General features: G+C 43.5%; 1 protein-coding gene across 1 annotated transcript; it reads left to right on the top strand.

The window, feature by feature from the left end:
* Positions 1-5,331: 5,331 nt before the first annotated feature.
* On the top strand, positions 5,332-109,387 carry INPP5J (inositol polyphosphate-5-phosphatase J). The gene is made up of 13 exons (XM_077297339.1): positions 5,332-5,474; positions 41,070-41,605; positions 45,181-45,288; positions 45,691-45,799; positions 54,566-54,682; positions 58,047-58,222; positions 78,143-78,254; positions 105,921-106,030; positions 106,544-106,727; positions 107,596-107,733; positions 107,811-107,897; positions 108,002-108,106; positions 108,219-109,387. The coding sequence occupies exons 1-13, from the start codon at positions 5,376-5,378 to the stop codon at positions 108,714-108,716; spliced, it is 2,379 nt and encodes a 792-aa protein (XP_077153454.1). The 5' UTR covers positions 5,332-5,375; the 3' UTR covers positions 108,717-109,387.
* The last annotated feature ends 17,457 nt before the right edge of the window (positions 109,388-126,844 follow it).

The following is a 126,844-nucleotide window of genomic DNA, read 5'->3' as shown; positions in this document are numbered from 1 at the left end:
CGGGTGAGTATTTTCAGAACAGCGGGGGGGCGCACAGGGGGTGGGGGGGCGGCGGACACATAGATCTTTCTTTTAAACACTATTATTCATATCTTCTATGCAGCAAACGCTGCTGCACAGAAGATATGAATCGCGGCTTCAGCACGATGCAGTGTACCACATGCGTGGGTACCACACGCTCCGTGTGGTACCCACTCGGCACACGGGCGGCACACGTGTGCTGCATGTATGGCCTACGTGAGCTCACGGGCACACGGACACGGATAACTCCGGTACCGATTTTTTCCGGTACCGGAATTATCTGGACGTGTGGGACAGCCCTAACAGTGACCTGGGTAGATTGATAAATGAATAAGATGCTGCCTGTGTCTGCACATAATGATTCAAGTATGTTGTGCCAAGTACTGCTCATATAAGAGGGTGGTGGCCCACTCCTGCACAGGAGCCCACCGGAGGATTCTCCTGTTCTCTCGTGGGCCAGTCCAAGCCTGGATATGTGTATTATACATGCATTGTACATGTTTCTGATAAAACCTCCTGTCCTCAACATAGAAAGTTCTTTACATGTTCCATGTTTGTCCGGTTTTCCTGTGGGCCAGTCCAAGCCTACTGTCCAATCAGTGATGAGAGCACAGTCACATACCCTTTGACAAGGGCAGTAGTAACACCCCGTTGTCTTTCTATTAATACATTGATTTACAGGAGGAACAACAAAGGAATAACACAATGCGGAGTTGGAGGAAACGATGCTCCAAAAATGTTACATGAAATTGTGTCCATAGATCCGAGTACAGCTTTGTGAAAGGAAGAACGGGATTACCAAAGGAGTCTGATGTTTCTTTCCTGACTATGGGGATTAATGGGATATTTATCTATGCAATAAAAAAGCACAATATATTGGAAAACAAACTACTGCCATTTGGGGCTTGCTGAATATTCTCATTAACCTTTTCTTGTGCACTGTACATACATTAATAATAGATAAGACCTGGGGTCCATGTTGTTTGCGAGAGATAACTGGAAGGAGAAGATCTACAGTCTAAAAGGTCGGCATCAGCCATGAGGCTATTCATAAGTAGTTGTGGGATACAAAGCTCACGGCGATTTCTCCGATTTTAGCAGACAATATGCCTTAAAAGCAACAGATGTGTCTCATACAGAAAATGGTAAATGTGTTGATGTTTTTCTCAACCTCAGTCTGAGTCTTTCTTGTTGTCATTGTATTCCGCAATTTCTACAAACGAGGTGATTATTTGCCATTTGCTCCTGAAAAACAAAGATGTCATTCTGCCAGTGCTAGAGAAATACATCTGCCCACAGTGTAAGATACTCACAGGGCTTATACAAGTGAGTCACCCCTGTACTGTCATGTTGTATTGCTTGCATACATTGGATCATGGTGGATTTATTAGGGTTTTTTTTTTATAATGATCAATGTAAAAACAATGTTTAGGATCTGAAAGAAGTTATAGTGCTAAAGAAACATCACAACATGATGTGTAACTAGAACAATGTGAACAGAAAACTCTACTACGGTAATTTACATGCATGGAAATGATTAAACGCCCTAATAACGGAGTGTGATCACCCCAAAAGTGAACAGCGCAAACATTAATTTGGCAGCCTCAGCAGCCCAGATAGGGTTGGGGAGCCTTTGTTCTTGAGATATGGGCAAATCCCATAGTCATTCGTTTCTAACAAAGCATTCAAGAACCACGATGCTGGGACCATGAGGTTCTCAATGGTCAGACCCCCAGCAAATCAGCAAATTTTCACCTATACAATGGACAGGTGAGAACGTACAAAGATCACACAACTGCTTTAAATGTCCCATCCTCTTGTTCAGGAGTGCAGCGCTCCCCACCTTCTGTTTCCTGCTTGATTGACCGTTTGGCTGTGCAGCCTGAACTGTGCCCTCTACCAAAGCTGCAAGCAGAGGTCGCTTTGCCTCCGCAGCAGACAAGCAGTGCCAGGGGCACCGAAGCTGCCAGAATCAGGAGACTACAGTGCCCTCCTGCCAGTTTGAGCAATGCTTACAAGCTCTTTACACAACAGCTTGTAAGCACCAGGAGAGCCGAAGACTAGGGATGGGCGGACCGCTGGAAGTTTGGGTCCTGGTACCAGAACAGTACCTGAACTTTTACCAGAACTCAAACCCCATTGAAAATATGGTTACCTGAACTGGTAAAAAAAGAAAAAAAAATTACCTTTCTCTTCCCGCACCACCACAGACTTTACCCAAACACTGCATCAGATTTCAGCAGACAGTCCGTGTTCGGTGTCCAGGCCCGAACAGTCACTGTCCGCTATGAACGCCGAACATTTCAGGTCATGTTTGCCCATCTCTACCAAAGACAAGCTGGGTGCTGCTCCCAGTAAACATGCATGGAGCGATGATCAACCACAGCTCGCTTCAGCCGGGCTCCCCTGTTCTCAGGATTGTTAGGGGCCATGGCGATCAGACCACCAATGATTGGAAAGGTATCGCCTATCGCTTGAGAAAACTGAGAATACCTCATTAAGGTATAGGTCCTGTAAAAACCCACTAAAAGTCTGTTTTTTTAGAGGGACTCAATACTTTTGACCCAAATTACTCTGCTCCTTTCATTTTTCTGCTATTATTTAACCCCTTCACCCCCCGGAGCTTTTTCCGTTTTCGTTTTTCGCTCCCCTCCTTCCCAGAGCCATAACTTTTTTATTTTTCTGTCAATATGGCCATGTGAGGGCTTATTGTTTGCGGGATGAGATGTACTTTTGAACGATACCATTGGTTTTACCATGCCGTGTAACAGAAAACGGGAAAAAAATTCCAAGTGTGATGAAATTGCAAAAAAAAGTGCAATTCCACACTGGTTTTTTGTTTGGCTTTTTTGCTAGGTTCACCAAATGCTAAAACTAACCTGCCATTATGATTCTCCAGGTCATTACGAGTTCATAGACACCTAACATGTCTAGGTTATTTTTTATCTAAGCGGTGAAAAAAAATTCCAAAGTTTGCTAAAAAAAAAAAAAAAAATAAAAATTGCGCGATTTTCTGATACTCGTAGCGTCTCCATTTTTCATGATCTGGGGTCGGTTGAGAACTTATTTTTTGCGTGCCGAGCTGGCGTTTTTAATGATACCATTTTGGTGTAGATACATTCTTTTGATTGCCCATTATTGCATTTTAATGCAATGTCGCGGCAACCAAAAAAATGTAATTTTGGCGTTTTGATTTTTTTTCTCGCTACGCCATTTGGCGGTCAGGTTAATCCTTTGTTTTTATTGATAGATCGGGCGATTCTGAACGCGGCGATACCAAATATGTGTATGTTTAATTTTTTTTAAATTGTTTTATTTTGATTGGGGAGAAAGGGGGGTGATTTGAACTTTTATATATTTTTTATTTTTTTTATATTTTTAAATTTTTTTTTTTTTTTTTTTTTTTTTTTGCATGCTTCAATAGCCTTTATAGGAGGCTAGAAGCATGCACAACTTGATCGGCTCTGCTACATAGAGGTGAAGTACAGATCACCTCTATGTAGCAGAAATCCAGGTGTACTTTGAGCGCCGACCACAGGGTGGCGCTCAAAGCAATCGGCCATCAACAACCATAGAGGTCTCAAGGAGACCTCTGGTTGTTATGGCAATGCACCGCTGACCCCCGATCATGTGACGGGGGTCAGCGGTGCGAGCACTCTTGGCCGCGCGGCCGGGAGCGCTAGTTAAATGCCGCTGTCAATGCATTTAACTAGTTAATGGGTGCGGGCGGATCGCGATTCTGCTCGCGCTCATTGCGCGCACATGTCAGCTGTACAAAACAGCTGACATGTCGCGGCTTTAAGGTGGGCTCACCGCCGGAGCCCACCTTAAAGCAGGGGATCTGCCAGCTGATGTACTATTCCGTCAGCTGGCAGAAAGGGGTTAATATCTTATATTACTGTGGTCTATTGCTTCCTATCTGCACATTAGGCTAGGGTCACATTGCGTTATGTGACCGCGTTTAACGGACTACGTTACACCGCGGCATAACGTCCGTTAACACCGCCATTGCCTGTAATGGCGAACGCATCGCTAGCGCCCGCCCACATTGGGCGTGCGCTAGGCGATGTGCCGTCATTTGAGTGACAGCCTGCGAAAGCTCCTTGCAGCGTTCGCGGTCCATTCCTCACTAGCGCAGATCGGGGAGCTATGTGCTAAACGGACTGCCCTAGCGCAATGTGACCCTAGCCTTACACCCCAAGCAGCTTTTATTTCAAAATTAAATATTTTTAATTCAGACCATTTTGTTCTTGTGTTTAATTGAAATGATGAAGATATAAATGAAAAAGTGGGTCTGCCATGTTAAAAGAATCGTTGTTCTCAAGGTACCCATACTGTTAGGAGTTGTGATGGAGCACAAAGTCGCTCTCTGTCACTTACCCCAGCAGGCTGCGGGTATCATTAGAAATATTGGTCTTGTAGTAAATCTTGCTTTCCTCCATCCAGGGTAATAGTGATATATCAGATCTGGTGCTTGGGGATGGCATGGGCCTGTGCGATTTCAAATGCCAGGGCTGAATTTCAGCCCCAGTCCGTTCCTGGATAGCACTCGGACCAATGTTGTACTATGTGGCAGATCTGTGGATATTTTTCTACCACATCGATCTGTGGAAAGAATTGCAGCATGCTGTGAGTGGCTGCGGATTTCAGATCTATGGTTGTGTGTGAAACCGCGGACTGCACTCAGATATCATCCGAGTGCAGTCTGACATCCACGGCCACAGACAATGGAGAAGATGGGGGAATTAGGTTCTCCATCGTCTCCACACCTGCGCTCTTCTTACATGCGGGAGAATCGGATCACAATAAGATGACGCTTGGTAAGACTGTGACCTGGGGTGCTGATAGTTCACAGGATAAGGGGCACCAACTACCTGCGCTGCACACTGACAGCCCACCCACAGTGCAGATGGCCATGTGACCAGTGAAAGTGCCAGCTGTTGTGCCACCACACCTGCCAGGCAGTCACCAGGACAGTATAGGGGTAGTGGGAGAGCCAGGGCACTGAATGCAGCAGCTCCTGCCGGTTTCTCTTCCTGTACTGCCAGGCTCCACCCCTGCTGCTGCTGGCTGGTGGGCATTTACCGGGCAAGGTAACTCCAGCCGCTCCTGGCAGACCCCCGCACCCCTGAGGGGGCACCGTGCCTCTATAGGATGAGTGACTCATGAATAGCTGTGACTATAGAGGACATTGTTATCAGGGACACGTTATTACACCGGGTGGCGCCTCCGGCCATGACAACAACCCGCCTGTCCCTTTAACGTGCTCCTGCAGGTTGGTGCCCTGACGTCACCTGCAGCTGAGGGGCTGCCGGGCTGAGGAGGAGGAGGAGGACAGCATCTGCTGAGCAGCTATGGCAGAGCGCGGGGACCGCGGGAGGACGCACGGGGACCGCGGGAGGACGCACGGGGACCGCGGGAGGACGCACGGGGCGCAGGATGCGGGCTCACAGGTAACCAGGACCGGGATGTGAGGGCGCGGGACCGCTGCAGCCTTCTGCCGTGACCACTCGCGGGAGCCGACAGACGGGGATGGCGGGCTCCATGCATGCACTGACCTTGTGCCGGCGCTGCGACCCCAGTGCACTGCCAGAATTAACCCTTACTGCTGCTGTGACCCCTCTGTTCTCTAGCATCACAATGTCACCCCCTCCCTTGTTTAGTGTGCCAGTGTCGTGCCAGTCAGAAAAATGCACAGAAAGCTCGTGGTGTATTTTTAGCCCCATTACTATCTGTAGAGGACAATGTGACTCAGATAAGGGGAGTAGTAATACACTGCTCTTATGTATATGTCCTCTGATAGGGAGAGTAATACACTGCTCTTATGTATATGTCCTCTGATAGGGGGAGTAGTACACTGCTCTTATGTATATGTCCTCTGATAGGGAGAGTAGTACATTGCTCTTATGTATATGTCCTCTGATAGGGGGAGTAGTACATTGCTCTTATGTATATGTCCTCTGATAGGGGGAGTAGTACACCGCTCTTATGTATATACCCTCTGATAGGGGGAGTAGTACATTGCTCTTATGTATATGTCCTCTGATAGGGGGAGTAGTACACTGCTCTTATGTATATGTCCTCTGATAGGGAGAGTAGTACACTGCTCTTATGTATATGTCCTCTGATAGGGGGAGTAGTACACTGCTCTTATGTATATGTCCTCTGATAGGGAGAGTAGTACACTGCTCTTATGTATATGTCCTCTGATAGGGAGAGTAGTACACTGCTCTTATGTATATGTCCTCTGATAGGGAGAGTAGTACACTGCTCTTATGTATATGTCCTCTGATAGGGAGAGTAGTACACTGCTCTTATGTATATGTCCTCTGATAGGGGGAGTAGTACACTGCTCTTATGTATATGTCCTCTGATAGGGAGAGTAGTACACTGCTCTTATGTATATGTCCTCTGATAGGGAGAGTAGTACACTGCTCTTATGTATATGTCCTCTGATAGGGAGAGTAGTACACTGCTCTTATGTATATGTCCTCTGATAGGGAGAGTAGTACACTGCTCTTATGTACAGTATATGCCCTCTGATAGGGGGAGTAGTACACTGCTCTTATGTATATGTCCTCTGATAGGGGGAGTAGTACACTGCTCTTATGTATATGTCCTCTGATAGGGGGAGTAGTACACTGCTCTTATGTATATGTCCTCTGATAGGGAGAGTAGTACATTGCTCTTATGTATATGTCCTCTGATAGGGGGAGTAGTACATTGCTCTTATGTATATGTCCTCTGATAGGGGGAGTAGTACACCGCTCTTATGTATATACCCTCTGATAGGGGGAGTAGTACATTGCTCTTATGTATATGTCCTCTGATAGGGGGAGTAGTACACTGCTCTTATGTATATGTCCTCTGATAGGGAGAGTAGTACACTGCTCTTATGTATATGTCCTCTGATAGGGGGAGTAGTACACTGCTCTTATGTATATGTCCTCTGATAGGGAGAGTAGTACACTGCTCTTATGTATATGTCCTCTGATAGGGAGAGTAGTACACTGCTCTTATGTATATGTCCTCTGATAGGGAGAGTAGTACACTGCTCTTATGTATATGTCCTCTGATAGGGAGAGTAGTACACTGCTCTTATGTATATGTCCTCTGATAGGGGGAGTAGTACACTGCTCTTATGTATATGTCCTCTGATAGGGAGAGTAGTACACTGCTCTTATGTATATGTCCTCTGATAGGGAGAGTAGTACACTGCTCTTATGTATATGTCCTCTGATAGGGAGAGTAGTACACTGCTCTTATGTATATGTCCTCTGATAGGGAGAGTAGTACACTGCTCTTATGTACAGTATATGCCCTCTGATAGGGGGAGTAGTACACTGCTCTTATGTATATTCCCTCTGATAGGGGGAGTAGTACACTGCTCTTATGTATATGTCCTCTGATAGGGGGAGTAGTACACTGCTCTTATGTACAGTATATGCCCTCTGATAGGGGGAGTAGTACACTGCTCTTATGTATATTCCCTCTGATAGGGGGAGTAGTACACTGCTCTTATGTATATGTCCTCTGATAGGGGGAGTAGTACACTGCTCTTATGTACAGTATATGCCCTCTGATAGGGGGAGTAGTACACTGCTCTTATGTATATGCCCTCTGATAGGGGGAGTAGTACACTGCTCTTATGTATATGTCCTCTGATAGGGGGAGTAGTACACTGCTCTTATGTATATGCCCTCTGATAGGGGGAGTAGTACACTGCTCTTATGTATATGCCCTCTGATAGGGAGAGTAGTACACTGCTCTTATGTATATTCCCTCTGATAGGGGGAGTAGTACATTGCTCTTATGTATATGTCCTCTGATAGGGAGAGTAGTACATTGCTCTTATGTATATGTCCTCTGATAGGGGGAGTAGTACACTGCTCTTATGTATATGTCCTCTGATAGGGAGAGTAGTACACTGCTCTTATGTATATTCCCTCTGATAGGGGGAGTAGTACACTGCTCTTATGTACAGTATATGCCCTCTGATAGGGGGAGTAGTACACTGCTCTTATGTATATGTCCTCTGATAGGGGGAGTAGTACACTGCTCTTATGTATATTCCCTCTGATAGGAAGAGTAGTACACTGCTCTTATGTATATGTCCTCTGATAGGGGGAGTAGTACACTGCTCTTATGTATATGCCCTCTGATAGGGGGAGTAGTACACTGCTCTTATGTATATGTCCTCTGATAGGGGGAGTAGTACACTGCTCTTATGTATATGTCCTCTGATAGGGGGAGTAGTACACTGCTCTTATGTATATGTCCTCTGATAGGGAGAGTAGTACACTGCTCTTATGTATATTCCCTCTGATAGGGGGAGTAGTACATTGCTCTTATGTATATGTCCTCTGATAGGGAGAGTAGTACACTGCTCTTATGTATATGTCCTCTGATAGGGGGAGTAGTACACTGCTCTTATGTATATGTCCTCTGATAGGGGGAGTAGTACATTGCTCTTATGTATATGTCCTCTGATAGGGGGAGTAGTACACTGCTCTTATGTATATGTCCTCTGATAGGGAGAGTAGTACACTGCTCTTATGTATATTCCCTCTGATAGGGGGAGTAGTACACTGCTCTTATGTACAGTATATGCCCTCTGATAGGGGGAGTAGTACACTGCTCTTATGTATATTCCCTCTGATAGGGGGAGTAGTACACTGCTCTTATGTATATGTCCTCTGATAGGGGGAGTAGTACACTGCTCTTATGTACAGTATATGCCCTCTGATAGGGGGAGTAGTACACTGCTCTTATGTATATGTCCTCTGATAGGGGGAGTAGTACACTGCTCTTATGTATATGCCCTCTGATAGGGGGAGTAGTACACTGCTCTTATGTATATGTCCTCTGATAGGGGGAGTAGTACACTGCTCTTATGTATATGTCCTCTGATAGGGGGAGTAGTACATTGCTCTTATGTATATGTCCTCTGATAGGGGGAGTAGTACACTGCTCTTATGTATATGTCCTCTGATAGGGAGAGTAGTACACTGCTCTTATGTATATTCCCTCTGATAGGGAGAGTAGTACACTGCTCTTATGTACAGTATATGCCCTCTGATAGGGGGAGTAGTACACTGCTCTTATGTATATTCCCTCTGATAGGGGGAGTAGTACACTGCTCTTATGTATATGTCCTCTGATAGGGGGAGTAGTACACTGCTCTTATGTACAGTATATGCCCTCTGATAGGGGGAGTAGTACACTGCTCTTATGTATATTCCCTCTGATAGGGGGAGTAGTACACTGCTCTTATGTATATGTCCTCTGATAGGGGGAGTAGTACACTGCTCTTATGTACAGTATATGCCCTCTGATAGGGGGAGTAGTACACTGCTCTTATGTATATGTCCTCTGATAGGGGGAGTAGTACACTGCTCTTATGTATATGTCCTCTGATAGGGGGAGTAGTACATTGCTCTTATGTATATGTCCTCTGATAGGGAGAGTAGTACACTGCTCTTATGTATATGTCCTCTGATAGGGAGAGTAGTACACTGCTCTTATGTATATGTCCTCTGATAGGGGGAGTAGTACACTGCTCTTATGTATATGTCCTCTGATAGGGAGAGTAGTACACTGCTCTTATGTATATTCCCTCTGATAGGGGGAGTAGTACATTGCTCTTATGTATATGCCCTCTGATAGGGAGAGTAGTACACTGCTCTTATGTATATTCCCTCTGATAGGGGGAGTAGTACATTGCTCTTATGTATATGTCCTCTGATAGGGAGAGTAGTACATTGCTCTTATGTATATGTCCTCTGATAGGGGGAGTAGTACACTGCTCTTATGTATATGTCCTCTGATAGGGAGAGTAGTACACTGCTCTTATGTATATTCCCTCTGATAGGGGAAGTAGTACACTGCTCTTATGTACAGTATATGCCCTCTGATAGGGGGAGTAGTACACTGCTCTTATGTATATGTCCTCTGATAGGGGGAGTAGTACACTGCTCTTATGTATATTCCCTCTGATAGGGGGAGTAGTACACTGCTCTTATGTATATGTCCTCTGATAGGGGGAGTAGTACACTGCTCTTATGTATATGCCCTCTGATAGGGGGAGTAGTACACTGCTCTTATGTATATGTCCTCTGATAGGGGGAGTAGTACACTGCTCTTATGTATATGTCCTCTGATAGGGGGAGTAGTACACTGCTCTTATGTATATGTCCTCTGATAGGGAGAGTAGTACACTGCTCTTATGTATATTCCCTCTGATAGGGGGAGTAGTACATTGCTCTTATGTATATGTCCTCTGATAGGGAGAGTAGTACACTGCTCTTATGTATATGTCCTCTGATAGGGGGAGTAGTACACTGCTCTTATGTATATGTCCTCTGATAGGGGGAGTAGTACATTGCTCTTATGTATATGTCCTCTGATAGGGGGAGTAGTACACTGCTCTTATGTATATGTCCTCTGATAGGGAGAGTAGTACACTGCTCTTATGTATATTCCCTCTGATAGGGGGAGTAGTACACTGCTCTTATGTACAGTATATGCCCTCTGATAGGGGGAGTAGTACACTGCTCTTATGTATATTCCCTCTGATAGGGGGAGTAGTACACTGCTCTTATGTATATGTCCTCTGATAGGGGGAGTAGTACACTGCTCTTATCTACAGTATATGCCCTCTGATAGGGGGAGTAGTACACTGCTCTTATGTATATGTCCTCTGATAGGGGGAGTAGTACACTGCTCTTATGTATATGCCCTCTGATAGGGGGAGTAGTACACTGCTCTTATGTATATGTCCTCTGATAGGGGGAGTAGTACACTGCTCTTATGTATATGCCCTCTGATAGGGGGAGTAGTACACTGCTCTTATGTATATGCCCTCTGATAGGGAGAGTAGTACACTGCTCTTATGTATATTCCCTCTGATAGGGGGAGTAGTACATTGCTCTTATGTATATGTCCTCTGATAGGGAGAGTAGTACATTGCTCTTATGTATATGTCCTCTGATAGGGGGAGTAGTACACTGCTCTTATGTATATGTCCTCTGATAGGGGGAGTAGTACACTGCTCTTATGTATATTCCCTCTGATAGGGGGAGTAGTACACTGCTCTTATGTACAGTATATGCCCTCTGATAGGGGGAGTAGTACACTGCTCTTATGTATATGTCCTCTGATAGGGGGAGTAGTACACTGCTCTTATGTACAGTATATGCCCTCTGATAGGGGGAGTAGTACACTGCTCTTATGTATATGTCCTCTGATAGGGGGAGTAGTACACTGCTCTTATGTATATTCCCTCTGATAGGGGGAGTAGTACACTGCTCTTATGTACAGTATATGCCCTCTGATAGGGGGAGTAGTACACTGCTCTTATGTATATGTCCTCTGATAGGGGGAGTAGTACACTGCTCTTATGTATATTCCCTCTGATAGGGGGAGTAGTACACTGCTCTTATGTATATGCCCTCTGATAGGGGGAGTAGTACACTGCTCTTATGTATATGTCCTCTGATAGGGGGAGTAGTACACTGCTCTTATGTATATGTCCTCTGATAGGGGGAGTAGTACACTGCTCTTATGTATATGTCCTCTGATAGGGAGAGTAGTACACTGCTCTTATGTATATTCCCTCTGATAGGGGGAGTAGTACATTGCTCTTATGTATATGTCCTCTGATAGGGAGAGTAGTACATTGCTCTTATGTATATGTCCTCTGATAGGGGGAGTAGTACACTGCTCTTATGTATATGTCCTCTGATAGGGGGAGTAGTACATTGCTCTTATGTATATGTCCTCTGATAGGGGGAGTAGTACACTGCTCTTATGTATATGTCCTCTGATAGGGAGAGTAGTACACTGCTCTTATGTATATGTCCTCTGATAGGGGGAGTAGTACACTGCTCTTATGTACAGTATATGCCCTCTGATAGGGGGAGTAGTACACTGCTCTTATGTATATGTCCTCTGATAGGGGGAGTAGTACACTGCTCTTATGTACAGTATATGCCCTCTGATAGGGGGAGTAGTACACTGCTCTTATGTATATGTCCTCTGATAGGGGGAGTAGTACACTGCTCTTATGTATATGCCCTCTGATAGGGGGAGTAGTACACTGCTCTTATGTATATGTCCTCTGATAGGGGGAGTAGTACACTGCTCTTATGTATATTTCCTCTGATAGGGAGAGTAGTACACTGCTCTTATGTATGTTCCCTCTGATAGGGGGAGTAGTACACTGCTCTTATGTACAGTATATGCCCTCTGATAGGGGGAGTAGTACACTGCTCTTATGTATATGTCCTCTGATAGGGGGAGTAGTACACTGCTCTTATGTATATTCCCTCTGATAGGGGGAGTAGTACACTGCTCTTATGTATATGTCCTCTGATAGGGGGAGTAGTACACAGCTCTTATGTACAGTATATGCCCTCTGATAGGGGGAGTAGTACACTGCTCTTATGTATATGTCCTCTGATAGGGGGAGTAGTACACTGCTCTTATGTATATGCCCTCTGATAGGGGGAGTAGTACACTGCTCTTATATATATGTCCTCTGATAGGGGGAGTAGTACACTGCTCTTATGTATATGTCCTCTGATAGGGGGAGTAGTACATTGCTCTTATGTATATGTCCTCTGATAGGGAGAGTAGTACACTGCTCTTATGTATATGTCCTCTGATAGGGAGAGTAGTACACTGCTCTTATGTATATGTCCTCTGATAGGGGGAGTAGTACACTGCTCTTATGTACAGTATATGCCCTCTGATAGGGGGAGTAGTACACTGCTCTTATGTATATGTCCTCTGATAGGGGGAGTAGTACACTGCTCTTATGTATATGCCCTCTGATAGGGGGAGTAGTACATTGCTCTTATGTATATGTCCTCTGATAGGGAGAGTAGTACATTGCTCTTATGTATATGTCCTCTGATAGGGGGAGTAGTACACTGCTCTTATGTATATGTCCTCTGATAGGGGGGAGTAGTACATTGCTCTTATGTATATGTCCTCTGATAGGGAGAGTAGTACACTGCTCTTATGTATATGTCCTCTGATAGGGAGAGTAGTACACTGCTCTTATGTATATTCCCTCTGATAGGGGGAGTAGTACACTGCTCTTATGTACAGTATATGCCCTCTGATAGGGGGAGTAGTACACTGCTCTTATGTATATGTCCTCTGATAGGGGGAGTAGTACACTGCTCTTATGTATATGCCCTCTGATAGGGGGAGTAGTACACTGCTCTTATGTATATGCCCTCTGATAGGGGGAGTAGTACACTGCTCTTATGTATATGTCCTCTGATAGGGGGGAGTAGTACATTGCTCTTATGTATATGTCCTCTGATAGGGAGAGTAGTACACTGCTCTTATGTATATGTCCTCTGATAGGGAGAGTAGTACACTGCTCTTATGTATATTCCCTCTGATAGGGGGAGTAGTACACTGCTCTTATGTACAGTATATGCCCTCTGATAGGGGGAGTAGTACACTGCTCTTATGTATATGCCCTCTGATAGGGGGAGTAGTACACTGCTCTTATGTATATGTCCTCTGATAGGGGGAGTAGTACACTGCTCTTATGTACAGTATATGCCCTCTGATAGGGGGAGTAGTACACTGCTCTTATGTATATGTCCTCTGATAGGGGGAGTAGTACACTGCTCTTATGTATATGTCCTCTGATAGGGGGAGTAGTACACTGCTCTTATGTACAGTATATGCCCTCTGATAGGGGGAGTAGTACACTGCTCTTATGTATATGTCCTCTGATAGGGGGAGTAGTACACTGCTCTTATGTATATGCCCTCTGATAGGGGGAGTAGTACACTGCTCTTATGTATATGTCCTCTGATAGGGGGAGTAGTACACTGCTCTTATGTATATGTCCTCTGATAGGGGGAGTAGTACATTGCTCTTATGTATATGTCCTCTGATAGGGAGAGTAGTACACTGCTCTTATGTATATGTCCTCTGATAGGGGGAGTAGTACACTGCTCTTATGTACAGTATATGCCCTCTGATAGGGGGAGTAGTACACTGCTCTTATGTATATGTCCTCTGATAGGGGGAGTAGTACACTGCTCTTATGTATATGTCCTCTGATAGGGAGAGTAGTACATTGCTCTTATGTATATGTCCTCTGATAGGGGGAGTAGTACACTGCTCTTATGTATATGTCCTCTGATAGGGGGAGTAGTACATTGCTCTTATGTATATGTCCTCTGATAGGGAGAGTAGTACACTGCTCTTATGTATATGTCCTCTGATAGGGAGAGTAGTACACTGCTCTTATGTATATTCCCTCTGATAGGGGGAGTAGTACACTGCTCTTATGTACAGTATATGCCCTCTGATAGGGGGAGTAGTACACTGCTCTTATGTATATGTCCTCTGATAGGGGGAGTAGTACACTGCTCTTATGTATATTCCCTCTGATAGGGGGAGTAGTACACTGCTCTTATGTATATGTCCTCTGATAGGGGGAGTAGTACACTGCTCTTATGTACAGTATATGCCCTCTGATAGGGGGAGTAGTACACTGCTCTTATGTATATGTCCTCTGATAGGGGGAGTAGTACACTGCTCTTATGTATATGCCCTCTGATAGGGGGAGTAGTACACTGCTCTTATGTATATGCCCTCTGATAGGGAGAGTAGTACACTGCTCTTATGTATATTCCCTCTGATAGGGGGAGTAGTACATTGCTCTTATGTATATGTCCTCTGATAGGGAGAGTAGTACATTGCTCTTATGTATATGTCCTCTGATAGGGGGAGTAGTACACTGCTCTTATGTATATGTCCTCTGATAGGGGGAGTAGTACATTGCTCTTATGTATATGTCCTCTGATAGGGGGAGTAGTACACTGCTCTTATGTATATGTCCTCTGATAGGGAGAGTAGTACACTGCTCTTATGTATATTCCCTCTGATAGGGGGAGTAGTACACTGCTCTTATGTACAGTATATGCCCTCTGATAGGGGGAGTAGTACACTGCTCTTATGTATATGTCCTCTGATAGGGGGAGTAGTACACTGCTCTTATGTATATTCCCTCTGATAGGGGGAGTAGTACACTGCTCTTATGTATATGTCCTCTGATAGGGGGAGTAGTACACTGCTCTTATGTATATGCCCTCTGATAGGGGGAGTAGTACACTGCTCTTATGTATATGTCCTCTGATAGGGGGAGTAGTACACTGCTCTTATGTATATGTCCTCTGATAGGGGGAGTAGTACACTGCTCTTATGTATATGTCCTCTGATAGGGAGAGTAGTACACTGCTCTTATGTATATTCCCTCTGATAGGGGGAGTAGTACATTGCTCTTATGTATATGTCCTCTGATAGGGAGAGTAGTACATTGCTCTTATGTATATGTCCTCTGATAGGGGGAGTAGTACACTGCTCTTATGTATATGTCCTCTGATAGGGGGAGTAGTACATTGCTCTTATGTATATGTCCTCTGATAGGGGGAGTAGTACACTGCTCTTATGTATATGTCCTCTGATAGGGAGAGTAGTACACTGCTCTTATGTATATTCCCTCTGATAGGGGGAGTAGTACACTGCTCTTATGTACAGTATATGCCCTCTGATAGGGGGAGTAGTACACTGCTCTTATGTATATGTCCTCTGATAGGGGGAGTAGTACACTGCTCTTATGTACAGTATATGCCCTCTGATAGGGGGAGTAGTACACTGCTCTTATGTATATGTCCTCTGATAGGGGGAGTAGTACACTGCTCTTATGTATATGCCCTCTGATAGGGGGAGTAGTACACTGCTCTTATGTATATGTCCTCTGATAGGGGGAGTAGTACACTGCTCTTATGTATATGTCCTCTGATAGGGAGAGTAGTACACTGCTCTTATGTATATTCCCTCTGATAGGGGGAGTAGTACACTGCTCTTATGTACAGTATATGCCCTCTGATAGGGGGAGTAGTACACTGCTCTTATGTATATGTCCTCTGATAGGGGGAGTAGTACACTGCTCTTATGTATATTCCCTCTGATAGGGGGAGTAGTACACTGCTCTTATGTATATGTCCTCTGATAGGGGGAGTAGTACACTGCTCTTATGTACAGTATATGCCCTCTGATAGGGGGAGTAGTACACTGCTCTTATGTATATGTCCTCTGATAGGGGGAGTAGTACACTGCTCTTATGTATATGCCCTCTGATAGGGGGAGTAGTACACTGCTCTTATGTATATGTCCTCTGATAGGGGGAGTAGTACACTGCTCTTATGTATATGTCCTCTGATAGGGGGAGTAGTACATTGCTCTTATGTATATGTCCTCTGATAGGGAGAGTAGTACACTGCTCTTATGTATATGTCCTCTGATAGGGAGAGTAGTACACTGCTCTTATGTATATGTCCTCTGATAGGGGAGTAGTACACTGCTCTTATGTACAGTATATGCCCTCTGATAGGGGGAGTAGTACACTGCTCTTATGTATATGTCCTCTGATAGGGGGAGTAGTACACTGCTCTTATGTATATGCCCTCTGATAGGGGGAGTAGTACATTGCTCTTATGTATATGTCCTCTGATAGGGAGAGTAGTACATTGCTCTTATGTATATGTCCTCTGATAGGGGGAGTAGTACACTGCTCTTATGTATATGTCCTCTGATAGGGGGAGTAGTACATTGCTCTTATGTATATGTCCTCTGATAGGGAGAGTAGTACACTGCTCTTATGTATATGTCCTCTGATAGGGAGAGTAGTACACTGCTCTTATGTATATTCCCTCTGATAGGGGGAGTAGTACACTGCTCTTATGTACAGTATATGCCCTCTGATAGGGGGAGTAGTACACTGCTCTTATGTATATGTCCTCTGATAGGGGGAGTAGTACACTGCTCTTATGTATATGCCCTCTGATAGGGGGAGTAGTACACTGCTCTTATGTATATGTCCTCTGATAGGGGGAGTAGTACACTGCTCTTATGTACAGTATATGCCCTCTGATAGGGGGAGTAGTACACTGCTCTTATGTATATGTCCTCTGATAGGGGGAGTAGTACACTGCTCTTATGTATATGTCCTCTGATAGGGGGAGTAGTACACTGCTCTTATGTACAGTATATGCCCTCTGATAGGGGGAGTAGTACACTGCTCTTATGTATATGTCCTCTGATAGGGGGAGTAGTACACTGCTCTTATGTATATGCCCTCTGATAGGGGGAGTAGTACACTGCTCTTATGTATATGTCCTCTGATAGGGGGAGTAGTACACTGCTCTTATGTATATGTCCTCTGATAGGGGGAGTAGTACACTGCTCTTATGTATATGTCCTCTGATAGGGAGAGTAGTACACTGCTCTTATGTATATTCCCTCTGATAGGGGGAGTAGTACACTGCTCTTATGTACAGTATATGCCCTCTGATAGGGGGAGTAGTACACTGCTCTTATGTATATGTCCTCTGATAGGGGGAGTAGTACACTGCTCTTATGTATATTCCCTCTGATAGGGGGAGTAGTACACTGCTCTTATGTACAGTATATGCCCTCTGATAGGGGGAGTAGTACACTGCTCTTATGTATATGTCCTCTGATAGGGGAGTAGTACACTGCTCTTATGTATATGCCCTCTGATAGGGGGAGTAGTACACTGCTCTTATGTATATGTCCTCTGATAGGGGGAGTAGTACACTGCTCTTATGTATATGTCCTCTGATAGGGGGAGTAGTACATTGCTCTTATGTATATGTCCTCTGATAGGGAGAGTAGTACACTGCTCTTATGTATATGACCTCTGATAGGGAGAGTAGTACACTGCTCTTATGTATATGTCCTCTGATAGGGGGAGTAGTACACTGCTCTTATGTACAGTATATGCCCTCTGATAGGGGGAGTAGTACACTGCTCTTATGTATATGTCCTCTGATAGGGGGAGTAGTACACTGCTCTTATGTATATGCCCTCTGATAGGGAGAGTAGTACACTGCTCTTATGTACAGTATATGCCCTCTGATAGGGGGAGTAGTACACTGCTCTTATGTATATGTCCTCTGATAGGGGGAGTAGTACACTGCTCTTATGTATATTCCCTCTGATAGGGGGAGTAGTACACTGCTCTTATGTATATGTCCTCTGATAGGGAGAGTAGTACACTGCTCTTATGTATATGTCCTCTGATAGGGAGAGTATTACACTGCTCTTATGTATATGTCCTCTGATAGGGGGAGTATTACACTGCTCTTATGTATATGCCCTCTGATAGGGGGAGTAGTTCACTGCTCTTATGTATATGTCCTCTGATAGGGGGAGTAGTACACTGCTCTTATGTATATGTCCTCTGATAGGGAGAGTAGTACACTGCACTTATGTATATTCCCTCTGATAGGGGAGTAGTACACTGCTCTTATGTATATTCCCTCTGATAGGGAGAGTAGTACACTGCTCTTATGTATATTCCCTCTGATAGGGGGAGTAGTACACTGCTCTTATGTATATTCCCTCTGATAGGGAGAGTAGTACACTGCTCTTATGTATATGTCCTCTGATAGGGAGAGTAGTACACTGCACTTATGTATATGCCCTCTGATAGGGGGAGTAGTACACTGCTCTTATGTATATGTCCTCTGATAGGGAGAGTAGTACACTGCACTTATGTATATTCCCTCTGATAGGGGGAGTAGTACACTGCTCTTATGTATATTCCCTCTGATAGGGGGAGTAGTACACTGCTCTTATGTACAGTATATGCCCTCTGATAGGGGGAGTAGTACACTGCTCTTATGTATATGCCCTTTTGATAGGGGGAGTAGTACACTGCTCTTATGTATATGCCCTCTGATAGGGAGAGTAGTACACTGCTCTTATGTATATGCCCTCTGATAGGGGGAGTAGTACATTGCTCTTATGTATATGCCCTCTGATAGGGAGAGTAGTACACTGCTCTTATGTATATGTCCTCTGATAGGGAGAGTAGTACACTGCACTTATGTATATTCCCTCTGATAGGGGGAGTAGTACACTGCTCTTATGTATATGTCCTCTGATAGGGGGAGTAGTACACTGCTCTTATGTATATGTCCTCTGATAGGGGGAGTAGTACACTGCACTTATGTATATGCCCTCTGATAGGGGGAGTAGTACACTGCTCTTATGTATATGCCCTCTGATAGGGGGAGTAGTACACTGCTCTTATGTATATGCCCTCTGATAGGGGGAGTAATACACTGCTCTTATGTATATGCCCTCTGATAGGGAGAGTAGTACACTGCTCTTATGTATATGTCCTCTGATAGGGAGAGTAGTTCACTGCTCTTATGTATATGTCCTCTGATAGGGGAGTAGTACACTGCTCTTATGTATATGTCCTCTGATAGGGAGAGTAGTACACTGCTCTTATGTATATGTCCTCTGATAGGGAGAGTAGTACACTGCTCTTATGTATATGTACTCTGATAGGGAGAGTAGTACACTGCTCTTATGTATATGTCCTCTGATAGGGGAGTAGTACACTGCTCTTATGTATATGCCGTCTGATAGGGAGAGTAGTACACTGCTCTTATGTATATGCCCTCTGATAGGGGGAGTAGTACACTGTTCTTATGTATATGCCCTCTGATAGGGAGAGTAGTACCCTGCTCTTATGTATATGCCCTCTGATAGGGGGAGTAGTACACTGCTCTTATGTATATGTCCTCTGATAGGGGGAGTAGTACACTGCTCTTATGTATATGTCCTCTGATAGGGGGAGTAGTACACTGCTCTTATGTATATGTCCTCTGATAAGAGGAGTAGTACACTGCTCTTATGTATATTATTATTATTATTATTATTATTTATTTATATAGCACCATTAATTCCATGGTGCTGTACATGAGAAAGGGGTTACAAACAGAGTTACAGATATCATTTACAGTAAACACGTTTACAGTGACAGACTGGTACAGAGGGGAGAGAGGACCCTGTCCTTGTGGACTTACATTCTATGGGATAGTGGGGAAGAGACAGAAGGTCAGAGGTGCTGCAGCTCTGGCGGTGGTGAGGCGGCTGCTCTGGTGATGGCGAGGCGGCAGAATGGTTTTTGCAGGCTGTAGGCTTTCTTGAAGAGATGGGTTTTCAGGTTCCGTCTGAAGGATCCGAGGGTGGTGGATAGTCAGACGTGTTGAGGCATGGAATTCCAGAGGATGGGGGATATTCGGGAGAAATCTTGGAGGCAGTTGTGTGAGGAACGAATAAGTGTGGAGGAGAGTAGGAGGTCTTGGGAGGATCGGAGATTACGTGAGGGAAGATATTGGGAGATTAGTTCAGAGATATAGGGAGGGGACAGGTTGTGGATGGCTTTGTAGATCAGTGTTAGTAGTTTGAACTGGATTGGTTGGGGAATTGGGAGCCAGTGGAGAAATTTGCAGAGGGGAGAAGCAGGGGAGTAGCAAGGAGAGAGGTGGATTAGCCGGGCAGCAGAGTTGAGGACAGACTGGAGTGGTGCAAGAGAGTTAGCGGGGAGGCCACAGAGGAGGGTGTTGCAGTAGTCGAGGCGGGAGATGATGAGGGCATGCACAAGAGTTTTGGTAGATTGTGGGCTGAGGAAGGGACGGATTCTGGCAATATTTTTGAGTTGGAGGCGACAGGAGGTGGCAAGAGTTTGGACGTGCGGTTTGAAGGACAGGGCAGAGTCCAGAGTTACCCCGAGGCAGCGGATTTCAGGTGCGGGAGAGAGCGTGATGCCGTTCACCATAATAGATAGGTCAGGTAGGGGGGATACGTGAGACGTGGGAAAGATGATGAGTTCGGTTTTGTCTACATTGAGTTTTAGGAAGCGAGAGGTGAAGAAGGAGGATATGGCTGACAGACACTTCAGGTTTTGGACAGCAGAGAGGTGACATCTGGGCCAGAGAGGTAGATCTGAGTGTCGTCCGCATACAGGTGGTACTGGAAGCCATGGGACTTTATGAGTTGTCCTAGGCCAAGGGTATAGATGGAAAAAAGTAGGGGCCCTAGGATAGAGCCTTGAGGGACTCCAACAGAGAGAGGGCGGGATGAGGAGGTGGTGTGGGAGTGGGAAACACTAAATGTGCGGTCGGAAAGGTATGAGGCAATCCAGGACAGGGCAAGGTCCTTGATGCCAAGGGAAGAAAGAATCTGTAGCAGTAGGCAGTGATCGACTGTGTCGAAAGAAGAGGACAGGTCAAGAAGGAGGAGGATGGAGAACTGTCTGTTAGCTTTGGCTGTGACTAAGTCATTAGTAATTTTGGTCAGAGCAGTTTCGGTAGAGTGGTGGGGGCGGAAGCCAGATTGGAGGTTGTCAAGGAGAGACTTAGATGAGAGGTGGGAGGAAATTTGAGCATGGACATGCTGCTCAAGGAGTTTTGAAGCAAACGGGAGCAGTGATATGGGGCGGTAGCTGGGCATAGCAGTTGGGTCAAGGTTAGTTTTTTTTGAGGATGGGTGTGATGGTGGCATGTTTGAAGGCAGAGGGGAAGGTACCAGAAGATAGCGATAGGTTGAAGAGATGGGTTAGGGCTGGAATGAGCATGTTAGTGAGGTTGGGGAGCAGGTGGGAGGAGATGGGGTCAAGTGCACAGGTGGTGAGGTGTGATTTGGAAAAGAGGCGAGTAAGCTCTCCTTCAGTGATGTTGGAGAGGGAGGTTATTAGGGAAGGGCAGAGGTCTGGTATATGGAGTGGTTGGGGTGGTGGAACAGTTAGGGTTTGCCTTGTTTGGTCGATCTTGTTTTTGAAGTAGGTGGCAAAGTCCTCGGAAGAGATGAGGGGAGTTGGAGGTGGCAGTGGTGGGCGGAGGAGGGAGGTAAATGTGCTGAATAGTTGTTTTGGGTTGTAGGATAGTGAAGATACAAGGTTAGTGAAATAGGTCTGTTTAGCGGAGGTGAGGGCTAATTTGAAGTCAAATGTAGCTTGTTTGAAGTCGTCTGGCAGGCGTGTTTTCTTCCAACGCCGCTCCGCAACCCTGGATGCTTGTCGAAGTTTTTTTGTGAGATTGTTATGCCAAGGTTGCCTATTGGTTCGTCGCACTGTGCCATGCATGAGAGGGGCGACTGAGTCTATGGCTGATGTGAGGGTGGAGTTATAAAAATCAGTGGCGCTGTCCGTGTCGTGGAGTGAAGATATGGAGGACAGAGGTAGAAGAGAGTCTGAGAGTCTGTGAATGTCTAGGTGTGCGAGGTTTCTGCGAGGATGTGGTAATGGCTGGACATGGGGGGCGGGTGAGGAGGACAAGGATGAGAAGGTGAGGAGATGGTGGTCAGATAGGGGGAAGGGAGAGGTTGTGAGGTTAGATAAGGAACAGAGGCGGTTGAAGATGAGGTCTAGTGTATGTCCGTCTGTGTGGGTGGCTGTGGAGGACCACTGAGTGAGTCCAAAGGATGAAGTAAGGGCCAGGAGCTTGGAGGCTGCTGGCTGGCGGGTGTCAGTAGGGATATTAAAGTCACCCATGATGATGGTGGGAATGTCAGCAGAGAGAAGGTGAAGGAGCCAGGTGGAGAATTGGTCGATGAGCCTGGTGGTCGGTATATGACAGCCATTTGGAGATTGGAGGGAGTGTAGATACGGACAGAGTGAACCTCGAAAGAAGGGAGGGTGGGGGTTGGATAGGGTTGAAGGAACAGTTTTTAGAAAGAAGGATACCCACTCCTCCACCATGTCTGTTGCCAGAGCGAGGAGTGTGGGTAAATTGGAGGCCACCGTAACTCAGTGCAGCAGGGGAGGCCGTGTCAGGGGGCGTCAGCCAGGTCTCAGTGAGGGCCAGAAAAGAAAGGTTGCGGGAAGTGAAGAGATCATGGACCATGTGGAGCTTGTTGCAGATAGAGCGGGCATTCCAAAGTGCCCCAGAGAGAGGAAGCAGGGGGGTGGGGGTCAGTGGCACAGATTTTAAGTGTGAGGGGTTGCGATAGTTTCTCATAGTGTGAGGAGGATAGGGGTGAGGATTAGTGATGAATGAGGCGGGGGGGGGGGGCAGGATTGGGGGGATGTGTCGCCAGTAGTGTTGAGCGATACCTTCCGATATGCATTGGTATCGGTATCGGATAGTATCGGCCGATACCGGCAAAATATCGGATCTTACCGATACCCGATACCAATGCATTTCAATGGGACGCAAAGTATCGGAATGGTTCCCAGGGTCTGAAGGAGAGGAAACTCTCCTTCAGGCCCTGGGATCCATATTCATGTGTAAAATAAAGAATTAAAATAAAAAATATGGATATACTCACCTCTCCGGCGGCCCCTGGACTTTACCGATGTAACCGGGAGCCTCCGTTCCTAAGAATGAGCGCGTGAAGGGCCTTCGATGACGTCGCGGCTTCTGATTGGTCGCGTGAGCGCTCATGTGACCGCTCACGCGACCAATCACAAGCCGCGTCGTCATCGCAGGTCCTTCACGCGCTCATTCTTAGGAACGGAGGCTCCCGGTTACGGCGGTAAGGTCCAGGGGCCGCCAGAGAGGTGAGTATATGGATAGATATATATATATATATATACTCACCTCTCCGGCGGCCCCTGGACCTTACCGCCGTAACCGGGAGCCTCCGTTCCTAAGAATGAGCGCGTGAAGGACCTGCGATGACGTCGCGGCTTGTGATTGGTCGCGTGAGCGGTCACATGAGCGCTCACGTGACCAATCAGAAGCCGCGACGTCATCGAAGGCCCTTCACGCGCTCATTCTTAGGAACTGAGGCTGCCGGTTACAGCGGTAAGATCCAGGGGCCGCCGGAGAGGTGAGTATATCCATATTTTTTATTTTAATTCTTTATTTTACACATGAATATGGTTCCGATACCGATTCCCGATATCACAAAAGTATGGGAACTCGGTATCGGCCGATACTTGCGGTATCGGAATGCTCAACACTAGTCGCCAGCAGTGAGAATAAGCAGAGAAAGAAGCAGGTGGGTAAAGGAGATTGGCTTATATTATATTTTGGTGGTAGAGGTCTGAGGTTAGAAAGCAGGACTGCAGATGGAGCGAGGTGGGGGGGGGTGTAAGAGAGAGGGGGAGACAGTTATGTGGTTTGAGGGTGCAGGGGTATGGGGTTAGTAGAGGAGAGTGAGGATTAGTGGAGCAAAAACGGTGGGGGAAATGTGAGCATGGTTAAAGAGCAGGGAAGAAAAGAAAGGTAAGTAAAGTTGGTATGCAGTGATTAGTCTTACCGTCTTGTCGATTTCTGGACTATTTCTGGTATATTTCAGATGATACACTTAAAATATGTCACTTGAAATTATGTCACATCAGACTAAAGTCAAGTCTGACCCACTCCATGCAACTTAGACCATTCTAATGACCAAGAAATGAAGCCAGGTGAGACAGGGAGGGGAGGAAGGAGGTGGAGGAAAGTCCACAGCAGGGGACAATTAGCAGATTGCAGTTAATACAACATTTGACTACCAAAGATGGAGACAGATGCAGGATAAGATCAAAAGATGGGGCTAGAGGTACCGTCACACTAAACGACATCGCTAGCGATCCGTGACGTTGCAGCGTCCTCACTAGCGATATCGTTTAGTTTGACACGCAGCAGCGATCAGGATCCTGCTGTGATGTCGCTGGTCGCTGAATAAAGTTCAGAACTTTATTTGGTCGTCCGATCGCCGTGTATCGTTGTGTTTGACAGCAAAAGCAACGATACCAGCGATATTTTACACTGGTAACCAGGGTAAACATCGGGTTACTAAGCGCAGGGCCGCGCTTAGTAACCCGATGTTTACCCTGGTTACCAGCGTAAAATGTAAAAAAAACAAACAGTACATACTCACATGCGTCCCCCGGCGTCCGCTTCCCACACTGACTGAGTGCCACAAAGTGAAATTGAAAGCACAGCGGTGACGTCACCGCTGTGCCCTGCTACTGCCGGCGCTCAGTCATTGCAGGAAGTGAACGCCGGGGGACGCATGTAAGTATGTACTGTTTGTTTTTTTTACATTTTACGCTGGTAACCAGGGTAAACATCGGGTTACTAAGCGCGGCCCTGCGCTTAGCAACCCGATGTTTACCCTGGTTACCCGGGGACCTCGGCATCGTTGGTCGCTGGAGAGCGGTCTGTGTGACAGCTCCCCAGCGATCAAACAGCGACGCTGCAGCGATCGGCATCGTTGTCGCTATCGCTGCAGCGTCGCTTAGTGTGACGGTACCTTAGGTGTGAGGAGCACAGAGATGTCAATATGCAGTCAGAAAATTTTCACAATGATACTGGAATTAAAAGTCAGGGAAAAAGAAGCAAAGTACCACTTAGAACAGAGGGAAAGAAGTACATGGGATTCAGGGGTGCAGTGGCTATTCCAGGGTAGGAGATAGTTCAGACGTACCAGCAGTTAGGAAAGAAGGAGAGAAGTACATGGGATTCAGGGTATATGCCCTCTGAGAGGGAGAGTAGTACACTGCTCTTATGTATATGTCCTCTGATAGGGAGAGTAGTACACTGCTCTTATGTATATGTCCTCTGATAGGGAGAGTAGTACACTGCTCTTATGTATATGCCCTCTGATAGGGGGAGTAGTACACTCACTGCTCTTATGTATATGCCCTCTGATAGGGGGAGTAGTACACTGCTCTTATGTATATGTCCTCTGATAGGGGAGTAGTACACTGCTCTTATGTATATGTCCTCTGATAGGGAGAGTAGTACACTGCTCTTATGTATATGTCCTCTGATAGGGGGAGTAGTACACTGCTCTTATGTATATGCCCTCTGATAGGGAGAGTAGTACACTGCTCTTATGTATATGCCCTCTGATAGGGGGAGTAGTACACTCACTGCTCTTATGTATATGCCCTCTGATAGGGGAGTAGTACACTGCTCTTATGTATATGCCCTCTGATAGGGGGAGTAGTACACTGCTCTTATGTATATGCCCTCTGATAGGGGAGTAGTACATTGCTCTTATGTATATTCCCTTATTCCCCCTGATAGGGGAGTAGTACACTGCTCTTATGTATATGCCCTCTGATAGGGGGAGTAGTACATTGCTCTTATGTATATGTCCTCTGATAGGGGGAGTAGTACACCTCTCTTATGTATATACCCTCTCATAGGGAGAATAATACACTTCTCTTATTTATATGGCCTCTGATAGGGGGAGTAGCACACTGCTCTTATGTATATGTCCTCTGAGTGGGAGTAGTAGTACATAAGTGTGATTGACTGGTAAATTCTTCAAACATTATAAACACTCCTCAGCAGTGAAATTGCAACCCCATGAAGGAAAAGTTGTGGAATTATGGAAATCAGGCGATCAATAGAAAAGTCAATGATATGCAAATGATGAACAAATGGAAGCCAAATTTTCAAAGGATCTTGATTTATTCAGTATCAAGTACGAGCGCCAAGGGCAGAAATACATGTACTTACACGACTTACATCCTATCAGTGAAGGTATTAATGGTTGTCCAATGCATTTCCTACCATACTGAATGCACTTGGGCATCCAAGTCATCAAGATCCGCTACTGGCAGCTCACTTTGTAGTTGCCAACCAATGACATCCCAGATGTGCTCGATGGGAGACAATGTTGATGATGCTGCAGGCCAAGGTAACACGCAGGGCTGTGGAGTCGGTATGCAATGGACCTACTCCAACTCCTAAAATGTTTAATAAATTGGGTTCAGTAGTTCAGTGCAGGATGTGCTGTAAATGTTTTCATAATAATTTGGGAAAGTTATGAAATGTCCTATAAATGTCTGCTCTGTTCCTGGTCTAAGGATCTCGGCTTTCAGGTGAGATGAATCTGTGCTGCAGTTTATGTACCTGCTCAGTAGTGACCAGTGCTGTGGGGTCTGAGGTTTTTATGTACATGCTCAGTAGTGACCAGTGGTGGGGAGTCGGGAGCCAGGGAAGTTGAGGAGATGGAGGTTTGGCTTGCCAACTCCACAGCCTAACATGTTTAGGCCACAGAGGCTGCTCACAGTAGCACAAGCAACATGCGGCCTGGTTTTGTCATATTGAAAAACGGATCCTGGGACATTTTGAAGATGTAGCCTTTCCACTGGGTCCTTGATTAATTCATTCTGTACTGCAAGAGAAATTGGATGTCACCGAGCCTAAAGGTACCGTCACACTCAGCAACTTTGCAACGAGAACGACAACAATCCGTGACGTTGCAGCGTCCTGGATAGCGATCTCGTTGTGTTTGACACGCAGCAGCGATCTGGATCCCGCTGTGCCATCGCTGGTCGGAGCTAGAAGTCCAGAACTTTATTTGGTCGTCAGATTGGCGTGTATCGTCATGTTTGACAGCAAAAGCAACGATGCCAGCAATGTTTGACATGGAGCTAACAACCAGCGAGAACGAGAAGTGAGTCGCCGTTACGTCACAGGATCGCTCCTGCATCGTTCTGGAGCTGCTGTGTTTGATGTCTCTACAGCGACCTAAACAGCGACGCTCCAGCGATCTAGTTTAGGTCGGCTCGTTGTCTATATCGCCGCAGCGTCGCAGAGTGTGACGGTACCTTAAGGCATCAAACAGTGTCTACTACACAAACCATCAGAAAGTGTTTCCACAACATTGGGCTATGAGCCAGATGTCCAGCTGCAGGTGTTCCATTGACCTTAAGCCACCACTTTCAAAGGCTATTATGGTGAAGACCAAGACTGCAATGAAGGCTGGCAAGTGGTCTAACCTGTCCAGTGATTAGTTCCACTTTTGTTTTGGATGCAGTTATATATTGTAAACACCTACAGGAGGCAGACGCCGACACTACAGCATGATGTAATGTGTATGAAATTATTTGATATAAGTAAATTCATTAAAAAAAAAAGTCCTCCAATATGCTGATATGATTTTTTTTACATTATATATAATATTCATTATGTAAAATAGGGGGCAGATCACTGAGTGATCAGTGCCATGACATAAGCCTTACAGATGACCCCACACACTGCCCCAGAGCACGAGAATCTCATTAACTGAAAACTGAAAATAAAGATTAAACAACAACCACAAGACGGATTTCATCAACCCAGGTATCATTGTAATTAGGGTGGAGCGAAACGGATCGGTCAATTTCATAAGTCGCCGACTTTCGGCAAAGTCGGGTTTCATGAAACCCGAGCCGATCCCAGCGTGGGATCGGCCATGCGGTCGCCGATCTTTGCGCCAAAGTCGCGTTTCGTATAACGCTTTAACCGCCATTTTTTCAGCCAATGAAGGAGTGTGGGCAGCGTGATGACATAGGTCTTGTCTTGCTTTGTGCGGCGTCACAGGGGGTGGGGGTATAAACGCCATCTTACCGTTTTGGATGTAGCGATTTACACAGTCCGAGGAATGTACTGATTTACACTCTGTCCGAGGAGAGAGAGAGAGAGAGAAAAAAACAAAAAAACAATCCCCATTGACTTGCATTGGGTTTCGTGTTTCGGTCGGCCCCCCGACTTTTCACAATAATCGGCCGATTTCACACGATCCGACTTTCGAGAAAGTCGGGTTTCACGAAACCCGAATCGATCCTAAAAAAGCAAAAGTCGCTCAACCCTAATTGTAATCATTGTATCATCGCCAACCTGACACTGTATGTAGGTTACTCAGCACAATCCTACTGACAGGTTCCCTTTAAGAACCTCACTGATGGCATACTTAGGCATGTAAGTGCATGTGTTTCTGCACATGGCTGTCATATTCATTACTGAATAAATCGAGATGTTTTGAAAATTTTGTTTCCATTTTTTCATCGCTTGCATATCATTTCGGTGTTTAAAGATCCTATGATTTCCATAATTCCACAACTTTTCCTTATCAATGTTGCAATTTCAATGTTGAAGAGTGTTTATACACGTTTTACAATATTATACTGACTAATTTTAATGATTATAAATACTGCCATTGAAGTAGTAAATATTCAGGAGATGGTCCAGCATGGGCATTAATCTGCTGTATCCTGCTGTTTTTGCCAAATTTAAACAAATGTATAATATTCTTGATACGCTTGGCAGCCACACTCTTGGGCATCATCTCTCTGTGGAACACAGATTGATATTACTTGCTGACTAGTGTTTTCCCTCGAGATGAGCAGTGTTGGCAGCTAGTCAATTCTTGCCTTTCCTTGGGATTTTTATGTGCATTCTGCTGTTCTGAAAGATGACGTAGGGAATTTACACAGTTGTGTGTATACACTGACATGTAAAAGTTTGGGCACCCCTTGTCAAACTTACTGTTATTGTGAACAGTTAAGCAAGTTGAAGATGAAATGATCTCTAAAAAGCCTAAAGTTAAAGATGACACATTTCCGTTGTATTTTAGGTAAAACAAAATTAAATTAATTTTTTACCTTTTAACCCCTTAAGCCCCGAGGGTGGTTTGCACGTTAATGACCGGGCCAATTTTTACAATTCTGACCACTGTCCCTTTATGAGGTTATAACTCTGGAACGCTTCAACGGATCTTGGCGATTCTGACATTGTTTTCTCGTGACATATTGTACATCATGATAGTGGTAAAATTTCATTGATATAACTTGCGTTTATTTGTGAAAAAAATAGAAATTTGGTGAAAATTTTGAAAATTTCGCAATTTTCCAACTTTGAATTTTTATGCCCTTAAATCACAAAGATATGTCACACAAAGTACTTAATATGTAACATTTCCCACATGTCTACTTTACATCAGCACAATTTTGGAACCAAAATTTTTTTTTGTTAGGGAGTTATAAGGGTTAAAAGTTGACCAGAAATTTCTCATTTTTACAACACCATTTTTTTTTAGGGACCACATCTCATTTGAAGTCATTTTGAGGAGTCTATATGATAGAAAATACCCAAGTGTGACACCATTCTAAAAACTGCACCCCTCAAGGTGCTCAAAACCACATTCAAGAAGTTTATTAACCCTTCAGATGTTTCACAGGAATTTTTGGAATGTTTAAATAAAAATGAACATTTAACTTTTTTTCACACAAAATTTATTTCAGCTCCAATTTGTTTTATTTTACCAAGGGTAACAGGAGAAAATGGACACCAAAAGTTGTTGTACAATTTGTCCTGAGTACGCTGATAACCCATATGTGGGGATAAACCACTGTTTGGGCGCATGGCAGAGCTCGGAAGGGAAGAAGTACCGTTTGACTTTTCAATGCAAAATTGACTGGAGTTGAGATGGGACGCCATGTTGCATTTGGAGAGCCCCTGATGTGCCTAAACATTGAAACCCCCCACAAGTGACACCATTTTGGAAAGTAGACCCCCTAAGGAACTTATCTAGATGTGTGGTGAGCACTTTGACCCACCAAGTGCTTCACAGAAGTTTATAATGCAGAGCCGTAAAAATAAAAAATCATATTTTTTCACAAAAATGATCTTTTCACCCACAATTTTTTATTTTCCCAAGGGTAAGAGAAGAAATTGGACCCCAAAAGTTGTGCTATTTGTCCTGAGTACACTGATACCCCATATGTGGGTGTAAACCACTGTTTGGGCGCATGGTAGAGCTCGGAAGGGAAGGAGCGCCATTTGACTTTTCAATGCAAAATTGACTGGAATTGAGATGGGACGCCATGTTGCGTTTGGAGAGCCCCTGATGTGCCTAAACATTGAAACCCCCCCAAAGTGACACCATTTTGGAAAGTAGACCCCTTAAGGAACTTATATAGATGTGTGGTGAGCACTTTGACCCAACAAGTGCTTCACAGAAGTTTATAATGCAGAGCCGTAAAAATAAAAAAAATCACATTTTTTCACAAAAATGATCTTTTCACCCACAATTTTTTATTTTCCCAAGGGTAAGAGAAGAAATTGGATGCCAAAAGTTGTTGTGCAATTTGTTCTGAGTACGCTGATACCAGATATGTGGGGGTAAGCGACTGTTTGGGCGCATGGTAGAGCTCAGAAGGGAAGGAGTGCCGTTTGACTTTTCAATGCAAAATTGACTGGAATTGAGATGGGACACCATGTCGCATTTGGAGAGCCTCTGATGTGCCTAGACATTAAAACCCCCCCACAAGTGACACCATTTTGGAAAGTAGACCCCCTAAGGAACTTATCTAGATGTGTTTTGAGAGCTTTGAACCCCCAAGTGTTTCACTACAGTTTATAACGCAGAGCCGTGAAAAAAAAAATATTCACAAAAATATTTTTTAGCCCCCAGTTTTGTATTTTCAGAAGGGTAACAGGATAAATTGGACCCCAAAAGTTGTTTTCCAATTTGTCCTGAGCACGCTGATACCCCATATGTGGGGGGAACCACCGTTTGGACGCATGGCAGAGCTCGGAAGGGAAGGAGCGCCATTTGGAATGCAGACTTATATGGATTGGTCTGCAGGCGTCACGTTGCATTTGCAGAGCCCCTGATGTACCCAAACAGTAGAAACCCCCATAAGTGACCCCATAATGGCAACTAGACCTCCCAAGGAACTTATCTAGATGTGTTGTGAGAACTTTGAACCCCCAAGTGTTTCACTACAGTTTATAACGCAGAGCCGTGAAAAAAAAAAAAAAATTCCACAAAAATTATTTCTTAGCACCCAGTTTTGTATTTTCCCAAGGGTAACAGTTGAAATTGGACCCCAAAAGTTGTTGTCCAATTTGTCCTGAGTACGCTGATACCCCATATGTGGGGGGGAACCACCGTTTGGGCGCATGACAGAGCTCGGAAGGGAAGGAGCGCTGTCACGTATCCCTACTCCGTGGTGTGACTTATTCGTCACGTGCCTGCTCTCACACGTGACTTGGGGTTGTGCCTGCAAGGGTTAATCTATCTCCCCACTCTGTCCAGCATTCAACCTCTGTCCTATGCTGTAATGGGAGCATAAATCACACACCGACCCAGGCCACACACCCGCTCATACGCGCTGCCACCACTCATCGAATACACGGGCGATGAGTCCTGGACTAATAATAATACTAATAAAAATATGTCTATCACTCATAAGGCTCACACACCTTTAGGCTATGGATTCTTTAGAACATTCAAGGTTCAACTTGTTAAAGTTTTATACTTTAATAACAAAAGGGTCAGTGCTTACAATAAGAAAAGGTATAAAAATAAGATATTAAAAAGACATACAACTTATGCAAAACAGTATTAAATAAACAGGAGAAACTTACAGAAGTTATCTAACTGGTAGTTGCTTCTGCTCCCTGAGGGTAGGACGAATGTAGATTGGATCAAAACAGCTTCTCAGGCTGCCCTCACATGTGAACACAATTCTCTGTCTGCAGCCTAAATTTATAACTTTGGTCTGAGGTCAGGTTTCTAGACCGGCCCCTCAGGCTAATATCATAATTGCGGGCTGTTTGATTGGCCACGGCCGCTCTACTAATGAATGAATATATTATTTTCTCTTTTGAGACACTTGTGAAAAGGTTCTCAGGAACAGATCACCTCAGGCCGCATTTAGCATCTCCCCTCCAAGACCTAAAGGTACCGTCACGTTGCAGCGTCCTGGATAGCGATATCGTTGTGTTTGACACGCAGCAGCGATCAGGATCCTGCTGTGATATCGCTGGTCGTTGATTAAAGTTCAGAACTTTATTTGGTCGTCAGATCGCCGTGTATCGTTGTGTTTGACAGCAAAAGCAACGATACCAGCGATGTTTTACAATGGTAACCAGGGTAAATATCGGGTTACTAAGCGCAGGGCCGCGCTTAGTAACCCGATGTTTACCCTGGTTACCAGTGTAAAATGTAAAAAAACAAACAGTACATACTCACCTTCGCGTCCCCCGCCGTCCGCTTCCTGCACTGACTGAGCGCTGGCCGTAAAGTGAAAGCACAGCACAGCGGTGACGTCACCGCTCTGCTGTTAGGGCCGGCACTCAGTCAGTGCAGGAAGTATGTACATTTTACACTGGTAACCAGGGTAAACATCGGGTTACTTAGCGCGGCCCTGCGCTTAGCAACCCAATGTTTACCCTGGTTACCCAGGGACCTCGGCATCGTTGGTCGCTGGAGAGCGGTCTGTGTGACAGCTCTCCAGCGACCAAACAGCGACGCTGCAGCGATCGGCATCGTTGTCTGTATCGCTGCAGCGTCGCTTAGTGTGACGGTACCTTAAGAGGTGCCAAATGTTACTTTTCTTCTTGGCTCTAGCTAGACCTCCTGGTGAGATAGGGAGACACAATGTCTACTAATCCCAAGGAAGTACCTGTTAACACCTAGGTGCGACTTGCCTTCAGGACAGATGTTACATTATCACTAGGCACACATATAACCCTAGACATATGCCACTACACACATATAGATATATATACACATATTTCACCACAAGCGCCATTTAGGATGCAGACTTAGATGGATTGGTCTGCAGGCGTCACATTGCATTTACAGAGCCCCTGATGTACCCATACAGCAGAAACCCCCCACAAGTAACCCCATATTGGAAACTAGACCTCCCAAGGAACTTATCTAGATGTGTTGTGAGAACTTTGAACCCCCAAGTGTTTCACTACAGTTTATAACGCAGAGCCGTGAAAATAACAAATATTTTTTTTCCACAAAAATTATATTTTTTTAGCCCCCAGTTTTGTATTTTCCCAAGGGTAACAAGAGAACATGGACCCCAAAAGTTGTCCAATTTGTCCCGAGTACACTGATACCCCATATGTTGGGGTAAACCCCTGTTTGGGCGCACGGGAGAGCTCAGAAGGGAAGGAGCACTGTTTTACTTTTTCAACGCAGAATTGGCTGGAATTGAGATCGGACGCCATGTCGCGTTTGGAGAGCCCCTGATGTGCCTAAACAGTGGAAACTCCCCAATTCTAACTGAAACCCTAATCCAAACACGCCCCTAACCCTAATCCCAAAGGTTACCCTAACCACACCCCTAACCCTGACACACCCCTAACTCTAATCCCAACCGTAAATGTAATCCAAACCCTAACCCTATCTTTAGCCCCAACCTTAACCCTAACTTTAGCCCTAACCCTAACTTTAGCCCCAACCCTAACCCTAGCCCTAACCCTAGCTCTAACCCCAACCCTAACCCTAGCCCTAACGGGAAAATGGAAATAAATACATTTTTTTTAATTTTATTATTTTTCCCTAACTAAGGTGGTGATGAAGGGGGGTTTGATTTACTTTTAGAGCGTTTTTTGTAGCGGATTTTTATGATTGGCAGCTGTCACACACTAAAAGACGCTTTTTATAGCAAAAAAAGTTTTTGCGTCTCCACATTTTGAGACCTATAATTTTTCCATATTTTGGTCCACAGAGTCATGTCAGGTCTTGTTTTTTGCGGGACGAGTTGACATTTTTATTGGTAACATTTTCGGGCACGTGACATTTTTTGATCGCTTTTTATTCCGATTTTTGTGAGGCAGAATGACCAAAAATCAGCTATTCATGAATTTCTTTTGGGGGGGCGTTTATACCGTTCCACGTTTGGTAAAATTGATAAAGCAGTTTTATTCTTTGGGTCAGTACGATTACAGCGATACCTCATTTATATCTTTTTTTATGTTTTGGCGCTTTTATACGATAAAAACTATTTTATAGAAAAAATAATTATTTTGGCATCGCTTTATTCTGAGGACTATAACTTTTTCATTCTTTCACTGATGATGCTGTTTGGCGGCTAGTTTTTTGCAGGACAAGATGACGTTTTCAGTGGTACCATGGTTATTTAGATCCGTCTTTTTGATCGCGTGTTATTCCACTTTTTGTTCGGCAGTATGATAATAAAGCGTTGTTTTTTGCCTCGTTTTTTTTTTTTTTTTTTTTTTTTTTTTACAGTGTTCACTGAAGGGGTTAACTAGTGGGACAGTTTTATAGGTTAGGTCATTACGGACACGGCGATACTAAAGGTGTACTTTTATTGTTTTTTTTATTTAGATAAAGAAATGTATTTATGGGAATAATATTTTTTATTCTTTATTTAGGATTTTATTTTATTTTTTACACATGTGGAAATTTTTTTTTTAAACTTTTTTACTTTGTCTCTGGGGGGACATCACAGATCGCTGATCTGACAGTTTGCACAGCACTCTGTCAGATCAGCGATCTGACTTACAGCGCTGCAGGCTTACCAGGGCCTGCTCTGAGCAGGCGCTTGGTAAGCCACCTCCCTGCAGGTCCCGGATGCAGCTCCGCGGCCATTTTGGATCCGGGGCCTGCAGGGAGAGGAGGTAAGAGACGCTCGGAGCAACGCGATCACATCGCGTTGCTCCGAGGGTCTCAGGGAAGCCCGCAGGGAGCCCCCTCCCTGCGCGATGTTTCCCTATACCGCCGGAACACTGCGATCATGTGCCACATATAATGCTCCATACAGTTCATTATGGCCGCATAAGATGCTCCATATAAAAATGTGCCACATATAATGCTCCATACATTTCATTATGGCCCCATAAGATGCTCCATATAAAAATATGCCACATATAATGCTCCATACAGTTCATTATGGCCCCATAAGATGCTCCATATAACAATGTGCCACATATAATGCTCCATACAGTTCATTATGGCCCCATAAGATGCTCCATATAACAATGTGCCACATGTAATGCACCATGCAGTTCATTATGGCCCCATAAGATGCTCCGTATAACAATGTGCCACATATAATGCACCATGCAGTTCATTATGGCCCCATAAGATGCTCCATATAACAATATGCCACATGTAATGCTCCATACAGTTCATTATGGCCCCATAAGATGCTCCATATAAAAATATGCCACATATAATGCTCCAAAAAAAAAATGACATGCCTCTCGTTGCTGCCCGCTGCTCCTCAGCGTCTCGTCTTTCCGCAGTGACTGTTCGGGCAAAGGGCGGCGCGCACACTAATACGTCATCGCGCCCTCTGACCTGAACAGTCACTGCAGAGGACGCGGAAGACGGAGCGGTTCCGGCGTGGTCCCTGGCAGCTTTTCCTGGACAGATGGTCTCCGGGAGCCGGCAGCTTCTTCTTCTGTCAGCGGTCACTGGTTCCGCTCATAACAGTAATGAATATGGGAGTGGAATCCATATTCATTACTTTAATGAGCGGTACCATGTGACCGCTTAACAGAGGAAGAGCTGCGGGCGCCGGAGACCATAGAACATGCAGGGACTGCGCCAGGAGCAGGTGAGTATATGACAGTCGTCGCTCCCCCTCACTCGCCGACGATGACTCGAGTATAAGCCGAGAGGGGCACTTTCAGCCCCAAAAAATGGGCTGAAAATCTCGGCTTATACTCGAGTATATACGGTATTACATGAGGATCAATCTAACACTATAAATCTGAGATGTCTATTCCGTAACCTCCAAATGAGCTCAAAGAAGATGGCACAAGGGCAGTTATGTCCTTAGACGCTGCCAAAGCTTTTGACAGTGTAGATTAAAGTTACCTGTGGGCAGTTTTGAAAAAGATGGGCTTTGGTCCTTACTACATTGTTTTAACTCACTCCCCAGTTGCAAAATTCGAGTGAATGCCCAACTCTCAGAGAGGCATTAGGCAGGGATGCCCATTGTCGCCCTTTCTCTTTGCCCTGGCCATTGAACCCTTGGCTTGTCGGTCCAATAATGTCAATCATAACAGACTTCGGAAGGTTGTCACGTTTATCAATTAATTGGAATAAATCTGGCCTGATGCCAGTAGATCCTCTTCCACATTCGCCAATAGTAGGACAATCTCAGTTACAAATTGTAGACAAGTTTAAATACTTGGGAATAACTGTCAGTACCAAGCTTAAGGGTATGTGCACACGATGCAGATTTAGTGCAGAATTTGTGCAGAAACGCTGCAGAACTGCACTGTGACTTACAGTACAATGTAAATCAATGTGAAAAAAAAAAGCTGTGCACATGGTGCAGAAAAATCTGCGCAGAAACGCTGCAGATTTCAAAGAAGTGCACGTCGCTTCTTTTGTGCAATTCTGCAGCGTTTCTGCGCAGATTTTTCTGCACCATGTGCACAGCTTTTTTTTTCACATTGATTTACATTGTACTGCACAGAAACTGCACAGAAACTGCACAGAAACTGCATCAAATCTGCAGATGCAGATTTAGTGCAGAAAATTCTGCACCACATTTCCTACGTGTGCACATAGGCTATGTGCACACGTTGCAGATTATTATTATTTTGCGCTATAAAAACGCTATAAAACCGCAAATAATCTGCATACATTAAGCATCCTATCATTTTTAATGAAATCCGCAATTTCTGTGCACATCATGTGCGTTTTTCCGCATGAAAAACGCATTGCGGAAAAATAATGAACATGCTCATTAATTTTGCATTTTTTTCGCGGTTTTCCCACTGTCTAATGCATTGGGAAATGTCAGGGAAAAACCGCGTCAAAACCGCATCAAAAACTCGTCAAAACCGCGCTAAAAACGCGCTAAAAAACGCATGCGGTTTTCATGCGGAAATCCGGCAGAAATGTCCGGATTTTCACAGGAATTTTCTGCATCAATTCCTGAACGTGTGTAGGGGGCCTAAACGTAGACTCTTTGTTAGATAAATTTAGAACTAAGGTGAATGCATGGTCCAAACTCCCGCTATCAGTTATAGGTAGAGGAAATCTTATCAAGATGATCATTATGAATCAATATGAATTAATATGGTGTAAACAGTATGCTCGAATAAAACTCCAAACTCTCCAATATAAAAAGGAGGAGGGTGGACTGGCTGTTCCTGATCCATGGATGTATTCTATTGCAGCCCAATTACAACACCTCCATGGATGGGGAAGTAGAGATGACATGGGCAAGTCGGGAGCTCTTCTTTTACAGAATATGAAATGAGTCTCACCTCTTTGTTTTTTGCAGTCTGGGATTTCTCTCGGAGGGAATCCTCTTACTCCCATATTGGCATTAGTGTATAAAGTGTGGGACAGAGGAAAGAAACTTATAGGTATTAAGGAATTCACCAAATACACACCACTATGGCATACTCCCAGTTTGGATGAAGTATCAACATTAAAGGGTTTTTCTGATTTGCAGAAAAAGGGATTTGATCGATAGAACAATTATTTACATACTCTGTCCTTAAAAGTTTTCACCAGCCCTAAGAGGAATTCAGTTTATTTTGAAACACTTTTCACCAATACCCACAAGTCCGACATGCTCCCTCAGCTCAATCAGGTCTAGTGGGTCTTAGCATACAACATCATCCCCTAATACTGTAGATTCTATTCCTTATATAGGTCATATAAACAGGTTTAATTTCTACCATATATAAGTGCCTATTGTCATCCCAACTGGATAATCACCCCCTGACAGTTGAAGCTAAATGGGAGTTGGTCGTAGGCCCTATATCAGTGGGCAATGGAGAGATATTCTAGAAACTGTTCCCAAATTTTCTCCCTGTGAGGCCCAAAGGCTCTCTCAACTATATTGAATTCAGAATATTCAAAACTTTTAAGCTTTTTATATAAGATAGGATATTGCCATAAAGCAAAATGCTCTAGGTTTGGGATTGATGAGGCACATTTGATGCAAATGATGTGGCAATGTAGACAGACAGGCCCATTTTGGAATGAGGCCTTGATAGAAAGGGTGTATGAAGTGAGTTGTTAAAAGATCCCCTTATATGTATATTGGGCTTATTTGAAGATGGATTGGATCCCGACTTGCCCCTATTTATAGGTAGCGCCCGTGTCTTATTTCCATCATGTAAACTTCTTGCATTTCATTGGTTAGACACACAGCCTCCATCTATGGGAGAACTACAACAAAGGATAAATAATATAATCTGGTTGGAAAGAGGAGTCTAAACATAGTCATCGACATAACTATTTGAAAAGATATGGAGTCCTTGGTTGGATACTCCAGGGCTGCCCACAAATCTTCTAATTAGAGATAGAATACTTACGATGCTATCCCTTAATTGTTAGTCCTCTTTTTTCCTTCTTCTCCCCCCATCTATGAATTTTATACTTCGTTAGTCTAGAACTGCTCTGGAAATGAAAATGGACCTCTCTGGAATATTAGGACTTGAGTTTAGGGTGGGTTATGTAATTGAGGTAAAGATACTTTGTCTAGGTTTTATACTGTGTAATTATTATTTAACTCATGTAGTTTGAAAGATGGAAAATCTATATTTGGAGTTTACAAAAATAAAAATATTTTTTATTTGAAAAAAAAAAAATCAAAGGAATGCTATTGTGTACAGTGCTGGTCGCCATTATTGGCACCCCTTCATTTTTTTCATAGACTGTACAATACCTTCGGAAATAAATGGAAATGTACCATAGTTATATCCTATGAATTTTTTAATTAGTGGTCCAAAGTAATACAGCAATAAAACATTGTTTTTCAACTTACATGTTGCAATTTTAAAGAAGAAACAGAATAAACAGCATATGCAGTAATAACAGCACCCCTAATTAATACTTGATTGCACACCCTTTGGCATTGATGACAGCCTCCAAATGTTTCATAAGCTTCTTGCACTTCTCAGCTGGTATTTTCTCCCACTCTTCCTTTGAAGTTTGTTCAGGCTCTTGAATGTTTGCAGGGTTCTTTTTCCCAATGGTAGATTTAAGCTCCCCCCAAAGCATTTCAATGGGATTGAGGTCAGGACTCATTGCTAGCCATTTTAAGCAGTCCATTTTTTTTTCAACCATTTTTGTGTACTTTTAGATGTGTGCTTTGGGTTATTGTCTTGCTGGAGGACCCATGATCTCCGACTTAAACCAAGTTCACTGGGTAGGACATTTCGCTCTAAAATCTATTGATAATTCTCTGATTTCATGATTCCTGTGATAAGGTCAGGGCCTCTAGTACCAGACACAGCAAAGCAACCCCACAGCCTTGTGGATTCTTCACCATGCTTAACTGTTGGTAGGGTATTATTTTCATTATTATAAGCTTCATTTCACCATCTGTAAATAAACTGTGGATTTGCATTGCCAAAAACGTCTATTTTTGTTTAATCTGCCCACAGAACATTTTCCCAGAAGGATTGTAGTTTGTCAAAGTACTCTTTGGAAAAGATCAGTCATTCCTTTTTTATGGATACAAAAATTGAAAGGAACGCATTGCACTCACCGGTTAAAAAAACTTCTTTATTCCAATACTTTAAAACATTGGCATCGGGAGGATGGGAACAGGAGTGGAATGGATGACAGCGCGAAACGGCTGTCATCCATTCCACTCCTGCTCCCATCCTCCCGATGCCGATGTTCTAAAGTATTGGAATAAAGAATTTTTTTTAACCGGTGAGTGCCATCCGTTCCTTTCAATTTTTGTATCCATTGTGGCTATTTCTTTGGAGTGGCACCCCGGCTCACGGAGCACTTACTGCTGTGCAGTTACCTGTGCACCTGTGCAGTGCACTGAGTGGGCTTCCCCGCTGTGCGGATTAACACTTTGTTGAAGCCATTTATTTTTTATGTCTTTTATTCAGCAATGGTTTCTTCCTTGGCCTTCGCCCATAAAGTTCTGCTTGGTTTAGTGTGCGGCGTATGTTACTAGTTGATCCCATGACTGTTTCAGGTTGGCCTTCAGTGTTTGACGTGGTGTTTTTTCCACCATTTGCACCAACCTTCGAAGACCTCTCTTTTCAATTTTCCTCTTTCCCCCAAATCCAGGGAGGTTATTAACGGTTCCATGCTTGGCAAATTTTTTAATAACATTGCGCACTGTTGAAACTGGGAAACCAAGGTCTTTGGAGATGGCCTTATACCCTTTGGAAGTCTTGTGTTTGCTAATAATAGCAGCTCTTAGGTCCTCAGACAGATCCTTTGACTTCACCATTGTGACAAAGGAACAGGGCCTACCATGTGGCTTTTTAAAACACTGAAGTCATCATTGGCTAATTCATGTCACATGTACACCGATTATTAATCACAGGTGATTCTCATTTGTGATTTACCACAGGTGAGTCAAAATGTGTTTCCACGCTAATTTAATGTAAAGGGTGCCAATACCTGTGTCAGAGCAAGCTTTAGGGTTTTTTTATTTTTTCCCTCCCATTGTTTTCTGTTTTAAATGATTGTTTGTCATTTGCTCTTTTGTATTTAACATGACTGCGTTATAAAAAAAACCCCTGTTTCACTTCATTAATTTTTTTTTCAGGAGATATTCCACATTATGTACTTAAATTTCGTGGGTGCTAATAACGATGAGCAGGACTGTACTTAAAGTAAAGTTGTGATAATTACCAGATGTGCTTTTTGACTTGTTATTTTGATCATGTTGACACTGTATGTTTTGTGCTTGCTTCCTAAAGATGGATGCCCAACTTGTGTTTGTTGCTCCACCATCTCCAGAGTTGTCCACAAGGCATGTCTCTTTGACTTCTCCTCGACTTAGTCCTGCAGGATCTGGTAGATCTCAACCTGAAGGTTCTAGCTGTTCACAAACTTCACTTCCGGTAGGGCAACTGTCTATTCGTCCTTTAGCACCTGTGGGATCTTCTGCTCCTGACCGGTCACAACCAGAAGGATCCTTGAGACTTCATCCTGTGGGTTCTCAGTTCAGTCCGAAAAATGAATCTGGTAGATCACAACCTGAAGGATCTTGTCCAGGTCTTTTATCTCCAACTCATCAATATAGGCCACTTCCTCCTGCTCCATCCTCGCCTCATCGATCACCAGTCCCTAGCCCAAGAGGATCGCCACAGCCTAGCAGATCCCAAGCATCTCCACGTCCAATTAGACCTCAGGAATCTTGTTTGAGATCTGATTCCAATTCGTCATCGCAAATTGAAGCAGACAGATCATTTTTTAATGGTGCTGAACTAAACAAGGCAGGAGAGGATTTTAGGTAAATGTATTAAAATAAACCAAAATGCTCAACTATAGCATAATACAAATGAGATGCACTCATTTGATCTAATTGCATTTTAATAACTGAAACCTGATTATATTGGACCTGTTGTTTTTATAAACCTTGTGTGTGATTTCATTCTTCTGTCTTGAGTTAGGCTGTATGTACATTGCATTTGAGACGTTTCTTCAGCACGACATCTCCAACAGAAGGCTCTTACCTCTGGTAGTACTATGTAGGCATACATGCAGTGGGATTCTTTGCCCATAGGTTCTAAAGGAAGAAAAAGTATTCTTATGTTGCAGAGTCTAAATTGTAAAGTGCAGTCTGCCTTGCATTTCTATACCATTGGATCTGACCTCCCTTTGAAGGGAGCCGTATAGATATGTTTGGCGTATACGAAATATAGACCATTGTTCACTGATCCTTTCTTCACTCATTCTTCCTCCTTCTATTGTTACCTTTACATACAGAATGAACGCAGTAAGAAATGACTGCTCACAGAGGGTTTGATTGTAGACTGTAACCACAGACCAAGATCTGAATCCAAGCCATACAGAATAGTAATATATTCAGCAGTCTAAAAATGATTGCAAAACTGCAGTCTTCCTGTAGAACAGCCATAAACCACCGCTGTGGATCCTCAGGAGGAAGGAATGAGCAATAGGCTCTGACAATGAATGCATGTAATATACATTAGTCTGACACCAGAAATGTATTTTTGTGGTCTTGAATCTGCTTGTTCAAGAACAGTTACCTAAATATCAAGAGTGAGTGCTCAGTGGTGTATCTACCTATGTGTATATTAGTCTCTTTCTAAATTTAAGAGTTTTGCTGTGAAATATGCTATTTGTATAGATTGAGTAGAGATGTGGGGCTGCTGCTTACTTCTGGTGCCGCTTATCTCATGGGAAAACAGCAGATGATGGGACCAGCACTCTTTTTAGCATGTATTTTGAGTAGAAATGAATGGATCTGGCAAGATTAGAATTTGCCAAACCTTGTGGCTTTGACCTAGAAATTCGATTTGCTATGAATTTATTCTCTGCGAATTGAATGTCCCTTGTTATCATCTGGGGTCTGGAGAGATAACAAAACTAAGGATGTAGAGAAAAAACAACTGATACTGATCACTTACCGTTCTTGGCGCCCCTTATTACTGCTGCGCGCTTCTAAACCTTGGGCTTCTTCACAATGCATTTGCAGAGACATTCCAGACCTAGTTACCGCTGGATGTCCCTTCCTCGTTTGAGCGTCGTAAGGTTGGTACGTAGGTCATAATGTCACGATGTGTGCAGCAACGTTACAATGCTCACTCACATCTCTGCACATGCATTCTTAGCCTGACATCTAGATGCCCAGGGTTTCAGTGTGCCATGGAGGTAAAAGTCTCTGAGGACCATACACAGTGCCTTGCGAAAGTATTCGGCTCCCTGGAACTTTTCAACCTTTTCCCACATATCATGCTTCAAACATAAAGATACCAAATGTAAATTTTTGGTGAAGATCGTTTGTGAACCGCAGTTTTCAGCTCTTTCCACAGATTCTTGATTGAATTGAGGTCTGGACTTTGACTTGGCCATTCTAACACCTGGATACATTTATTTGTGAACCATTCCATTGTAGATTTTGCTTTATGTTTGGAATCATTGTCTTGTTGGAACACAAATCTCCGTCCCAGTCTCAGGTCATTTGCAGACTCAAACAGGTTTTCTTTAAGAATGGTCCTGTATTTGGCTCCATCCATCTTACCATCAATTTTAACCATCTTCCCTGTCCCTGCTGAAGAAAAGCAGGCCAAAACCATAATGCTGCCGCCACCATGTTTGACAGTGGGGATGGTATGTTCAGGGTGATGAGCTTTGTTGCCTTTACGCCAAACATATCGTTTGACATTGTTGCCAAAAAGTTCGATTTTGGTTTCATCTGACCAGAGCACCATCTTCCACATGTTTGGTGTCTCCCAGGTGGCTTGTTGCAAACTTTAAACAGCACTTTTTATGGATATCTTTGAGAAATGGCTTTCTTCTTGCCACTCTTCCATAAAGGCCAGATTTGTGCAGTGTACGACTGATTGTTGTCCTATGGACAGACTGTCCCACCCCAGCTGTAGATCTCTGCAGTTCATCCAGAGTGATCATGGGCCTCTTGGCTGCATCTCTGATCAGTCTTGTACTTGTTTGAGATGAAAGTTTAGAGGGACGGCTGGGTCTTGGTAGATTTGCAGTGGTATGATTCTCCTTCCATTTCAATATGATCACTTGCAGAGTGCTCCTTGGGATGTTTAAAGTTTTGGAAATCATTTTGTATCCAAATCAGACTTTAAACTTCTTCACAACAGTATCACGGACCTGCCTGTTGTGTTCCTTGGTCTTCATGATGCTCTCTGTGCTTCAAACAGAACCCTGAGGCTATGTGCCCACGTTGTGGATTGATGTGCAGATTTTTCCGCACCGTTTTTGAAAAATCTGCAGGTAAAACGCACTGCGTTTTACCTTCGGATTTACCACGGATTTACCCTGGATTTCCTGCATTTTTTGTGCTGATTTCACCTGCAGTTTTACACCTGCGGATTCCTATTGAGGAGCAGGTGTACAACGCTGCGGAATCCGTACAAAGAATTGATATGCTGCGGAACATACAACGCAGCATTTCCGTGTGGTATTTTCTGCACCATGGGCACGTGGATTTGGTTTTCCATAAGTTTACATGGTACTGTAAACCTGATGGGAAAACTGCTGCGAATCCACAGCGGCCAATCCGCTGCGGATCTGCAGGCAAATCCGCAACTTGTGCACATAGTCTGAGACTATCACAGAGCAGGTGCATTTATACGGAGACTTGATTACACACAGGATGATTATATTTATTATCATTAGCATTTAGGACAACATTGGATCATTCAGAGATCCACAATGAACTTCTGGAGTGAGTTTGCTGCACTGAAAGTAAAGGGGCCGAATAATATTGCACGCCCCACTTTTCAGTTTTTGAATTTCCACAAAAATTTAAAATAACCAATAAATTTTGTTCAACTTCACAATTGTGTTCCACTTGTTGTTGATTCTTCACCAAAAATTTACATTTGGTATCTTTATGTATGAAGCATGATATGTGGGAAAAGGTTGAAAAGTTCAAGGGGGCCGAATACTTTCGCAAGGCACTGTAGGGGAAAGTGAACAGCAGAGATGAGGTGATTATTACCTTTTTTTGTAACTTTTTGCTGGTCCCGTATGGTTTAGTAATTTTGCTGAATTTACACAGAGGGAATTACAAAATAAATCTGTTTTCTGGAGAATATGGACTTTTGTAAAATACACAAAGAATGTAATTTCACTCAGATAAATTCCCCCAACTCTAATTCTGAGCATGTGTTTATGAACAGAAATGTGACTTCTAGTTTGGGGATTTGATTTATTGCATTCTTGCATGTAATGCAAATACTGTATGATACTATCCCCAATCTACATTCATTTTTAATTGTTTGTTTTCCGGTGCCGATTCTGTAATTGTTTGACTAAACATTGTGTTCATGTTTTCCCGCTATTGTTGTATATTATGTCCCTGTGCAGGGTATATATCATCACGTGGAATGTGGGCTGTTCTGTGCCACCGTCAGACCTCACCGGTCTTCTCTGCCTAAATGCTGGAGATGGCAAGACCGATATGTTTGTTATTGGGTAAGATATAGCCTTAATATCCTATCCCTTAAATGTTACAATAATAAATGAAAATATCTAGCCGCTTTTAAGTTCCCATATACTTTAGATAGCTGTCGGTTGATGGTTTGGTTAATCATTCGGCTGGCAGCCATCTCGTCTGAATCTCTCATACAAAAAGAAACTAGTGCTTCAATGTTCTTTATAAAGGCCAATGCCAAAAATCTCTGGCAGCAGCTTTTCTTGTAGAGAACAAAAGGGTCAGCAGTCCGAAATCGGACATGGCAGATCCTTATTTTCCCTGACATACATATTAGACAGCCGAACCTGTCGATAATGGCTGGTATGGCCACAGTTAATCTAATAAATATGTGGGCCTTTTGGGTTTTCATTTATCAGCCTGTTCATACTATGTTTCTACAGGTTACAGGAGGTCAATTCCATGATCAATAAGCGTCTGAAGGATGCTCTGTTTTCAGATCAGTGGAGTGAAGTGTTCATGGATGTCTTGAGCCCCTTCAGCTATGTGCTGGTGAGATTTGCAGCAGGAAAGCATGTAGACCACTGCTTGTATTATTATATATCGATTTCTGTCTGTTTATTGCTGGGCTTGTGCTCTGTATATGCCCATAATGGAGATTTAATACCTATGTGCACGTGTGTGTATGTGTATAATCATCTATCTATCTATCTATCTATCTATCTATCTATCTATCTATCTACTACGGCTATTTTTTTTTGTTGACCTGATGAAGGCATTCCTGTGACTACCTCATTAAGCAGCTGAATGAGTCAATCTACCGCAATATATATATACAGTATGTATGTATACAGCATATATTAATACTATATGGACAAAAGTATTGGGATACCTACACATTACACCTACAGGAGCTTTTATGACATCCCAATCTAAATCCATAGGTATTAATGTGCAGTTGGTCATATCTTTGGAACTGAGTCAGCTCCCACACTTCTGGAAGGGCTTCTCACAAGATTTTTGGAGTGTGTCTTTGGGAGTGTTTGCCATTTTATGCAGAAGAGCATTTGTGAGATTAGACACATGTTTGATGAGAAGGCTTGGTTCATCCCAAAAGGATTCTTTGTGGCCCATTCGGGTTCTTCCACATCAAACTCACCCAGCCAAGCCTTTATAGACATTTCGTTGTGTACTGGTGCACAGTCATAGATGAACAAAAAAGGGCCTTCCCCATACTGTTCCAACAAAGTTGGAACCTTAGAATTGTCCAAAATGTTTTAGGATGCTGAAGCATTAAGGATTCCTTTCACTGTAGCTAAAAACCTCTCCCATACGTACTTGACCAGTGTTGTCCAGAACCGCTGATATCACAGGTTTGAACGACCATCTAATGTGTATGGGGGTGCATGATGATGGTTGGGCAGGAGATCAATTTCACATGTATAATTTCGGACTGCTGATCGCGCTGTTCTCCCAGAGATAAGAAAGAATACAGAAGCAAGCGCTCCTGTGTATGGGAGAGTCAGCTGAGATAGCTGTGGGCCAAACAGCCAAAGCATTGTACAGCTGACAGCTGTATGACATCTAATATTTTTGGCCAGTTTAAGGGACCTAGACCAACCTCTGAAAAGTAACCCCATAGCACTCCTCCACCAAACTTTACAGTTGCCACAATGCAGTCTGACAGGTAACGTTCTCCTAGCAGTCACAAAACCCAAACTTGTCAATCAGATGACAGATAGAGAAGTATGATTTGTCACTCTGCAACATATTTCCATTGCTCCAGAGTCCAGTGGCAGCGTGCCACTCCATACAATCCTTGGCATTGTGCTTGGTGATGTAAGGCTTGCATGTTTCTGCTTGGTCATGGAAACGTATGCAAAGAAGCTCCCAACACACAATTTTATGCTGATGTTCATGCCAGAGGACGTTTGGATCTTTGCAGTTATGCTCTTCATCACTCTGTGACCTCACACTGTAACTTTACATGGTTTTGCAACTTCACGGCTGAGTTGCTGTGATTCTTAAATGGTTAAAATTTTCAGAAATGTCTTGAGATGGCTTCTTACATTGGTAAAATATTATTGGGGTATGTTTCCACGGTCAGTAAACGCTGCGGGTTGGACCCACAGCGGCCAGATGTTGCAGCATAGTGGATGGGATTTAATGAAATCCTGCGTAAACGGACATGCGACGCGTCTTTACAGACAGCAGCATGTCAATTTATCTTGCGGAGAGATAAATATCACCCTCACAATGTATTGGGTGCGGTGATTCCGCACGGTTCAATGAACACATGCGGAATCACCAGCGTTCAAAAGCCGGCAGCGCTTTGGATGGTGCGGACATTTGCTGCGTCCAAAGCGCTGCCGGTTTCTGCCTGTGGAAACATACCCTTACAGTACCACACTGGTATCAGTGAGCTCTTTAGAACAACCAATTCTGTCACAAATGTTAATATAGGAAGATTGCGTGACTGGGGTCTGTATTTTATACACCTGGGGCAGTGGGACTGAATTAAAAAACCTAAATGCAATGATACAGAGGCTTTAAAATTCTTTTGTCCATATAACGGTAGCTTATGTAGGAATTGCTGCCTCACTTGTCTTGTTGACAGCATAACTACCGGTAATGAAAAGCTTAAATACAATGTTTCCACAGTAAAGTACACTTGGCATATATTTTGCTGTGTTGCAGCTTGGTAATGCCAGAAATTTAATGCTTTTAATGGATTACTTTTGGCACTGGGCTGTTTTCTGCATTATCATTGGTCAGGAGAGCTGATTACTATGAATAATACATTTGCGGTGTAAAGGAGGGGCCGGAGCTCTACTTTAAGGCTGTGTGTACACGTTCAGGATTTTTCGCGGGTTTTTTTTCACTATAAAAACGCTATAAAACGCTTAAAAATGATATATATAAGAAGGATGCACTATCTCAAATTTGATGATATAATGTAAAAAGTGCTAATTACCTCTTGGTAGGAGTGCGCACGGACCCTGGAAGTCTCACATCCTACCAAGAGGTAATTAGCACTTTTTACATTATATCATCAAATTTGAGATAGTGCATCCTTCTTATATATATCATAATTTATTTTACCCCCTATATGGGGAATGTATGGTTCTCTGTTGATCTTTGAATTGATTATGGGTGTTTGATTTCCCAGTTCCATGCGCCCTACCTGTTTGCTATTTTTCTATTAATAAAGATTATTTATATATTGTTATTTGTGAATTTTGGGTCGTCTTTGGGTCTTCTGACCCACTCCTCTTTGTCAATGTATATTAGCGACTAGTTCGTTTATTCAGTCCTCACGTTTATCAGCATAGTTACATTTTGTTTCATTGTTTGAGTTTTCTTTTGGGGACTCTGTACTATGCTGACTTTTGTCGTACTTCTGTTTAATCAAGTTATAGAGTGGCAAGATCTTGTGGCAGATACAGGCATTGTAGGTGGAAGGACAGCTGGTGTTGGATCCAGACGACAAGAGGAATGAGGGCAGGCGTCTGGTGCTGGGGTTCCTGGTGCAGGGCCTACTGGTGACATCATAGACCAGGGACAGAGGAGAAGAGATTGGGTGCAGGAAAATAAAACATCGTCAACGATGAGAAGTCGTCAACCAGGCAGAAGGTGCGGGAACCAGCAGCAGTATGCTGGCCTGGATAACGAGACGGCCATTGGATTACAAATGCAGAGGGGAGAGGTGAGGGTCAAATGGAAGACAGGATTGGGAGAGAATCATCAGGACCAAGAGTGTCTATTGGAGAATGACTAGATTCTGGATCTGTGACTGGCAGGATTACAGCACCTGCACAGCCTATTGATTATGGCTCTATATTTTGTCCGTAGCAGAATAATAGATTGTCAGGTTTAGGGATGGGAGGGTAGGGAGAGTCCACTTGTTCACTTTTTGAAACGTTTAGTTCCTTTCTGGAATGGGTGGCGAGGGAAGTTTCTAACATTGTCCGTCATTCATTATTTGGATGACTTTTTGTTTATAGGTCCGCCTGAGTCAGTAGTTTGTAAGAATTTATTAGGAACCATGTTTTGGATTGCGGAGCATTTTGGAATGCCTTTAGCTGCTGAAAAACAGAGGGACCTATCACACAGTTTAGTTTTTTTGGACATTTTTGATAGGTTCAGTGGCTATGGAGTTTCGGTTACCTGAAGATAAGCTGGTGTCACTAGAGCAGGAAGTGGACAGAGCGCAACGTTGACATTGAGAGAGATGTAGTCATTGTTGGGAAAATTGAATTATGCCTGTTGAATTATGTCCATGGCTCAATTATTTTGCAGGAGATTAGTGGCAGCAACGGCGGGGGTGCAAGCCCTGCACCATTGTTTGTGCTTCAAAAAGGAGCGCATAGATGAAGTAGTGGTTTTGGGTACGTTTTTGAGAAATTATAACAGGCGGTCCATAATTCAGAACGAGGTTCAGAATAAAGTTGATCTTAATATTTATACGGATGCTGTGGGTCGTGAAGGTTTTGGAGCCTATTGTGTGGGGCAGTGATGTGCAGGCAAGTGGCCCAGTGAGTGGAAAGAGCAAGGTTTCATGAATAATTTGACATTATTGGAGCTATTTCCAATTGTGATAGCTTTGTCCATTTGGGGAAAATAATTTATTAACCGCTTGATTAGGTTTCATTGTGATAACATGGGGTTGGTAGTTATTATTAATAATCTAGCGACTTCATCCCCACCAGCAATGAAATTAGTCAGGGAATTAGTCTTGCGTTCATTGAAACTGAATGCTTATATGGTGGCGATCCATGTTCCAGGAATTGAGAATTCCATTCCAGATTCTTTATCTCGATTTCAGTGGGATCACTTTTGCAAATTGGCCCCAGAGTCTCAGGATTCGGGATTGTAGTGCCCGGGGCACCTGTGAAGGCTGGTTATCGAGGATCGAGACGGCTGATTTATGGTTCGGTTGCTGACCCGTAAGTGGGAGGCTTATGAAGTGGCTTGGCGAGTATAGATAAGCTGCATAATGTATTTGGGGGGGGAGGTCACTCTGCATAGGCATAGAATGTTTGCAGTTTTGTTTTTTTAATTAGAAAAGCGGAATTGCATTGATCGGTAGCAAAAATTACGGTAATAGTTTTATAGTGGCACTGGTGTTTGGATTTAAACTTCGGAGACTAAAGGATGTGACTAAGGAATTAATGGTTAGTCAGTTTATAAAGGGTTATAAAAAGGGTCAGGGATTAAAGTATAATCAACGTTCAGTTTAATTTGACATTTTGGAAAGACTTGGAGGGCAGTCGGGTTTTGTTTGCATTTTAGGGTTTGAGACGGTTTTATTTAGGTTAGCATTCTCATTAGCCTTTTTTGGGGTGCAGAGAGTGGGGGAATTAGTCTCACCAACGAAAATTAAAGGAGGAGGTTTGTTATGGAAAGATATTTGTTGTTCGGATAGAGTAATGGAATTTTGGATTGGAAGCTCAAAAACCGATCAGACTGGCAGGGGCAGAATGGTTTTGTTGGGGTCAGTGGCTGGTTCAATGATGTGCCCTTTATACTGATTTCAAGACTACCAGCAGCTATTGATGGATAAGAAGGGACCCTTGCTGCACCATGAGGATGGGTTTTTCTTTCACAATACCATTTTACAGCTGATATGTGAAAGTGCTTGGGCAAGTCGGGCTTGGATTCTTCCTGTTTTGCTTCTCATTCTTTTCGAATAGGTGTGATTTCCTGAAGTTCTGGCAGGTGTCTCCAAAAACGGTTGTAGTATGGTCTGACATAGTGCTTAGAAGAACTAGTAGAGCAAGATCCCCAAAAGATATTAATAGGGCAAGGGTGAAACTGAATAAAGCTATTTCAGGTTTTGTAGCACATAATGAGGGGTTAGGCATCCTGACTTGGGGCAAGGGGAATTTTTTAATGAGCGATGGGGTACATCTGAATTTGATTTGAATTGACTTGTGGGCACTTTCCATTCACGAAGGGATGGAGCTTGCTCTGGAGTTGGTTGGGGGCATACGCACTTGAGGTTTCAGAATGCATTTGCGGTGAGCAGGGTCCTTGGATTTGGAATTTGTTATGATGTGGAATTTGCTTGGATTGTTCCCTTCAGAATGAAATTATGATTGGATGATCTGGCACTTAGTGGGGCTCCGGACAGGAAAATACTTTTTTACATGTGTCGGATCTTGTAGCCCCAAGGACCTCCCCAATTTTTTCAGTAATTTACATTTTTTGTTAAATTATTGTTGTTTGTTAATAAATGGCCGCTGTGGCCAATTATATGCGGAAAGGATGTTTCCTGTGTATTATAATAATAACATTATTATTATTAATAAGAAGAATGGGGCTGGGGGAAAAATTAATAAAAGGATTGTTTCAATGGAACGATTTGGACCAGGGGAAAAATTAATAAAGGGATTGTTTCAATGGAACGATTTGGACCACACACTGTCATGCAAATTAGTTCATTTTACCGTTATTTACAATTCATGGTCATGTTCTTTTTTTAGGAAGTGTCTGCATGTGTAAGAGCAACTCAGTGCGTCGTGCCGACGTACCGACGCACGTTGTGAAATTTGTGCACGACGTGGGCTGCGGATGCAGTTTTTCAACGCATCCGCTGCCCATTGTAAAGTCCGGGGAGGAAGGGGCGGAGTTTAGGCCGTGCATGCGCGGTAGAAAATGGCGGACGCGACGGACAAAAAACGTTCACTTGAATGTTTTTTCGTGCCGACGGTCTGCCAAAACACGACGGATCCATTGCACGATGGACGCGACGTGTGGCCATCCGTCGTGATCCGTCGCTAATACAAGTCTATGGGCAAAAAACGCATCCTGCGGGCACATTTGCAGGATCCGTTTTTTGCCCAACACGAGGGATTGCGATGGATTAAAAAAAAACGCTAGTGTGAAAGTAGCCTTAGGCCACGTGCGCATGTCGAGAATTTGGTAAGTTTTTTACCTCAGTATTTGTAAGCCAAAAACAGGAGAGGAACGATCAGAGGAAAAGTGCAATAGAAACACGCCACCACTTCTGTATTTATCACCCTCTCCTGGTTTTGGCTTACAGATACTGTTAGGGCTGGCGGAACGCACCAAATAATATTAAAGAGGATATAAGGTGCGTTCGCAGCCCTGGGTCCACCGTGCAGAGATGACACATGCTGCTTAGTAATGACGGACAGTATATGGTGGTATAACGAACACGTGGGTTAACTTCACCCAGTATGTAGGAGGCGAACCCTGTTGCGTCACAGGGCCGCAATACCGCAGAGTAAACGCTAGTGTTTTGGTCACAGGACCCTGCCCCAAGGACACGGGGTTAGAGTCCCTCTAGACCAGTGTTCCCCAAGTCTGGTCCTCAAGAGCCACCAACAGGTCATGTTTTCAGGATTTCCTTAGTATTGCACAGGAGATAATTGCATCACCTGTACAGGCAAGCATTCAATGACCTGTGCAATACTAAGGAAATCCTCGAAACATGACCTGTTGGTGGCTCTTGAGGACAGGAGTTGGGGAACACTGCTCTAGACCCACTAGTATTCGGCGCTGCAACTGCCATGCCAGGGAAAAAGCTCTGGCAGACACCACTAACCACCCTAAGCTTGGGCCAGGAAAGCGCACTATTTGCGCATGGTGCCGCTCTGACGGACGCTGCTGTAGACGCAGTACTGTCGTGCATTGTGCTGGATGGCACAATCTGGCACTAGTTAGCTCCAATCACCCACACTCAGACAACAACGTTAGGGAAGGGGATCAATTTAGGAGCTTTCATCAGATTGCATACACACATCCACCCATACACGATTTTCGATTTATACTAGCGCATGGCCGAGCAGCCATGCAAACCTTTTATAGCTGCGTCCTTCGGGGCTTTCCCCGTGGTCCAATCAAGACCGCTTCAGGACCTGAGCCTGTGACCCCCGACCTCCAATGAGAGGTCGTCCCATGAGCATGCTCAGTTGACAAAAAGCAGAACTTAGTCCCTGGATCGTCTGCTCGCCGCTGATTAATGCTGGTTATAATAGCTGAACCTGGGAGGGCAGCAGTAACCAGATGCTCAGCATCAGCTTGAGCAAGATGCTGGGACTGACATCTCTGCTGAGCAGGCTCCTCTGCGACTGGGGAAGAATGGGAGACTGCATAAGACATGGTTCGAGATTCCCCCTGTGCAGCGGCGGGAACTCGACACCTAACAGATACTGATGCAAAAAAACTCCCCAAATACACAACGTGTGCACGTGGCCATAGACGTAATTTAGCCAGTTTAAATGTAGTTATATGCACCAAATAAAATGAGAGGCGCCTATATGCTACATTAGAGCTCTTTATATTCAGTTTCTTACAGTTGCTGGGTATCCTGTTGAATGAAATCTTTTAGTAGCACTTATCCATTATATGCGGTGACACAATGGAATGACTTGCTGATGTAACTTGATTTGTATTGATTTACTTGTCCGATTAACGTAAATGTGTGCGGAGACTAGAGAAGATGTCTGGTGGTAGCAGAGCCATTCAGCAAGTCTTTGGGACTGATTCATAATTGCCTTTTTTCTAGTGTTTTGACTTGAATACCTCTCAATGATCTTTTAATTCACAACAAATTCGTCAAATGATATGCGCCTTTTTCAAAGTTGTTTTTTTTTTGTGGTTTAGTTTTCTTTCTGATTTTTACGTCAGTGCGGGTTTTCCAGATGTTTTTGACTGTTTCTTCAACTACGACTTTTTCAGAAGTCACAAATGTACTCTAGTCCACCCCTGATATGATTTAATGTGCATCTGATATTTTGGTGCAATTTTTGCCCCATTTTGCGAAACGTGCAACTTTTTGTGCTAAGAAGTCGTAAAACAAGTCAAAGACAGGGAAAAAGAGCACTTTTGATTTTGAACAAAATTCATGTAGCGTGTTCAAATATTTGAAGAATTTACTGCAATGACTACCACAAGACAAAAAAAGCTTCATGAAAACCACAAATGATAAATTGGAGCCTTAGATAGGGGCTTTCTCAACAGCCATAAGGGCCCCCAACTCATTATGCTGTACAGAAAATCAATTCAGAGAGGGATTGGAGTATAGTTGTGCCAAATTGTGGGACTTTTGAAAAAGTCGTATTTGATGAATTAGTCTAAATCGTTTGATGAATTTGTCATGAATCAAAAAGTCACTGAGTGAGAAGTATTCAAGACAACTAAATTGATGGAAAAGCAATGATGAATTGGGCCCAGTGTTATCTGTTACATATCAAAGCACAGCAAGGCTTCAGTTGTTACTCATATTTAATAATGCGCTTTTTATTGTTTTTCACACAACAATTTCATTTGCTGTCTGATTTATTGTCATAGGTCAGCTCTGTGCGGATGCAAGGTTGTCTTCTGTTGGTGTTTGCAAAGTATTTCCACCTTCCCTATCTACGCGATGTACAGACGGACTGCACAAGAACTGGCCTAGGGGGTTACTGGGTTAGTATACTGCAACAGACTATTAGTCTTACTGCATGCCACGACTGCAATGTGAAGAGTCTATGTACCGAATATTGCATTGTATTCCCCTCTAGAATCACTGGTTCTAGAAAGGAAAAGAGCCAATGTTGTCCAATAAGATAAAGCAGGTGAAATAAGTATTAAACATGTCACCAGTTTTCTACGTACATTTCTAAAGGTGCTATTGACATGAAATTCTCACCAGATGTCTGTAACAACCCATCCAATCGCCACAATATACAACAGAAAATTCCAGCGAATCTTTCCTATTTGACAATTAAAACCATTTTATTCTTTCATCTTTAAAATAATCCATATGGCAGAAGTCCTTAATATACACAGGGGATCAAAAAAAGGGCACACTGCTGCTTTATGTGTGCAGACTACGCGTTTTGACCTTCTTAGGTCTTCTTCTTGGTCCTGTGTATATTAAGGACAAAAGAAAGATTAAAATGGTTTTTAATTGCCAAGCAGGAAAGATTTGCTGGAATTTTCTGTTGTATATTGTGGCTGCTGCATCATGGGTGTGCCTCTCCCATTTCAATTCCATGCAGCTTCCTGGCAGTAAGCAGATCTCCAAAGGACGACAGACCGGGTGAGCTAGCTTCAACTTTTATTATTTAGACAACCCATCCAATCAACACAGGCAAAGGAATCAAACCATAGATGTCTATAAATTATGTGTAAAAAGGAGAAATGATACAGAAAAAAAAGTATTGAACACTCTCTTATGAAAATTCAATTAATACTTTGTGAAAGAACCTTTTTTGGTGATGACAGCTTCAAGATGCCACCTGTATGGAGAAACTAGTCGCATGCATTTCTCAGGTGTGATTTTGGCCCATTCTTCCACACAAACTCTTCAAATCCTGAAGGTTCCGTGGACTCCCTCTATGAACTCTGAGCTTTTGTTCCTTCCATAAATTTTCTATCTGATTCAGGTCAGGTGATTGGCTGGGCCATTCTAGCAACTTTATTTTCTTTCTCTGCAACCAATTGAGAGTTTCCTTTGCTGTGTGTTAGGGTTCATTGACTTGCTGAAATGTACACTCTCGTTTTATCTTTGCCATCCTGGTAAATGGCAGCAGAATGTGTCGGTATGTTTGTCTATTCATCCTACCTTCAATCACATGAAGTTTACCAGTGCCTTATGCTGAAAAACAGCCCCATTCCATGATGTTCCCATTTCCAAACTTCATTGTTATTGTGGTGTTTTTGGAGTGATATGCAGTGCCTTTTGGCCTCAAAACATTGTATGTATTATGGCATCCAAAAGAGTTTAATTTTGGTCTCATCTGACCAGATTATTTTCTGCCAGTATATCAGAAGGCTTGTCTTAATTTTGTTGAGAAAACTTTAAACGTGCATTTTTTTTTCAGCAATGAAGTCTTATGAGTCTTACTTGGTTTTACTTGGTCCTTGGCTCTTGGACAACTTTTCTGATAATTCTTTTCACTCCTCTTTCTGCAATCTTGCAGGGAGCACCTTGTTGTAAGTGGTGTAGCGTTTCACCCGCTACGGGTCTTGGGGATACTCGCTTGGCAGCAGGATAAACACTTCAGGCACGATATCTCACACATATCAGTCCATATGGTTTATTCAAACTCCGCATAAACCAGACAGGGTACAGTCCATTTCATTACAGCCATGAAACATTAGACAGTTCACGTAGCAGATAGGCTTCTCTGCTGTATATTATAATCCCGTTGTCCGGGGTTACCTCTCAGAAGTTCCACTCCTTACACTGACTTCAGGTCAGTCCCAGGTCCTCAACACAGACCGTCCAGGTCTACGGTCTCCAGGTGCTTCCAGGACGACTCCACTCCCAGGAGTCTCCAACACCAACCTTCCGTGCTATGTCCAGCACGCAGGCTCTCCAGCCTGGAATGGTCTCTGTGTGCTTCCAGGACGTCCCCACTTGGAACCGTCTAACACACAGGCCATTCTGCAGTGTCCTGCCAGGACACATGGAAGTGTGTCCACCCTGACAGACACTCACACACTCACTCAATCTCTCCCACCATGTGCTACACACACCTCCTTTACATAGGTGTAACCACACCCAGGTACCTGTCACATGGCTAGTCAAGTGAGCGTGACATCACCACAGGTCCTTACACACAAAACCATCTTACGTGTTCAGACACGCCTCTTTGGCTGGGTTTGTAGGTGACTGAACCCACCCATCTCTCCAATCACCTGGAAGCCTTCCCAATGTAATCAAACCCCTCAGCAGTAAATCTGCTTGAACAAAACATACCCAGGCTTCCATCACAGGGCCACCCACCTCTGCGATACATACCATCCATCAATCACATGACCAGTCGCTATGCCACAGTGGTTTATGGTGAAATGATGTTATTTCCACTTTCGGATTATGGTCTCAACAGTGCATACTGAAACATTCAGTAGTTTAGAAATTCTTCTCTAACTAATGCCATCAGTAGGTTTTGCAATAATAAGGTTGTTAAGGTCTTGAGACTGCTCACTGGTTTTACCCATCATAAGATGTTTCTTTTGTGGAACCTTGGTTATGAGACACGATTTTATAGACTATCAGTTGAACCAACTGATATTATTGGCAGGATTGCGTTATAAATACTGATAGATTTTAGCTCGGGTCATGACTTTCCATGGCTTTTTGCACCTCTCTTTCTTCATGCGTTCAATTCTTTTTCCCTGTTATAGTTCTCATTATTACACATAACTTAATATATGGATATCTATGGTTTGATTCATTTGCCTGTGTGGATTCGATAGGTTGTTACTGACATCTGGTGAGAATTTCATGTCAACAATAATAATAATAATAATTTTATTTCTGTAGCGCCAACATATTCCACTGCACTTTACATTTTAGAGGGGACTTGTACAGACAATAGATATCACAGCATGACAATAAACACATATATCAAAACAGATACCAAGAGAAATGAGGGCCCTGTTCGCAAGCTTACAAGCTGAGACAGCACGTTTAGAAATATATTTTTTACTTAGAAAATTGGTGACGTGTTCAATACTCATTTTGCACTCTGTATATGATTTAGCAACTTTTACATGTGTGTGCGTGCACACTCAAGAAACAGAAATCCATATATCACTGTGTAAGAAAACGACAATGTACTTGTCTTCCATTTTCACTATTGTGGTTTTTAATAACTCGGATCTCAAATACGGTAGTGTGTATGTGTCCTTACGACTCAAGTCGGTCCGCTTCATTAAGACATGTTCCCATAATGCTCACTTCTAGCATTGCCTCACTTTTTTGGTGTTCTGGATGCTTTCATTGTTTGTAGGTCTGTTTGTGGAATTTTAGCTGCCCCATTTTTGCTTCCATTTTTAGGGTAACAAAGGTGGCGTTAGCATTCGGCTGTCCCTCTTTGGACACATGGTGTGCTTTCTGAACTGTCACTTGCCAGCTCACATGGAAAATTCTGACCAGCGTGTGGACAATTTTGAGAGTATTCTGCATCTTCAGCAATTTCAGGGTCCCCTGGCAAATGGTGTCCTAGATCATGAGTAAGTTCCTGGTCTAAACATGAATTTTAAAGTTTGAATAATTTGGCATTGAGATTGTACTATCATTGTAGTATATTTTACACCTAAAACAAAATTCTGCCACTATAATGGGTAATCATGTGAAACTTTCAGTTAGTTCTAACAAGTGTAAATGGAGATTCCAAGAAGCCATAATATTGATAGCGTAGCGTAATTATTAGGGTATGTGCACACGATGCGGAAAACGCTGCGGATCCGCAGCAGTTTCCCATGAGTTTACAGTATAATGTAAACCTATGGGAAATGCAATCCGCAGTGCACATGCTGCGGAAAAAAACACGCGGAAACGCAGCGGTTTACATTCCGCAGCATGCCACTTCTTTTTGCGGATTCCGCAGCGGTTTTACAGCTGCTCCTATAGAAAACAGCAGTTGTAAAACCGCAGTGAAATCCGCAGAAAAACCGCGGTAAATCCGCAATAAATCTACAGAAAAAACGCAGTGTTTTTGCCCTGCTGATTTATCAAATCCGCTGTGGACCATTATACAGTACATGTGCACATAGCCTTAGCCAGATAAATTAGATGCTTACTGCTTATGAGTAACAGATATACACACGTAGTCAAAATTGTTGGTACCCCTCGTTTGCAGTGATTGCCTCAAAAGGTTGTGCAACACAATATTAAGTTAAAGTTACCATCATTTCTGTCCTGGCCTATTTCATCAGTTTTGTTTATTTTTTTAAGTTCTGTGGAAGCATGATTGAAAAGCAATGTCTGACTTTCATTTGTTCATTGTCATAGATCTTTTATTTATTATTATTTTAGTCAGATTCAAGTTATTACTGTGACCATTGGGTTTTTTTCTGACATTAAATGAGGGGCACCAAAAATTTTGACCACGTGTGTAGTTCTTGTTGATTAATATTCGTTGGCTCTTTGCTGTTTCCAAAGGAACTATGTATTACAATTGATAAAAAAATATCTTTAGGAGTTAAAATAGGAAATTGGCATAAAGTAGAGTGAAACTGTCTTTGGGTCATGCTTCCATAGACATTGGCAGCATTATAGACAGACTTCCTGGCTACACTGAACTGTGTTTTAGACCTCATTCATTGAGGCGGTAGAGGTGGGGTTCTGCATACAAGTAAAAAAATAGATTTTTATCCATTTTTGGTGCACTTTTGCAGTATGCACAAATAATTTTTTTTCATAGTCTGTCAATTAAATTGTAGAAACCAGACAGCTCTCGCATGACACACGGCAAGCATGTGTGCGCTGTGTGGCATAGCGACTGGTTATGTGATTGACGGGAGGTATGTATCACAGAGAAGGCTTGTCGCTGTGATGTAACCCGGAGTGTTTTCTGTAATGCACATAAAGCAATAAGGAATTGTTTAGTATGTTTGGGTCCGGGTTACGGGTAGCTATGAGAGATGGGAGGGTCTGGCTACCCATATACCTCACCCCTGGGTAAGGGGCATAACCATGCCTATCTATGTTTGTTTCAGGACCTGTGGTAATGTCAGAACCACATGTCTAATCATGTGATGGGTTCCTGGGTGTGGTTTCAGGCTACATAATGGAGGTGTGTTTGGCACATGGAGGAGAGTGTGTGGGTGTGTGTCAGGGTGGACACACTTCCAAGTGTCCTGACTGGACACTGCAGAGTGGCCTGTGTGTTGGACGGTTCCACGTGGGGACAGACGTCCTGAACAACACACAGAGACCATCTTTAGGCTGGAGAGCCTACGTGCTGGTCATAGCACGGTCTGTGTGCCCACAGACCTGAGAGAGCGGAGCTCTACTATGGACATTGAGGATTAACCTGTCTGACATAAGACTGTTTACCTGTTGTTCCTGTTGCCATGTGGTTTATGGAGCAATAAACCTGTGAACTTTTAAGGAAACGTGTCTCCTGAGTGTCATCCGCCGCACCTAAGCGAGTGTCCCCTAGACCCGTAGCGGGTGAAATGCTACAGCTGTTTGGGGTTTTTTTCATGGACCCATTGAGGTGAAAGGATGAATTTGATCCATGAATCAGATCAAAAACCAACATGCCCCTGTTTTTTGTTTTCTCCTTTGCAGACACTTGGTCTGCAGAAAACAACATAGACATGTGAACAGCCCCTTTTCCTGTAATGTGTTCTATCTGTGAAAATCTCAAATACAACACACACGTGCATGAAACATGGACGTCTAAATGAAGCCTTGAGTTGCACAAAAAACATCAGAGATGAATTTACCAAGGCTAGTACTTTATTTTTATACTAGATGGTGGCCCGATTCTAACGTATCGGGTATTCTAGAATATGTGGGTAGTATATAGCACAGGCTACGTACTATATTGCACAGTGACGTAGTATATAACACAACCGACGTAGTATATAACATAGCTACGTAGTATATAACAGAGCTACGTAGTATGTGACACAGCATACGTAGTATATAGCAGAGCTACGTAGTATATAACACAGCCACGTAATATATAACATAGCCACGTAGTGTATTGCACAGGTATGTAGTATATTGGTCAGCCACGTAGTATATAGCAGAGCCACGTAGTATATAACATAGCCACGTAGTATATTGTAGAGCCACGTAGTATATTGCACAGGCACATAGTATATTGCACAGCCACGTAGTATATAACACAGTCACGTAGTGTATTGCACAGCTATGTAGTGTATTGCACAGCTATGTAGTATATTGGTCAGTGACGTAGTATATAGCAGAGCCACGTAGTATATAACATAGCCACGTAGTATATTGTAGAGGCACGTAGTATATTGCACAGCCACGTAGTATATAACAGCCACGTAGTATATTGCACAGTCGACGTAGTATATAACAGAACTGACACAGCCACATTGTATATTGCACAGATACACAGTATATAACACAGAGCACGTAGTATATTGCACAGCCACATAGTATATTGGACAGTCACGTTGTATATTGCCCAGCTACATAGTATATAGCACAGAGATGTAGTATATAACAGAGCCCACGCAGTATGTAACACAGCCCACGTAGTATATAGCAATGTGGGCACTATATATGTGGTTAAAAAAGACTTAAAATAAAAAATAAACATATACTCACCTTCCGAAGGCCCCTTGAAGTCCTGGCGCCTGTGCGTGGTGCACGCGGCAGCTTCCGGTCCCAGGGTTGGTATGAGCGCAGGACCTGTGATGACGTCGCGGTCACATGACCGTGACGTCATGGCAGGTCCTTCTCGCATAGCATCCTTGGCACCGGAACCTGCCACTTGCACTGCCGAGGACAGCGTGCGACGTCTAGCATCCTTGGCACCGGAACCTGCCGCTTGCACTGCCGAGGACAGCGCGCGACGTCTAGCATCCTTGGCACCAGAACCTGCCGCTTGCACTGCCGAGGACAGCGTGCGACGTCGGAAGGTGAGAATAACCTTTTTTTTATTATTATTATTTGTGACATTAGATCTTTTTACTATTGATGCTGCATACGCAGCATCAATAGTAAAAAGTTGGTCACACAGGGTTAATAGCTGCTTTAACGGAGTGCGTTAAACCGCGGTCCGTTAACGCTGGCATTAACCCTGTGTGAGCGCTCAGCGCTGACTGCAGGGCAGTAAAACAGTGGCCATTTCGCTGCCAGACTATGGCCGTCGCTGATTGGTCGTGGCAATGGTCGTGGGCGTTTTGCCACGACCAATCAGCGACTTGGATTTCCATGACAGAGGCCGCGACCAATGAATATCCGTGACGGACAGAAAGACGGAAGTGACCCTTAGACAATTATATTTTTATATAGCGCTAACATATTCCGCAGCGCTTTACAGTTTGCACACATTATCATCACTGTCCCAGATGGGGCTCACAATCTAAATTCTCTATCAGTATCTAAATTCCCTATCAGGACCTGGAGGAAACCCACGCAAACACGGGGAGAACATACAAACTCCTTGCAGATGTTGTCCTTGGTGGGATTTTAACCCAGGACTCCAGCGCTGCAAGGCTGCAGTGCTAACCACTGAGCCATTTTCTGCGCCAATCTCCCCAAAAGTTTGTAAAATAGGCAGGGCTTAGTAGTATGGAAGAGGCACAATCAGCTATAGTGCGATCTAGTCAGCACTCTCAGGGAGAAGTCTCGAGTTTGTCCATTTGTTAGTGGGGTCCATAGTTAGGGACCACTTGGGGCCTGTCCTTGTGAGGACAGGAGTTTGAATGGGTTTAACAGGGAAGGAGAGAAATAACCCTACCCCCAGTCCCTATCCCTATGTTTGAACTGCCTACCCTCAATTGAGGATACAGAGAGACGTACCATTGTGACTACACGTCCGCTATTATTGGAGAGGCATACTACTCTGCTACTATTGGTGAGATCCAACCAATTTTTATTTCTTGAGCACTGGTTCACATGAGCACGTTTTTGGTTATTTATAAGTTGTTTGTCTGAGTTTTAACCTCTTTCTGACCTCAGACGGGATAGTATGTTCGAGGTCAGATCCCCCGCTTTGATGCTGGCTCCGGCAGTGAGCCCGCATCAAAGCCGGGACATGTCAGCTGTTTTGAACAACTGACATGTGCCCGCAATAGCGGCGGGTGATTCACCCGCCGCTATTAACTAGTCAAATGCCACTGTCAAACACTGACAGCGGCATTTAACCGGGCGGCCGGAAATGAGCGCATCGCCGACCCCGTCACATGATCGGGGGTCAGTGATGCTTCTGCATTGTAACCATAGAGGTCCTTGAGACCTCTATGGTTACTTATGCCGGTCTGCTGTGAGCGCTGTGCTGTCGGCGCTCATAGCACACCTGCATTTCTGCTGCATAGCAGCGATCTGATGATCGCTGCTATGTAGCAGAGCCGATCGCAATGTGCCAGCTTGAAGCATGGCAAAAGTAAAAAAAAAATATATATTTGGTATTGCCGCGTTCAGAATCGCCCGATCGATCAATAAAAAAAAAGGATTAACCTGATCGCTAAACAGCGTAGCGAGAAAAAAATTCAAAACGCCAGAATTATGTTTTTTGGGTCGCCGCGACATTGCATTAAAATGCAATAACGGGCGATCAAAAGATCTGCACCAAAATGCTATCATTAAAAACCCCAGCTCAGCACGCAAAAAATAAGCCCTCACCCGACCCCAGATCATAAAAAATGGAGACGCTACGGGTATCGGAAAATGGCGCAATTGTTTGGGTTTTTTTTAGCAAAGTTTGGAATTTTTTTTTCACCTTTTTAGATAAAAGAGAACCTAGACATGTTAGGTGTCTATGAACTCGTACTGACCTGGAGACACCGTCGGACTGGGGCACCGGGACACCGGAGAATCCTCCGGTGGGCCCCGCCCCCAGCCCCTGCCTCCTTCATTTGTGCCTGCCCTGCATAGCTGCGGGGAGCAGGGCTCACTTTACTGTATAGCCGGCAGCGGCTGGCAGACTGCACAGGTGATGGGAAGTGCAGACGCAGCTCCTTCACATCACCTTCTGCCGCTGCCGGCTTCTACTCTGCCAGGAGCTGTGTGTGCCGACCCTCACTTCAGCCAGCAGAACAGCTGACTCTGAGGCTGAGAGGAGACGCGCACTTGCACACTACAGTTTGTCCCGCAGTCACCTGTCTCATCCTGTGCTCTGTCCCTCTGCTCCTCTTCCACAAAGCCCTGGGCAGCAGTGTAAACGCTGATTGGCTGCAATTCAGCCAATCAGCGTTAGTTTTCTTTGTGTGAGCTCACAGCACAGCTCAGGCAAGGAGCTGTGCTGTGATTGGTCAGCAGTCCTACCCAAGCAGCACACGGCCATGTATTGTGCAGAGGAGCAGAGGGATGGCTGCAGTCAGTGTGAGTGTAAGTAAATAAACAGTTATGATGCCTGCACCCTGACTAGATCAATGGCCATAGAGGCAGTTAGGGGAGGGGGCCCCATGCATCCTTAAGGTAATACAGGGGAGGGGGCCCACAGTGATGTTATAATTTTCTTGTGAGCCCTCTCCCCCATTGTGTCAACCACCTCTATTTTACTGTGGCTCCCCTTTCCCCCTCTCAGTAAGCCCACAGGAAATCAGAGGTGAAATAGTGGGGGAGGGGACACACAGGAAAATAGAGGTGACAGTGGGGGAGGGGGCCCACAGGATATTGGGTGACAGTGGGGAAGGGGGTCCTCAGGTAATTAACACCTTTACGACATCTGCCTTACATGTATGGCGCGTGTTAAATGCCAGTGTCAATCTCTGACAGCAGCATATAACACATGCCAACATGCGTGCGCGTCATTCTCTCACCCATTGGCGCCCATGATGTGATCGTGGGTTGCCGATGGGTTGTTATGACAGCCAGGGGTCTTCTTCCTGTGGCCAGGCTTTAAAGGAGACCGTGATTTTTGCTATGTGCAGTGATGCTGTGGTATCACTGTATATAATAGCACATGCGATCGGATGATCGCATTTTCATGTCCTCTAAGGGGGCTAACTGTACCAGTGAAAGGAAAAAACAAAATTTTAAAAATTCCTAAAAGTTTAAATCACCCCTTTTTATCCAATTGAAAATAAATATATTTAAAAAATAAAAAACAACACATATTTGGTATTGCTGGGTTCAGAAAAGTCTGATATATCAAAATATAAAAACAATTAACTCGATCAGTAAACACCGTAAACAGAAACAACTCAAGAACGCCAAATGTCCTTTTTTCTGTTCGCCACAATTACACAAAAAAAGCTATAACAAATGATGAAAAAAAATCACATCTATCCTAAAATGATACTAATAAAAACAATGTCTCGCCCCCAACAGAAAGCTTCCCTGTGTGTAATAAAATATGCAGCAGTCGCCGTCTTCTGCCGCTGTGTCGTTGCTTGTGTCTTCTTCATTGCAGTGGAATATGGCCACCGGTAAGTAGTTTACTACACACAGTGGACCTACATTACTGCTCTCCTGTGTGGTGTAGTATATAGAGGATCTGTCAGCTCTCCTGTGTGGTGTAGTATATAGAGGATCTGTCAGCTCTCCTGCGTGGTGTAGTATATAGAGGATCTGTCAGCTCTCCTGTGTGGTGTAGTATATAGAGGATCTGTCAGCTCTCCTGTGAGGTGTAGTATGTAGAGGATCTGTCAGCTCTCCTGTGTGGTGTAGTATATAGAGGATCTGTCAGCTCTCCTGTGTGGTGTAGTATATAGAGGATCGGTCAGCTCTCCTGTGTGGTGTAGTATATAGAGGATCTGTCAGCTCTCCTGTGAGGTGTAGTATATAGAGGATCTGTCAGCTCTCCTGTGTGGTGTAGTATATAGAGGATCTGTCAGCTCTCCTGTGAGGTGTAGTATATAGAGGATCTATCAGCTCTCCTGTGTGGTGTAGTATATAGAGGATCTGTCAGCTCTCCTGTGTGGTATAGTATATAGAGGATCTGTCAGCTCTGCTGTGTGGTGTAGTATATAGAGGATCTGTCGGCTCTCCCGTGTGGTGTAGTATATAGAGGATCTGTCAGCTCTCCCGTGTGGTGTAGTATATAGAGGATCTGTCAGCTCTCCTGTGTGGTGTAGTATATAGAGGATCTGTCTGCTCTCCCGTGTGGTGTAGTATATAGAGGATCTGTCAGCTCTCCTGTGTGGTGTAGTATATAGAGGATCTGTCAGCTCTCCTGTGTAGTGTAGTATATAGAGGATGTGTCAGCTCTCCTGTGTGGTGTAGTATATAGAGGATCTGTCAGCTCTCCTGTGTGGTGTAGTATATAGAGGATGTGTCAGCTCTCCTGTGTGGTGTAGTATATAGAGGATCTGTCAGCTCTCCTGTGTGGTGTAGTATATAGAGGATCTGTCAGCTCTCCTGTGTGGTGTAGTATATAGAGGATCTGTCAGCTCTCCTGTGCGGTGTAGTATATAGAGGATCTGTCAGCTCTCCTGTGTGGTGTAGTATATAGAGGATTTGTCAGCTCTCCTATGTGGTGTAGTATATAGAGGATCTGTCAGCTCTCCTGTGTAGTGTAGTATATAGAGGATCTGTCAGCTCTCCTGTGTGGTGTAGTATACAGAGGATCTGTCAGCTCTCCCGTGTGGTGTATATAGAGGATCTGTCAGCTCTCCCGTGTGGTGTAGTATATAGAGGATCTGTCTGCTCTCCTGTGTAGTGTAGTATATAGAGGATCTGTCAGCTCTCCTGTGTGGTGTAGTATACAGAGGATCTGTCAGCTCTCCCGTGTGGTGTATATAGAGGATCTGTCAGCTCTCCCGTGTGGTGTATAAAGGATCTGTCAGTTCTCCTGTGTGGTGTAGTATGTAGAGGATCTGTCAGCTCTCCTGTGTGGTGTAGTATATAGAGGATCTGTCAGCTCTCCCGTGTGGTGTAGTATATAGAGGATGTGTCAGCTCTCCTGTGTGGTGTAGTATATAGAGGATGTGTCAGCTCTCCTGTGTGGTGTAGTATATAGATGATCTGCCAGCTCTCCTGTGTGGTGTAGTATATAGAGGATCTGTCAGCTCTCCTGTGTGGTGTAGTATATAGACGATCTGTCGGCTCTCCCGTGTGGTGTAGTATATAGAGGATCTGTCAGCTCTCCTGTGTGGTGTAGTATATACAGGATCTGTCAGCTCTCCTGTGTGGTGCAGTATATAGAGGAGCCGTGAGCTCTCCTGTGTGGTGTAGTATATAGAGGATCTGTCAGCTCTCCTGTGTGGTGCAGTATATAGAGGATCTGTCAGCTCTCCTGTGTGGTGTAGTATATAGAGGATCTGTCAGCTCTCCTGTGTGGTGCAGTATATAGAGGATCTGTCAGCTCTCCTGTGTAGTGTAGTATATAGAGGATCTGTCAGCTCTCCCGTGTGGTGTAGTATATACAGGATCTGTCAGCTCTCCTGTGTGGTGCAGTATATAGAGGATCTGTCAGCTCTCCTGTGTAGTGTAGTATATAGAGGATCTGTCAGCTCTCCCGTGTGGTGTAGTATATAGAGGATCTGTCAGCTCTCCCATGTGGTGTAGTATATAGAGGATCTGTCAGCTCTCGTGCGTGGTGTGGTATATAGGATCTATCCTGTGTGGTATTTTTAAACGGCATGGTGGGCCCCAAGAAAGATTTTTCTCTGGTGGGCCCAAGGTACTCCAGTCCGACGCTGCCTGGAGAATCATAATATCAGGTCAGCTTTAGCATTTAGTGAACCTAGTAAAAAAGCCAATCAAAAAACAAGTGTGGGATTGCACTTTTTTTGCAATTTCACCGCACTTGGAATTTTTTTCCCGTTTTCTAGTACACGACATGCTAAAACCAATGATGTCGTTTAAAAGTACAACTTGTTTCGCAAAAAATAAGCCCTCACATGGCCGTATTGACGGAAAAATAAAAAAGTTATAGCTCTGCGAAGAAGGGGAGCAAAAAACGAACACGGAAAAACGGAAAATCCCAAGGTCATGAAGGGGTTAAACTTATCATTAAAAGTTAAGTTTTATGATTGGGGCATTCTCTAAGCTATTTTCCATAGGATGGAAGAGGCCTCTGCAGCATGACAAATTTACTATAATTTATGCTCAAAATTGTCATGATTGGCATAGATTTAAAGGGGTTTTCCTACAAACAAAGTGCATTTTAATCAACATTTGAATCAACAGGTCTTTGAATAATAATAATTTTCACAATTGGATGTGTTTAAAAAAAAAATGTTCCCATGCATCTAAGGCTATGTGCACACGATGCGGATTTTTCCGCGCAGAAACGCTGCAGATCCGCAATGTGATTTACAGTACAATGTAAATCAATGGGTAAAAAAAAAGTTGTGCAGATGGTGCGGAAAAATCACTTCTTTTGTGCGGATCTGCAGCGTTTCTGCACCCCTCCATGATAGAAATCCGCAGTGGGAAAAACTGCATAAAATCCACATCAATTCTGCGGCAAATTCGCACAAAATCCGCATAAAAACCGCTGCAAATCCGCAGCTGTGGATTCTGCCAGGAGATGCAGATTTAGTGCAGAAAATTCTGCACCACATTTCCTACGTGTGCACATAGCCTTATAAATGTGCCCCTGCTGTGTACTGTGTAATGGCTGTGTCTGACCATGCAGGGACATGGTCTGATCATACCCCAGCTCCTGGGCAGGGGAGGAAGAAAAAGAGCATATAGATAGGACCGCATAGGATCACAGCTGATTTTTTTTTTTTTTTCAGGTAAAAGATTGCTTGCAATCAGGCAGTGAAATATTTTGCCTCACAAAAGAATCAACTGCAATCCCTCACTGTAATATCTGTATACTTTTTTTGCTTCCTCCCCTTCCCAGGAGCTGTGGTATGATCAGACCATGTTCCTGCACGGTCAGGCACAGCCATTACACAGCACTCAGCAGGGGCACATTTATAAGATTATCTCAGCACAGGAATATTTTTAAACATATCCAGTTGTGGAACTGATTATTCCCAGATTTACTATTTAAAATTATTATGTTTGTGGGAAAACCCCATTAACTGTCTGACGAGGGGATAGATAACACTGGATTTATAGAAAGCAGTATGCCTACTTATAAAATGGGAGCATGTTACATTAATTAACTTGACATATGAAATGTCAGTCATAATACATTCTCCTCTTAGGTTTTTAAGAATTCCAGCCCTAAGGACAAGCATTCCATTCACCTCCTCTCGATTAGGGATGTGCCCATAACAAATTTTTCAGGTAGATTCTGTCTGAACACCGCCTTATAATTCGCCTCTAACCCACCGCAAAAAATGAGTGTAACATGTCAAAATGATGCATATGCACTTGCTCAGTTTGTTATTTAGGACTTATGAAACCTTAAAGCATTTATAAGAGGTAAGTAATGTGTACATTCTTCAGACTGCTTTGTTTGGAAGCCACGCTTTAAAATATAAAGCAAAGGCACTGGCGGATGTGATTACATCGGCAACTTTAGGCATGTCGTGGGAACATGTACTATATAATGTCTAAGGGGCACGTCCGTCTGTTTGTCTGTCTGTCTGTTTGTCTGTCACGGAAATCCTGCGTCGTTGATTGGTCGCGGCCAATCAGTGACGGGCACAGTCCGGACGCGAATTTGCCCCTTCCTACTCTCTGTCAGTGCCCGCTCCATACTCCCCTCCAGTCAGCGCTCACACAGGGTTAATGGCTGCATTACACCTCGTTGTGCCGCGGTGTAACGCAGTCCGTTAACACTGCTATTAACCCTGTGTGACCAACTTTTTACTATTTATGCTGCCTATGCAGCATCAATAGTAAAAAGATCTAATGTTAAAAATAAGAAAAAAAAAAAATCATTATATACTCACCTTCCGGCGCCTTTCCTGCTTATCGCGACACTCTGGGCCTTGCATTGCGGTCTCGCGACATCATGACGTAGTGGTCTCGCGAGACTGCTAAGTCATCTGGGTAATTTCGCAATGCATCGCGCGCATAGGGAAAGCTTCGCTGGACTCCGGAGAGTGAGTATATAAATATTTTTTATTTTCATTCTTTTTTTAACAGGGATATGGTGCCCACAGTGCTATATACTGCGTGGGCTGTGTTATATACTGCGTGGATGCTATATATTACGTGGGCTGTGTTATATACTACGTGGCTCCTATATACTACATGGCTGTGCTATATACTACGTGGCTGTCTGTGTTACGTGGCCTCTGCTATATGCTATGTGGCTGCTATATATATACAGTACAGACCAAAAGTTTGGACACACCTTCTCATTTAAAGATTTTTCTGTATTTTCATGACTATGAAAATTGTACATTCACACTGAAGGCATCAAAACTATGAATTAACACATGTGGAATTATATACTTAACAAAAAAGTGTGAAACAACTGACAATATGTCTTATATTCTAGGTTCTTAAAAGTAGCCACCTTTTGCTTTGATGACTGCTTTGCACACTCTTGGCATTCTCTTGATGAGCTTCAAGAGGTAGTCACCGGGAATGGTTTTCCAACAATCTTGAAGGAGTTCCCAGAGATGCTTAGCATTTGTTGTCCCTTTTGCCTTCACTCTGCGGTCCAGCTCACCCCAAACCATCTCGTTTGGGTTCAGGTCTGGTGACTGTGGAGGCCAGGTCATATAGCGTAGCACCCCATCACTCTCCTTCTTGATCAAATAGCTCTTACACAGCCTGGAGGTGTGTTTGGGGTCATTGTCCTGTTGAAAAATAAATGATGGTCCAACTAAACACAAACCGGATGGAATAGCATGCCGCTGCAAGATACTGTGGTAGCCATGCTGGTTCAGTATGCCTTCAATTTTGAATAAATCCCCAACAGTGTCACCAGCAAAGCACCCCCACACTATTACACCTCCTCCATGCTTCACGGTGGGAACCAGGCATGTAGAATCCATCCGTTCACCTTTTCTGCATCGCACAAAGACACAGTAGTTGGAACCAAAGATCTCAAATTTGGACTCATCAGACCAAAGCACAGATTTCCACTGGTTTAACCCCTTCGTGCCATGCGCCGTACTAGTACGGCGCTGCCGGCACTGCATTAGTGCCAGCCGCAGTACTAGTACGGCGCATCGATCACCGCGGTCTCGCGCTGAGCACCGCGGTGATCGGGTGCGGGTGTCAGCTGTATATGACAGCTGACACCCCGCAGCAATGCCCACGATCGGCGCTGTCACCGATCGCGGGCATTTAACCCCTCTGATGCCGCTGTCAATAGTGACAGCGGCATAGAGGGGGATCGCGCAGGGACGGGGGCTCCCTGCGCTCTCCCACCGTAGCAGCGCGATGAGATCGCGCTGCTCCGGTGACCTGGAAGGAGTCCCCGGATCCAAGATGGCCGCGGGACTCCTTCCGGGTCATGAGATGACCCTGCTTGCCGGCGTCTGCTGAGAATTCCTCATAGCAGGTGCCGGCAAGCCTCTGCAATGTGCCTGTCAGATCGATGATCTGACAGAGTGCTGTGCACACTGTCAGATCACCGATCTGTGATGTCCCCCCCTGGGACAAAGTAAAAAAGTAAAAAAAAAAATTTTCCACGTGTAAAAAAAAAAAAAAAAAATTCCTAAATAATGAAAAAAAAAAAAAAAAAATTCCCATAAATACATTTCTTTATCTAAATAAAAAAAAAATCACACAATAAAAGTACACATATTTAGTATCGCCGCGTCAGTAACAACCCAACCTATAAAACTATATCACTAGTTAACCCCTTCAGTGAACACCGTAAAAAAAAAACAAAAAAAACGAGGCAAAAAACAACGCTTTATTCTCATACCGCCAAACAAAAAGTGTAATAACACGCGATCAAAAAGACGGATATAAATAACCATGGTACCGCTGAAAACGTCATCTTGTCCCGCAAAAAAAAAAGCCGCCATACAGCATCGTCAGCAGAAAAATAAAAAAGTTATAGTCCTCAGAATAAAGCGATGCAAAAACAATTATTTTTTTATATAAAATAGTTTTTATTGTGTAAAAGCGCCAAAACATAAAAAAATTACATAAATGAGGTATCGCTGTAATCGTACTGACCCGAAGAATAAAACTGCTTTATCCTTTTTACCAAACGCGGAACGGTATAAACGCCCCCCCCTAAAAGAATTTCAGGAATTGCTGGTTTTTGTTCATTCTGCCTCCCAAAAATCGGAATAAAAAGCGATCAAAAAATGTCATGTACCCGAAAATGGTACCAGTAAAAACGTCAACTCGTCCTGCAAAAAACAAGATCTCACATGACTCTGTGGACCAAAATATGGAAAAATTATAGCTCTCAAAATGTGGTGATGCAAAAACTATTTTTTGCAATAAAAAGCGTCTTTTAGTGTGTGATGGCTAGCAACCATAAAAATCCGCCCAAAAAACGCTATAAAAGTAAATCAAATCCCCCTTCATCACCCCCTTAGTTAGGGAAAAATAATAAAATGTAAAAAAATATATTTATTTCCATTTTCCCGTTAGGTTACTTTCACACTAGCGTCGGTACGGGGCCGTCGCGCTGCGTCGGCCCGACATACCGACGCATACTGTGCAAGCGCCGCACAACGGGGGCAGCGGATGCTGTTTTTCCACGCATCCGCTGCCCCATTGTGAGGTGCGGGGAGGTGGGGGCGGAGTTCCAGCCGCGCATGCGCGGTCGGAAATGGTGGACCGTCGGCACAAAAAAAGTTACATGTAACGTTTTTTGCTGCCGGCGGTCCGCCACAACACGACGCAACCGTCGCACGACGCTTGCGACATGTGTCAATACGTCGCTAATGTTAGTCTATGGGGAAAAAACGCATCCTGCAGATGACTTTGCAGGATGCGTTTTTTCGCCAAAACGACGCATTGCGACGTATGCAAAAAAACGCTAGTGTGAAAGTAGCGCTAGGGTTAGGACTAGGGTTAGGGTTGGAGTTAGGGTTTCAGTTAGAATTGGGGAGTTTTCACTGTTTAGGCACATCAGGGGCTCTCCAAACGCGACATGGCGTCCGATCTCAACGCGTTTGTTTGCGTTAAGAACGCATGCGTTTTTAGAGAAAAAAACCAGAACACACACTGAAAAGTCACCCACCACCATCAAGGTGATAAAGGGATCCAAACCCTAACCCTACCCCTAAACTCACCCCTAACCGTTTAATGAACATTTTCTGACAGTCATAGTGCCACGTATTTCAGTGCCACGTCTTTCAGTGCCACGTCTTTCAGTGCCACGTCTTTCAGTGCCACGATATTTCAGTGCCACGATATTTCAGTGCCACGTCTTTCAGTGCCACGTCTTTCAGTGCCACGTCTTTCAGTGCCACGATATTTCAGTGCCACGTATTTAAGTGAAATACGTGGCACTGAAATATCGTGGCATTTACGTGAAATACGTGGCACTTATATACGTGGCACTTATATACGTGGCACTTATATACGTGGCACTTATATACGTGGCACTTATATACGTGGCCACTGAAATATCGTGGCACTTATATACGTATATACGTATATAAACGTACTTCAGTGCCACGTATTTCAGTGCCACGTATTTCAGGTTAGGGTTAGGGGTAGGGTTAGGGTTTTTTGTTTTTTTCTTGTTTTCTTGTGTTTTTCTATAAAAACGCATGCGTCTAAAAAAACGCATGCGTTTTACCGCGTTTACATGCGTTTTTTCACACATGCGTTTTTTTAAAAAACGCATGCAGATAAAAACGCAAGTGTGAAACCAGCCTTACCCTTGGGAAAATAAAAACATGGGGGCTAAAATATAATTTTCGTGGAAAAAAATATATTTTTTATTTTCGCGGCTCTGCGTTATAAACTGTAGTGAAGCACTTGGGGGTTCAAAGTTCTCACAACACATCTAGATAAGTTCCGTGGGGGGTCTAGTTTCCAATATGGGGTCATTTGTGGGGGGTTTCTACTGTTTAGGTACATCAGGGGCTCTGCAAATGCGACATGACACCTGCAGACCAATCCATCTAAGTCTGCATTTCAAACGGCGCTCCTTCCCTTCCGAGCTCTGCCGTGCGCACAAACAGTGGTTCCCCCCCATATATGGGGTATCAGCGTACTCAGGACAAATTGGACAACAACTTTTGTTGTCCAATTTCTCCTGTTACCCTTGGGAAAATAAAAATGTGGGGGCTAAAATATAATTTTCGTGGAAAAAAAAATATTTTTTATTTTCACGGCTCTGCGTGATAAACTGTAGTGAAACACTTGTTGGTTCAAAGTTCTCACAACACATCTAGATAAGTTCCGTGGGGGGTCTAGTTTCCAATATGGGGTCACTTGTGGGGGGTTTCTACTGTTTAGGTACATCAGGGGCTCTGCAAATGCAACATGACACCTACAGACCAATCCATCTAAGTCTGCATTTCAAACGGCGCTCCTTCCCTTCCGAGCTCTGCCGTGCGCCCAAACAGTGGTTCCCCCCAATGTATGGGGTATCAGCGTACTCAGGACAAATTGGACAATAACTTTTGTGGTCCAATTTCTCCTGTTACCCTTGGGGAAAAAAAAATTGCAGGCTAAAACATCATTTTGTGGAAAGAAAAAATGATTTTTTAATTTTCACAGCGCTACATTCTAAACTTTAGTGAAACAACTGGGGGTTAAAAGTGCTCACCACACATCTAAATAAGTTCCTTAGGGGGTCTTCTTTCCAAAATGGTGTCACTTGTGGGGGTTTCCACTGTTTAGGCACGTCAGGGGCTCTCCAAACACGACATGGGTTCCGATCTCAATTCCAGCCAATTTTGCATTGAAAAGTCAAATGGCGCTCCTTCCCTTCCGAGCACTGCCATGCGCCCAAACAGTGGTTTATCCCCATATATGAAGTATCAGCGTACTCAGGACAAATTGCACAACAACTTTTGGGGTCCAATTTATCCTGCTACCCTTGGGAAAATAAAAAATTTGGGGCAAAAAGATCATTTTTTGTGAAAATTAATATTAATTTTTTTTTACGGCTCTACATTATAAACTTCTGTGAAGCACTTGGAGGTTCAAAGTGCTCACCACACATCTAGATTAGTTCCTTAGAGGGTCTACTTTCCAAAATGGTGTCACTTGTGGGGGTTTCCACTGTTTAGGCACGTCAGGGGCTCTCCAAACACGACATGGGTTCCGATCTCAATTCCAGCCAATTTTGCATTGAAAAGTCAAATGGCGCTCCTTTACAGTGGTTTATCCCCATATATGAAGTATCAGCGTACTCAGGACAAATTGCACAACAACTTTTGGGGTCCAATTTATCCTGCTACCCTTGGGAAAATAAAAAATTTGGGGCAAAAAGATCATTTTTTGTGAAAATTAATATTAATTTTTTTTACGGCTCTACATTATAAACTTCTGTGAAGCACTTGGAGGTTCAAAGTGCTCACCACACATCTAGATTAGTTCCTTAGAGGGTCTACTTTCCAAAATGGTGTCACTTGTGGGGGTTTCCACTGTTTAGGCACGTCAGGGGCTCTCCAAACACGACATGGGTTCCGATCTCAATTCCAGCCAATTTTGCATTGAAAAGTCAAATGGCGCTCCTTCCCTTCCGAGCTCTGCCATGTGCCCAATCAATGGTTTACCCCAACATGTGGGGTATCGGCGTATTCAGGACAAATTGTACAACAACTTTTTTGGTCCAATTTCTCCTGTTACCCTTGGTAAAATAAAACAAATTGGATCTGAAGTAAAAATTTTGTGAAAAAAAAGTTAAATGTTCAATTTTTTTTAAACATTCCAAAAATTCCTGTGAAGCACCTGAAGGGTTAATAAACTTTTTGAATGTGGTTTTGAGTACCTTGAGGGGTGCAGTTTTTAGAATGGTGTCACTTTTGGGCATTTTCTGTCATATAGACCCCTCAAAGTCACTTCAAGTGTGAGGTGGTCCGTAAAAAAAATGGTTTTGCAAATTTTGTTGCAAAAATGAGAAATCGCTGGTCAACTTTTAACCCTTATAACTCCCTAACAAAAAAAAATTATGTTTCCAAAATTGTGCTGATGTAAAGCAGACATGTGGGAAATGTTGTTTATTAACTATATTATGTGATATAACTCTCTAATTTAAGGGCATAAAAACGAAAAATTTGAAAATTGCTAAATTTTCATAATTTTCGACAAATTTCTGTTTTTTTCACAAATAAATGCAAGTCATATCGAAGAAGTTTTACCACTATCATAAAGTACCATATGTCACGAGAAAACAATCTCAGAATCACCAGGATCCGTTAAAGCGTTTTAGAGTTATGACCTCATAAAGTGACAGTGGTCAGAATTGTAAAAATTGGCCGTGTCACTTAGGTGAAAACAGGCTTTGGGGTGAAGGGGTTAATGTCCATTCCTTGTGTTCTTTAGCCCAAACCAGTCTCTTCTGCTTGTTGCCTGTCCATATCAGTGGTTTCCTAGCAGCTATTTTACCATGAAGGCCTGCTGCACAAAGTCTCCTCTTAACAGTTGTTGTAGAGATGTGTCTGCTGCTAGAACTCTGTGTGGCATTGACCTGGTCTCTAATCTGAACTGCTGTTAACCTGCGATTTCTGAGGCTGGTGACTCGGATAAACTTATCCTCAGAAGCAGAGGTGACTCTTGGTCTTCCTTTCCTGGGGAGGTCCTCATGTGAGCCAGTTTCTTTGTAGTGCTTGATGGTTTTTGCCACTGCACTTGGGGACACTTTCAAAGTTTTCCCAATTTTTCAAACTGACTGACCTTCATTTCTTAAAGTAATGATGGCCACTCGTTTTTCTTTACTTAGCTGCTTTTTTCTTGCCATAATACAAATTCTAACAGTCTATTCAGTAGGACTATCTGCTGTGTATCCACCAGACTTCTGCACGACACAACTGATGGTCCCAACCCCATTTATAAGGCAAGAAATCCCACTTATTAAACCTGACAGGGCACACCTGTGAAGTGAAAACCATTCCCGGTGACTACCTCTTGAAGCTCATCAAGAGAATGCCAAGAGTGTGCAAAGCAGTCATCAAAGTAAAAGGTGTCTACTTTGAAGAACCTAGAATATAAGACATAATTTCAGCTGTTTCACACTTTTTTGTTAGGTATATAATTCCACATGTATCAATTCATAGTTTTGATGCCTTCAGTGTGAATGTACAATTTTCATAGTTATGAAAATACAGAAAAATCTTTAAATGAGAAGGTGTGTCCAAACTTTTGGCCTGTACTGTACATACATACATATTCTAGAATACCCGATGCGTTAGAATCGGGCCACCATCTAGTACTCTTAATAAGTCTCTCCCTATTTACAGTATGTATGGTAAGAGACCTGTCAATCAAACACTTTTCCATTTAGGAGCCTGTCGTGGATACGAATGACTGAGCAGTCAGGTATGCTGAGGGCAATGGATTCCTGCATGCCACAGCTTTAAAGATAACGTCTGTTCACAGTCGCTTTCTGCTTTCAGAAAACACATTCGACATACTGTTCCTCCTTATTTTTTATTTTTTTTTATTATTATAAAGATTTTATGACTTTTGATAATGTGTACAAAAGATACCGTAGAAAACACAAGTATGATAATAATTCCCCACTCACTTCAGAAAAAACTCTCCTGTCTGGGGAATAATAACAGGAGTAATACTAAGTTAATATATGCTTTTCCTTTCTCCTTGCCTCATCTGTCCTTTTAATTTCTTTAAAATACTTGCTCCTCATCTTTCCAAAATTTAAAGTTCCATTAAAAACAGACTGAAGGCTCAGGAATTATGCAGAACTTTTATGTCTGAATAGAAAGAGTTAAATCTCGGTGTTGATGTCACACTAGTTTAATGCAGGGAAATGTCATGTTTGTTACTTGTTGCTCTAGTGAAAATCAGGAGGACTGGGAGCAGCCATATGAAAATGAGCTTACGTGGGCACAATAAGAGGTCTCACAACAGGTTTTTATGGTTATACAAAGGTATGCAAACACATGGATACGGTCACAATAACATATTAATAACGACTGCCAGGTTGTGTAGGTTGGATTATAACATTGATATGTTCTAATTTTAAGAGTGGGTCTTACAACATCTTTTAGGAAACCTCAGAATATCTATGGTTGTCTTCAGTATGTGAAAAAAATGTTTTGTATTCTCAATTTATAAAAGCAGCTTTCCAATTTTGTTTTCTTAGTTCAGGCATAGTAAAAAGAAAAAAATAACGATAGGAATAGTCCGACACCAGGATAGATCCCTGATTGAATAGAAATATTAAAATCTATAGTAAAAATCTGTTCATCCCATCTTACAGGTTTTGGAAAGGTGTACTTTTATGAAACTCATAAGCTGCCATGCGGAGTAGTGAGTTCACTACATTTTGTTCCATTTTTGTGATTTTTTTATTTTATTGTTATTAATAGAAAACAAAAATGAGACAAAATGTAAAAATTTGATTAGACCGGCTATTCATTGTGTCACCGAACATCTAAAACTTGCATATTGGAGTATAGCAATCCGCTAATTACCTTGAGCACTATGGTTTTCTGTTGGTGTTCAGTTTGCAATACTTATTCTTGTTCCGAGATATATTTGTTTTAGGCACAATTAATTTCTTCTGTTTATCATTTCAGCCTGGTGTTCTGGTTTGGAGACTTAAATTTCCGAATAGATGACCTAGACCTGTATTTTGTGAAGTCTGCTGTCCAAGGCAACAAACTATCTCTGCTTTGGGAGAAAGATCAGGTGAGGACGAGGGTAGAATGGGGATAAATAGACAAACATAAGAAACCCATTCCTCAATGTCAGTAGGAATCATATTTAACCAGAAAGCTGAGCTTAAACTTTCAAATCGAATTTTCAAAGTAACTACATATAAAATATACAGAAAAAACACAAAAATTGTTCACATATAAAACCTACAAGATAAAAAATGAGCAAAAACCCTGCTGTAAATAAGTAAAAAGCAAAAAGTGCATCTAAATAACAGAGTTTTTAATAATACTGTTTTTGATCAAAAATAGCATAAAAGCCATACCTCGCCAAGGTAACTCTGATCGGGACAGTCCTACACTGTCTAATATTAAAAACCTTACCATGTGTCAATGTTGACCTCAGTGTGAATAAGGGAAAATATGCAGTAGGGAAAATAAGTACTTCATACACTGCCAGTTTTACAAGTTTTCCCACCTAGAAATAATGAAGAGGTCTGTAATTTTTATCATAGGCACACTTCAACTGTGAGAGACAGAATCTTTAAAAAAAAAAATCCAGAAAATCACATTGTATCATTCTTACATACCTAATTTACAGTTTATTGCATGACATTGCTATTTGATACAATAGAAAAAGAGAACTTAATATTTGGTACAGAAACCTTGGTTTGCAATTACAGAGGTCAGATGTTTCCTGTAGTTCTTGACTAAGTTTGCACACACTGCAGCATGGATTTCTCCTTCCCCACATTGGGGGACACAGGACCGTGGGTGTATGCTGCTGCCGCTAGGAGGCTGACACTAAGTGAATACAAAAAAGGGTTAAGCTCCTCTGCAGTATACACCACCCACTGGCTCCAGATCGAACCAGTTCACTGTTAGTGTCCGTAGGAGGCACACGGGGTCTGCTATTCAGACCATACATTTTATTTTATTTTCAATTTTTTTAACTTTTTTAACCCTTTTTCACGAGAAAGACTGGGGCGACGGACCCTTTCAAGGGGCCGATCTCCCCCAACCAACAACAGGCGAGCACTGGGAGTGTTGCCTCCCCGTATCCTCTCTTGCGACGTGGGATGCCATGCCTGAGCTATCATAGGGTAGACGGTTCCCTTCAGAGTGTTGATCTCCCCGCACCAGCAACAGACGGGAACATGGAGTGTCACCTCCATGTACCCACTTCTGAGCCAGGCTACAGCCGGACGTAGCCCTGTGAAATCCCAGGGGAGTGAACCCTTAGGATACACAGAGGCCCCCATGGCGTCCGTGCTGCTCCCACTGCACCACCACTGATGGAACAGAGGTGCTGCAAGGAGCTGGACAGTCCCTCTCCACCTTCCCCTCAAAGGGGACGGTGGATTGAGGGTTCCTCACGTCCTTGTCGCAGGCCTGACCTGCATGCAGAGTGACAGGTCTGTTCTTCCTTCTCCTCCAGGCTCCGGCGGTGAGTTTTTCTTCCAGGAAGGGGGGCTGAGCACGTCGCAGGCCCAGTCGCCTGTTCCAGCCGGGCACCGCTAATTTAGTCCCCTGTTTCGGCCCTTGCTAGGTCGCAAGCCGGTAACTCTGCCCACAACCGCGTGTCACGCCGGCAGGCCCGCCCACCTACATGGCGCTTCTTGCACATTGTGAGAAGCGCCTTCCTGATCTCGGCGGCCATCTCCAGCCTCTAAGGACAGAGACAGGCAGTCAGGGTTTGGTTTGCTGGATTATAGGACCGTCGCTGCACTGCTTTGGGACTTCTCAGGGGCACAGGACCTGGGTAAGTGCTCTGCTGCACTGCCCTCAGGCCCCCTCTTTCCACTCATAGTGCTCTGCTGACCTTACAGCTGCACACCCATAGCCTTCCCTGCAGTATGTTGGGAGATAACAGGGGTACAGCATATCCCTACCTAAAACCTCCAAAAAGTCCAGCCAAACAGTGTTTTTTGCCTCATGCACCTCCTGTCAGGCTGCGTTACCAAGGGGACATAATACTCCGCTCTGTGATGCTTGCGACCCTAAATGCACTCATGAGCCACCCACCACGACCGATCCCATGGTGTCTAGTTCCCCAGAGTGGGTTTTGTCTTTATCGCAATCTATGGCTTCCCTAACTAGGGCGAATTGAGTCCCTTCAGGATCCCTCCAGGAGCAGGAGCACTATTCTGCCTGTCTCAGAGAATTCCCCTAGATCAGGAGAACCATCGGCCTGCAGGGGCCGTTCTCGATTAAAACGGAGACAGGCATCTAGGAAGCAGATGCATAGCTCATCCCCAGGCCCTCTGGGGCCTCGGTGTCTGTTAGCTCCGTTTCTCGCTCTCCCTCTCCAGGGACTTATAGCCAACACGACTCCGAATCCGAATCTGATGGGCCCCTTGGCCTAGAGTCGCCAGGTTATCAGGCTACAGTGGACAGCCTCATTAAGGCCGTCAACCAGTCACTGCAGGTCGACGAAGAGCCTACTGCTTCCCATGTGGATAACGCAGTGTCTTTTAATAGGACTAAATGTCCTCATAAGGTGTTTGCCAATCACCCTGAATTCCAGGACATAGTTCGGCGACATAGGGAGTGGCCAGACAAACGTTTTGCAGGTCAGAGATCTCTTGAGACCAGATATCCCTTCTCATCTGACCTACGCAAACAATGGACAGAATCCCCTCCAGTGGATCCTCCTGTATCGCGTTTAACCTCAAAGACTCTGCTGTCCTTGTCGGATGAATCCTCCTTTAAGGATCCCACAGACCGCCTGATTGACAGCCTCACCCTTTCGGTTTTTGAGGCATCAAGCTCTGCACTTTTTCCCTCCTTTGCAGCGACCTGGGTAGCCAAAGCCGTGGCTTCCTGGGCAGATTTCCTGCATAAGGCCATACAGAAGAATGATCTTCCCCCGGAGATAGCGGAGCTGGGCAATTAAATTTCCTTGGCCGGTGACTATTTGGTAAAAGCCTCCCTAGACGTGGCTAATTGCTCTGCACTTGCAGCCTCGAGCACAGTAGCTATTAGAACGGCACTATGGGTCAGGGACTGGCGAGTGGACTCTGCATCCAAAAAGTCCTTAACCTCCCTTCCTTATCTCAGCGGTCGCTTATTCGTAGAAAAGCTGGACCATTTCGGATGCTACAGGCGGGACGAGTAAGTCCCTTCCCCAGCAGAAAGTTAGGCGCCCTATCCGCCCACAGCTACAGACACGATTCCGGCCCTTTCGCAGCATTTAAGGGAGGTCCTCTATGGCCAGTTACCCCGGTTCAGGGATAAGAGTCCACAGGCCTCATACAAACCCAACCAGCCGTGGAAGGCTTACCCCAAACAGGCCAGATCTAGGGGATCCAGACCCCAAAGGTCCTCGGCTAAATGATTCGCAACCTTGTCCGGTCGATACCAGCAAAGTAGGCGGCTGCCTACTCCGGTTTTTCCATGTCTGGCTCGCCGTCGTTCACGACGAGTGGGTCACGGATCAGGTGTCCTCCGGATACAAAATAGAATTCCCTCCCCTTCAACCTGTTTTTTTTGCCTCCCGTCCCCCCAAAGCGGGAACGAGGGCACGATCCTTTTACCAATCCATCGAGTCACTCCGCCAAGGCGGAGTCATTACCCCGGTCCCAGGGAACGAAAGGTTCGCCACTGCCTCCAGGGTGTTCACAAAGTTCATGGCGGCCGTCATGTCCATTCTACACTCTCGGGGCTTGGTTGTCTTCCCTTACCTAGACAACCTACTGATTAAAGGGCCATCTTTCCAAGCCCAAGCCTGCGCGGAGTGCATCTGCATTTAATTGGATACCCTTTCTCGGTAAGCTGGTTGATCAACCTGAACAAGTCTTCTCCCATTCCAGCTCAGCAGATTTCCTTCCTGGGCATGATTCTGGACACTTCCCAAGCGGTTGGTGATTCTCCCTTGGGACAAGGTCTTAGCCCTTCAGCAAGGGGTCCTGGGCTCTGTCAGCCGTCTCCTCGTTCCATCCATTTCAGCATGAGGGTCCTCGGGAAGATGGTAGCCACAATGGAAGCAATTCCATTTGCGCAGCTGCATGTTCAGCCCCTACAACATGCACTTTTGGATGCATAGGACAAGAGCCCCTTTTCCCTTGATCGACCGTGTCGGCTGATCCCCTGGGACAAGCAGGCACTCCACTTGGAGGAGGGAGAACCGGAGAGTCCACCACTGAAGTCATTTCTCCTGGTCCATTGGCTGGTGGTCACTACTGACGCCAGCCTCCTCGGCTCGGGTTTTTCGTCATCACACTGCCTAGGGGAGTTGGTCTCCTGCGAAGTGATGTCTTCCCATCAATGTCCTGGAGATCTGGGCAATTCAACTCTCCCTGCGGCGGTTCCAATGCCTCCTAGCAGGCCGCCCCATCTGTATCCATTGGGACAATGCCACAGCTTTGACTTATATCAATCATCAAGGCGGCACTCGCAGCAAAGCTGCAATGTGTGAGGTGGAACACATCCTTCGCTGGGCCGAAAGGAACCACTCGGTTATCAGCCGTTCACATTCCAGGAGTGGAAAACTGGGCTGCGGATTTCTTCAGCCCTCAAGGCTTGGCTTTGGGAGAGTGGTCTCTCCATCCGAAGATTTTCCAGCATGTCTGTCTTCGTTGGAGAACTCCAGACGGGGACCTGATGGCGTCCTGGTTCAATGCCAAGGTTCCCTAGTTTGTGGCCTGGTCCCAGGACCCGAGAGCCATCGGAGTGGACGAGCTGGTCCTTCCATGGAGTCACTTCCGTCTTCCCTATCTATTTCCCCCGTTGCCCTTGCTTCCGAAGGTCATCAGGAAGATCAAGGCGGAGGGGGTACCGGTGATCCTAGTTGCTCCGGACTGGCCACGCCGAGCGTGGCACGCAGAACTGGTCGCAGACGTCCCTTGGTGACTACCAGATCGACCGGATATGCTTTCTCAGGGTCCGATTTACCACCAGAACTCAGGGGTCCTGCGCTTGACGGCTTGGCTGTTGAATCCTGGGTTCTGACCCAAGCAGGTTTTTCCCGCGAGGTAGTTTCCACCATGATCAATGCTCCAAAGCCGGTGTCGGTGCGCATCTATCATCAGACCTGGAAAATCTTTTTCGATTGGTGCAGAACCAGAGGTCAGCCTCCGCTGGTTTTCAACATTCCCACCATTTTGGAATTCCTTCAGTCCGGTCTGGACTTCTCGGTGTTGTCCGTCCTGTTCCAGCGTAAGATCGCTTCCAAACCCCAGGTGAGAACGTTCTTTCAGGGAGTCTCCCATGTGGTACCTCCCTATAGAGTGCCCCTAGACGTCTGGGACCTTAATATGGTCCTAGGTGTCCTACAACAATCTCCCTTCAAACCGTTGAAGGACATCTCTCTATCCCACCTCTCATAGAAGGTCGCCTTTCTAGTCGCGATTACTTCGATCAGAAGGGTCTGCTCTTTCCTGCCGAGCTCCTTTTCTGACTTTTCACCGAGACAAAGTGGTCCTCAGGCCATTCCCACCCTTCCTTCCAAAAGTGGTGTCTTCGTTTCACCTTAACGAGGATATTGTTCTACCCTCGTTTTGTCCAGCATAGGTGCAACGTGTGGAGAGAGCTCTTCAGTCTTTGGACCTTGTGAGGCCTCTCAGAAGATAAATGTCAAGGACGGCGCCTTTTTGTCAGACGGATGCGCTGTTTGTGCTCCCGGAGGGGCACCGGAAGGGATTGGCCGCTTCTAAGTCGACAATAGCCAGATGGATTCGGTCAGCTATTTAAGAACCTTACCGCGTCAGAGGCAAGCCCATTCCAGCGGAGATCAAGGCACACTCCACTCAGTCGGTAGGCGCTTCGTGGGCCATTCGGCATCAAGCGTCTGCAGAGCAGGTTTGCAAAGCGGCGACCTGGTCTACCTTGCACACCTTTTCAAAGCATTATAATGTCCATACTCAGGTATCAGCAGATGCGGGCCTGGGTAGGCGAGTTTTGTAGGCAGTGGTAGTGCACCTTTAGACAGCGGGTGTCGGGAGTTTACTCTGTTATGATGTTATTTCCCACCCAGGGACTGCTTTGGGACATCCCACGGTACTGTGTCCCCCAATGTGGCGAAGGAGAAACAGGGATTTTTGTGTAATCACCGTAAAATCCTTTTCTCAGAGCCACTCATTGGGGGACACAGCACCCACCCTTTTTGGCCTCTTGTCTATGATGGTTTTCTAGTTTGACATGTTTTACCTACTGTTAATGTTGTTAATATCCTACTGCTTGGTCACTGAACTGGTTCGATCTGGAGCCAGTGGGTGGTATATACTGCAGAGGAGGAGCTATCACTTTTTTGTATTCACTTAGTGGCGGCCTCCTAGTGGCAGCAGCATACAACCACGGTCCTGTGTCCCCAATGAGTGGCTCAGAGAAAAGGATTTTATGGTGAGTTTACAAAAATCCCTATTTTGGCCCACTCCTCCATACAGATCTTCTCCAGATCTTTCAGGTTTCGGGGCTGTTGCTGGGCAACAATGAGTTTCAGCTCCCTCCAAAGATTTTCTATTGGGTTCATGTCTGGAGACTGGTTATGCCACTCCAGGACCTTAAAATGCTTCTTGCGGAGTCACTTCTTAGATGACCTGGCTGTGTTTTTCTGGTCATTGTCATGCTGAAAGCCTTGATTACTCTTTAATGCGCTTACTGAGGGAAGGAGGATGTTGGCCAAAATCTTGTGGTGCATGACCCCATACATCCTCCCTGCAATACGGTGTAGTTGTCTTGTTCCCTTCGCAGAAAAGCACCCCTAAAGTATGATGTCTCCCCCTTCAAGCTTCACAGTTGGGACAGTGTTCTTGGGGTTATACTCATTGTCATAGAAAATATGAAAAATCCTTGAGATCCCTCATATCCCCCCTCCCTTTTTTTCTTTTCTCTACCATTTGTCATGAGGAGACAGGAGCTAGCACTCCAGTTGTGAAGCAGCTTAATGTAAGTATTCCTCTTTATGCCCAGGTGACTGAAGAGGATGTGTATTATTCACAGACCAAGAGACAGGAAAAGGTTATTAGGATCTGGGAGGATCAAAGGAAGATTTCACACCCTTTACAAATAGCCATGGTCACTGCAGTTACAATAAATCATCGGACAGTATGTCTCTGGGAAAAATTATAGAATATTGGGATCTCTATCCATCTGATATTAATGAGACATACATTTTCAGCACCAGGATAACTAGGCAAAAATACACATTTTTCTCTTAATTATAACCCCCTGCCAAAAGGCCCCAAATCCACAGGGGCCATATAACTCTAATATCTCTAAGCATAGATAAAATCCTGATACAAAAGATGACATCAGTCTCAAACTTCTACGATTGAATTATGAGGAGTTATTGCATAAATTGGGATTTCTTAAAATCATGAAGGGCAGAGACCATAACAGAACCGGGCCCATGGGAGGTCATCATGGGGGTGTGTGGGTGGGACTCAGGATCTAATCAAAGATCAATTCCAATTATCATCTGTGTTCATGCAGAGACCTACATATCGTGTATGCAGGGTTCCCGTTTGACAGCCAAATCGAAGCTCTCTCCTTCGGCTAAACTGAATTGTCTCTGTGATCGGTGTAGTCAGTTCTTCTGTTAATCCCTTTTATTTTCTGTACCTGTTTATGCTGTGGTGTTGTGTAAAATCTTTTGTATATTTTTCATAAACACTGCCTCACTTTGGATTAAATATAAAATGTAATAGTTCTGTTCCTTCTGTTCTGTAAACTATGCCTTTAAGGCATATGCTACCGTAGGCGGTGTCCATTTGACTGAGTCAGAGTGGTGGTGGCGGCGAGTAATCTGGGGTTATCGTGAAGTTAGCGTTGACCGTACCAGGGTGTTTACACATATTCCCTGTGTTGGAATCCGGAGGTGTATATTCCATATGCTCACTGTTAATTTTCCTATAGCCGGCCTAGTGGTGCCAACAGGCTGCGGCCTTCTCCATTGATCGTCGACGATAGGGGGCCGCAGAGAGCTGTTCGCTCCAAAGATCACAGCGGGTGGTAGTCGTGACCTTTCCGGCCTGTGATATCAGGAATTTGTGAGATTAAGAAAGTCCTGACAAATTAAATTCCCTGATACTCATCCTTCTTCCTCCAAACAAGGCGAGTGGATGTGATACCAAAAAGTTCTATTTTGGCCTTAGCTGACCACATGACCTTCTCCCATGCCTCCTCTGGATCATCCAGCTGGTTAATGGCGAACTTCAAACAGGCCTGGTCATGTGCTGCCATGAGCAGGGGAACCTTGCGTGCCTTGCAGGATTTTAATCCGTGAAGGCATAATGTGTTACTAACAGTAATGTTTGAGACTGTGGTGCCAGCTCTCTTCAGGGCATTTACCAGGTCCTGCCATGTATTTCTGGGCTGATTCCTGAGCTTTCTCAGAATCATCCTTACCCCATGAGGCGAGATCTTGCATGGAGTCCCAGACTGAGGAAGATTGACAGACATCTTGTGTTTTTCCATTTTCGGATAATTGAGCTAACAGTTGTTACCTTTTCACCAAGCTGCTTGCCTATTGTCCTGTAGCCCATCCCAGCTTTGTGCAGGTCTACAATTTTGTCCCTGTTGTCCTTAGAGAGCTCTTTTGGTTTTTGCCATGGTGGAGAGGTTGGCGTGTGATTAAGTGTGTGGACAGGTGCCTTTAATACAGGTAACGAGTTCAAACAGGTGCAATTAATACAGGTAATGAGCACAGAGTCAGAGGGTTTCTTAAAGGGTACCTGTCACTTTGAGATAAGCCATGGGGACAAGATACGCCGTTAAAAGGCGTATCGGCGGTCGTTAAGGGGTTAAAGAAAAACTAACAGTCTGTGAGAGGCAGAATTCTTGCTGGTTGGTAGGTGATCAAATACTTATTTCATGCAATAAAATGCAATTTAATCATTTAAAAATCATACAGTGTGATTTTCTGTTTTTTATTTTTACATTCTGTCTCTCACAATTGAAGTGTACCTACGATAAAAAGTACAACCCGCTTCATTCTTTGTAGGTAGAAAAACTTGCAAAATAAGCAGTGTATCACATACTTTTTCCCTCCACTGTGCGAATATCTGCGCATGTACATATATATGTGTGTGTGTGTGTGTGTGTGTGTGTGTATGTGTATATATATATATATATATATATATATATATATATATATATAAATATACACACACACATATATATATACACAGTTAGTCCTCAGGTTACAACGGTCTCGAGTTACATCGCTTCGTGGTTACGACGCTTTATACGACGCCTCATTCCGACTTACACGGTTTTGCGTCGTAAGTCGAACTATGTGCAACTATGTGTAGTGGCGGGAGAATAGAGTCCAGTACTGTACACTGTACCCGGTTACACGGGGAAAACGAGTCTCCTGCACGCCATAACACCCTAATTATGTAGGGTACTGTGTTAGGATAGGTGTTTGGATAGGCTAAGTGTTTGCAGTACTGTACTGTTATTATGGTACAGTACTGTATGAATGTATGGTCCGACTTACATCGAAATTCGGTTTACGACGCTGTGTAAGAATGGATCAACGTCGTAAGTCGAGGACTACCTGTATCTATATATATAATTGTCTAAGGGTTTAATTGTCTGTCTGTCCTGGAAATCCTGCGTCTCTGATTGGTCGAGGACCAGGCCTCGACCAATCAGCGACGGGCATTGTCCTCCACTGCTGTCATGTGCCGCCATTGTGTTGTCTAAGGGTCTAATTGTCTGTCTGTCTCGGAAATCCCGCCTTGCTGATTGGTCGAGGCCAGCCGGCCTCGACCAATCAGCAACGGGCACAGTCTGCCCCGAATTCTGGAATCATCATTGTCCTCCACTGCTGTCAAGTGCCGCCATTGTGTAGGGTGTGTGCCTGCGTCTCCCTGTATGGGCGGCATCTCCCTGTGTTTCTATCTTAGAATGGGTCGTAAACGAAAATACGCCAATGAGGATGACAGAAAAGCAGCAGCAGCAGCAAGAAAACGACAACATCGGGAACAGGAGACACCACAACAAACTGCCGCCAGACAAGCCCAAGATGTGGAATCTCACAGACAACGTCGCCAACAGGAGAAACCACAACAAACTGCTGCTAGACAAGCCCAGGATGCGGAATCTCACAGACACCGTCGCCAACCGGAGACACCACAACAAACTGTTGTACGACAGGAACAACATGATCGCCAAATTCATAAAAAACGAATGCTCTACCAACTAAGGCACGACCAGGACAATATTCAACAACTTGCACATTACGTAACAGACAATGAAAGTACAATTCATGAACACTACTGTGGGAATATGAATGCAGTTTGCTGTAAATGCGACTCTCTGAATTTCATTGATGAAAAACCATCTGACAATCAGTTTACTCAATGCTGCCAAAAAGGAAAAGTTATGCTACCGAGACCTCACTACTCAGATCTGTTTGAGCAGTTAAATGAAAGGAATGCATCAACACAGTAGAAATTTCATGGAAAATATCAGAAGCATCAACAGTTCTCATGCTTTTGCTTCATTCGGTGCCAACATTGCACCACCCCCTGGATTCGGACCGTATTGTTTTAAAATTCACGGCCTGATCTACCACCGCACTGGAACACTTCACCCAGAAATAGGACAACCACCAAAATTTGCACAATTATACATCATTGATACAAATGAGGCTACAGAACAAAGGATGAACCTAAAAGAAAACGAAAAGTGTTATGCTGAACTGATGAACCAAATTGCTGTACATTTACAAAAAATAAGCCCATTTGCTGCCGCATATCGCATGCTAAAAGACGTTCAAGCTGAGGAGGAACAGAGGGCTATACAAAATGGTACTGAAATGCCTTCTATTGTCATGGCCATTAAACAAGAACGTAAACAGAATCCTCGACTTTACAACAAACCACGTGTAAGTGAGGTCGCAGTTGTTTTTCAAAACGATGATGGAGAACCTCCTTTTCAAAGGGATATATTAGTCCATCTTAAGCCACACCAAAACAACCCTTTGGTTCCTAAGACACAACGAATTAGCATTTTGCACAGCAACCTTGATGCTCTTCTGTATCCGCTATTCTTTCCAAGAGGTGAACAAGGGTGGCATGAAAACCTAAACCAACAAGGAACTTCAAGAAGAATTACACAGCTGCAATACTACAGTTTTTGTCTGTCTGTCCGAAATTACTTCAATCCTATTTTAAACGGTGGGAAACTGACACAACAGTATTTAGTTGACGCATATGTTAAAATTGAAGCTAATCGTCTAAATTTCATAAGAATGAACCAAAAACAACTTAAAGTTGAAGACTACTGCGTTCTTCAAGAACATTTGCAAAAACAATCAATTGAAAAGGGAATTCCAATTGGAAAAACAGTAATCCTCCCGTCGTCGTTTGGAGGTAGCCCCCGCAACATGCAACAGCGTTATCAAGATGCAATGGCAATAGTAACAAAGTTTGGAAGACCTGACATTTTTGTGACAATGACCTGTAATCCTAAATGGCCGGAAATTACCGAAAATCTAGAACCCTGGCAAAAAGTTGAACACAGGCCGGACTTAGTCGCACGCGTATTTCGACTGAAACTCATCAGCCTTTTGAAAGACATCAAAAATGGGCTTTTTGGAACAGTCGTAGCAATGGTACACGTCATAGAGTTTCAGAAACGAGGTCTCCCACATGCGCATATACTAATTATCTTAGACACGGATTCCAAGATTCGTACGGAGGAAGAAATCGACAATATAGTGTGGGCTGAAATTCCTAACCAAGAAAAGTATCCTGAACTGTATAATATTGTAGTCTCTCATATGGTTCATGGCCCATGCGGTGTAGCAAATCCAAAAAGTCCATGCATGGAAAACGGAAAGTGTACAAAAGGGTTTCCAAAGGAGTTGAAACAGCACACTGTTAAAGACTTGGATGGCTACCCATCCTTCCGGCGACAACACATTGATAACATTGCTTGCAACAAAAAAATTATAAATAACTCATGGATAGTCCCATACAACCCGTACTTATCAAAATGCTACAACTGTCACATCAACGTAGAAATCTGTGCTTCAATAAAAAGTGTAAAATATCTTTTCAAGTACATCTACAAGGGGCATGACAAAGCTAACATCGAAATACAACAGAAAACAGTCAATCACAATGAATCATCAACTTTTGTTGACTCAAGATATGTCAGTGCTCCAGAAGCTGCTTGGAGGATATTTGCTTTTCCAATGCATTCACAGTCCCATGCCATTATACGTTTAGCTATTCATTTACCAAATCAACAGCAGCTTTATTTCTTTGAAGATGCTGAAGTCAAAGATGTCTCAAAAACTTTAAGCACGACATCAACGTTAATGGAATGGTTTTTGCTGAACCAACGTGACGAAAACGCAAGGCACTATTTGTACCGAGAGATTCCAGAGCATTACATTTGGAATAAAACTTGGAATCCAAGACAACGAGGAGTTAGCAGAATAATTGGACGCATGGGCTGCGCAATGTACTGCGTGGGCTGCGCAATGTACTGCGTGGGCTGCGCAATGTACTGCGTGGGCTGTGCAATGTACTGCGTGGGCTGCGCAATGTACTGCGTGGGCTGCGCAATGTACTGCGTGGCTGCGCAATGTACTACGTGGGCTGCGCAATGTACTGCGTGGCTGTGCAATATACTACGTGGGCTGTGCTATACACTACGCATACATATTCTAGAATACCCGATGCGTTAGAATCGGGCCACCATCTAATATATATATATATTTATATATATAATATATATATATATATATATATATATATATAATATATACACTGTGTGCAGAATTATTAGGCAAGTTGTATTTTGATCACATGGTACTTTTTATACATGTTGTCCTACTCCAAGCTGTTCAAGCTTGAGAGACAACTACCAATTAAGTAAATCAGGTGATGTGCATCTCTGTAATGAGGAGGGGTGTTGTCTAATGACATCAAAACGCTATCTAAGGTGTGCATAATTATTAGGTAACTTCTTTTCCTTTGGCAAAATAGGTCAGAAGAGAGATTTGACGGGCTCTGAAAAGTCCAGAATTGTGAGATGTTTTGCAGAGGGATGCAGCAGTCTTGAAATTGCCAAACTTTTGAAGCGTGATCACCGAACAATCAAGCGTTTCATGGCAAATAGCCAACAGGGTCACAAGAAGCGTTTTGGGCAAAAAAGGCGCAAAATAGCTGCCCATGAATTGAGGAAAATCAAGCGTCAAGATGCCATTTGCGACCAGTTTTGCCATATTTCATTACTGGAGTAACAAAAAGCACTAGGTGTGTGATACTCAGGGACATGGCCAAGGTAAGGAAGGCTGAAAAACGACAACCTTTGAACAAGAAACATAAGATAAAGACTGGGCCAAGAAATATCTTAAGACTGACTTTTCAAAGGTTTTATGGACTGATGAAATGAGAGTGACTCTTGATGGGCAGATGAATGGGCCAGAGGCTGGATCAGTAAAAGGCAGAGAGCTCCACTCCGACTCAGACGCCAGCAAGGTGGAGGTGGGGTACTGGTATGGGCTGGTATCATCAAAGATGAACTTGTGGGACCTTTTCGGGTGAAGGATGGAGTGAAGCTCAACTCCCAGACCTACTGCCAGTTTCTGGAAGACAACTTCTTCAAGCAGTGGTACACAAAGAAGTCGGTATCGTTCAAGAAAAACATGATTTTCATGCAGGACAATGCTCCATCACATGCCTCCAACTACTCCACAGCGTGGCTGGCCAGTAAAGGTCTCAAAGAAGAAAAAATAATGACATGGCCCCCTTATTCACCTGATCTGAACCCCATAGAGAACCTGTGGTCCCTCATAAAATGTGAGATCTACAGGGAGGGAAAACAGTCCTCCTCTCGGAACAGTGTCTGGGAGGCTGTGGTGGCTGCTGCACGCAATGTTGATCGTAAACAGATCAAGCAACTGACAGAATCTATGGATGGAAGGCTGTTGAGTGTCATCATAAAGAAAGGTGGCTTTATTGGTCACTAATTTTTTGGGGTTTGCTTTTGCATGTCAGAGATGTTTATTTCTAAATTTTGTGCAGTTATATTGGTTTATCTGGTGAAAATAAACAAGTGAGATGGGAATATATTTGGTTTTTATTAAGTTGCCTAATAATTCTGCACAGTAAAGGCCCCGTCACACATAGCGATTTACCAACGATCACGACCAGCGATACGACCTGGCTGTGATCATTGGTAAGTCGCTGTGTGGTCGCTGGGGAGCTGTCACACAGACAGCTCTCTCCAGCGACCAACGATCAGGGGAACGACTTCGGCATCGTTGAAACTGTCTTCAACGATGCCGAAGTCCCCCTGCAGCACCCGGGTAACCAGGGTAAACATCGGGTTACTAAGCGCAGGGCCGCGCTTAGTAACCCGATGTTTACCCTGGTTACCAGCGTAAATGTAAAAAAAAAAAAACAGTACATACTCACCATCTGATGTCCGTCAGGTCCCTTGCCGTCCGCTTCCTGCTCTGACTGAGTGCCGCCGTACAGTGAGAGCAGAGCGCAGCGGTGACGTCACTGCTGTGCTGCGCTCTCACTGTACGGCGGCACTCAGAGCAGGAAGCAGACGGCAAGGGACCTGACGGACATCAGATGGTGAGTATGTACTGTTTGTTTTTTTTTACATTTACGCTGGTAACCAGGGTAAACATCGGGTTACTAAGCGCGGCCCTGCGCTTAGTAACCCGATGTTTACCCTGGTTACCAGTGAAGACATCGCTGGATCGGTGTCACACACACCGATTCAGCGATGTCAGCGGGACCTCAACGACCAAAAAACGTCCCAGGCCATTCCGACACGACCAGTGATCTCACAGCAGGGGCCTGATCGCTGGTACGTGTCACACATAGCGAGATCGCTACTGAGGTCGCTGTTGCGTCACAAAACTTGTGACTCAGCAGCGATCTCGCTAGCGATCTCGCTATGTGAGACGGGGCCTTAATAGTTACCTGCACAAACAGATAAGATAGCCAAATCTAAAAAAAACCCACTCCAACTTCCAAAAATATTTAAGCTTTGATATTTGAGTCTTTTGGGTTGATTGAGAACATATTTGTTGATCAATAATAAAAATAATCCTCTAAAATACAACTTGCCTAATAATTCAGCACACAGTGTGTATATACACTCACTGGCCACTTTATTAGGTACACCTGTCCAACTTCTTGTTAACACTTAATTTCTAATCAGCCAATCACATGGCGGCAACTCAGTGCATTTAGGCATGTAGACATGGTCAAGACAATCTCCTGCAGTTCAAACCGAGCATCAGTATGGGGAAGAAAGGTGATTTGAGTGCCTTTGAACGTGGCATGGTTGTTGGTGCCAGAAGGGCTGGTCTGAGTATTTCAGAAACTGCTGATCTACTGGGATTTTCACGCACAACCATCTCTAGGGTTTACAGAGAATGGTCCGAAAAAGAAAAAAAATCCAGTGAGCGGCAGTTCTGTGGGCGGAAATGCCTTGTTGATGCCAGAGGTCAGAGGAGAATGGGCAGACTGGTTCGAGCTGATAGAAAGGCAACAGTGACTCAAATCGCCACCCGTTACAACCAAGGTAGGCCTAAGAGCATCTCTGAACGCACAGTGCGTCGAACTTTGAGGCAGATGGGCTACAGCAGCAGAAGACCACACCGGGTACCACTCCTTTCAGCTAAGAACAGGAAACTGAGGCTACAATTTGTACAAGCTCATCGAAATTGGACAGTAGAAGATTGGAAAAACGTTGCTTGGTCTGATGAGTCTCGATTTCTGCTGCGACATTCGGATGGTAGGGTCAGAATTTGGCGTAAACAACATGAAAGCATGGATCCATCCTGCCTTGTATGGAGCATCTTTGGGATGTACAGCCGACAAATCTGCGGCAACTGTGTAATGCCATCATGTCAATATGGACCAAAATCTCTGAGGAATGCTTCCAGCACCTTGTTGAATCTATGCCACGAAGAACTGAGGCAGTTCTGAAGGCAAAAGGGGGTCCAACCCGTTACTAGCATGGTGTACCTAATAAAGTGGCCGGTGAGTGTATATATATATATATATATATATATATATATATATATATATATATACATACATATACAGCTCTGTCAAAAATTAAGAGACCACCACATCAAAACCCTGTCATGGGCAGCCCAATCTCCAGACCTGAACCCCATTGAAAACCTCTGGAATGTAGTCAAGAGGATGATAGTCACAAGCCATCAAACAAAGAAGAACTGCTTAAATTTTTGTGCCAGGAAGCAGTGTGAGACTGGTGGAAAGCATGCCAAGACGCATGAAAGCTATGATTAAAAATCATGGTTATTCCACAAAATATTGATATCTAAACTCTTCCTGAGTTAAAACATTAGTATTGTTGTTTCTAAACGATTATGACCTTGTTTTCTTTGTATTATTTGAGGTCTGAAAGCACTGTTTGTTTGTTTTTATTTTGACCATTTTTCTTTGTCAGAAAAAAAAATACAAAATTTATTGCTTGGAAATTTTTTTGAGACATGTTGTCAGAAGTTTATAGAATAAATGAACAATTTACATTTATTCAAAAATTTACTCAAAAATATACCTATAAAGACAAAAATCAAACAAACTGAACATTTTGTTTGCAGTGGTTTCTTCATTTTTGCCAGAGCTGTATGTGTGTGTGTGTGTGTGTGTGTGTGTGTATATATATATATATATATATATATATATATATAATTATTATTATACATTTTTATAGCGCCGTTTATTCCATGGCACTTTACATGTGAAAAGGGGGCAAATATAGACAAATACAATAAGCATGAGCAAAAAACAAGGCACTAACAGGTACAGAAGGAGGGAGAACCCTGCCCGCGAGGGCTCACAATATGCAGAGGATGGGTGAGGATACACTAGGAGAGGGTAGAGCTGGTCATGCGCCGGTTCAGTAGCTTGAGGATCACTGCAGGCTGTAGGCTTGTCGGAAGAGGCGAGTCTTCAGGTTCTTTTTGAAGGTTTCTATGGTAGGCGAGAGTCTGATGTGTTGGGGTAGAGAGTTCCAGAGTATGGGGGAAGCACGGGAGAAGTCTTGGATGCGGTTGTGGGAAGAAGAGATAAGAGAGGAGTACAGAAGGAGATCTTGTGAGGATCAAAGGTTGTGTGTAGGTAAGTACCAGGAGACCATGTCGCAGATGTATGGAGGAGACTGGTTGTGGATGGCTTTGTATGTCATAGCTTTTTTGAACTGTAGCCTCTGGACGATAGGAAGCCATTGAAGGGCTTAGCATAGGCGAAAGGCTGGGGAATAGCGGGGAGACAGGTAGATTAGTCGGGTAGCAGAGTGTAGGATGGATTGGAGTGGTGCCAGAGTGCTAGAGGGGAGGCCAGAGAGTAGAAGGTTGCAGTAGTCAAGGCGGGAGATGATAAGGGCGTGCACTAGTGTTTTTGTGGTTTCGTTGTCGCGAAATGCGCGGATCCAGGAAATATTTTTGAGTTTGAGACGGCAGGAAGAGGTAAGGGCTTGGATATGTGGCTTGAAAGGGAGGGCAGAGTCGAGGATCAACTCGAGGCACCGAGCATGCCGGGACTGGGGAAAGTGAGCAGACATTGATGGATAGGTCTGGTGGAGGGGTAGAGTGAGATGGGGGGAAAGATGATTAATTCTGTTTTGTCCATGTTCAGTTTTAGGAAGCGAGCAGAAAAGAAGGCTGAGATAGCAGACAGTGTGGGATTTTGGTGAGTAAGGAGGTGAGGTCAGGTCCGGATAGATAGATCTACGTGTCATCGGCTTAGAGATGATACTGCAAACCGTGGTATTCTATGAGCTGTTGCAGGCCGAAGGTGTAGATGGAGAAGGGTAGGGGTCCCAGAACTGAGCCTTGAGGGACACCGACAGACAAGGGGCGAGGTGAGGAGGTGGTGTGGAAGAGGGAGACACTGAAAGTTCGGTCTGTTAGATATGACGAGATCCAGGATAGTGCCAAGTCTGTGATGCCAAGAGATTATAGAATCTGTAGCAGGAGGGAATGGTCCACTGTGTCAAATGCAGAAGACAGGTCCAGGAGAAGGAGGACAGAGTAGTGTCGCTTGCTCTTGGCGGTTAGTAGGTCATTGGTGACTTTAGTTAGGGCAGTTTCAGTTGAGTGATGGGGTCGGAAGCCAGATTGTAACTCGTCAAAGAGGGAGCAGGAGGAGAGGTGGGAGGACAGTTCAAGATGTACATGCCGTTCCAGTAGTTTTGATGCATAAGGGAGAAGAGATATCGGGCGATAGCTAGACACAGAGAATGGGTCAAGGGAGGGCTTTTTGAGGATGGGTGTGATCTTGGCATGTTTGAATGATGAGGGGAAGACACCAGTTGTGAGTGAGAGGTTAAAGAAGTGTGTTAGGGTTGGGATGAAGACTGTGGTGAGGTTAGGGATGAGGTGGGATGGGAGCGGATCAAGCGTGCAAGTGGTGAGATGTAATCTAGAGAGGAGGGTGGAGAACTGTGTGTATGTATATATATATGTGTGTGTGTATATCACACAAACACATAGTGGGGAAAATAAATATGTGCTGCACTGCTGATTTTACTAAATATATATAATAATAAAGCGGTGAGCTCAGATCAAAATATATGACCTGACTGCCAGGGCTCCTGACCTATGCTAACTGATCAGGAGAGGGGTGATAAGACGAAGTATTCCGATCTGAACATGGCCATTGTGCAATCTGCCTTAAAGTCCATGTCCATCTTTTCCCATTATGACCTTTTCTAGCTCCTTTAGTCTACACTTACAACCCCTGGCAAAAATTATGGAATCACCAGCCTTGGAGTATGTTCATTCAGTTGTTTAATTTTGTAGAAAAAAAAGCAGATCACAGACATGGCACAAAACTAAAGTAATTTCAAATGGCAACTTCCTGGCTTTAAGAAACACTAAATGAAATCAAGAACAAAAAATGTGGTAGTCAGTAATGGTTACTTTTTTTGTTAACCAAGCATAGGGAAAAAATTATGGAATCACTCAATTCTGAGGAAAAAATTATGGAATCTCCCTGTAAATTTCATACCCAAAAATAATGTCTGTATCTAAAAAGGAGTGATCACACTTTGGAGAGCTGTTTCACCAAGTGGACTGACATGAATCATGGCTCCAACACGAGAGATGTCAATTGAAACAAAGGAGAGGATTATCAAACTCTTAAAAGAGGGCAATGTTGCAAAATATGTTGGTTGTTCACAGTCAGCTGTGTCTAAAATCTGGACCAAATACAAACAACATGGGAAGGTTGTTAAAGGCAAACATACTGGTAGACCAAGGAAGACCAGAAACTTAAAGCAATATGTCTCCAAAACAGGAAATGCACAACAAAACAAATAAGGAACGAATGGGTGGAAACTGGAGTCAACGTCTGTGACCGAACCGTAAAAAACCGCCTAAAGGAAATGGGATTTACATACAGAAAAGCTAAACGAAAGCCATCATTAACACCTAAACAGAAAAAAACAAGGTTACGTTGGGCTAAGGTAAAGCAATCGTGGACTGTGCATGACTGGATGAAAGTCATATTCAGTGATGAATCGCGAATCTGCATTGGGCAAGCTGATGATGCTGGAACTTTTGTTTCGTGCCGTTCCAATGAGATTTATAAAGATGACTGCCTGAAGAGAACATGCAAATTTCCACAATCATTGATGATATGAGGCTGCATGTCAGGTAAAGGCACTGGGGAGATGGCTGTCATTACATATGCAATAAATGCACAAGTTTATGTTGATATTTTGGACACTTTTCTTATCCCATCAATTGAAAGGATGTTTGGGGATGATGAAATCATTTTTCAAGATGATAATGCATCCTGCCATAGAGCAAAAACTGTGAAAACATTCCTTGAAAAAATACACATAAGGTCAATGTCATTGCCTGCAAATAGTTCGGATCTCAATCCAATTGAAAATCTTTGGTGGAAGTTGAAGAAAACGGTCCATGACAAGGCTCCAACCTGCAAAGCTGACCTGGCAACAGCAATCAGAGAACGTTGGAGCCAGATTGATGAAGAGTACTGTGACACTCATTAAGTCCGTGCCTCAGAGACTGCAAGCTGTTATGAAAGCCAGAGGTGGTGCAACAAAATATTAGTGATGTGTTGGAGTGTTTTTTTGTTTGTTTTTCATGATTCCATAATTTTTTCCTCCAAATTGAGTGATTCCAAAATTTTTCCCCTATGCTTGGTTAAAAAAGTAACCATTACTGACTACCACATTTTTTATTCTTGATTTCTTTTAGTGTTTCTTAAAGCCAGAAATGTTATGATCTGGTAGCCTAGGAGCGGCATGAGACGTACTCTGGAGAATGTGGTAACTGTACTGACCGCAGACCCTGGACTTAACACCGCAACTAGAAGTAGCCGTGGGATGTACCTACCAATCCTAGACACCTCGACACAGCCGGAGGACTAATTAACCCTATAGATAGAAAAGGGAAAACTATCTTGCCTCAGAGAAAATTCCCAAAGGATAGGCAGCCCCCCACAAATATTGACTGTGAGAGGAGAGGAAAAAACATACACAGGCTGAAAACAGAATTTAGCAAAGGAGGCCAATCTAGCTAAAATAGGAAAGATAGGACAGAGAACTATGCGGTCAGTATTAAAATACTATGAAATGTCCACCACAGATAATACAAAAACTCCACATCTAACTAAAGACATGGAGGGTAAATCTGCCTCTCCAGAGATTCTAGCTTGGCTGCATAAATCCTTACACAGATAAAGCTGGACAAGAAAAAACATGCAATGCACTGAACAATGAGGCCCACAACATGTGGGCAGAAAAACAAGCAGAACTTATCTTGTAGAAATGAACTGCAAGCAGGAGCGACCAGGAAGGGATGTGAATCCTCCAGAAACAATGAACAACTGGCACTCACTAAAGGGTGAAGCCAGACTAAATAGCCCCGTCCGAAGTGGACGCACCTGATGACTGCTGTGAAGGACAAACAGCAGCACTACCACTTATAACCACCGGAGGGAGCCCAAGAGCAGAACCCACAACAGAATTCACAACACAGAAAGTTGCCATTTGAAATTACTTTAGTTTTGTGCCATGTCTGTGATCTGCTTTTTTTCTACAAAATTTAACAACTGAATGAACATCCTCCAAGGCCGGTGATTCCATAATTTTTGCCAGGGGTTGTAGTTTCCCAATATATAGGGACTATGGACCTACTCTTCTGATACAGAACTCCTAATCTCCTGACCAGACATGTAGATACATGCCACGATTCTTGCAGTCACCCTTAAACAGGTTGTCTAGTACTGAGGCCCATCAGTGCTTACTTCACACTTCTCTCCTATGGACATAATAGACATAGTGAGAGCTGCTTCTGGTCTCTCGCTTCTTCTGAATGTTTTTATTCATCCGTAGGACAGGACAGTTTAGGGAGTTTAGGATCCTAAATATTTAATTCTTATCACAGACATCACCCATCTCCATAATTGGGCTACTGACTGTTGCATTTAGATTGAACTTAATGTAGGGAAGATGGGACATCCTTAGATAGGTGCCGGTCTCTGAGGTGGATCCCCCATATTTTATACATCCATGGCAAAATGTTGGTATGTGCCTTACGTGTTTCATAATGGAATTCACGTTATACAGGAAATTATTTTATTATTAAGCTCTGTATATGAACCTTTGGATCCTATGCTTAACCCCTTAACGACCGCCGATACGCCTTTTAACGGCGGCCGCTAAGGGTACTTAAACCACAGCGCCGTTAATTAACGGCGCTGTGGAAAAAGTGAATAGCGCCCCCCAGAGTCCGATTTTCTCTGGGGTCTCGGTTGCCGAGGGTAGCCGAGACCCCAGAGAACATGATTCGGGGGTTTTTTACCGACCCCCGAGTTGCGATTGCCGGTAATTAACCGTTTACCGGCGGTCGCAACAAAAAAAACAAAAACGCGATGTGCCGTTTAATTTCTCTGTCCTCCGATGTGATCGCACATCGGAGGACAGAGAAATAGGGTCCCCGATGGCCCCCAATAGCCCCCCGATACTTACCTACCTCCCCCGTTGCTCCTCGTGGGTCCCCATGGGCGCCGCCATCTTTTTTCCGGGAAAAAATGGCGGGCGCACGCGCAGTACGCCCGACGCCCGGCACCCGGAAGATCTTTGGGGTCTCGGCTGCCGGGGGTAGCCGAGACCCCAAAGAACATGATCGGGGTCGGTTTGCACCGACCCCTGTTTTGCGATCGCCGGTAATTAACAGTTTACCGGCGACCGCAAAAAAAAAAAAAAAGCGATCTGTATTTCTCTGTCCTCTGATGTGATCACACATCAGAGGACAGAGAAATAGGGGGATTCGGGGACCCTAACATACTCACCCGGTGTCCCTGGGTCCTCTTCTGTCTTCTCCTGCCAGCCGGCTTTTTCCTTATGGCGGGCGCATGCGCAGTGCGACCGCCATCTGCTGCCATCTGCCGGCCGGCAGGAGAAGACGAGTTGGGGCTAAAATTAGGGTTAGAGTTAGGGTTAGGGTTAGAGTTAGGGTTAGAGTTAGGGTTAGGGCTAGGGTTAGGGCTAGAGTTAGGGTTAGGGCTAGGGTTAGGGTTGGGGCTAAATTTAGGGTTAGGGTTAGGCTACTTTCACACACGCGTTTTTTGGCTTCCGTCGCAATGCGTCGGAGAAAAAACGCATCCTGCAAAAGTGCTTGCAGGATGCGTTTTTTCTCCATTGGCTTGCATTAGCGACGCATTGCGACGGATTGCCACATGTCGCATCCGTCGTGCGACGGATGCGTCGTGCTTTGGCGGACCGTCGGCACAAAAAAAGCTACATGTAACTTTTTTGTGCGACGTGTCCGCCATTTCCGACCGCGCATGCGCGGCCGGAACTCCGCCCCCGCCTCCCCTCACAATGGGGCAGCGGATGCGTTGAAAAAACAGCATCCGCTGCACCCGTTGTGCGGCGCTTACAACCCTAGCGTCGGCCCGGCACACTGCGATGGGCCGAGTACGACGCTAGTGTGAAAGTAGCCTTAGGCTTCTATCACATTTGCGTCGGTACGGGGCGGTCGCAATGCGTCGGCCCGACGTACCGACGCACGTTGTGAAAATTGTGCACAACGTGGGCAGCGGATGCAGTTTTTCAACGCATCCGCTGCCCAGTCTATGTCCTGGGGAGGAGGGGGCAGAGTTACGGCCACGCATGCGCGGAAATGGCGGACGCGACGTACAAAAAAAAGGTTACATTGAACTTTTTTTGTGACGACGGGGCTAAAGTTATGGTTAGGGTTGGGGCTATAGTTAGGGTTAGGGTTGGGGCTAAAGTTAGGGTTAGAGTTGGGATTAGGGTTGGGATTAGGGTTACGTTTGGGATTAGGGTTAGGGGTGTGTTGGATTTAGGGTTTTGATTAGGGTTATGGTTAGGGTTGAGATTAGGGCTGTTTTGGGGTTAGGGTTGTGATTATCGTTAGGGTTGTGATTAGGATTATGGATCGGGTTAAGATTAGGGTTAGGGGTGTGTTGGAGTTAGGGTTGGAGTTATAATTTGGGGGTTTCCACTGTTTAGGCACATCAGGGGGGTCTCCAAACACGACAGCCAATTTTGCGCTTAAAAAGTCAAATGGTGCTCCCTCCCTTCTGAGCTCTGCCGTGCGCCCAAACAGTGGTTTACCCCCACATATGGGGCATCAGCGTACTCGGGATAAATTGGACAACAACTTTTGGGGTCCAATTTCTCCTCTTACCCTTGTGAAAATAAAAACTTGGGGGCTAAAAATCTTTTTTGTGGGAAAAAAAAATATTTTTTTATTTTCACTACTATGCATTATAAACTTCTGTGAAGCACTTGAGCATTCAAAGTTCTCACCACATATCTAGATAAGTTCCTTAGGGGGTCTAGTTTCCAAAATGTGGTCACTTGTGGGGGGTTTCTACTGTTTAGGTACATCAGGGGCTCTGCAAACGCAACATAACACCCACAGACAATTCTATCAAAGTCTGAATTCCAAAATGGCGCTCCTCTTCCGAGCTCTGCCGTGCGCCCAAACAGTGGTTTACCCCCACATATTGGGTACCAGCATACTCAGGACAAATTGGACAACAACTTTTGGGGTCCAATTTCTCCTGTTACGTTTGTGAAAATAAAAACTTGGGGGCTAAAAATCTTTTTTGTGGGAAAAAAAAATATTTTTTTATTTTCACTACTATGCATTATAAACTTCTGTGAAGCACTTGAGCATTCAAAGTTCTCACCACATATCTAGATACGTTCCTTAGGGGGTCTAGTTTCCAAAATTTGGTCACTTGTGGGGGGTTTCTACTGTTTAGGTACATCAGGGGCTCTGCAAACGCAACATAACACCCACAGACAATTCTATCAAAGTCTGAATTCCAAAATGGCGCTCCTTCTCTTCCGAGCTCTGCCGTGCGCCCAAACAGTGGTTTACCCCCACATATTGGGTACCAGCATACTCAGGACAAATTGGACAACAACTTTTGGGGTCCAATTTCTCTTGTTACCCTTGTAAAAATAAAAATTTGGGGGCTAAAAAAATCTTTTTTGTGGGAAAAAAAAATATTTTTTATTTTCACTACTATGCATTATAAACTTCTGTGAAGCACTTGGGCATTCAAAGTTCTCACCACATATCTAGATAAGTTCCTTAGGGGGTCTAGTTTCCAAAATTTGGTCACTTGTGGGGGGTTTCTACTGTTTAGGTACATCAGGGGCTCTGCAAACGCAACATAACACCCACAGACAATTCTATCAAAGTCTGAATTCCAAAATGGCGCTCCTTCTCTTCCGAGCTCTGCCGTGCGCCCAAACAGTGGTTTACCCCCACATATTGGGTACCAGCATACTCAGGACAAATTGGACAACAACTTTTGGGGTCCAATTTCTCTTGTTACCCTTGTGAAAATAAAAACGTGGGGGCTAAAAAATCTTTATTGTTAAAAAAAATATATTTTTTATTTTCACGACTCTGCATTATAAACTTCTGTGATGCACTTGGGCATTCAAAGTTCTCACTACACATCTAGATAAGTTCCATGGGGGGTCTAGTTTCCAAAATGGGGTCACTTTTGGGGGGTTTCTACTGTTTAGGCACATCAGGGGCTCTCCAAACGCGACATGGCGTCCGATCTCAATTCCAGTCAATTTTGCATTGAAAAGTCAAATGGCGCTCCTTTGCTTCCGAGCTCAGCCATGCACCCAAACAGTGGTTTACCCCCACATACGGGGTGTCGGCGTACTCAAGACAAATTGTATAACAACTTCTGGTGTCCATTTTCTCCTGTTACCCTTGGTAAAATAAAAATTTGGAGGCAAAAAGATCATTTTTGTAGAAAAAATGCGATTTTTTTTTTATTTTCACGGCTCTACGTTATAAACTTCTGTGAAGCACCTGGGGGTTTAAAGTGCTCACCACACATCTAGATAAGTTCCTTAAGGGGTCTAGTTTCCAAAATGGTGTCATTTGTGGGGGGTCTCCACTGTTTAGGCACATCAGCGGCTCTCCAAACGTGACATGGCGTCCGATCTCAATTCCAGCCAATTCTACATTGAAAAAGTAAAACGACACTCCTTCTCTTCCAAGCTCTGCGGTGCGCCCAAACAGTGGTTTACCCCCACATATGGGGTATTGACGTACTCAGGAGAAATTGCACAACAACTTTTGTGGTCTAATTTCTCCTGTTACCCTTGTGAAAATAAAAATTTGGGGGCAAAAAGATCATTTTTGTAGAAAAAATGCGATTTTTTATTTTCACGGCTTTACGTTATAAACTTCTGTGAAGCACTTGGGGGTTCAAAGTGCTCACCGAATATCTAGATAAGTTCCTTAAGGGGTCTAGTTTCCAAAATGGTATCACTTGTGGGGGGTTTCCACTGTTTAGGCACATCAGGGGCTCTCCAAACGCGACATGGCATCCGATCTCAATTCCAGCCAATTCTGCATTGAAAAAGTCAAACGGTGCTCCTTCACTTCCAAGCTCTGCGGTGCGCCCAAACAGTGGTTTACCCCCACATATGGGGTATTGACGTACTCAGGAGAAATTGCACAACAACTTTTGTGGTCTAATTTCTCCTGTTACCCTTGTGAAAATAAGAATTTGTGGGCGAAAAAATCATTTTTGTGAAAACAAATGCGATTTTTTATTTTCACGGCTCTACGTTATAAACTTCTGTGAAGCACTTGGGGGTTCAAAGTGCTCACCACACATCTAGATAAGTTCCTTAAGGGGTCTAGTTTCCAAAATGGTATCACTTGTGGGGGGTTTCCACTGTTTAGGCACATTAGGGGCTCCCGAAACGCGACATGGCGTCTGATCTCAATTCTGCATTGAAACAGTCAAACGGTGCTCCTTCACTTCCAAGCTCTGCGGTGCGCCCAAACAGTGGTTTACCTCCACATATGGGGTATCGGCGTACTCAGGAAAAATTGCACAACAAAATTTGTGGTTAAATTTCTGTTTTTACACTTGTGAAAATAAAAAAAAATGGTTCTGAAGTAAAATGTTTGCAAAAAAAAGTTAAATGTTCATTTTTTTCTTCCACATTGTTTCAGTTCCTGTGAAGTACGTAAAGGGTTAATAAACTTCTTGAATGTGGTTTTGAGCAGCTTGAGGGGTGCAGTTTTTAGAATGGGTCACACTTGGTTATTTTCTATCATATAGACCCCTCAAAATGACTTCAAATGAGATGTGGTCCCTAAAAAAAAATGGTGTTGTAAAAATGAGAAATTGCTGGTCAACTTTTAACCCTTATAACTCCCTAACAAAAAAAAAAATTGTTTCCAAAATTGTGCTAATGTAAAGTAGACATGTGGGAAATGTTATTTATTAACTATTTTTTGTGACATATCTCTCTGATTTAAGGGCATAAAAATACAAAGTTTGAAAATTGCAAAATTTTAAAAATTTTCGCCATATTTCCATTTTTTTCATAAATAATCGCAAGTAATATCGAAGAAATGTTACCACTAACTTGAAGTACAATATGTCACGAAAAAACAATCTCAGAATCAGTGGGATCCGATAAAGCGTTCCAGAGTTATAACCTCTTAAAGTGACAGTGGTCAGAATTGTAAAAATTGGCTCGGTCATTAAGTACCAAATTGGCTCTGTCACTAAGGGGTTAATCTTGTATAGCAGGTTGTGTGAATTGTAGAGCTAAATATAGAGCTATGACACTGTAAAGATATACTAAAACTAATCTGCATCATCATTTTTTTTGGCTCTGCTTAGACCACAAAAAAAAAATATGGTAATCCAAATTTTTACCAAAAATGGATATTAATTTGCCTCTCATATGATTTTGTTAGCTGTCGCAGAAACCATCATTCGGTCATACAAAAGAGCGCTTGCTCAGTCGAGCGCTCCTGTGTTGTCTATGAGAGAGCTGCTGCCATACATCTCAGATGGTGGCTTATCTCAGGGAGAACAAGAGGATAGGCATTCTAAAATGAGACATGTCTGAAGGACAATCGGTAGGCCCACATGCACATTAAACTGTTGTCGGAACCCATCGATACTGGATGCTTTTGCCAGCTGTAGTCTAACGTGTATAGTGGCCTAAAGTCTTGGGATTTTATGGAAAGACCCATTCACATAGATAAAGACAGATCAACTGCCTGTGGTATCATCAATTGATGATAAAGCAAATCATGCTGCAAAGTCTTTTTTTTTATTACACTACTTATTTATGTATACTTTGTGAAAAGGAGACCTATAACTTGTGGCAAACAAAGATACCTGTAAAACTACCTAAATCCAGTCATAATCTTTCCTTACAGCTAAACATGGCAAAATGCTGTGAACCTGTCCTTTCTGGCTTTATGGAAGGGCCCCTGACCTTCCCTCCCACATATAAGTATGATGTTGGGACCAACATCTATGATACTAGGTAAGTATGTATGTAAAAGAGTACAATGCATTAGCAGATGTATGGAAGTTTTCACATTTTGGGTTATTTTCTGGAATTATGTGCACTTAAAGGGTTGACCGGTCACATATTGATAGCTTATCCTTGTAATAGGTCATCAACATCGGATCAGTGGGGTCCATTACCTGGCATCCTCATCTGTCAGTTATAAGCTCAGGCTGCTGTCAGAAATAAGCATTAAGCACAGCTGTGCAGCGAACTTCTATTCAATGTGCAGCAGCTGCTGCGGAGCAGAACAGCACCAATTCTATCCATAGGAGGTGTGCTGCAGTACTCGGCAGCTGCTGCTACACATTGAATGAAAGTTTACTGTACAGCTGTTTTCAATGGTTACATCTGACAGTTGCTGGGTAAATGGCACCAGATAGGTGACTGTGCAAGATGATGGACCCCTATTGATCCAATATTTATGAACAATCTCTTTAAGCTTACCTTCTGTGGAATTATCTTTTTCTATATTCATGCAATATTTAGTTCTAAAAAGAGAAAGCCTGCATGGACTGACCGAATTCTTTGGAAAATGAAAAATCCAATTTCACAGTCTGACACGAGCAGCAGTGTGTCAGCGGGCCTGTCAGCAACACTGCTCAGCTATGGATCTCATATGCAATACACAGAGAGTGACCACAAACCTGTGTCTGCTATTTTCACCGTAAAGGTAAGATTGCAGTCAATATCTTTCAACAGAAATGAATCGATGTCATTGTCGTCTTGTGCACACCAGTCATCATTAATACAGAGATATGGTGTCATCTCTACCAGTATGAGGAATGCTTTGGTGTCATCTCTACCAGTATGAGGAATGCTTGTAGAGCCTAGACTATAGGATATTATTTTATGCCATTCTGGGGTTTTGCATAGGTATTGGCATAATGATATTGTTGGTATTGCAAAAAGAAAGGATAGACGGTCTGCAGTCATACTGGTGTATTCTAACTTTATGTTAATATCCTCATTCTGGATGTAAGATCTTATTAGGTGGAGCAATACCAAATATAATGGGTACGATCTACAGACAAAGCAATGCGGGCATTCGCATATCACATTCATCGGCTCTCATTGAACTCTGGGCATTATTCTGGATTTTGACTCTTTGCTGCTATAAGAGCACCAGCGAAGCTTTTAGTAAGAAGCGGTCCACATTTCCACTCAAACAGAAACAATTTAGTGAAGATGAGCATCACAGTGACCATCCAGCTGCATCATTGTCCATGAAATTTCTACAGCTGAATAGTCGTACTCAGTCCTTCTATTTCATTACTTTGCTAAATCTTAGTAGCAGCAAAAAGCTTCTATCATAATTAGGCCTCATTCAGACCTCTGTTTGGAGTTGTCTGAATCATGGATGCTGCTCTGTGCGCTTTTCCTGATTTATTAAGAGGCGTGAGGAGCATCTGCTCCAAAATGCCCCCTCATGAAGACCAGCAAGAGAATCGTTGAAATGTTTTTGGAGAGTTTCTGCTCCAAAAACTCATCAAATAAAACTCCATGTGAACACACCTTTACAGTTGTTTGTTTTGTTTCAGTTTCCCACCTGTCTTGTTGCCCCACTTGTGCACATTTCGGTACGTGATGAGTGGATACTGCCTGCAGATGCCCGTGTTACCTACCTGTGGTCTCCTCTTTACATGAAGAGTTCTTGGGACTGGATTGGACTTTATAAGGTGAGAAGCAATAAATAGGTGTATAATTTATCTTATAAATTCTAGTGGTCTTACATCTTGTCCTGCTTTATTTTCAGGTTGGGTTTCGACATCATAAAGATTACGTGTCTTATGTGTGGGTGAAAACAGAAGATGAAGCAGATGGAGGAAGATACCAGCACCAGGTTGTTAGCTCACAGCTTTACCAGTAGAGCAGTACAGCAAAACAATGAGATCATACAATATTATTTGCCATGGTTGTCTTGAAATCAATATATTCCTATCACAGGTAATGTTCAGTGAAGAATCACTTCCCAGAGGCACGGGTGAATATCTTCTTGGCTACTACAGCAACAACATGAACACCCTAATTGGGGTTACAGAGCCTTTTCAGGTAAGTGAAGTCCCAGTTCCCATTTACATTCACTTATTCTTATTCTGTAAGAAACTGTCAACATTTTCTTTTCTCTATCAGTATTTTGTTGTACCTTCACTCTTTGCCCCAGATCTCTCTGCCAGGTTCGGAACCGAGCTCAACTTCTGACAGCTCAGACTCCAGTTCAGAGGAAGATAACAGCACTCAAGTCCTCCTCCGGCCCAAATCCCGATCTCGCAGTCCCAGCCCAAATGCTCGTTCCCCACGAAGCAGAAGTCCAGCACTTGCACGATTGCACGACCTTATTCTTCCCAGTTCTTCTCGACAGAAGAGTCGAAGCCCTTCCCCATGTGGGGCTAAAAGCCCCAGACAAGAGAGGCCTCAAAGGCCACGATCTAGAGATACTACTCGTGAACCCAAAGGTAAAAAAGTCCACCGTTCTCAAGTCTCCCAATCCATTGCTGTACCATGTGTGAGACCAGCTGCTGTGGGCCAAGGTTTTAGTCCAAAAGGAATAACCCCTGTCTCACCTAATTCATCCGGTCTAGACACCAGTCTGACAGTTCCAGCTCTTATAAAAAATACAGACTCCAAAAATCTAATTCAGAGTTTAGAGAAAGCAAATTAGAGAAGATGTTGTGTTATCCTTTCAGATTGGTTGAACGTTTATCTGCTCATTAGATAGTTAATCAGAGGTATTTTATGAACCATTACAACTTGTAGATTGTGACTATGATGTATGTCAAATTTGAAATTGTGTTAAGTGCAGTTCTCAAAGACAACCACTGGGTATCACTGAAGGCACATTACAATCATTCAGGCTTATGGAAAACCTAGTCATTTTTTCTATACAGCAGTCAACCGCTCATATGAATAGAATATGACTTTGACTAGTCTGACGTACTGGCTGACTTACTTACAGTTCCGTGGGTAAAAAAACGAGAAATCTGATTAAAATGAGACCAAGTCTTTCTAAATTAAAAAAGAATGTGGAAGGGAGTTTAGCTGTTGTTGTACAGAGAACCGTTATGTAAAAGGATGTACAAATGGATCTGATAACTTCATACAAATGTTCTATGATGTGTTAACGCAGAAATGAAAATAACACATATACAATTGATATACTATATATTTTATCTTCAGTGTGTATTATGTATTATGAGAATTGCCATCTCAGTTTGAGTGGGACCCCAAATTGTTCTTACCCTTTGCACCTTCACACTCTTACCAGATGTGCCATACCCACTCAGCTGCCCTTTTCTTGCACTGTTGTACTATTCTAATAAGTTCTACAAGTGTCCTGGTGTTTCGTTATTGAAGAGAATGTGTTGATAAATGTGCTGACAAAGAAAGTATGCATGTGTGTGTGTGTGTGTGTGTGTGTGTGTGTGTGTGTGTGTGTATATGTATATATATATATATATATATATATATATATATATATATATATATATATATACACACACATACACAGTTGTGCGAAGTGTTTGCTCTCCTCCTCATTTCATATTCCTTTGCATGTTTGTCACAGGGAAATGTTTCTGGTCACCATACAAATTTAAATATTAGACAAAGATATCACGAGTAAACACAAAATTCAGTTTTTAAATGAATTTCTTTACTATAAAGGGAATAAGAAACCCAAACCTGCAGTGCCCTGTGTGAAAAAGTGACCCTCCCCCCCTTAAAACATACATTAACTGTGGTCTATCACGTTTTTGGGAAGCTGAGTTCAAATTCACTAGCCACATACGCAGGCCTGATTACTGCCACACCTGTTCTCAATCAATAAATCACTTAAATAGGACCTGCCTGACAAAGTGAAGTGAAGTAAACTAAACGATCCTCAAAAGCTAGACATCATGCCGCGATCAAAATAAATTCTGGAACAAATGAGAAACAAAGTCATTGAGATTTATCAGCGTGGAAAAGGTTATAAAGCCATTTCTCAAGCTTTCAGACTCCAGCGAACCAGAATTATCCACAAATGGTGAAAATAAGGAACAGTGGTGAACCTTCCCAGGATTGGCTGGCCGACCAAAATTACTCCAACAGTGCAGCAACAACTCATCCAAGAGGTCACAAAAGACCCCACCCACAACAGCATCCAAAGAACTGCAGGCATCCCTTGCCTGAATTAAGGACAGTGTTCATGACTCCACCATAAGAAAGCGACTGGGCAAAAATAGCCTGCATGGCAGAGTTCCAAGACGAAAACCATTGCTGAGCAATAAGAACATAAAGGCTCATCTCAGTTTTGCCAGAAAACATCGTGATGATCCCCAAGACTTTTGGGAGAATACTCTGTGGACTGAGACAAAAATTTAACTTTTTGGAAGGTTTATGTCCCATTACATCTGTTCTAGAAGTAACACAGCATTTTAGAAAAGGAACATCATACCAACAGTAAAATTTGGTGGTGGTAGTGTGATGTTTTGGGCTGTTTTGCTGCTTCAGCATCTGGAAGACTTGCTGTTGTAAATTGAACCATGAATTCTGCACTCTATCAAAGAATCCTGAACGACAACAGCCATCTGTTCGTGACCTCAAGCTGAAGCGCACTTGGGTTGTGCAGCAGGACAATGATCCAAAACAGACCAGCAAGTCCACCTTTGATTGGCTTAAGAAAAACAAAATTGAGACTCTGAAATGGCCTAGTCAAGGTCCTGACCTTAATCCGATTGAGATGCTGTGGCATGACCTTAAAAAGTCAGTTCATGCTCAGAAACCCTCCAATATGGCTGAATTACAGCAATTCTGAAAAGATGAGTGGGACAAAATTCCTCCAGAGCTTGTAAAAGACTCATTGTCAGTTATCTCAAACAATTGATTACAGTTATTGACCCAAACAGTTATTAGGTTTAGGAGGCAAACACTTTTTCACAAAGGGCCCTGTAGGTTTGGGTGTAATAATTATAGGGGATAACTCAGGAGACTCTTTGCGTGGAACAAGACAACTACAGGACACAGTTTTATAAGTGGTAAAGTCTATATTATCACACGGTGATTCAAACAGGTGCAGAGAGAAACTCAAGTCCACAACACTTGGTGCAAATATCAAATGCAGCTCAGCAGTCTATAGGAAACTTCAGAGGAAAATGCAATCACGCAGAAAGTCTATGAAGCACAATTATTCTTGAGGATACTTGACACGAATAAGTCCTTGCTTAGTCCACAACACAGATAGATATGCTTATAAGGCAGTTCAAATAATATCTTAGCTCAACCAGGGAGGTCTGGGTAATAGTCTCAGGTTCTTGCAGAGCAGAAACAGCTTACATGTCCAGCAAATGCAGATGGAAGCAAACACGAGCAGCAGATGAAGGAGGATTACTGGAAACCAATGTATGCAGCAGGAACTCAGAGCAGAGTAGCAGGATAACCCCACAGGTTCACAGGAGCAGGTATATAGCCAGGGAGTCACCAGAGGTCAGGAGCTGGATGCAAGGCAGAATACTGTTGCACAGACTGAAGGCTGGGGTGGAGTTTTATAGCAGGAAGACACAGTGCACATGAGACCAAAGACGCCATCTTGGAAAAGGGCAGTAATGCACAAAAAGGTAATAAAAAATGTTCAGAGTCCTGACATTGGGTTTCTTTTTCCCTTAGTAATAAAGACCTTCATTTAAAAACTGCATTTTGTGGTTACTTGTGTTATCATTGTCAAATACTTTAATTTGTTTGGTGATCTGAAACATTTACTGAAACAACTTTTTGTATATGCAGTCATGGCTGGAAGTGTTGGCACCCTTGCAATTGTTCCTGAAAAAGCCATATGTCTTTCAGAAAATGAGTGCAATTGCACATGTTTTGTTATATACAGTACAGACCAAAAGTTTGGACACATCTTCTCATTTAAAGATTTTTTGGTATTTTCATGACTATGAAAATTGTACATTCACACTGAAGGCATCAAAACTATGAATTAACACATGTGGAATTATATACTTAACAAAAAAGTGTGAAACAACTGAAATTATGTCTTATATTCTAGGTTCTTTAAAGTAGCCACCTTTTGCTTTGATGACTGCTTTGCACACTCTTGGCATTCTCTTGATGAGCTTCAAGAGGTAGTCACCGGGAATGGTCTTCCAACAATCTTGAAGGAGTTCCCAGAGATGCTTAGCACTTTTTGGCCCTTTTGCCTTCACTCTGCAGTCCAGCTCCCCCCAAACCATCTTAATTGGGTTCAGGTGTGGTGACTGTGGAGGCCAGCTCATAGAGCGTAGCACCCCATCACTCTCCTGCTTTGTCAAATAGCCCTTATACAGCCTGGAAATGTGTTTGGGGTCATTCTCCTGTTGAAAAATAAATGATGGTCCAACTAAACACAAACCGGATGGAATAGCATGCCACTGCAAGATACTGTGGTAGCCATGCTGGTTCAGTATGCCTTCAATTTTGAATAAATCCCCAACAGTGTCACCAGAAAAGCATCGTCACACCTCCTCCATGCTTCACGGTGGGATCCAGGCATGTAGAGTCCATCCATTCACCTTTTCTGCGTCGCACAAAGACACGGTGGTTGGAACCAAAGATCTCAAATTTGGACTCCTCAGACCAAAGCACAGATTTCCACTGGTCTAATGTCCATTCCTTGTGTTCTTTAGCCCAACCAAGTCTCTTCTGCTTGTTGCCTGTCCTTAGCAGTGGTTTCCTAGCAGCTATTTTACCATGAAGGCCTGCTGCTGAGACTGTTAAGTCTCCTCTTAACAGTTGTTGTAGAGATGTGTCTGCTGTGTGGCATTGACCTGGTCTCTAATCTGAGCTGCTGTTAACCTGCGATTTCTGAGGCTGGTGACTCAGATAAACTTATCCTCAGAAGCAGAGCTGACTCTTGGTCTTCCTTTCCTGGGGCGGTCCTCATGTGAGCCAGTTTCTTTGTAGCGCTTGATGGATTTTGCCACTGCATTTGGGGACACTTTAAAAGTTTTCCCAATTTTTCGGACTGACTGACCATCATTTCTTAAAGTAATGATGGCCACTCGTTTTTCTTTACTTAGCTGCTTTTTTCTTGCCATAATACAAATTCTAACAGTCTATTCAGTAGGACTATCAGCTGTGTATTCACCAGACTTCTGCACAACACAACTGATGGTCCCAACCCCATTTATAAGGCAAGAAATCCCACTTATTAAACCTGACAGGTCACACCTGTGAAGTGAAAAAAAATCCCGGTGACTACCTCTTGAAGCTCATGAAGAAAATGCCAAGAGTGTGCAAAGCAGTTATCAAAGCAAAAGGTGTCTATTTTGAAGAACCTAGAATATAAGACATAATTTCAGTTGTTTCACACTTTTTTGTTAAGTATATAATTCCACATGTGTTAATTCATAGTTTTGATGCCTTCAGTGTGAATGTACAATTTTCATAGTTATGAAAATACAGAAAAATGTTTAAATGAGAAGGTGTGTCCAAACTTTTGGTCTGTACTGTACATATTCATTTCCTTTTTTGTGTATTTGACCAACACAAAAAAAGAGAAATAAAGGCAAATTGGACATAGTTCCACATAAAAAACACAAAATGGGCCAAACAGAATTGTTGACACCCTCAACTTTAACATTTAGTTGCACACCCTTTGAAATAAATAACTGCAATTAATCGCTTCATATAACAATTAACAATCTTCTTGCATCTCTCAACTGGAATTATGGGCCACTCTTCTTTTGCAAACTGCAAACTTCTCCTAACAGCAATTTTAAGATCTCTCCAAAGGTGTTCAAAAGGATTTAGATCCGGACTCTTTGCTGGCCACTTCAGAACTCTTCAGTTCTTTGCTTCCATCCATTTTGTGGGTTCTTCTTGAATTATGTTTGGGGTTATTGTCATGACCTAGGACGCAAAACCGGCTTTCTGACACTGGGCACTACTAAGGGATTTTGGGTCGTAATTTTCAGGTTTCATGATTCCTTGCACACAGACAAGGCACTCAGTGCCAGGGGCAGCAACACCACCCCAAAACATCTTTGAACGTCCACCATATTAGACTGTAGGTACTATGTTCTTTTCTTTTTAGGCATCATTCAATTTTTGATAAAAAGTAGAGTGATGTGCTTTACAAAAAAGCTCCATCCTGGTTTCATCTGTCCACAAGACACTTACCCAGAAGGATTTTGGCTTACGTACATTTTGACAAACTACAGTCTAGCTTTTTTAGGTCTCCGTGTCAGCAGTGGGGTCCTTGTGGGTCTCCTACCATAGCGTTTCATTTCATTCAAATGTCGACGGAGAGTTTGCCCTGACAGAAATGCACCCTGATTCTGCAGGACAGCTTGAAATTCTTTCGAATTTGATTGGGGCTTCTTATCCATCATCCGGACTGTCCTGTGTTGCAACCTTTCATTAATTTTTCTCTGCCATCCACGTCCAGGGAGATTAGCTACAGCGCTATGGGTTGTAAACTTCTGGATTATGTTGCGTACCATGGACAAAGGAACATCAAGATCTATGGAGATGGACTTTTAACCTTGAGGTTGTTGATATTGTTCAACAATTTTGGTTCTCAAGTCCTCAGACAGTTCTTCTCTCCTCTATCTGTTCTCCGTGCTTTGTGTGGCACACAAAGACACAATATGCAAAGATTGAGTCAACTTCTCTCCTTTTTATTTGGTCTCAGGTGTGATTTTCTTATTGCCCACACCTGTTACTTGCCACAGGTGAGTTTGAACAAGCATCACATGCTTGAAACAAAGTGGTGTACCCAAAATTTTGAAATGGTGTCTTCAATTTTGTCAAGCGCATTTTTGGGGTTTTGTATGAATTTATTCCCAATTTGCCTTTTTTTCTCTCTCTTTATTTGTGTTATTCCAATATACACAAAGGAAATAAACATGTGTATAAGAAAAGATATGTAATTGCAATAATTTTCTTTGAGACATACTTCTACATACTACAATTTCGAAGGTGCCAACACTTTTGTCCATGAGTGTATATGTTTTTATATGTACCATGCGCACACACTTTTTTATGGAGAGGAGATGTATAACATTTGAATCTATTTTATTTTTTTATATATATATTTTTTTTTTTTTATTTGTAGAAAATGTAAAACTTGAAAGGGCTTTACTGCTTTTAGAAAACATTTTCCCTCAAATGCAGTTTGTTATAAAAAAAAAACCAAACAAACTGCGTTTTACCTATGGGTCCCGGGCTGAGTCTCCGCCGATCCACCCAGTGTTTGTTATTATCTGCCTTGCTGATGTCCTGTTGACAGCACTGCAGGCAATCAGTGAGCTTGCTATTTGGCAGTTTCGCTGTCAATGTGACCTCAGTGCTGCAGACAGTGGGAGCAACCGCTGAGACTCAGCTCTGGGCCAGGGGATGGTGAGGGTTTGGTTTTTTTTTAAAACAAAGTAAAGCTGGCAAACGGGTTTTATGATCGTAGAAACCCACTTAAAATTTATTTTTATTTATTATGCTTTGCTAATATAATGCCATCATATTCTGCAGCGCTTTACAGACATTATCATCGCTGTCCCCATTGGGGCTGACAATCTAAATTCCTTATCAGTATCTCTTTGGAAGGAAACCGGAGGAATCCCACGCAAACACAGGGAGAGCATACAAACTCCTTTGCAGATGTTGTCCTTGGTGGGATTTGAAGCCAGGACCCCGCTGCTGCAAAGCTTTATAATTTTTCATATTTCCCACTGTTGTACACTAGAGGGCGCCACTCTCATTCGCCTACATAGGCAATAGTACTGAAAACTAGCATTACGATTGCTGCACAGGTGGGCAGGAATTTCTCCGAGTAGTGTGACGTCACATCTCCCCTCCCTTTCTGGTTGTGTGCTGAAGGCGAGGGGAGGATAATGTTTAGAATTACATAGCTGGGCCATTTTGTTGATGACTGCACTATGATGCACACGTGCGGACAGCATATCACCTGCACTGTCGGTGGATTCTGGTGCAGCTCAGTGGAGCTTGTGAGCAGCCAGGTACATAGAAGGTGACAGGGGCAGCTGGAGTGTTTGATGTGGTTGGGCACTGTGCTCCCTTCTGTACACCGCCAGGGCCATTGTAGTGACTGTAAGCTGCCCTAACCTTTCAAGTAGAGTGCCACCTTGATTTATACATCGCCATGGTCCCTGTCAGCCCCTGTGTGCCTGGCTGCTCGTAAAGTTAGGCTGAGCAGTGCTGCTATACACCTCTGTGGCCATTCTCCTACAAACACGTTCACGCTGGCCAAGACCTGTAATACCGGAGGTTGTCAAAATTCACTCTGGTTACAGATCATGACAGCAGAGGGTGTGTGGAGCTCAGTGAATCGGGCAGGGCTTCAAATGCACAATGCCAGGCTCCCCCTACAGCTGGGAACTGCTCATGCCAGGCAGCGTGCCCAGGGCATCACTAATAAAGTCACAGAATAAGAGGTGGGATTGGAGACCGTCCCTACTCTCCATTATATGCCATATTTGCATTCTGTAAGTTGGGCATTGACTTGTTACACAGAAGCAAATACATATGGCATCCCGCACTGGTAAAATGTTAATAAAATAAACTGTTGTTATATTTTTTTTAAATGATTTAATCCTTAAATACATTTCATTAATGGAAAAAAAAAAGTGACACGTTCCCTTCAATGAGGGGAAGCAGGGTGGTAGTGTTAGGTACCATCTGTGTAGGAAGGCCTGATTTTGTTTTTTGGGAGTAGATAAGATTGTTTTAGCACTGAATGTCCTAATGGATAAAGCACCTTTCTATGCTGTATGTAGTGCCCCTCACATAGTAGGTATTCTGCTCTTACTGATATGTTGTAATGTTTGCACTGTTTGGACCGAGGATTGTGGGATCTTCATGCTTTGTAATACACTTTTTTTTTAGCTTTATGGCTATGTGCACATGTTGCGGATTTCCCATGAGTTTACAGTACCATGTAAACCTATGGAAAATAGAAAACGCTGTGCCCATGCTGCGGAAAAAAACGCACGCGGAAACGCAGCGGTTTACATTCCGCAGCATGTCACTTCTTTGTGCGGAATCCGCAGGTGTAAAACAGCAGGGGAATCCGCACAAAATCCGCAGGTAAAACGCACTGCCTTTTACCTGCGGATTTCTAAAATCTGCTGTGGAAAAATCCGCAGAAGTCCATTCTACCTGTGCACATAGTCAAAGGGAATCTGTCACCAAGTTTTTGCCTCCTAATCTGAGAGCAGGATAAGGTGGAGACTGAGACCCTGATTCCAGTGATGTGTCATTGACTGCGCTACTTTTTGTAGTTTTGCTAAAGTTTTATCATGAGTAGATTATCACTAGGGGACTAGTTATCCTGCTCCTATGTAGTCCTCCATATCCAATCAGTGTTGTGGGCGGGACTATACAGAGCTCTGCATTCAGAGACCAGCTAGATCTGCAGCTGGTAAAACAGTGATTTTATCAAAATTGCTACAAGCAGCCCAGTAAGAGACACATCACTGGTATAATGGTCTCTTTCCCATAATGCTTCTCTCAGATAGGGTAGCAAAAATCTGGTGACATATTCCCTTTAATCATGTACAGTCACAATTAGCGTGCTGCTCTGCACTGGTCCGTGGCTATTGGGGGATTACCTGGCTGATACAATCGCACTAGATGAAGAGACATAATACTTATCTCCTATCTTTTGTTGCCTGTGAAATGTTCCTTTAAATGAAATTCGGATCCTCATACCTTTTAAGACAGAATCTTTATCAAAACAGCATCCAGTTAGTGCATCCAGTTTGATTTTATGTGAGAAAGTATACCAACCCCTATTGACATATTCTAAATTTATTGGCAAATATTGTACATCAGTGTTTCTAGCCTTTTAATAAGACGCCTGTTTTATCAGGAGATCACCATTAAATGACTAGTAAATCTGCTGCCTTGTAGTCCTCCCTATTCATGAGCTCTGTATAACCCGCCCCCAGCACTGATTGGCAGCTTTCTGCCCATGTACAGTACACAGAAAGCTGCCAATCAGTGGTGGGGGCAAGCTAATGCAGAGCTCAGCATTCAGAGAACTGCTAGACCTGCTGCAGATAAAGCAGTGATTTTATCCAAACTACAGCAAGAAACTCTCAGTAACTGACACATCACTAGAATCAGGGTCTCTGCCCCTATATTGTACTACTTTCAAATAGGGTAGCAAAAACCTGGTGACAGATTGCATTTAACCTATACTATTACAACAAAATGTACTGTATACAAAATGAATACTGGAACTGATTCAACACTAGGAAAAAAATATGAAGACACTTAATGATTAGTTACCCGTAGTATAGACTACAGCACAAAAAAGGTTGGTTCCAAAAGTATTTACATAGCACAGTAGTCAACGACTGTAATTGTGTTTTGTTTTGTATAGCAAGCATAATAAAATGCGATATGGTCAGTGAAAATTACAATCTAAAATGTAATTATGTGGTAGTGTCAGGAATTCAACTTCTCTACATGATCGTTCTCCTGCGTGTGTCATAAACCAGAGCTGCCCAAGTATTGTATACAGCAGTCTACATCTGTGTTCCATCTTCTGAGATGCCATACGCTGGATCCGGCGCCGCACTGTTCCATACATGCAGTTCCTGATTTCCGTTCTAGAATAAATGTCACAGTTTCTCCTGAAAGTCTTTTCTTTCAACACCCATATTTGTGTATTCCTTCTTTCCAATTTATTTTCTTTTAATAAATGTCTCTTTTCTCAGTCTACCAAGAACAGTTTGGATTTTACTTTCTGTTTTTTAGATTTTTCTTCTGCCGTATAGTCTTTTATGATACTTTTGCTGCCCCTTTTAGCTTGTGCTCTCTGCAGTTTGTTGAGCCTCCTTCTCTTTGGCTTAGCATTGTTTGCCAATGATGGGGAGAGAGTTGTATGATTGTGTGTATGTGAGCTGAGGTCTGCTCTTTGTCCAGGTTTGTGCAGTCTAGGGGCAGATGTGTGACTGTCTTCTGAATTGCTGTAGTTGAAGATCTCTGGTTTGTGAAGCTCGGCTATCGGTACCATGCCCTTGGTTTTACAACTGAAAAACAGATAATTGAAGGAAAATACATTACAACATCACACTGAATATTCCTCAAGCTTGGTCACTCTAGGAGCAGAGTATTGTTTTGATGGATGAGACTGAGCTCTTACAAGTTCTGGACAAGCCAGAAATGAGGAACCACTCACCCTCCCCACCAGCGCCACTCCACACACTGTTCTTCCTGTCGCAGGCTGAAACAGGGCATTTTCAGGATGTTGAAGAACATTGTTGAGTCCTCATCCGTCCCTGGCTTTCTGATGTAGAGAGATCCAAGTAATAACACACAGCACAAGAGATGTGTATTCATATGCAGGGATCGCCCAGGAGCTCGCCTCTGACTCACTGGGCTCACCCCTCCTGTTTATATAGGAATGAGATAAGCATTTACAGACATGCGTACAAGGGCTCATATTCTCTAACAAAGAGTATCTATTCTACTGATAACGTTCACTTCTGGAATGCAGGTTACAATATGGCAAAGGAATGCGTCCATAAAAGGAAATGTCTACCTTGCTCAAGTTTCTTCATATACGTCTCTGAGTAGAGGAAGACAAAATGGATTCTTCAATCTGATCTCTACAATTCCCCCCTTTGACATATTCCTTTTATAATCTATCACAAATCCCCCTTTAACATATCCATATTTTAGATTACCACAGGGCCAAAGACAAAGCCTTTATTTTTGGTATTACACATGTACACGCTTGTATTCAATAAGAGAATCAAATCTACTATCAATTCTTCCGTTTAACTCTCACAACCTTTTCTTTGTTCTGCAATAAGTATACTAAAATATAAAAACAAAAATTAGTACAGTAATATTAATTAGAATCACTAGAGGATAACATAAGAATGAAGAAAATTTATACTCTTGCATCTATTACACAAAATTTATCTGTGCATACTGAGATACCCTTGAGCACAATCTGGAATAGTACGTATATGACTACAATAATCATAACTATATGTATTATGCTCTGCATGATCCCAGCAACCCACCCACCAATCCCTCTGAACCAGTTGGCTGGGTTAAGAAAAGAAAAAGTATCAGACCACCAGCTATCCTTATTCTGGTCATTGTCTTTATCATACTGATCTCTGAGTCGTTGTATGTCCTTTAATTTAAATGTCATGTACTAATTTTCTATGATGTTGCACGAATCTATTATTCAAAGGGGTTAAAGAATTTAGTCTATCCCATGCCTCCGTTGAGGTTAATACTATTAACATCAATGTTATGAGTTTTATACTGCTCTTTTGCAATGGCTTGCATGTATCCATGATGCCTTTCCTTCAAGCTTGACTGATGTAGGTGTTGTCAACAGGACTTGGAAGGGTCCGTCAAATCTTGGTTCAAGAGCCTTTCTGGTGTGTCTTTTTACATAGACTTGATCACCTGGTTCCAACTTGTGACTTCCTTCAGTGTTGTCAGGATCTGGAAGAGAAGCAAAAACTTGTGCATGCACCTTAGTTAATTGTTTCTGAAGATTTTGCACATAAGAAGTCAATGACTCAATATTTAACACAAGTTGTTGTGGAAAATAACATCCTAAATTGGCAGTCCTGCCAAACAAAATTTCATATGGAGACAGTTTAGTCTTACCCCTTGGGGTATTGCGTATTGAGTAAAGGGCCAGTGGAAGGCATTCTGTCCAAGGCTTTCCTGTTTCAGCCATGGCTTTCTGTATTTTTAATTTTAAAGTTCCATTCATGCGTTCCACCTTACCAGAACTTTGAGGATGGTACGGAGTGTGTAACTGACTTTCAACACCCAACATTTTCAGTACATTTTGAAATATTTCTCCAGTGAAATGAGTACCCCTATCTGACTCGATCACTTCAGGGAGACCGTAACGGGGTATCAGTTCGGCAACTAGCTTTACAGCAGTGTTTTTAGCTGAAGCCTTCCGAACTGGATAGGCCTCTGGCCACCCCGAGAACATGTCCACACATACCAACACATACTCATACCCATTACTTTTTGGCAGCTGGATAAAGTCTATTTGTAATCGCTGAAACGGATAGAGAGGTCGGACGTGGTGCTTCATAGGGGTCTTTGTTGTCTGTCCGGGATTATGTGCCAGGCATATAGCGCATGTTGCACAATAGTCTCTTGCGTAGTTGCCAAAACCTGGAGCCAACCAGACTTGCTTTGCCAGTAGTGTCATTGCATTTGCAGACACATGAGTAGGGTGGTGCAGTCCACCAACTACAATCGGGTACCAGGCTCTAGGTAGACATATTAGTCCATCTTTCTTTCAAATTCCTGCTTGTTCTTCTGCCCCTTCCTTTTTCCACCTGTCCCTCTCCTCTTCTCCTGCATCTTCCTGTGCTTGTCTCAGTCTATCTTCAGTATTTTCTGTGGGGTTTACAGTATGAACCTGCTGTAAGGGTTTGACCGCTGCTGCCTTGGCTGCTTTATCAGCCCTATCATTTCCCCTAGATTCCCTAGTGTCGAGTCTCACATGTGCAGCTACCTTAATTACTGCTACTTCTTTTGTTTCTTGTGCAGCCTCTAAGATCTGTTTGATCAAAGAAGCATGTTTTACAGGTTGTCCTGACGCTGTCATGTAACCTCTAGCTCTCCAGATTACTCCAAAATCAAACACAATACCATGTGCATACCTAGAATCAGTGTATATATTAGCTGTCTGATTCTCAGCTATTTTTAGCGCTTCAATCAATGCTGTTAGTTCTGCTTCTTGTGCAGACTGTTTCGGTGGAAGAGGTTCTGCTTTGAGAGTTTCAGATTCTGACACAACTGCATACCCTGTATGGAAATTACCTGTGTCATCTGCAAACCTACTACCATCTATAAACAGCTCTAAATCTGGATTTTGAAGTGGTGTTTCGGATACATTGGGTAAGCCTGCCGTTTCTTGTAAAATGAGCTCTGTACAATCATGTGTGTCTGTAGGGAAAAAAATTTGCGTGTGGATCAGTGTCCTTATTCCCCCCTTCAGACTCGAGAGGTAGCAGTGTAGCTAAATTGAGAGTCTGAAGCCTAGCAAATGTGATAGTAGAGGGGAGCAGCAAAGAACACTGCAGCCGCAAATGTCTAGCCATAGAAATGTGTTTTGGTTGTACCTGGTTTAATATCCCATAAACATCATGTGTAGTTTGAACTGTGAGTGGATGCTCTAGGACAATTTCTGATGCTTTGTCCAACAATAGTGAGACAGCAACAACTACACGTACACAGGTTGGCGCTGCCCTGGCTACTGGATCTAACCTTGCTGAAAGATATGCAATTGGTCTTTGTTTCCCTGCATGCTTCTGGGTAAGAACTCCTGTAGCATGGGAATCAACTTCTGCAGCCATAAGCTGAAATGGTTTGGTGTAGTCTGGTAGCCCTAACGCTGGAGCTGAAACAAGGGCATCTTTTAATTGTTGGAACGAAATCTGACCTTCTTTTGTCAACAAATAAGGTTCACTTTTCACACAGTCATACAGTGATTGCATTAGTTGACTGGCATGTATAATCCATTGTCTACAATGAGACACTATTCCTAAAAATGCTCGTAGCTGTTTATGATTTCTAGGCTCATTCATCTGTCTTATTGCTTCAGTTCTTTGAGGTGTAAGATGCTTTTTACCTTGAGAAATGCAATGACCTAGAAAGACCACTTTGATCTGACAAACTTGTAGCTTTTGTCTATTCACTTTACACCCTTCTTTTTCTAGAAAACATAGTAAACTCACAGTGGACCTTTCTGCAGTTTCTAAATCTGGGCAGCAAAGTAGTAGGTCGTCCACATACTGCAAAATTACTACCTGTGATTCAGGTTCAAACCTTTGAAGAACTGTTTGTAGGGCATTTGAATAAAGAGTAGGGGAGTGTATCATTCCCTGTGGAAGGCGTGTCCACGCCAACTGTTTGCCCTTAAATGTAAATGCAAACAAATGCCAACTATCTTGGTGTAAAGGAACCGAGAAAAATGCATTTGAAAGATCTATTACAGTAAACACTTGAGAACTGGCTGGTATCTGTGATAGTAACGTATGAGGATTGGGTACAACTGGGGTGATTGGATCTAGAACTTTGTTTATTTCTCTTAGATCATGTACCATACGATATTTGGGCATAGAACTCTTATCAAGAGTTCTCTTCTTGACTGGATACAGAGGAGTGTTAGCAGGTGATTGTATCTCTACCAAAACTCCTTTCTCTCTATATCCCTCTATCTGTTTTGTAATTGCTAGTTCCTGCTGGGCACTCACAGGGTATTGTCTGAGCTGTGGGAGAACAGCTCCTGGTTGCACAGATAATTTTACAGGAGAAATATGCAATAATCCCACATCAGTGTCACCCTGTGCCCACAGTGTTTCTGGGACCGTTGAGAGGTCTAGATCTGTGTTGTACTCTTTTTCTTCAGTATAATCCTCAAAAGCCTGAATTCTGACATATTGTTCTAATGTTTCTGCATCATCAGGGATAGTCAACATAACTGTGCCATCGTCCCTAAAATTGATGTTAGCTTCTAATTTCTTTAGGACATCAGTTCCTAACAAACATGTTGGGGCACCTCTGGCATACAAAAATCTGGATGCAAAACAGTTAGGTCCTAATGAGACCTCTAGGGGCACAGTATATGGCAGTGTTCGAATTACCCCATCATAACCCTCAGCAAAAGTTGTTTGTTCTGAAATATCTTCCGGATTCGGAAGAAAATCTTGATTCAAAATTGAGGAAGTTGCACCTGTATCTATCAAAAATGGAATCTCTCTCCCCCCCCACATTCACCTGTATCATAGGTCTCCTAGCTGGTAGGGAAGTTTGTAACACATCGAGTCAATCTGAATCTGATATGGGACCATCTATGATGGTAGATTTCTGCTGATTGGCCGTTTGGAGAGGGTTATTTCTGGGAACAAATTTGCCTGACTTTATATCTGCCAACTTTTTCCTGCACTCTCTTTGGAAATGACCTGGCTTTTTACAGTAGTGACAAGGAAAATTGTGTCTCATTCTTCCTCCTGTATTAGCTTGTGCTATTCTAACAGGCTTATGATTCTCTCTCATATCCATGGCTATTCCTAAACATCGTTGTTTCACAATATTTGGTTGTTCAATTGTTCTCCAATCTGGAGTAGAGGATTTAAATTTTTCTCTGATTTTCGGATCTAGCCCCTCTATTAATTGTTTTGTAAAAAGTCTCCTTACTGAAGCATCAGTCAAATCCAATCCTTCATCCCTAAAGCTATTTTCTAGTTCTTGACTATATTCTTCAATACTTTGCCCAAATTTCTGCATAATCACACCCGTAGATCCCCTTTCCCTCTGTTTTCCTCCTTCTGTTCTTCCAGATGGTACAAATGATTGGGCTTTTGGATCTAGGTAAGGTGGTGGGATTATATTACAACTTTTTCCCTTTCCCATGATCCATTTGGAAGTGTCTGGATCATACTTCCAATTCTCCTCTTTAGCTGTTTTTGAGACCTCTATCATACAGTGTATGATTTCTTCCCACCCATTGTCTTTGATAATTCCACCTCGTTCTTTACTCAGTCTTTCCCATTCTGTACTGAACATAAGTGCTTCTGAAATTCCCAATTTTCCTCTCACTCTTCTAATCTGACTTCTGACTGCCTTTCCACATCTTTCCTGTATGATATCTGCTGCTTCCACTTGTCCTAAGACAGTTTTGGTCTGTTTATTTCTCATTTTAGCTATTTCTACCCCAGGTGACGTTTGGACAATCACTGTGGTGATGTCTCGTTGCCTTCTCTCCTAGGGAGCTAAAATATCCTTTCAATATTTGCTATTTCTACCCCAGGTGACGTTTGGACAACCACTTCCTCTGTTGGTGGCGTCTCGTTGCCTTCTCTCCTAGGGAGCTAAAATATTGAAGGGCTTGTCTGCTCTGTTTCTTCTAATATGCAGGACGTACTTAAGTGCTATTATGCACACAGACCCAGCAACACCATACAGATCACAAAACTTTCTGTGTCAGTTAGCATACTTGTCCCAGGCTCATGGACCCGCGTCCTGGGCTCATTCTATCACACCTTATCCAGGGAATGTAGAAACAAGTTCTATAGGAGAGTCAAGCATGGGCGGAGGTCTCCCAGAAGGACGCTACCTCATAACCCAGTTAGGCTGACTTCACCAATAACCTTGTTCTAACAATCGTGGCTTATTGTTCTACGTACTTCTATTCTTCTTTCACAACATGTCACAACCTTCACACTGCTCACACACTGTTCACACACTGCTCACACACTGCTCACACACTGCCAGGGACTAGACTCATAAATCTATACAATATGGTAACCCGAGTTTTATAGGTATCTACTCACTACTAGACTAACCCAGCGTGACACGGCTCATAGAGATCTTTCGGATAATACAGGGCAGATAAAAGAGAACTAATAATGTCTCTTACCTGGCCAGGTTTTTCAGTTCATTTGCCGTCCATTATCCGAGATCTCCGTTGTCCGTATCCGCAGGTAAATCTCGAGCAAACACTCTCTCCTCAGGTCCCTGTTCAGGCGCCAGAATTGTTGAGTCCTCATCCGTCCCTGGCTTTCTGATGTAGAGAGATCCAAGTAATAACACACAGCACAAGAGATGTGTATTCATATGCAGGGATCGCCCAGGAGCTCGCCTCTGACTCACTGGGCTCACCCCTCCTGTTTATATAGGAATGAGATAAGCATTTACAGACATGCGTACAAGGGCTCATATTCTCTAACAAAGAGTATCTATTCTACTGATAACGTTCACTTCTGGAATGCAGGTTACAATATGGCAAAGGAATGCGTCCATAAAAGGAAATGTCTACCTTGCTCAAGTTTCTTCATATACGTCTCTGAGTAGAGGAAGACAAAATGGATTCTTCAATCTGATCTCTACAACATGATCCCAACAAATGTAGAAACTGTATCATTAAGATCGTGAAGACATTGCCTAAACCTAAAGGGTAAAAGAAGAAATGAGAGGGATGGTTGGAATAGGAAACCATGTAACCTTAGTTATGCCCAGGAGATACAGCAGCAGTATTTCCTGCCACAGGACGTTTTCTGAAGATGGATTCATTGCAGAGGGCTATTGGCAGTCACTTTCCTTAGATGATGTTTGCTTTTGTTTATGATAGAAACAGAAAAAATAAATGATTTCTTTACAAACACAAGTGCAAAACAAAGAGCGAAATTCACAGTCAAATCCACACGAAATTTATTGAACATTTTGGTGCAGATTTGCTGTGGATGTTTTACATCGTTTTTAATTTTTATTTTTTTTTTTACACACAAATGCAAATGCAAATCTGTGTGAAAAATCCACACATAATCCTCAGCGTACCCGCAAGAGAAATTGGCATGTTGTGGATTTGAAACACGCACCGCAGCTCAGTTTACACAGCGTAAAAGAGGCACAATGGGCATGAGACTTCTCTAAATTTCATCCACTTGACTAGAACTGTAAGATGCTGCATTTTTGGCACAGTGAAGATCTGCGGTGTTAAAAATTCACCAAAAACTCATTGTGGGAGTTTATCCTAAGGGCTCATACTCACATGCGAGAAACTCGGATGTGTCTTGCACGTCAATACCCGGCTCAGGAGCGGAGCGTGCAGCTGCATGTATTCCTATGTGGCCGCATGCTCCGCTCCTCAGTGCCGGGTGCAGTGCCGGGTATTGACGTGCGAGACTCAGCTGAGTTTCTCGCATGTGAGTATGAGCCCTTAGGTAGAAACACTGGATTATTACTGATTGATTTACACTTGACATTTTAAAACCTTAAGGCCATGTTCACACCTTTGGTTAGTATTTT

The sequence above is a fragment of the Ranitomeya variabilis genome, chromosome 1, assembly GCF_051348905.1.
Source record: "Ranitomeya variabilis isolate aRanVar5 chromosome 1, aRanVar5.hap1, whole genome shotgun sequence".
In the NCBI taxonomy this organism is placed as follows: domain Eukaryota; kingdom Metazoa; phylum Chordata; class Amphibia; order Anura; family Dendrobatidae; genus Ranitomeya; species Ranitomeya variabilis.
The sequence above is the reverse complement of the archived record's forward strand: the minus strand, read 5'-3'. Positions and strand labels throughout refer to the sequence as shown.

What these genes read in the sequence shown, in the direction of transcription:
- INPP5J (XM_077297339.1), top strand. Translation starts at nt 5,376, where the DNA reads ATGGCAGAGCGCGGGGACCGCGGGAGGACGCACGGGGACCGCGGGAGG. An exon ending in CGCAGGATGCGGGCTCACAG is followed by an intron (nt 5,475 to 41,069) that starts GTAACCAGGACC and finishes TGCTTCCTAAAG; the next exon opens with ATGGATGCCCAACTTGTGTT. An exon ending in AAGGCAGGAGAGGATTTTAG is followed by an intron (nt 41,606 to 45,180) that starts GTAAATGTATTA and finishes GTCCCTGTGCAG; the next exon opens with GGTATATATCATCACGTGGA.